Source organism: Ceratotherium simum, chromosome 18 (genome assembly GCF_057802395.1).
Source record: "Ceratotherium simum simum isolate JZ-2026a chromosome 18, ASM5780239v1, whole genome shotgun sequence".
Classification (NCBI taxonomy): Eukaryota; Metazoa; Chordata; class Mammalia; order Perissodactyla; family Rhinocerotidae; genus Ceratotherium; species Ceratotherium simum.
The window spans coordinates 44,521,465-44,665,643 of NC_141917.1; the positions used below are offsets into that span (position 1 = coordinate 44,521,465).

The window sequence follows — 144,179 nt, forward strand, 5'->3', positions numbered from 1 at the left end:
ATTCAAAACCTCTAAGCCCTGAGAGATAGAGTTTCAGTCTAAGTAGGTTAGCTCCACTCGATTTATGAATCCCAAATCCTAGTCTTTGGCAAAATTCCCTCAGATGGGAACTCAATACTGAGCCTTGCCCATAAGCCAGACAAATGAGACTTCAGTTTGGAATATAACATATATCTAAAGCACTACTTTTTAAACATTTTCATCTTTTGGGCTGTCGTCCAGGTTTTGTGGTTACTACTAAAAATACTACCATTAACCCTTCTTGAGCAGCAGGCACAAAAATGTCGTTCCATGCTTCTACAGACAAAAGGCGATTTCACTCAGTATTTAAAGAACTAGCAATGTTCCAATCAAATGAAGGGGAAGATAGAGTAATATCTACTGCTTTATTTGATAAATCCTGGAATCAAATCTTAGATCTGCCTTCATACCCACCAAGTTCAAGAAACTAGGGATGATACAAAATTTAGAATATTTAAGAGAAAACTGACATATTCTACTTTATAGTAACCCATTTTTACTACTTCTTCTCGAGAATCAGTATCTGAGGAAGGAGCAATAACTAGTTACTTGCGATGGAGGGCCTTGGCCACACCCACCCATAAAAAGTCCTTCAGTGACATACATAGAGCATTTTTGGGCCCCAAGGTGTAGGTGCATGTAAGGGGAGATTGCCCAGAGCTCGCATGGCAAGCATTTCACGCCTTAGAGCCTGGAAATGCAGCCTGGGTAGCATTCTAAGTGGTATATCTATTGCTTTATAAGTTATTTCTAGATGTCGATATGCCCAGGATATAAAGGAGAGTAGTGCTGTATTCATCTGACCTTGTGGACATTTTCCTCCATCCAGGCTGCCAAGACCACCAGCATTGGATGTGCTCCTGTGAGAACATAAAGGAAGCAATGGGGCTCATGCCCACTCACATTGTTACCCTGTAACAATTCTTTGCACTCCTTATTAGCTACTTTTGGAGTAAACAAGAGTAAAAGCAACATTAGATTGAGTCGAAGTCATCATTCCTGCCCATCACCAAATCATGAGCCGAGTTTGAAATCTGACCTCCCTCACTTATAATTTATAGATTGTTGTATGACCTAACAAATATCGTGAAGCCCAACTGATTTAAATTTCAAGAAAAAGACAAATTTCTAAATATGGTGATACAAAAAGAAACAGGTATTTTTTAGGTAAGAAACAAAATGTTTGCTTCCTGACTCTGAAACTCAGGTATCGTGAGCTACATACTGCTTCTATTTTTCCAATTTTAGGACATACATGATGTGGACAAATAGTAGGAAAAAGATTTTAAAGCATGAATTTTACATAAAACACATTACACAAATAAGAACATTAAAGTAAAAGCTGTGAGTAGGCGCAATTCAAATTTAGGAGTATTTTTTCGTGTCCATAGAGAATTACTTGAGAAATATACACGTAGCTCTTAAAAAGTGAAAAGTGTGTGGGAAAACATCGTTTTTCACAATAACAAAATTTCTGTTGTTATGAGGCTTTGAAGTTGCCAAGGTGCCGAAAATAAGAGTTTCCAAAAATGTCTTGGCTATTCTCTAGTTCCAAGTGCTATCCAATCTACAATTTAACTATAAAAACATTATCTCGTGTAGCAGCCTTCTCCAACTGTCTTATTAAAGATATATTTTTCATTTTCCTGAGGCTTCAATATCATGATTGTATTATTGTGTTATTCAGGACTTTCATGATTGCAAGAAATAGCGACCCAATTCAGATTGCCTTAAACCAAAGGTATCGTTATTTGAAGCCAAATATATATATAGCTCCAACTGCTCAACATTATCATGTTTTTGGACTCCATGCTGGAATAGGGAGAGTGATATGTTTGTTACTGATTAATATTTATATTGTAGAATGGGGTTTAGAGTGAAGCAGACATGGGTTCAAATCTCAGTTCTATCACTTATTAGCTTTGTGATCTTGCGACATGATTAAACTTCTCCGAGCTTCTGTTTTCTCGTGTTGGTTTAGCAGGAAAATTTTATGAGAGGAAAGAAGAAGCACTACCACCTTTTCTTTGGGACTCCATAAATCTCTGGAAAGGGCCATGGCAGATAGAAGAGGTTGTGTGGGCAGCCGGCTGAGTAATATACCAGGTAAGGCACAGAGGTATTCCAGAATATCTTGCTCTCTTTAGACAACATGGTGCATAAATATAGCCAGACAGAAAAATGCAGACATGTTGGATAAAGACATAGGCAAAAGTACTATTCCCGGCTGCTAAAATGAAGAGTAACATCAGTTCTATTTAGTGACAACACAATGAATTCTGGTCTCTCTTAATAAATATTCAAGGGTAAAATAGTTCTTATATTACAAGTGCTATGAATATATACTAATATAAATATTAGAGACATTATTAGATTTCAGGTTTTTTTTTTTACATATATTTTCAAGTTTTGTGGATTACTGGAAAAGGGTGCTGAGTTTAAAGTTTGAAAAAATAGACACATGAATTAAATTTTACAATGAACATGGCCACGGATACAGATCTATATCAAGGAAATTAGACATGTAGAGCTTATTTAGCATCTCTTAAATCTTGAAGCAGAGACATGCACAAGGCCCAGGTCTATAGGAAGAAAAGGAGCAAAGAGGATTGTTGAGTATGATCATATACCAACGAGAGTTCTCAGCCCAGCTTCTCAATACGTAGTCTTACTCAGGGTCACTCAAGAAGAAAATTGCATATATACATGGCATTTTTCCTCTCTAGTGAAAATCTGAAAGCAATTCACATTTCACAGTGTGCAAAGGCAATAAAGTTATATTTTAGAAGAAAAGGTTATGTTGCTCCAGGGAAGTGCAGCTCATGAGACATAGCCACAATGTTTTTTTAATTTTCCCTAATTTATAACTGTTTTGTTCCCTAGTAGTCCGATGGATTAAAGCTATCATTAAACTGCTTTTCTTATTAAAAATTTTAACCTAAAATTGTCCTTTTGCAAACTCAAGTCAAGATTAATAAACAAAATACAATTTAAGAAGAATAATCAACAGCAAAAGGAGTTGCTGGTGAGACCCTCAAGTTCTTCAAACTCTAAGGACCCATGACTTGTCTTTGGTCTTGTCATTTATGAGGTTGAATCAATTCATTGTAACGATCTCAGCAGTGTGTCCATGCAAGGGAAGAAAGAAATATTTTTCAGAGATGTTATTTATCTATTTCAGTTTTCTATTGCTCTGTAAAAAGCTGTCCCCAAACTTAGTGGCTTAAAACAATGACAGCCTTATTTTTCTGCTAGTCTAGTTTGGAGTCTCTCATGTAGCTGCAGTAAGAAGGCAACTAAGCCTGGAATGTCTAAATGGCTCACTCACATGTCTGATGAATGGCAGGGACAACTGGATGGCTAGGACCTCTCTTTCTCTACATGGTCTCTCCACGTGACAGATTGGGCTTCTTTGCATGATGGTTAGATTTGTCACAAACTAGACCAGATTCAAGAGGAGGAGGAATAAATTCCATCTCTCAATGGGAAGAGTGTCAAGAATTTATGGCCATCACACCTAGCCTTGAATGTTGTTAGTCAAAGTGATGTCTTTTCTCTGTTTCTGTTTTTATTCTTTCGTTTCCTTAAACCTCATCACATGTAGTCTGTCTCTGTAGAATACAGAGATTTCTTAGAGAGTGCCTCTTTCTTTGTAGTGTTCCAGAACTTTGGCACTTCTAGAGGGCCTTTTGGAGGCCAAGAGCGTGACTTCAACCCTGAGCTGAGTATTAGCAAATGAGGGTCATCTCAGTGATGATGGTCAAGCCTGTGAGATTGCTTGAAAGCAGTCAGAGCAGTTTGGTCCAAAGGATCCCCAAAATTTGGGCAAGGATCCAGCCTGAGTCCTGCATTTGTCACTACATTGCTGGGCCCTGCCAAGTCCACATTGGAGATGTCCAACAGACAGACACACTACTGCTGACTCTGCTTGCCAGGACAAGGCAACTCAGTTCTTCCCTCCCCACACCCACAGCACAGCACATCCCTGGATAATGACAGGTTTCATCTTTATTAAGTAAATCACATTGGCATTACAGCAATTCTAAAAACTCCTTGACCTTGCCAAATCTTCAAAAACCAAAGCATTATGAGTACTTCACTGTGAAGTATAAACCAGTTGCTTAGGGTGTTTTCTTAAATGGCTATATCTGTAGCTACACCCTGATCTTAACTATTGCATAATAAATTATGTAAATTTTTATCAAACAGCAGCATTGATATTTTTTCTTTTGAGATATGTGGTAATGCTTTCTTTTTTTGTTTTGAGAAGTCAGACAATAAAGGAATCCTGGAAATTATGGATCCAATTAGTCTTCCTAGATAGAAAGCCCATCTTTGTTTGTAAAACATTTGACCTAAATCATTATCAACCCAATAACAAGTTTCTAGACTTTGGGGCGACCTTTTGAGTATAAAATGCCTATGGAGCTTTTCAGTTGTTATTTGAACAGTTTTTAGTCCTATCAGCTTAAATAAAACTAGTTGCAGTAGAAATTAGGTAGTAAAAAGTAGTGTAGGGGTTATGAGCATCATTCCATATTCAGTTGTTTAAGTGAATGACCATGGCTTAGGGATTTTACTGATTCTCCAAAGGAGAAAAGACAAATAAGGTGGGAGAAATAGACAGATTCCCTCCCTTGTAATGGAGACAATCAGGTCCAACAGAAACAGCTTGAACAAACTCATATCCAAGTCCATATCCAGTGGTGAAATTAAGGGCAGAGTTTTGGTTGCATAATGTTTTTGACTGTTCTATAATATTGGAATTACAACAATGGAGAATGCTAAGTACCAAAATGAGAAGTAAGTTCTAATAGGAGCCCCTAAACAAAAGGTGGATGGAGGGTGAAGGGGATATAGATAGGTGTGTCAAAAAAACTCCTGTTGTTTTCTTTCTTCATCTCATCAGATGTTTTTGTGACTTCACAATGGAAAGATTTTGTATTTAGGGATTTAGGAATAAGTACAATATCTTTAGGCCTAGGTATTATCACCAATAACACAGGGATAATAATAGTATATATTTCATTATGTGGTTGAAAGAATTAATTGAGATAATGTATGTAAGGCATTTAAAGTGTCTGGCATATAGTTAGATTCAATAACGTTAGCTGTGTTCATTATCGTCATCGTCATTGTTGTACTGTGCCCATACTTGTTATGTGCTCCAGTTCTTGATGTTTACAATACTCATGGATATTGGCTCATTTAAAAAAAAAAACTGCTAGCATGATCCCAGGTCAAATAAATACGTACTTCAAAGTATCTCCTTATTTTGAAGAATTCTGTCATTTTACCTATAGTCATTGCTCTGAAGGCTCTTATGAAGCTTAAATTGTATGCTTGCTCAGTCTTTCATATTGAACATATCACCGTTTGAAGACACTAACTTTTACAAATTTCCATTTGTAAATAACTGTTTTACTCTCTCCATTGCACTCTTGTCACAGTACCTCCTTGGAATTTTATCTTACTGGATAACATTGCTACTGCCCATTGTCCTTTCTTAGGGTTGTTTTTTTTTTTTTTTTTAATTTTTATTTATTTATTTTTCCCCCAAAGCCCCAGTAGATAGTTGTATGTCATAGCTGCACATCCTTCTAGTTGCCACATGTGGGACGCGGCCCCAGCATGGCCAGAGAAGTGGTGAGTTGGTGCACACCCGGGATCTGAACCCAGGCCACCAGCAGCGGAGCGCGCGCACTCAACCGCCAAGCCACGGGGCTGGCCCTCTTAGGGTTGTTCTTAACCATGCCCAAGCCCCAAGGCCATTTGGTGGTGGCATGTTATAAATAACATTATTACCATAATTAAAAGTTTAGATCAGGGTGGCTTGGGAGGGAAATATACGCACTTTTGGCTTGCAGTCAAGCGTGGGTCACTGGGGTCATTAACACTGTTTACTATAGCTGAGCAAACACTCTTCTTTGGATAAGGTGATAGTTTTCAGAGTAGACATGCCTGACACTTGACTGATGTGATTTGACCTTTTTCCAAATAAATTGTAAAATCAAAAATACGTGTTGACGGCCTACTATGCCCTTTTATTGTGTTTTTATGCAGATTCTTCAAACTTTATAAGACTCTATTAAACTGTATAGGTCTTCCAAATCTAACCTTGTCAATATGTAAAATAAAATGTTTACTTGTTAGAGAAATAACAAACTTTGATTGTCATGAAATACATTGTTTAATTGCTTGGCAACATATTATCTTGTGTGTGCAATCAGTGGATAACATGGTGACCATTAATCTGAATTTCTTTCCGTTGTCTCTCCCTTATGCCTCAGCAACAGTTAAGCTGCTATTGCTAAAGGTAGAACAATCATGGGCAGAATGTTCCAGGGGTTGGGCGTGTGTGCTGGTGTCTGTAATTTTACAAAGCTCTCCAGGGAAACCTGGTGCTTTGCCACCTTCCTTCCTTGCTGCCTCTGGGAACTATGGAGGAGCTCTTGCTTTCTCTTTATTCCTTCTCCTTCTGTTGTTTGCTAGTCAGTTATCATCTCCATAGGAATAGACATCTTCACACTAAGAGAAAAATAGGAAGATTAAAATAAAAAGTGCCCTTACACTCTTATAAAACCTACTATTAAAATTTTCATTTCTTTTACTTTTTATGTCTTCTTTCTTTTATTTTTCTGTTGATTCAAAGTTAAAAAGAGAAGAATAGAATTCTGTAATGAGCACTAGCTTGCATACAGAATGAGTGAAAGGTTGTTTTTGCATTCTTCAAGTAAAATATTTAAAATGGCCAAGATAAAGTAATATTTGCCAAGGTCTGAAAGAATTTCTATGGAAGAAATAGTGGTACAGTAAAGGTCACAGTAGCAACATAATCAAGGGCTTGTCTAAGGCCTCGGGAATCATCATCTGCACATCCGCTTTGGCAACCTGACCTCACTGACCAGGTTTAACCTTTTGGTTTTTTTTTCTTTATGATGAGGAAGATCAGCCCTGAGCTAACATCCATTGCCAATCCTCCTCTTTTTGCTGAGGAAGATTGGCCCTGGGCTAACATCCGTGCCCATCTTCCTCTACCTTACATGTGGGACACCTGCCATGCCATGGCTTGAGAAGCAGTGCATAGGTCCTCGCCTGGGATCCGAACCTGCGAACCCTGGGCCGCCAAAGTGGAGTGTGTAAACTTAACCATTACTCCACCAGCCAGCTCCATAACCATTTTTAAGTGAGGGTAGGATTTAATTTGTTCACATAGAGAAATACTCTGAAGATGGTCTAGTGGTTGAAGTTCGGCACTCTTGCTGCTTTGGCGACCCAAGTTCATTTCCTGGCTGCAGAACCACACTACCTGTCTGTCAGTTACCGTGCTGTGGCGGCCGCTCACATGGAGGAACTAGGACTTACAGCTAGGCTATACGTCCATGTACTGGGACTTTGGGGGGAAAAGAAAGAAAAAGGAAAGAAAAAAGGAGAAAGAAGGGGATTGGCAACAGATGTTAGCTCAGGGCAAATCCTTCCCAGCAAAAAAAAAAAAAGAAAAAGTATATGTATATAAAAATCTAGCATGTATTTATTGAGTCAATTTTAGGTCAGCTGGTATATTTGTACACTCTCATGATGATTAATATTCCCTTACTGACAGTTTAATGCAGTATAATAATGTACCTTGTAGATATTATGAATAGTGGGAATCAAAATTTAACCATTAATAAAAAAAATCTATGCCACTAATTTATTCAGTTGAATTCTCCACCTAGATCATCAACATTTATTAGAAGTGTACACAATGGTTTTTTAATAGGTTTAATGCAGAACTATAAGAAATTCAAGTAAATTAAATATCAATCATTATTTATCAAAGGAGTTGAAAATTGCCATATAATTCCTTCCTCTTCAGGTCTGGATATGAATGAAAGGAACAAGAAAAGGTATAATGCAAGAGCTATGAAAATAATTTGGGAATATTATTAAAGGAATGTATTATAATATGGCCTTGATCAAAAAATTGTTAATTTTATATCAATTTTTAGTTTAATTGCATGACTATTTAGCAACCATATCCATTAAAATATGCCTTTGCTCTAAAATGAAATAAGGAAAATATAGTTAAAAATAGAGCAAATTACTTTAACTCTATATACATTTTGATTTTTATTTGCCTTTAAAATAATTCAATTCAAGTCCAAGGAATAGTCTATTTTTGGGCTCTGCCAAGTAGGATCAACCTCCACAAAGATTTTGTTTGTAAATACCAGCATTTTCAATGTGGCATCTAGACCATCATGGAAAGCATTAGTAAAGTTATGTAGTGCTAGAGGACCCAACAAAAACATATTCCCAGTTCATTCCATATTTCAATTTGTGCAGGTTATTTGATGACACATTAACAAATTATAATAAATTTCTCTCATGAGAATTTGGCCCAGTGTCAATCTGACTTTGAAAAAAAGATCAAAGCTCCCCAGTCAAATTAATTCTGCCTGGAGATACTTGTCTTTGGCTATTGAAATTTGACCTCTTAACACTTCATGTATTTATTGCTCTTCATTGTGCCTCTACGCAAATGGATTGTATTTTACTGAGGAAAAACTCAGAGCATATACACCAGATGAATGTTTAGAAATATGAAAAAGATTTGGTATTTCTGTATGGCCCCATAGTACATTGTTGTCTTTGTGTCTCATACATTCTTTTGGTCTGGCAAAGAGCAGGGCAATGAAAGAAGGGGAATGGAAGGCATTCTGGTATGTCTTTTGCTGACTCCTCAATAGTTTGGGTTTGTAAAAGATCACAGATCAGAAAGGATTTTAAACTCTAGTGCATTTGAGCTTCCAGTGTGACAAGATTTTGAGATGCCCTTCCAAATGTGCCCAGCTTAAGTTACAAAAAATGTTAATAGCTTTGACCTCTTAAACTATTATATGAAGAAAAGGCTCTACTCACTTCAGGGGCACCCTATTGTAATCTCTATCTTTGAAGTGAGTCACGTACTAATTTCCTCTCAGGAAAGTTTAAACCAAAATATGTTTAGTCAGTAGGATTACTTTTTACTTTAAGAACCCCGAACATCTGAGATTTGGGCAGTATGATTAAAGAGACCGAATTAATGCATTAATTTGAAAAATGTGTGCAAAGTACTGAACTAAATTACTACCAACGCACACAGCCTTCATTGACTTTCCTATGTTTATGCAAATAGGCATTCTGTTAGTAAACTGAATGAAAGTGAATAAAATGAAATTTAGTGTCTGGCATAATCACATGAGATAATGACTGACACAGTCATAAAAATAAGAGACCTATATGACTGATTAAACAGGCCTCTGTAGATCCCAGATACTATATGACTGATGAAAGCCTTGTTTATTATACTTGCCACTGGTATATTAAGATTTAGGAATATTTGAAATGAGGACTTCTCAGGATTATTCGTTGTAATACCAAGGATGTACAACGTTTTAGAAGCGCCCTAGAGTTCTAACTATTTCTTGGTAAACAGAACCTAATCCTAAATCATGACTCTGATGATCCTGTAGGCCCTTTTCATTAAACAATAATAATGATGATAAACATTTATTAAATCTTTACTCTATTAAGGAATTTTGATGAGCCTGTAAGATTTAGCCATGGCTGCTGTTATCTGAGAAAGCTTAAAAAGTGACAGAATCATCTCTGAGCCTATTCCAGAACATAGATATTCCTTTATGACCTGTGACAATGTAATCTATGGGTGGCTGATAGATTAGAAATCAGGGATAGATGGAAACGTATGCCTGTCCTTCCTTTGCTATATTTCATCAGTGTCCAACTATTTTTTTGTGTGTGTGTGAGGAAGATCAGCTCTGAGCTAACATCTATGCCAATCCTCCTCTTTTTGCTGAGGAAGACTGGCCCTGGGCTGACATCCGTGCCCATCTTCCTCTACTTTATATGGGACGCCGCCACAACATGGCCTGACAAGCAGTGCATCAGTGCACGCCTGGGATCCGAACCCCAGGCTACCAGCAACGGAGCACACTCATTTAACCACTACGCCACGGGGCCAGCCCCCATCAATGTCCATCTTTAAATCTCTAATCACAATAATACCTTGTGTGGTGTTTCATAGTTTAATTGCAGTGTTTTTTTCTTTGGTGACACATACAATAATGGTACATCTTTCAAATGATGGACTGATAGATATGATGAAATGTGGTAGCTCCTACTTTCTGATTCTCTATCAAATACATAGGATACACAAAGACTAAGGAATTCATATTTCATCGTTTTTCTATCAGTGAGGATCCATGACTTCACATCAGCCTCTGAATATAGCCAAATCCTTGTTACATTTCTCCATTCTCAGGTCCTGGGCTGGTAACATTGTCTGTAATAATTTTTATTAATTTGTGTGTGTCTGGTGATAAAATTCTTTACAGAATGCTCTCAGTGAGATAGTGGAACAGCACTCAATTTTTTCTTGCCAGAAGCTAGTGAGCTTAACCAAGAAGGCGTCCCTTTATACAGACCCACCCAATTGATTCTATCAGTATTGTATTCAAATCGATGGCAAGGCAGGTTTCCCTGATAAGCTGAGAAACATCTTGTGTGAAACACTGAGATCCTGAGTTTCAGAGCCTGAGCTGCTCAGCTCACGGAGACTGAGTTTAACTGATTGCCTCTTTTCCCCATATGACTGCGTGGATGTGTTCTAGCGTAAAGCTGGTCCTTAGTAGTGGACACATTCTGTGTCCCTCACACAAAGTATTTAATTCTATGGACTGACATTCCCAAGAGAAGTGGATTTAAACATTTTTGACCATGAACCACAGTGCTAAATACATTCTGTTCTACATCCTGACTTAATACATACACACATAACAGAGTCCTACACACTGAAGTGAAAACATCACAAACAATGATTACTAAGACTTTTTACTCTAATCTATTCTATTCCTATGTCATTTTTTAAAATTCTAACTTCTGTTTTTTCCTTTTATGTGTGAAAAAGTTTGTGTATCACTTGATAAACTCAAAAGAATACATATAATGTAAATACATTATGAAGCATAATAATACAACAAACTCCCATGCTCCTGTATAGAATTTTAGGAACACTGTCCAAGCCTTCTGTGCTCTTCTCGGTGTCAAAGCCTGCCTTGTGCACAGAGATTACTACTCTCCTGAATTTCTTTTAATTGTACTCCTGCTTTTCTTTTTAGATTTACCACATGTATTTGCATTCTTAAACAATATTTTTCATTTTTCTTGATTATAAACTTTAGATATTCTTCTTTGACTTGCTTTTTTTTACTAAATGTTATGTTTCAAAGATCAACCCATATTTATTCATTCGTTCAATAAATCTTTATTGAATACAGACTATATGCCAGCTCCTCTGCCGTGTGCTTTGCGTACATCACACAGACCAGATAAGGATTCCTCCTCTCGTGGAGATGACATTCTCCTGGGAGGAGACAGACAATAAACAATAGATATAAGGAATAAATAAATTATATCATATGTTAGAAGGTAAGACCTGATAAGGAAGTGATGGAACAGGATTAGGAGAATCCAGAGTGCTAAGGTGGAGGTGGTTGGCAGCCTTAGAAGGACTGTTCAGGATGGGCCTTGTTGAGAAGGAGGCATTTGACCAAAACTTACAAATAAATAAACAACCTATTCATGAGTATAGGAATGAGTATAGTTGTAGTTCAATGATTTTTAGTACTGTACAGCATTCTATGGTGTTAATACACTATACTTAATCCTTTCTCTGTTTAGTTACAATATTATAAACATTCTTGTATTATCTCCTGGGACACATGTGCAAAAGTTTATCTAGAAGTAGAATTTCTGAAACATAGAGTATGCAATGTTTAACTTAAGATAAGGCCAAATTATTTTCTTTTTTTTTTTTCCGTTAAGTATACCTATGTCATCGTTTGAAAGTTTTCTTGGAGCATTTTATGTTATTTTTAATTTTTTGTTTATTGCAGTAGCATTGGTTTATAACATTGTATAAATTTCAGGTGTACATCATTATACTTCTATTTATGCATAGATTACATCATGTTCACCACCTAAATACTAATTACAACCCATCACCACACACATGTGCCAAATTATCCCTTTCGCCCTCCTCCCTCCCCCCTTCCCCTCTGGTAACCACCAATCCGATCTCTGTCTCTATGTGTTTGTTTATTGTTGTTATTATCTACTACTTAATGAAGGAAATCATACGGTATTTGACCTTCTCCCTCTGACTTATTTCACTTTGCATAATACCCTCAATGTCCATCCATGTTGTCACAAATGGCTGGATTTCACCGTTTCTTATGGCTGAGTAGTATTCCATTGTGTACATATACCATATCTTCTTTATCCATTCGTCCCTTGATGGGCACGTAGGTTGTTTCCAAGTCTTGGCTATTGTGAATAATGCTGCAATGAACACAGGGGTGCATGTATCTTTATGCATTGATGTTTTCAAGTTCTTTGGATAAATACCCATCAGTGGAATAGCTGGATCATATGGTAGTTCTATCCTTGATTTTTTGAGGAATCTCCATACTGTTTTCCATAGTGGCTGCACCAGTTTGCACTCCCACCAGCAGTGCGTGAGTGTTCCCTTCTCTCCACATCCTCTCCAACACATGTTGTTTCCTGTCTTGTTAATTATAGCCATTCTGACGGGCGGGAGGTGATATCTCATTGTAGTTTTGATTTGCATTTCCCTGATAGTTAATGATTTTGAACATCTTTTCATGTGTCTGTTGGCCATCTGTATATCTTCTTTGGAGAAATGTCTGTTCAGGTCTTTTGCCCATTTTTCGATTGGGTTGTTAGTTTTTTTGTTGTTGAGATGCATGAGTTCTTTATATATTTTGGAGATTAAGCCCTTATCAGATGTATGGTTTGCAAATATCGTCTCCCAATTGTTAGGTTGTCTTTTCGTTTTGTTGATGGTTTCCTTTGCTGTGCAGAAGCTTTTTAGTTTGATGTAGTCCCATTTGTTTATTTTTTCTATTGTTTCTCTTGCCTGGTCAGACATGGTGCTTGAGAATAGATTGCTAAGACCGATGTCGAAGAGTGTACTGCCTATGTTTTCTCCTAGAAGTTTCATAGTTTCAGGTCTTACATTCAAGTCTTTAATCCATTTGGAGTTAATTTTTGTGTATGGTGTAAGGTAAGGGTCTACTTTCATTTTTTTGCATGTGGCTATCCAGTTTTCCCAACACCATTTGTTGAAGAGACTTTCTTTTCTCCATTGTATGTTCTTGGCTCCTTTGTCAAAGATTAGCTGTCCATAGATGTGTGGGTTTAATTCTGGGTTTTTGATTCTATTCCATTGATCTGTGTGTCTGTTTTTGTGCCAGTAACATGCTGTTTTGGTTACTATAGCTTTGTAGTATATTTTGAAATCAGGGAGTGTGATACCTCCAGCTTTGTTCTTTTTTCTCAAGATTCCTTTACTTATTCGGGGTCTTTTGCTGTTCCAAATAAATTTTAGGATTCTTTGTTCTATTTCTGTGAAAAATGTTGTTGGAACTTTGATAGGGATTGCATTGAATCTATAGATGGCTTTAGGAAGTATGGACATCTTAACTATGTTAATTCTTCCAATCCAAGAGCACAGAATATCTTTCCATTTCTTTGTGTCTTCTTCAATTTCTTTCAGCAATGTTTTATAGTTTTCCATGTACAGCGCTTTCACCTCTTTTGTTAAGTTTATTCCTAGGTATTTTATTCTTTTTGTTGCAATTGTAAATGGGATGGTATTCTTAATTTCTCTTTCTGCTACTTCGTGGTTAGTGTATAGAAATGCAACTGATTTTTGTATGTTGATTTTGTATCCTGCAACTTTACCATATTCGTTTATTACTTCTAAAAGTTTTCTGGTGGATTCTTTAGGGTTTTCTATATATAAAATCATGGCATCTGCAAATAGTGACAGTTTCACTTCTTCCTTTCCAATTTGGATCCCTTTTATTTCTTTCTCTTGCCTGATTGCTCTGGCTAGGACTTCCAGTACTATGTTAAATAGGACTGGTGACAGTGGGCATCCTTGTCTGGTTCCTGTTCTTAGAGGGATAGGTTTTAGTTTTTCACCATTGAGGATGATATTAGCTGTGGGTTTCTCATATATGGTCTTTATTATGTTGAGGTACTTTCCTTCTATCCCCATTTTATTCAGAGTTTTTATCATAAATGGATGCTGTATCTTGTCAAATGCTTTCTCTGCATCTCTTGAGATGATCATGTGATTTTTATTCTTCATTTTATTAATGTGGTGTATCACGTTGATTGATTTGCGAATGTTAAACCATCCCTGCATACCTGGAATAAATCCCACTTAATCATGGTGTATAATCTTTTTAACATATTGTTGTATGCGATTTGCTAGTATTTTGTTGAGGATTTTTGCATCGATGTTCATCAGTGATATTGGCCTGTAATTTTCTTTTTTTGTGTTGTCCTTGTCTGGTTTTGGTATCAGGGTAATGTCAGCTTCATAGAATGAGTTAGGGAGCTTCCTCCACTCCTCAATTTTTTGGAAGAGTTTGAGAAGGATAGGGATTAATTCTTCTTTGAATGTTTGGTAGAATTCACCAGGGAAGCCATCTGGTCCTGGACTTTGATTTTTGGGGAGGTTTTTGATTACTGTTTCAATCTCCTTACTGGTGATTGGTCTATTCAAATTCTCTACTTCTTCTTGATCCAGTTTAGGAGGGTTGTATGATTCTAAGAATTTATCCATTTCTTCCAGATTGTCGAATTGGTTGGCATATAGCTTTTCATAGTATTCTCTTATAATCTTTTGTATTTCTGAAGTGTCTGTTGTAATTTCTTCTCTTTCATTTCTGATTTTACTTATTTGTGCCTTCTCTCTTTTTTTCATGGTGAGTCTAGCTAAAGGTTTGTCAATTTTGTTGATCTTTTCAAAGAACCAGCTCTTGGTTTTATTAATTTTTTCTATTGTTTTTTTGGTCTCTATTTCATTTATTTCTGCTCTGATTTTTATTATTTCCCTTCTTCTACTAATTTTGGGCTTGGTTTCTTCTTCTTTTATGAGTTCCTTTAGGTGCATTGTTAGATTGTTTATTTGAGATTTTTCTTGTTTGTTGATATAGGCCTGTATTGCTATAAACTTCCCTCTTAGAACCGCTTTTGCTGTATCCCATAAATTCTGGCATGTCGTATTTTCATTTTCATTTTTCTCCAGGTATTTTTTGATTTCTTCTTTGATTTCTTCATTGACCCAGTCGTTGTTCAGTAGCATTTTGTTTAATCTCCACGTATTTGTGGCTTTTCTGATTTTCTTCCTACTCTTTTTCTTTTATAATTTTATTTCTTTTATAATTTTATTGGTCCCCCCGAAGCCCCAGTAGATAGTTGTACGTCATAGCTGCACATCCTTCTAGTTGCTGTATGTGGGACACGGCCTCAGCATGGCCAGAGAAGTGGTGCGTCGGTGCACACCCGGGATCCGAACCCAGGCCACCAGCAGCAGAGTGAGCGCACTTAACCGCTAAGCCACAGGGCCGGCCCTGATTTTCCTCCTATAGTTGATTTCTAGTTTCATACCATTGTGGTCAGAAAAGATGCTTGGTATTATTTCAATCTTCTTAAATTTATGGAGACTTGTTTTGTGGCCTAATATGTGATCAATCCTGGAGAATGTTCCATGTGCATTTGAAAAGAACGTGTATTCTTCGGTTTTTGGATGGAATGCTCTGTATATATCTACTAGGTCCATCTGTTCTACTGTATCATTTAAGGCCAATGTTTCCTTATTAATCTTCTGTTTGGATGATCTATCCATTGGTGTAAGTGGAGTGTTAAAGTCCCCTACTATTATTGTGTTACTGTCTATTTCTGTTTTTATGTCTGTTAATAATTGCTTTATATATTTAGGTGCACGTACATTGGGTGCGTAGATATTTACAAGTGTTATATCCTCTTGTTGGATTGTTCCCTTGATAATTATATAATGCCCTTCTTTGTCTCTTTTGACAGTTTTTGTTTTAAAGTCTATTTTGTCTGACATGAGTACTGCTACCCCAGCTTTCTTTTCATTGCCATTTGTGTGGAGTATCTTTTTCCATCCCGTCACTTTCAGTTTGTGAGTGTCTTTAGTTTGAAGTGTGTCTCTTGTATGCAGCATATATATGGGTCTTGTTTTTTTATCCAGTCAGCCACCCTATGCCTTTTAATTGGAGCATTTAGTCCATTGACATTTAAAGTAGCTATTGATAAGTATGTACTTACCGCCATTTTTTAACTTTTGTTTTTCTCAGTGTTTTAGTAGTCCTTCTCTGTTCCTTCCTTCTTCTGTACCGAATTGATGGTCTCTTTAGTTTGACCTCTGTCTGAAAGCTGTACTCTTTAACTCCCCTCCTCCCTCATTTTGTGTTTTTGATATCATATCTAACCTCTTTTTTGTGCATTTGTATCCATTACCCTCTTATCATGGAAATAGATAATTTTTCCTATTTGTCGTCTTCTCTTTTCCCCTTAAATCAGTCCCTTTAACATTTCTTGTAGCACTGGTTTCTTGGTGACAAATTCCTTTAATGTTTGCTTGTCTGGGAAATATTTGATCTCTCCTTCCATTTTGAATGATAACCTTGCTGAGTAGAGTATTCTTGGCTGTAAGTTTTTTCCTTTTAGCACTTTAAATATATCATGCCATTCTCTTCTAGCCTGTAAGGTTTCTGCTGAGAAGTCAGCTGATAGCCTTATGGGGTTTCCTTTGTATGTAACTTGACGTTCTCTTGTGGCTTTTAGGATTCTCTCTTTATCTTTAATTCTAGACATTTTGATTATGATGTGTCTTGGTGTGGGCCTCTTTGGGTTTATCTTGTTTGGGGCTCTCTGTGATTCCTGTACCTCGATGTCTGTTTCCTTCCTTATGTTAGGGAAGTTTTCATCTATTATTTCTTGAAATAGATTCTCTGCCCCTTTGTCTCGCTCTTCTCCTTCCAGGACACCTATGTGCTTGATGTTGTCCCAGAGGTCCCTTAGACTGTCCTCACTCTTTTTAATTCTTTTCTCTTTTACCTGTTCAGCTTGGGTAATTTCTTCTGGTCTTTGGTCCAGCTCACAGATCCGTTCTTCTGTATCTTCTACTCTGCTTTTGAGTCCCTCTAGTGAATTTTTCATTTCCAGTATTGTATTCTTCATTTCTGATTGGTTCTTTTTTATATCTTCTATTTCTTTGTTGACATTCTCACTGAGTTCATCTATTCTTCTCCCCACATCAGTGAGCATCCTTAACACTCTTAGTTTGAACTCTCTGTTGGGTAGGTTGCTCATTTCTGTTTCACTTAGTTCCTTTTCTGGGGTTTTGTCCTGTTCCCTTACTTGGAATGTATTCCTTTGCCTCCTCATTTTGCCTCTTTCCCTGTGCTTGTGACTACATATTAGGTAGGTCAGCTATGTCTCCTGCTCTTGGATAGCTCACCTTATGTAAGTGATGGCTTAGGAGGCCTGCCGTGTGCTTCCCTCAGTTCTCATTGTTCCAGGGGTGACCCCTATGTGGGCTACCTGTGTGTCCTTCTGTTGTGGCCTGTTTGCTCTCCCTGTAGGCACCCAGGTTAGCTGAGTTATGCTCCTAGCCAGCTATTGTAATGCTCAGCTGCTTGTAGTTGTTGTGGGCCCTTCAGTCTCTTTGTCAGGTGTGGGGAGCCCCAGCACAGTTGGCTGCGAGTTCTAATACAACATTTGTGTTGCAGTATTTCTTGTAAGTGAGTAGGCCCCCAGCGTGGCAGGTTGTTAGGCTCAGGGCCTTACAATTGCTATAAGCCTCCAGCCTTTAGGTCTCTTGTCAGCTCTCTGAGGATTGCAGCTGGGTGGGGCTGGCCTCAGGCATGGGAGCACCCAATTGTTTCAGGCTTTGGAAGGTGGGGCAAACCTCCTATGTGGGTCTTTGAGAAGCACAAGTCTTCTGCAGCTGACAAGCCCTGACGCCCACAGGTCCACACACACAGTCAACACAGTCCTGCCCCGTGTGCGCGCCCTGACCTCCCGAAGCAGACCCCGTCTCTCCACAGCGGGAATCCCACCCACTCCACCACTGCCCCGCACTCTCCACCAGCTCCTTTTGCACTCCCTGCCCCACTGAAGTGGGCTCAGTTGCCAGGCTGCAGAGAATCCAGTCACCAATCTACGTAGGCCCACAAGTTGCCTGAGGGCTTGTTGTTGGGTGGGGCCAGTCTCTAGGGTGGGCTGCCTCCCCTGGCTGAGCTGGATTAAATCGGTGCTCTAGCAGGTGGGGCAGACCCTGGGCTAGCAGGCCCCAGAGAGAACTCCAATGCCGTCTGTGTCAGCACGCCCACACCAGGCCACAACAATGGCCGCCGCCAATGTCCCAGTCCCTGGAGAGGTCTCACCTCTCACCGAGATGCACACAGGGCCTATTAGGTGAGTGTGTTTTCCCCAAAGCACTGTGCACCTTTCTTTCTGGTGATTTTAGGATGCTTTCTGAAATGGGTGAGTTTGCGTGTGGGCCCTTTAAGAACCGGTTTTAATGTCTTTGTGAGCCAGCTTTTCTGGGGGTGCTCCCCAGTGTTTTAGTAGCAGGCAAAGTCAGATATTATGCCAATTGTCTCAGTTGTGCTGGGTCCACAAAATGCCCACAGCGGGGGCGCTCCCTGGCTCAGGGCCCTCCGCCTCCAGGGAGGCTTCGTACGTGTGGGCTGTTCCCGGGTGGCCGTGAAGCTGGCGGCTTGTGAAGGCGGCGTTTTTCCTCTCCAGAAGGGAGTTTCTGCCTCTTCCACCTCAGTTAGGATTGTCCATTGTTGCAGGAGTTCCTCTTATCCAGTTGTCAGTTCTGTGTCAGGGGTAATTTTTCCACGAGTAGTTGTAAATTGGCTGTGTCCGTGTCCGCGGGAGGAGGTGAGTTCAGAGTCTGCCTACGCCGCCATCTTGACTTCCTCTCCCAAATTATTTTCTAAGTGATTAACCAATTTATACTCCCACCAACAGTGTATAAGATTTCCTATGGTCCACATTAGGCTAACATTCAAAATTATCAGATTTTTAAATTTTGCCATATACTGGGTATAAGATGAAATATGTTTTTTTTAAATTTGCATTTATCAAATTTCTATCAAACTGAGTACCTTTTAATATAAATATTGGCCTTCTCTGTTTTCTCTTCTGTTCATGAGTTTTGCCTATTTTTCTGCTAGGTTATTTCTATTTTTTCTCATTGGTTTATATAATCCAGATGATGTCTTCATGGTAAGATCCTTAACTTAATTATATCTGCAAAGTTGCTTTTTTTTTTTTTCAAATAGGGTAATATTCACAGGTTCTGAGGATTAGGACATGGACATATCTTTCTGAGGGCCCCCATTCAATGCACTAGAGTAGGTTTGGTATCCTTCTTGTACCCCAGCATCACTTTCAAGCCGTTATATTCATGTATTTCTGTGCAAAACTCCTGCTAATCTGAAACTGATGGCATCTTGTCATGCTCCCTTATGTCCCTCCTCTTTCCTTTAATTTGCAGTTTTCCTCCTCTTCCCAATTTACATCTTCATGGATGATGCGGTCAATATCCAATGTCTCAGTCTCTTCCTGACATCACTACTACCTTCACCTCATCTCCATTTGAGCTCCCCAATCCTATGACTGTCCTGGGGCCTTGTTATGACTACAAGTTTCTACCTCTTTATCTTGACCTGTCATCTTTAAATTTGACACATCAAGGATGTCCTTCCAGATCTCTTATTCAGTTACCTTTCCCCACATGTGTTCTTCAGCATCATTGAGACCTAGAGCCTCTTGATCCCTCATTTTTACCCTGTTTATAAGTCCTCTCCTCTCTTTACTAGAACATTGTCTGGCTCATAAAAAGTGCTCAGTGATTGCTGTCTGGTAGTGGTAGCAGAAGTGTTCGTATCCAGATTCATGTTCTATCAGCTTAACCATTTCCTTGCCAATATTCTCAATTCTCTTATCCTATCACCTTTCCATTGTCTTACCTGACCAACCCCAAACCTAAATCAATTACAACAAAACGACATTGTCCTTACCCTCATGGGCCTTCAGGCTGATTGCAGAGAGAGACATGAAGTGATAGTGAAAAGTGTCATTAGTGTTCTGAAAGCGAAAGTACAAGAACCTGATCTAGGGGAAAATAAGTATTCCTGAAGATGTGACATTTAAATTGAAACCTAAACAATGCGAAGAACTGGTTAAATGGAGAGTGAAGGGAAGCAAGTTCTGGCAGTTGGAGACACATGCATGACGGCCAGATTATCAGGTTATTCCAGTGTCAATGTAGGCATTACTTTCTCTGTGAAGCCTTCCCTGACTTCCTGTGTCTAAGTCAGCTGTCCCTTCTTTGTGCTTCCTCAGGCATCTGCAGTTCTCCTTTCTTAGCATGTCTCACAATATATTGTGTTTGCCTGTTTTCTTGACTTTCTTCCTCACTGGGCTCTGGAAAGAGTTGGTGTTTGACTTGTTCCTCATAATATCCCAATGCCTACACAGTATCTGACATGTAATACAGGCTTAATAAAATTAGTCAATTTAATAGATCAATGCGAGAAAAGTCCCCAAAGGGCAAAACTTTATGGATACAGGTGGAGGCCAAGTAATTTGCTTTGCCTTTGTGGTGGTTGTATTGATGGGACCTATTCAAATCAATTGAAATCAAGGCATTGTATATTTATTGGAGAGTGTGGGTATTACTCTAGGCATTGTTGAAATGTCACTTATTCTTTTTCACTCACATAGTACAGTGATATCACTCTTATTTATCTGAGGAAATCCCATGCAAAATAAATAATGTACAGGGTATGTTTGGGCAGCACTGAGCACTCAGTCCAGTGGGACAAGAGTATTGTTTTTATATATATGTATCTTTAGAAGCAGATAGTACTCACTGGGTCACTACCTGGGTTTCAGGCTCTGTAGCCATGAGGGATTTGGAAACCAGTCCTCAGAATAGCAGTTCTCAACACCTTGGTGTGTCACAGTCAGTCGTGAGGTAATGTCATCAAAAACTGGTACAAATGTTTTTAGATCTCTTGGAGCTTTATCATGGTTTTGGGAGAAAAGGAGGCAGTTGGGTGGAATGGGAATTTGAATGAAAACAAACCATTAGCACATCACCTCTGGGGCTGATGATAGATCAAGGGTTTTACCCCTTTCAGAAAGATTAGTGCAGTTGTAACTTAAACAAGAGCCCTACGGAGGAAAGAGATGGGGATGTGGGGGAGGGTGCTGGCAGACACCATTTGCTTGTTTAGATTATATTTGATGAAAATCTTTACTTTGAAGTTGTGGCATTAGTTAGGGATTTCCCTTCCAAGAGTTAACATCCTAAGTATTATCAAAGCAAATCTCATAATTGCTATGAAGGCACCAAATTTCCAGTCACATTAGGGGAGAAAAAGATGGACCAGCTCACTTCCTGCACTAAGATAGGAAACACCATCCCTGAGAGGTGCTGATTTTTAGACATTGTGGCATTTACATCAACAGATAAAAGAGATTAGATGTAGGCTTCTTGACACATTCCTTCTGAAATTTGACTTAGCGCAGACGATTTCCAGGATGGTGCTTTCATGTTGCCAATTATAACTTTGGCTTTAGTTATCTTCATTTATCATATTATCAGTTAGGGTAAAACTGAGACTGTCATATTATTATATTTCTGTAATAATTAAGGGGCAGTGGAGTAGAATGAACACTAGACTGAGAGTTTGAAAATCTGAATTCTTAAGTAAGGTTCAGCCGCTAATTAAGTAGAGCTCTTGGATGAACTACTGGAGGTCTTATGTATTTCAACTCAAAAATGAGAAGAATAGACTAGATCAGCTGATCTCACGCCATGTCCCTCAGAAACCTTAGGGATCCCTGGCACCCTGCAAAAATCACTCAATAGTGAGCAGAGAAAGTACTGAAATGGGCCTCCATATTGCTACTTCCACTTTGACTAGAACCTCCACTTTGATCTCCTTTAGATAGTGCGCTTTCTTAGAACATTTTCTTTGGCAAAATGGTTCCCTTGTTCATTTCTTTTTTAAACAATAGACTAGATGACTTCCAAGCGTCCTTGCTGTACTAATATTCCTCTACTCTGTTCTGACTAATCATTAAAACTTTCATAAATTCACATATTAAATATCTTAAAGATTCATTTTAAGATGTTTCCAGAATAAGTCAGATTTAAAAAATATTGTTAGGAAAGATCATTTTAAATAATGTCATAAATGCCCTAATTTTCAGTTTATCTTAAAAATAAGAATAAAAATGTTTAGCTTATTTTATAGCATATCATGAATATTCATCTGAAAATAGATGTTATCCTCAGAATATAGCACCAAAAAGCACGAGAAGTAACTTTTCCTTATTCTGAGAATCATTTACTGAAGGCTAATTAAAAAAGAAAATCTTTCGGGGCCGGCCCGGCGGCACAAGCTGTTAAGTGCGCACGCTCTGCTGCAGCAGCTCAGGGTTCACCGGTTCGGATCCTGGGCGCACACCGACGCATCACTTGGCAAGCCATGCTGTGGTGGCGTCCCATATAAAGTGGAGGAAGATGGGCACGGATGTTAGCCCAGGGCCAGTCTTCCTCAGAAAAAAAGAGGAAGATTGGCAGATGTTAGCACAGGGCTCATCTTCCTCACAGGAAAAAAAAAAAAAAAGAAAATCTTTCAACCAGCATTGTTTGAATATCTAGTATGGACTAGCCAGGTACTGTTAGGCTTTGAAAATAAAAGAACCAAAAGTGTCCTAACCTTGAAGAATATAGTTTAGTGGGAAAGATAGACACATGGACAATTAATTGCAAAGTAATGAGGTATATGCAGGGATGGAATTATATAGCATATAATTAAAAAGTGGTAGAATAATATGGTGATTAAAAGCATAGGGCCTGTGTTCAAATTCCAGATCCATTGTTTAGTAATATAATGGCTCTAGTGTTACGACTTATTTGAATTATGGCTTCGTTTTCTTCACTAGTAAAATGAGGATAGGAAAAGTAGTTACCAATTAAATATTATAATCAATGTTAAACACTTGGTCACAATGTCTGCATTTACTACTACTTAAATGGTAGCTATTGTTATTATACCACTTGATAATTTTTTTTATCCTGATTTTGTGTGCACTAATTGTTTTGAGACAATTTGTTCCTGCATGTTTTTTAAGCAAAAGCCCTAAATGCCTTTCTTCCAGCTATCTTTGCAAAGGTGTTGTATAGCAAACAGCCTCCGAAGATAGAGATGGTGTCTCCCTCTGGAGCAAAGCACAGATGTCTTTATTGTCCATTAAAATGAAGACACTGTTGGGGCTGGCCCCATGGTGTAGTGGTTAAGTTCAGCGTGCTCTGCTTCGGCCACCCAGGTTCATGAGTTCAGATCCCGGGCACAGACCTACACCACTTGTCAGCCATGCTATGGCAGCATTCCACATACAAATAGAGGAAGACCAGCACGGATGTTAGCTCAGGGTGAATCTTCCTCAGCAAACAAAAATAGAGAAAAAAAAAATGAAGACACTGTCCCGCTCTGGGCAAAAGTCAGGCAGGCTTACTGCCCGTGAGAAAAGAGCTGGGTTTCCCAAGCTTGGCCTTCCTCTTCTGTAACACAACCCTCAGCATGTGCAGGTGTCACCTGGCCCTCTGTATGTCACCCTGTGGGAAATGGGGCCTGGGGAGCAGATACACGTACTCGCATTATATGGGTGATAAAGTCTTTTGTCTCTGAGTCAGGAGTCTTATGTCTTCTTACAGCATCCAGGGGACTGTGTCAGGCTAACTTGTGGGCTTGCAGGAAGAAAAATCCCAGACCTCTCACAGTTCTTGATACTCGGGAGACTCTGAGGTGGAGATCTCGTCCCATCCAGAAGATTGCAGCTTTTAAACCATATTTTCTTTCTTTCCCAACAGTTTATTATGAAAAATTTTAAGCGTACAGCAAGGTGAACACCCATCTACCCACCATCTACTTTATAACAGTAACATTTTATTATATTGTAAAACTTTTTTTTTTAAAGGTTTATTTTATTTTTTTTCCCCCAAAGCCCCAGTAGATAGTTGTATGTCACAATTGCACATCCTTCTAGTTGCTGTATGTGGGATGGCCTAAGCATGGCCGGAGAAGCCGTGCGACGGTGCGCACCCGGGATCCGAACCCCGGGCCGCCAGCAGTGGAGCACGTGCACCTAACTGCCAAGCCACGGGGCCAGCCCTAAAACTTTTTTTTTTAAGTGAAAATAATAATACTTTTGTTTTTTTGTTATGATAATAACTGACATCCGTACTTCACAAACCTTTGAGCTCACAATTAGAGGTCAGAAACAGGCTCAGAAAAGTTAAGGATTTTGCCTGAAGCCCCGTTGCTAGGAATCCTCTCAGCTGCTCAGTTCTCTGACTCCATATTTCCAGCTTTTAGTAAAAGGGTACGTGTTCATTTCACAAGGTCAGAGAAGAATTACATTCCCTCCACCTTTTTTTGCATTGAGGCAAAGAGTGCTTAAACCTGGAATGGGGCTGATCATTGAATCAGGCTCATTGCCCAGTTTAATCTGGATTGACTCTCACTGAAAATAGAAACACCCAATTTAGGAACATCCTGAACTTGGGAATGTCTGCTTTTTTGGAGTGTTCTTACATCTGCTTTAACTGACACCACCAGATTTATCTGGACCAGAAACTCTGTTGTTACTCTGATAGACATCAACTTGGATCCCTAGAGCTCCTCCAAGATGTTCACGAGCAACTGGGAAGCATTTTTCCCTTGCCATCACCATCAGGAGGAGGATGTGAGGGGAATACAGAGCCCTGGGATGTGATGGAGGAGACACTGTCCTGTGTCAGGGAGGTCTACTGGGGTTTGAAATGAAACTGGAGTATAATCTAGCTAGCTGTGAATTAAACATCACTGATGATCTGGCCTGAGCCCCCTTCAAAATTTGTCATATTGTTTTATAGGAAATACATTAATTTATAAGTAAACTTTTGGTTGATCACATGTTGCAAGTTGGAGATACATGATAAATACATATGAACATTAGGCTTTGACATTAACATTTGTAACTTTAAAAATATGTCACTATTATTGCATGCAAGTGTATCATGACACACCAGCCAGGAACGTGCCTTATTGAGTTACTCTAATAATGTGTTCGTTTTGAACCCCAGAATCTTTTTCACAGTTGTCAGTGGATCCGCTCTCTCGGAGTTCATAAAAACAACAATACTGTTGATGAATAATATAACACTGGCACTTTGCACAGATAGCTTGCACATTGGAAGTACTAAAAATATTCATTGACAAAATTAATGAATGAACTTATACTTCAAGAACTGTTGCATAAGAATATGCAGAGATATATAACGTTTCATCACTTCTAAGATGCAATTTTTTTCACATTATAATTAATATCTCTGAAATTAAAATGAGTCTTAAATTGATAACATTGGCAGCATTTTTTCTTTCATGTAAAAATTAATGATGCATCTTAGAATAATTTTTTATACTCAGTGAAATGCACTTTATATTTCTACTTGACCTGTGTATTGTGTATTCCTGCTAGGAAGGCCTGTCCCTTCATTACATTAAGAGGTGGTATATTCATTTCTCATAATTCACAATTTAAAAGAGAACATTTTCGGGCCGGCCCCGTGGCTTAGCGGTTAAGTGCGTGCGCTCCGCTGCTGGCGGCCAGGGTTTGGATCCCGGGCGCGCACCGACGCACCGCTTCCCCGGCCATGCTGAGGCCACGTCCCACATACAGCAACTAGAAGGATGTGCAACTATGACATACAACTATCTACTGTGGCTTTGGGGGAAAAAAATAAATAATAAATAAAAATTTTAAAAAAATAAATAAATAAAAGAGAACATTTTCAATAGCTTTTCTTTTAATAGCTTTAAATACGTGTCCATACCTACTACCATTCATTTATGTGATGGGTAGGACCTAAAACTTTCTCTCTCCTGTGAAGGTACTCTGCCAAATTGTCAGCTGCAACTACCTGCTGACATAGGAATGACAGTTGAGTCTCTACTAGCAGAGGGTAGGGTGTGGGCGTCCATGAGCCATCCTGGATTTTAGCAGACTGAGCTCCACCTCAAGAAAATTTCCCCATTACTCAGTGGTCACTTCCTATGTCGCTCTATTAAGGGTTCATCACCTCTACAGTACCTAGAGATGCACTTCTTAGCTTTTGACATGCACTTCTGTGTGGGCTCCTTTATCTGTCTTTATGTTCATTATTTAAGTGTTGCTGTTGGAGTGGGCGGGAGCGCGCTGTCTGGATTGTCATGGCAACCAGAAACTCATTTTTCTAATCTTGCCATTGGCTATCAACTGTTACTTTGTAAATCCATTATATAGGGGCCAGCCCCGTGGCTTAGCAGTTAAGTGCGCACACTCCGCTGCTGGCGGCCCGGGTTCGGATCCCGGGCGCGCACTGATGCACCGCTTCTCTGGCCATGCTGAGGCTGCGTCCCACATACAGCAACTAGAAGGATGTGCAGCTATGACATGCAACTATCTACTGGGGCTTTGGGGGGAAAATAAATAAATAAATAAATAAAATTGTAAATCCATTATATAAAAAGGCTCCACATGCCAGATCAAATCAATCTTGTATGGATGACTTTTTTTTTCATAATATTTTAGGATCAGATTCCAGACTGGTTTCTTCATTGGTTATGATGTCAATAGCCTAAAGACAATGACTGTGTAGTGAGGTTGGGGACAGTAATGTGTCAATTCAAAACCCAGAGTCTCTGGCCATTTGTCTAGTTTATTTTCCCCTTTTTTGCTTTTCTGTGATAATTAAACATAATTCCAGTGAATTTATAAAAGTAGAGTACTCATATCCTAGAGGTGACACTTGAACATATCAGCCTGGGGAAATTCACTGGCTTATTCTTTGTAGATTGAAATATGTCTTTTTAATTTTGTTCAGAATTTTATAGCTTCCTCTGCTAATGGCATTAGCAATACCTTAAAAGGTACTAAGTGCTCTTTTCCTTCAATTCCTGGAATACAGAGCAGTAGAGGAGATGGAAGAATATGACTAAATGCCTTAAAGTAGAAACATGCATGCTTTCATAAAGGATTTAATTTTTATAGTGGTTCAAACCACTGAAGTGCTTGGGTTTGAATTGTTGCCTTTGCATTTGATAGTACTGGATTTATATAAAAACAATGATTATTGATCGTTTGCTTTGATGTGATTTGTGATGGCCTCATTTGTTATCAAAATTGATGACAGACATGCTCATCTGGGATTTCCATTGGATCTCAGTGGGCTCTTAGCACATAGGGAACAAGATTAGGATTTCTGAGACCTGTTGAGACCCGTAGCTCAGTGGATGGGACTGTACAGAGATACTTTGGGCCATGTGTTATGTACTCTGGAACGTGCATTCTCCAAGTATTTTATGAGCCATCAACTTATCGAGCAACATTCAAGCTAATTTTTTTTTTTTTATGGAGGACATAGTGTCTTCTTTAGTTTTTTATTATTATTTATGCCATATGCTTTCTTTTTCATTTGAAGGCTCTCTGGATAATTCAGTCAGAAAAGGAAGAAGTGAGTATGTTTAAAAATACCTGAATTGGCTGCTAGGCTTGAATTCTCTAAGCTTGTGATTCTCAAACAGGTGCACGTCAGAGAATACCCGAGGAGCTTTATAAATAAGAATGTTCAAGTCTCTCAGACATCCTGATTCAGAAGCCTCCAGAGGTAAGACCCTGAATGTGTCTTTTAATTTTAATTTCAGGTGCCTCTGCCCCTTCCCTGTAGCTAAGAACCACAGACCTACTAAATATTCTGTTACTGATTTATTTGGTGTATACCTTATAATTTGTGTATCTCGATTTAAAATTTTGGAGAAAGTCACATGCATGGAATCTTTCTAAATTTCCGGTTTGAAAGTCAACTTTTGATTATACTCACGGCCATACATTCCCTTACATTTGTATTGCACTTTACATTTTACAAAATGCCTTCATTTCATCCTCACTACCCTCTTGTGAGACAGGCCATGGCCAATGTGCATGGATGTGCATGTTGGTTCACTGCACATGAGCCCCTGGTTGGGGGGACATGTGGGGCCTCAAACCTGGTCTATGCTGTAAGTGCTAGACTGTGAGCCTGCACCAAGCTTGGTTTGCCCAGAGACATCTTCTAATTCTCACAAAGCTGTGCCAGGGGCTAGCGGCAACTCTGAGGTAAGCAGACTAGGGATTATTGTCCCTATTTAAGACATGAAGAGCTTGAGAGTGTCAATAGCTTTTCCAAGGCTTCGCAGGTAATGAGTGGCCAGCTCAGGCAATGACACTTGGCTTAAGCCAGTGCTTTTCTGCCTTCCTGGAAATTATTCTTGCATATTCTTTCAGATACCCATGTAGTTCCACCAAAATAGTTTAGCAAATGCGCTGGTTGCTCATTGAAACTGGTTTCTGGCCATATAACTGCATAGAAAGAATTTCTTTTTCTTTTTGAACAGGAGCAATTTAGTTGATTTTGGTTGTGACTTGCATTTGGAAACAAACCACCATACAAACAAAACAAAACAACAGGCTGAAAACCTTCGAAATTCCAGACTATGCTAAACATCTAGATGAAAAAATGGAAAATCACTAAAATTTCTGGGAGTTTTCATAAAGATGGTGATGTGTATAAGATCATCCTTAATGACATGATTGTTTCATGATATACTGAAAACAGTAGTAGGCTGGAGATGAGGAAACTCATCTTCTAGTCCCGATATTCTCCCTAGTTTCATGCATGCGTAACCCAATTTATGATGAAATGATAAACCTCTAGCTTTTTTTGCTGGAAATTAGTCCTACACAAATGTGTTTCTTGGCTAGTCTGCATGGTTCTGAGGATGGGCCTTTGTATTCATTTGGCCACGTCTCCAAGCCCACACCAGCTGCTGCTGTGCCCCGAATCTCTCCGGATCACTGCCCAGCTGGACATGGCTCTTCTCTATTGACCGTTGCTGCTGCCAGCATCACTCTTGCCTCTTATTTCCCAAGCCTGGAAACAAGACCTTCCTCTCAACTCCTCATGTGAGACAGAGATCAGGCTGTAAGTGTTGATGTCTCTTTTTTAAATGTTTGCAGTAGTGTATGGGAAGCACAACACCAAGAATAACTTATAGGCTGGTTCTCTATCTCACTACTAGCCTGTCTCCATGTGCCAGGGGCGGCTCACTCAAGGAGACTGGCAGAGCTCCAGGCCTCTCCAGACATGGGGGTCCAAGCATAATTGACTCTCAGCTACAGAAACAGGAGGCGGTTTTTTTCCCTCGTCTCGTTTTAAGGCCTGCCCCATAGTCTTCAATTTCGGCTCTAGGTTTCGTATCTTTCTGGGATTATTAACAGTAGCGGCATCCATTCACTTTAAGAGAAACCTCACTTCTGCCCAGACGGATGTGGTATCTCCCTAGGGACCCTAGAAGACAGTCAGTTCAGTCAAAGTCATTAGTCAAGTCAGACATCAGTAAATTAATCAAAGTCTGAGTTATTCCACCTTAAATACTAGTCCATCTGGGTGGGACATTGAAGCTTTTTGAGTGTGTAGCTGTGCCACGGTTAGTCTAAGTCTATCTTAATCTCTCCTCTGAAGATTTCAAATAAGCCTGGGTCCAGGCTTAAGTGTCACTTTTTATACCGCTGTATGCCAAATGGAAATGAAAAATCCTTGATAGGGTTTTTAAAAGATCAAATATAATGCATGATATCGATGCTATTTAAGTGGTAGATTTTGTACAAGTACTGAGTTTAAAATTTTAAAAACATTTATGTATTAATTTTAATTTAACCAATACTAAAATAGTAATTACCATGTGCCATGCACTGTTATAAATGCTTTAAAAAATAACACATTTCATGACATCCCTTTGAAGTACTATGATTATATTCATTTTATCTCCTCTCTGAGGCTCAGAGAGGCTAAGCAAGCTGCCTGAGGTCACACAGCTAGCAGAAGGGTCATTCTGGTTCTAGAATCCACGCTCTTAGCGATCTTGCGTAGGCTTAGAATTTTGCCGTCCTGAAGACATGACCAAAGTAAATAGAAAAATTTATTTACTTGCAATCTGAATGAATCCTTAAAGTAGGGTGTTTTTAAATGGAAACAATTATCCAAATATATAAATCATCAAGAAAAGAAGGATCTGTGTTCTTTCAGATGCCAGAGTTGTATGGCTTGTTATTGAATTTTTACGTGTATCAGTTGTTAGAAAACCAAAATAAGGTTCCTATCCTTAATCTAGGGCCCTGCCACTTAAACTGTGGTCCCAGGTTAGCAACATCAGCATCACTTGAGAGTTTGTTGGAAACGAGGATTCTCAGGTCCACCCAGACCTGCTGAATCAGAATCTGGATTTTACCAAGAGCGTGAAGTGATTTATACGCACGTTCAAGTCTGAGAAGCCCTAGTCTGGAGCAGTATGTGTTCTAGCGCTGACATTAAATTGTAACATTACACAGATGTAAGCAGCTCTTTACCAAATGTGCCCAGGGAGGGCGTCGTTACATGGGCATACCTAGAATGTACTTGCAGCATGCCACTGTTCATCAGCTGGAGAACTCTGTGCTGGTAAATAGTATTTATCATTAAGAAATATCCCTCTTTAAGGTTTCTTCTATCTGATGTAGACCTCCCAGAGCACCATTTCCAAGCTCCATTTAAAGGCTCTGAGGTGATGTGGGCCCATGTAATTCATTCCAGAGCATTATTTGTGGATCTGTTTGAATATGTTAGTGTTATCTGGGTGTTGGAGGCTGTTGTGTGACATCGGCTGTGTCAGATTTCAGATTCTTGGTACTTTCTGCTCTCCTGGTTTATGCTCTGACGCTTCGCCTCCAGCCCAGGGGATTGCTGCCTCCTACCTCTCCACATGACTCCTCCTGTCTGGTCCAGGCCTCTGCGTGCTGGGTTTCTCTTGTGCCTTCCTGTCCTGCTTGAACATCCTGATATCCATTATCAGGATAATGGATACGCACACCCCTCTCCAGATTCTTGAAATTGTTTGTATCCTCTAGCTATGCCTGATGGTGGAGTCTATTCTCCATGCTCGCAGTGACTGTGCCTGGGGTCTCTAGGACTGCTCATACATCTGGTTGAACCTAGTTTCTGATCCTTCTCTTCCGGGCTTGCTCTGCCTCATGTCAGTCCACAACTCAACAGCAACCCTTGTGCTGGACAGAGGTCCAAGCCCTCCAGGCACTTCTTTCTTGTAGATGAGCATGAGAGCACGAATGCTCTATAAAAAAGGTAAGGCTGTGAACGTATTCAATCAGGGGGGCTAAATTTTGTTTCAATTTCTGCTGTTCTGTCAGAACAGCCTATTCTGCTAAATGAAAACATGAGCAAAAGACAATATAATTTGGTTAATAGGAAAAATGAATCCCATGATCAAATCAGATTGGATGTTTTATGATCCAATAAATTGTAGAAATGAAATAATGTGCCCAGAGACACTAGCAGGATGCTGGTCTGCAGTAGGTGTGTTAATAAGTGCTAGTTCTCTTTCTCCTGACAGTCAGTTCAAATAAAATCGAAAAGGACTTTGATGCAGTGGGTAAACCTGAGTTTAGTGTCTATATTCTAAGTCTGTCTTCCTGGGGGCATATATTAAGCATTATAAGAAAAGTCTGAGACCATTAAATTCTACTGGACAGCTCAACCATTACAGTCAGCAGAGCACCATCAAGAAAAGTCGTTATTTTTTTGACAATGGTTTTCTCGTAATCAATAAAAGCTACAGAACAGTCTCTGCAAAACCCAGGGTCTCTGTAGGAGTGTGATGCCAGCTTGCAAACGAACAGTATGTGTTCTGTTCAACTTGGTTCAAATCATTGAGCATCTGGTTTATGCAGATAATAGAGAGCATTTGTCCAGACACCTGGCATGTGCAAATTGCTTCTCATCTTTATACTTGCAAATTAGGAACCCAAGACCCCTGCAAGGTTATGAATAAATAACAGGGCTAAGGGCTTATAGACCAAAGTCATCGTTAAAATAAACAAGCTTTAGCTCAAGATTTAACAAGCCAGCCACCCTGCAAGTAGTACATTCCCAGTTCTTCATTGTCGTTTTTGTGGCTAATGTTCTTCAGTCATTTCTTTTTTTTTTTTAAGGGATTGTCCTCATTTCCTCATTTTGATGGCCTTTGGCAGGTGGTACACAAAGGAAATATGGTTTAATATAGAGAGCTTGGTTGGTACAAGAATGAGGTTAGAGGCCTTTGATTTTCTACTGTTCATAAAGTGTCTTTTGGCCCAGGACAAAGTTGTGAGGAAATAAGTCTTTCCATTCTATGGGGTTCTCCTTTCTCTACCCTGATTTTGCCCTTTGGGGGTTGCCTGTCCCCAGTGTTCTTTTTCTTCTTTCCCCTTCTGAAAACTTGTTTTCAGGAAATGTACAGAAAAACTCATGCTAAGGAGCAGACAGCTGCTAAAATCATAATATATTCCTTTTACCAAGAATATGGGTATTTTTAACTAGAGACAAGAAACCACAAGTCAAAGAGAAAAAGGAATCTGTTAATAGCAGAATATTAGGCATTAGTGAGCAGGTGGAGAAAATATTTTGACGGTGGGAAGGAGATCTTAAGTTCCATCAAGTCCACATAGGCTACTTGCTCTGCTTACACCTAAGAAAGGCTGTTCTTTGTTTTTTTTTTTTATTATTTATTTATTTTTTTTCCCCCCCAAAGTCCCAGTAGATAGTTGTATATCATAGCTGCACATCCTTCCAATTGCTGTATGTGGGACGCGGCCTCAGCATGGCCAGAGAAGCGGTGCTTTGGTGCGCGCCCGGGATCTGAACCCGGGCCACCAGCAGCGGAGCACGCGCACTTAACCGCTAAGCCACGGGGCTGGCCCGGAAAGGCTGTTCTTCAGGGTTGGAAAGACAGAACTGAAATGAAATCATGGAGGAGAAGAGCGGATATATGTGAGATCAGCGGAGGAAAAGAGAAAAGAGAAATATTTTTGTAATGCTAAGGAGTTGAAGTTATCTTATTAGTTAAGAAATTAAGGCTTTAGACTAAGATGGAAAACATGGGTGCTTACAATTCCTACTTAATCCTGTGGAGGCTATCCTGAAAATCTGGTGTGCTTGCAATGTAAAGACACTCTTTTGAAGAGCGATAAGTCCTTATGTAAAAGTTTCAAGTCATTATTTGTTTTGTTAGTATTTTCACTTGTTTCATGTTTGATTTTCTTAAAGCACTTTTGCACAGAAAATAAACCTTAGACAGTAAAATTTAATCAGATATAGTGTGGTAGCCAGCCTCCAAAATGGGCCCCCAGTGACTCTTGCCCCTTGGTATCCATAGCCTTGTGTAGTCTTTTCCCCATATCGAGTATTGTCGAGCAGTGTGACAAGTAGGATATTGTGGAAGTGACACTGTGTGACTTCTGCAAGGTTGGGTCTCAAACCCATTGAAGCTTCTGTCTTATACTCTCTGCATCACTTGCTCTGGGGGAAGCCAGATGCCATGTGATAAGAACACTCAAGCAGCCCCATGGAAAGCCCATGAGGAGAGGAAATAAAGTCTCATGCTATTAACCAGCTCCAACTTGCCAGCCAGATGAATGATTTTCCTTGGAAGCAGATTCTCTAACTTCAGTCAGGCCTTCAGATGATACCCCAGCTGACATCTTGATCACATCCTCATAAGGGACCCTGAGCCAGAACCACCCAGCTAAGCTGCTCCCAAATTCCAGACTCACGGAAGCTGTGTGTTATAATAAATATTTATTGTTATTTTAAGGCAGTAATTTTGGGGGTAATTTGTTATGCAGCAATAGAAAACTAATATATGTGGCTGCAAGTTTGAAAAGTCAATAAATCAAGTCAATAAATGTGACTCAGTGTCCTCCCATGGCCCAGCATGATTCTAGACATTGCAGTTAGAACAAAAAAAACACAACTTTCCCATTCTCAGGTAGTTCAGGGTATGGTTGAATAAATGGAGTTTATGCACATCACCAAAGAGAAGAGCACAGGGGAAGATGTGCTTGTGTTCTGCAGATATTATGAGTTGTGGAAAGGAGAAAGACAGTGTAAGGTAGACTAGACAGCTAATGACTTGTGGAGGACGTGGCACCAGAAGTGTCCCACAATAGAGTTAGGATCACCTGAATGGATTCGAGAGAGATTTTTCTGGTGGGAAGAATGTGATCAGAAGGCATGGTGATGGAAAGGAGCAAGCTCACTTTGGGAGGTGTAGTGTGTGTGTGTGTGTGTGTGTGTGTGTGTGTGTGTGTGCATGTGTGTGTGTGTGTGTGTGTGTGTGTGTAGAAAGGTCTTAAATGCTAGTTTCTGATTTTCTAATCTCAGAATATAATCTGAGGAGTAGAAAACATATTTAAAATTCTTAAGCATTAGAAATCATTTTGGAATCAGATTTTAAGAAACTTAATTTGATTTTAGACTGTGGGATGAATTAGGAGGGAGTGGAGGTCACTGAGAGGATCCCATGGGGATCTAGGTTTGAGAGAGATTTAATTGGGGGTGATGGGAATGGAGAGGAAGGCAAATCTATGAGAAGACGAAAAGGCTGAGTGACTGTCTCTTCCCCTGGACTGCAAACACCATGGCGTCAGGAACTGTGTCCCCATTGCCTGGCACACAACCAGCATTATTAAAGCCTCAATATATATTTATTGAATGAATAAATGAAGTAGGGCCAGTCCCTGGCAAAGATGTCAGTAAATAGATAATTTATCAATAGTTGGCAAAATTAAGCCCTCAGGAATTGTGAACGACTCCCCTCTAAGTCTAAGTTCACCATTCTCTTGTTCACTGGCCATCTTTCAGGTGTGGAACAGCCATGTTACTCAGCACCACAGGGTCTTTCCTCACGATGCTGTTTGCTCTGCCTGGGCTAACCACTCCTGTGTTCGTAAGGTAATGACAGATGTGAGGATCATTTGGTTGGTATCTGGCTCTCCTATTAAATTTGCTAATAAGCTGCAGAAGGAGGGGGACCATGTCTGCTGGAATCACTATCATATGTCCAGTGCATTGGACTGCATACATCTAAGTGCAGGATCTGATACCATGCGTTTCTGCTCTTGTCATCCTTCACACATTCCCCCACTGCCTAGAATACCCCCTTACTCTCCATTTGTCTTCCTGAATTGCTTTTACTGCTATCCTGAGAAGGCCTGCTTGCATGGTTGCCCCTTGGCTGGTGTCAGGAACATAAATTTCCGGAGGGTTCCCACCATTCCCTAACTGATAAGAGTGGTTTGTGGTGCCTAAACTGTTTACACGATGTCCCTTCTGGGACTCTGGAATTTCGGTATGTGCTAGGCAGTGTCTGTGTGGCTAGACCCCAGTAAAAACCTTGGGCACTGAGTCTCTAATGAGCTTCCTGGTAGACAACCTTTCACACATATTGTCACAATTCAATGATGGAGAAATTAAGCACATTCTGTGTGACTCCTTGGGGAGAGGACTCTTGGAAGCTTGCGCCTGGTTTCCTCTGGCCTTCTTCTCATTGCCTTCTCCCTTTGCTGATTTTGTTTTGTATTCTTTTGCTGTAATAAATCATAGCTACAAGTACAACTATTTGCTGAGTCCTATGAGTCCTAGCAAATCATAGAAGCTGGGGGTGGTCTTGAGGACCACTGACCCACCATCCATTGGCAAATTCTGTCAGGGTTGCTTTCATAACATATCCTGAATATGGCCATTTCTCATCTCCTCCACGTTTCCACCCTCGTCAAAGACATTATCATCTCTTTCCTAGATAGCCCATCCTCCTAACTGGTCTCACTGTTTCCGCTCCTCCTTTTTTCTGCAGTAGAGCAGTGTGAACTGATTAAAATATAAATACGACCCTGTCACCCCTCTGCTCAAACCCTCCAGTGACTAGACATCTTACTCAAAGAAAAAGGAAAGTGCTTACATGACTGAATAGCTCAGCTCCCCACGGCCTCCCAGCCTGCATGGCCTCCTTCCCCCGCCTCATCCGCCTCCCTCCAGCGACAGCTTTGCCTGCTCTTCCTCACAGGTGTGTTCTCCCCAGAGCCTTTTCACAGTCATTTCATCCTGGAATCTCCTGCTCAGACAGGTCTATGTGGCTCAGTCCTTCACTTCCTGTAGAATTTTTATCAAACGTGGCCTTCTGTATGGGGTCTTCCCTGACCACCCTCCCTAAAGTGTCAACCTCCTCTCCATACTCCCCATCCTTCTCAACTTTTTCTCCCTAACACTTATTATCAACCTACTGTACATGCCGCTTATCTACCTTGTTTAATGTCTGTCTGACCGGAATGTGACCTTCATGAGAGCAGAGATCTTTGTCTGCGGCCTTCACTGATGTATCTCCAGGGCCTGAAACAGCTCCCGATGTACAGAAGGAACTCAATAAATACTTGCTGAATGAATGCATAAACAAATGAATGAATGAATAATACACAATGCAGCCCCAAATCTCACCTTCTCTACAGCTTTTCCCAGTTACCTAGAACCCTTTGTAAATAGTTTTTTTTTTTTTGTAATATATCTCATTCTCCTTTGCTACTTCTGATTGACAATTATTTCCTAATTTTATTTGTAGTCTTTATACCTAGAAGAGTGCCTGGCCGTTGTAATTGTTAAAACAAAACAAAACAAAAATAAATTTTTGAACGAATGAGTGAATGAACTTTTCTTGTGATGCAAAATTGCTTTCCAAATGATTATTCCAAATTACACTGCCCTTAGCAGTATGTGAGTGTGCCCCTTTCACTAAAAATAAGTCAAGATTTGGGGTTTGTTTTGCTAACTTAATCATACTAAGTGGTTGTATTGTATGTTTGTTTCTTTGATTGCTACCACTTAACTATTTTCAGTTCTTTTTGTTAAATCTGTAAATCTATTCTGCTTGTAATATTTTGTAGTTTATTTTAGAAAGAATGAAAAAAAAAGTTTCCAAAGAAGTATAGAAATTGTTTCTTTGCATCAGCATGATTGGAGAGTGTGTGAGTCATGGCCCCAGAGGCCTCCAGTGCCAGAGAATCAGCATAAATGAGTGAACCTGAAAGAGAATGTCCCGTCCATGAAGACAGGATGTGCGTTCTGCACTGCCCACTGCAGCTGGAACTCAGGACAGGTAATGGGTGCCATGTGGGCGAGTGGGTTCAGTGTTGCCAAAGAGACTTTTTCAAAATGAAATCTTTTATTTCCTAGGCCTATAGGTGGAAACATAGAAGTGAAAATACAGAGTAACATCAGCAGTAAAAATATTCACCTAAAAGATAGTGAAATGATAAAAGTACTAAAAAGCAAACGACATGTGATAACATGAGAAGCTGGGACATAGATCCACCACCCTTGAAAGTGTTGAACATAGTATGTGTTTCATATTCAAGTTGCAGGAGGTGTTGGTATTGTTCCCAAACCAAGGGGTCTTGAGTAGGAGTAGAAATAGGACTCTACACCAGTGGAAGTTGTCTCACAAAGTAAAGTGTATTTGCTGCAAATAGGAGGCCCCGAGGAATCATTTCCAAAGTCACGTTGTCCCAAACAAGGGGAAGCGGGAAATTTTATTTCCATTAGGGAATGAATACTCAAAGGAGAGAGGCAGGTATTCACTTGCACAGGCTCAGTTGGAGAACATGCTTCAACATAATGAGGCCTAAGCTCCTCCTGGAGAGATCTTTGCATTAAAAATAAGGCAAAGGTCATGGGGGTAGCTCTTGTGATGAGGCTTTGTCAGTTTCAGAATGGTTGGTGGTTACATCTCCCTTGAGTTTCTCACTTGGTGAGTTTCAGGATGGTTGGTGGTTACATCTGCTTAACATACAAAAAGAAAAGAAACAACTTGGAAAAACAGTTAATTGCTTCCAAACCTACCTTTGAGTTTTTCCAGGCGCCTAGTCAGTGACAGTATGGCTTATGATGTCTAAGAATTAATTTGCTTTTATTCTTTTTTTTCCCCTCTATCAGATTTCCAAATTGTAATGATTGTACTGTAGCTGGTTGAGGCCACTCTTACGTTTGGTTTGGAATATGATGATTCAAGCCTCAATGATTACAGCAGCTATCAAATTCCTGCCTGATATGTAGGGGAAGCTTCTGGCCAGCACACAGCACACAAGATAACAGAATACCTCATTTTCTTTGCCAGCTGCCCTATGCAAACACTCTCCTGTAGTTATGTGCTGTATAACTAAAGTTATTATTAAAATCTGTTTTCTTGAAGAAATCACTTTGTTTTCAAAGGTTTGCTTGCCAGAAAAGGAGAACAACATTAATAATACAGGATGCGCCATCATTTGGACAGTTCCCTTGGTGGTCAATTATAGCTGGCATCCTAGGGTGAGCAGCATCTGCTACACAGACTTCAAGTTTTCTTCTCATGATAGAAGACTGAGAAGCTGTTGAATGCACATTGGGACTCTTCTTGAGTTCTGTAGGTGGCATTTCCAGAGCTGAGCTCTTGGCAATCACCCCATGTTAATCTTTTTAAACTTTTTCTTTTTTAAAATACGAGGTTTTCTGTGGCTGCCAAGGGGATTTTATGACACAGAAGAGCCCGCACATGTCTTTTTGTGAAATTATCTCAAGTGCTTATGTGCTACTTAAAATTCCAAAGGAGACAGCATTTATCGGGTTCAGAGCTCTCAATCAGTTGCTGTGGAAGGATAGAAGAGAGAAAAGTTTGGTTTATCATGCCTAATAGGAGGTAGCACCAGAAATACCTGATAGTGGTTAATTTACTTTTGATTAGGAGGTAATTGTTATGTTAGTATATAAAGAAAATTACCCAGAACCCATTTTCACAATATTAAGTAATGACTGTACTTGATCACAGCACTACTGTCCTGTAATCTAAACATTATTGCCTTATTCATCACGCCAGTAGCATTATTTTCATACCCTACCTCTCTCTTATTTCCACTGTCAAGCAAGGCAACAAGTAAATTAAGCTAATTTTAACTTTCTTTGGGCAAAACTATATGACAATTGACTTTATTCCTCTTTAACTTAAATATTTTCTAAAGTTAGAATTAGTTTCTTGATGTTTGAATGAGGTCTCCTCTTGTATATGCCCTGCTAAAAGAGATAAGGCTATTTAGGAAGTGGTTATGACTGCTTCTTAAAATAAAAACAAAAACAAACTAACGAAAAAGCACAATAATACGCTTACATGGCTGGTTATTAGTTTGCAAGACATTATGAGATTCAGAGTCTGCTATGTATCAGGTATGGGGCTGGTAGTTTAAAACATTTATTGTTTCTACATATAGGCCTTTTTCAGTGAGTATTATAATTCTCTTTTGACAAAAAAAAAAAAAGAAAAAAACAAGTAGTAAGAGACAGAACTGTTTTTACCATGCTCACTATGTGAAACTGAATCTTCTCTCTTTGCAAATAGAAGAGATTCAGGATAAATCTTCATAGGTGAATTAACTATATGGTAGCACTGAGGCCTGTTGACATGGCAGAAGGAACAAGTTCAGCAAACCAATTTAGTATCATAATGGTTGTGTTGTGTTTGGCTTCAGTTGCCCTTTATAGGCATTGATTTTTTTTAATCTCACAGGATCATATGCCTCCACGTGAGTTCTGTGTCCTTTAATTTTTAATTAATTAATTTATTTATTTTTTTCCCCCAAAGCCCCAGTAGATAGTTGTACATCATAGCTGCACATCCTTCTAGTTGCTGTACGTGGGACGCGGCCGGCCTCAGCATGGCCGGAGAAGCGGTATGTCAGTGCGCGCCCAGGATCCGAACCCGGGCCGCCAGCAGCGGAGCGTGCGCACTTAACCACTAAGCCACGGGGCCAGCCCTCTGTGTCCTTTAAAACAGACACCTTGGGGATGCTGAGCATCAGGAAAATGAGTCAAATGTTTCTACAACTCCTCCCTTTGAATCGCCTTGGGAATACTGGGCACTTCCCTTTTAACATTTTCAGTGGTGGCTGCTTTTGTTTTGAAATGTGAAGAAAAATGAAAAAAAGAAAAAGCTATCCAGAGCTAAGTCTAGAGAATATGGTAATAATTGCTTTACTTGAGCTCCAATTGAGATGTGATTATAAAATAACAAGCATAATGCTCCCTTCCTTCCTTCCCTCCTTCCTTCCTTCTTTCTTTCTTTCCTCCTTCCCTTCTTCTCTCCCTTTCTCTCTCTCCTCCTCCTCCTTCTTCTTGGCTCATAAAATGCTTCTGTAAAGGAAATTTCAAAAATATTTTCAGCCTGGAAAATTTAAGAAATAAGTAAATATTCTTCCAAAATGACAGCTTTGAATACTAATACTTGCTTCTGCAAGTTCTAGTGTGTTTATTAAAAAAAATCTCCTTATCTTATAATTAACTCTAGTAAAAATACCTTCTCTAGTTATTACTACGCACATACCACCCCAAAACTTAGTGGTGACAACAGCAATCATTTTATTATGTGCACACAGTTTTGTGGGTCAGAAAATCAGGCAGGGCACAGCAGGGCCATCTCCTGTCCACCCCACGATAGCTGGTGCCTCTTCTGGTGGCTCAGTGGGTTGGAGGTGGCTTGGATAGGGCCATTTGCCTGCCAGTCCAGTTCTGGCTGTAGTCTGAGTTCTCTTGGTTCTTCTCCATATCCAAGATGGCCTTTTCACTCACAGGTCCAGAACCTGGCCTGGGATGGCTGGAATGTCTGGCATTGGCTATTTTCTCTCCCCATATGGCCTCTCAAAATGTCTAGCTCCAACTTCCTCACCACATGACAGTCTCAGCAGCTGCACTTCTTACACAGTGGCTGGCTTTCCCCAGAATGAGCATTCCAGGAAGTTTATTTTAATATGGAGATTATTGGGACCGGTCCTGTGGCATAGCGGTTAAGTGCGCGTGCTCCACTGCTGGAGGCCCGGGTTCAGATCCCGGGCGCAGATCCCGGGCGCGTACCCAGGCACCACTTGTCAGGCCATGCTGTGGCGGCATCCCATATAAAGTGGAGGAAAATGGGCACAGATGTTAGCCCAGGGCCAGTCTTCCTCAGCAAAAGAGGAGGATTGGCATGGATGTTAGCTCAGGGCTGATCTTCCTCACACAAAAATAATAATAATAATAATTAATAGGGAGATTGCTCTGGTCAATTTTTATGTCTAAATGGCAGACTCATTCTAAGAAGTAATCTATTAGCAAATTTTGGACGCTTTATTTGGAACACGATCACCTGATAGATTAATATAGTTTGCTTATGCTATATTATAAATCATATATTCCTCTCCACCTCGTTCATGTTCATCTCTTTTCCTGAAATATTCTAATACCCATGCTTGCTTTGCTTCCTGAAATTTCTATCTACCAAAATCCATGTCTTCTATTAAGCCTTTTCTCATCCCCAAGATATTTTCTTTATTTCTTCTAAGCCTTCATAATTTTTTTTGGACCTCTGTTATGATTCTTCACATACTTTACCTTGGATTAAAGCTATTTATTTACTCATTATGTTTTCACTCCTGATAAGCCTCTAGGAGGTGGGACTGCTTCTCGTTTATTTTTTCATCTGATGTCATTCTTAGTGTGGTGTCTTGCTCAGTTAGTACTTGAGAAATATTGTTCAAGATAGATAATTGAAAAACTAATACATAAAGATTTCTAATTGTGCTACTTTTATAGAAATATTCATTATTCTAAAAGATGTGGTAAATTGAGCACTTAATTTGGTCAGAACAATGGTAAGTGCTTTACATACAACATCCATTCAGCGGTTATTAAATGAGTGCCCTAGTCCTTGCCTATGCACTATGCCAGGCAAACAACTACATGCAGCTTCCTCACTAAAGGGACGCTCATTCTGGTAGAGGAATTGGCCATCACACAAGACCGTAGATAACCATTCAGTAGAATTGTGATAAGTGCTGTTTAAGAGAAGCACAGTAGCTAGGAGAAGATAGAAGAGGGAGATCTAACCAATCCAGAGGAGTGGTAGTTAAGGAAGTCTTCCCTGTGCAGGTGATTTTTCAGCTGAATTTTTAAAGATGATTGGTAATTAACAAAAAGGGTAAGAGGGGTGGCATTCCAGGACTTGAGACGGAAGGATGCATGGCCTGTGGGAGATGGAGACAAGTGAAGTTTGTGGTGAGATCTGAAGGATATAAAGGAGTTGACCAGGTATATGGTGGAGGAATATAATATCAGGCAGAAGGAGCAGCTGTGTAACGGACCTGAGGTGGGAAAGCGCCTGGGACACTGGAACAACAGACAGAGGGTCAACAGAGCATAAAGAGATGTTGGTTGGGAGCCCTGGGCCATTGACTGCAGGCCCCTCAAGGGCCACACAAAAGATTATTTATCCCCAAAACAAGGAGAAGCCATTGAAATAATTTAAGTAGAGAGGTGGCCTGTTCAGATTTGTGGTTTCAAAAGAACATTCTTTTAACTGCACTATAATAATTCACTCCCATTTTAAAAATTAGCAATTTGCCCAGAGTCAAAAAGAAATTGAATGACAAAGTGACAAAGGCAGGATTTAAATTCAGGGTCTCAGATCCAAAACTCAGAGCTTTTGCTTCAAAGAATATTTGCAAGTACCATTCCTCTTTAAAGTTAGGTGTGGTCTAGCTCATATTTTGGACATGTGACCTGCATCTCACGTCCATTAAGGACAAACTCTACCTTCTCTATGCTCTACCTGGCTTCCCCACCCCTCACCATTCACATTAGAAACGGCATCATTAGAGAAGACATACAAATGATGGCAGTTTCCAGAAGTCTGGTTTAGGAAGTGAAAAGGCTCAGGCTAAAAATCTGGCTTGGCCTAGTTTAAAATCCTAGACTAAAATTACTAGGCCTGTGATGTTCTTAACTACACTAAGTTTAAAGTTTTTACCTGTAAGGATTACAGGTAAAGGATTACCTGTGGTAATCCTTCCTCCAAGATGTTGTTGTGAGGATTAATAAGACATTGTAAAGTGACTGCAATTTATTACTCATTAAATGATAATTATTATTACTGTTATTACTATTACTATTTTACATTTTGTGTCCTTTGATTACCAGAGCAGGAATAATTGCTATTTAAACATTGATTTGATTCTTTTCCTCTTTATAACATCTCTATGTGTGGTAGACAGAATAACGGCCCCTCAAAGATGGCCACATCCTTATTCTTGGAACCTGTGAACGTGTTAAATTACATAATAAAAGGGACTTTCTGGAAGTAATTAAATTAAGAATTTCGAGATGGAAAGATTATACTGGATTATCTGGGTGGGCCCAGTGTAATCATGAGACTCCTTATAAGAGGGAGGCAAATAGGTAGAGAAAGCTTGGAAGATGCTATGCTCTGGCTTTGAAGATGTAGGCAGGGACCACAAGGCAAGGAATGCAGTGGTTTCTAGAAGCCAAGGGAGCAAATTCTCCACTAGAACCTCCAGAAGGAGACCAACCCTGCCAACACCTTGTTTTTAGCCCAATAACAGCTATTTTTATACTTCTGACATCCAGAGCTATAAATCTGTTGTTTTAAGCCATTAAGTTTGTGATAATTTGTTACAGTAGCAATAGGAAACTAATACAGGATCGAACAAATAATTTTAGCTAGTAAAATTTTTATGTGCAAGAATTGACACAGAAGGCATCTTAGTTTATATATATGGGCCTTATGAGATTATCTGCTCATATTGATTGATGGTGCTCTTATTAATGGAGAAAAAGCCTGCATTGAACCTAAATGTATCCCAATATTTCTCTGGAAATAAATCATGACTTTATAGATAGGCTATCAATACTGGTCCATTTAATTAATAAAGTATTTCTATTGATGAAGAAAAAGTTTGCTTAGAATGGTAGCTTCGGCCATACCTATGAGCAAAATAGCTACTTTCGTTGAAACTTGTTATGATGTCAGGTTTACTACAATTAAATTGAAATTGCTCTGAGATCACACATTCCCTGCTCAGCACTAAGGCTAGAATTGTGACAGACTAACTGTTTACATTTGAGCCCTTTAATAATTTTTACTTTCTTCCTGTCTAAACCTGCCTGAAGTACGCAATAAACTTCCGTTATTTAACACAGAGCATTGCTTCCGTGGGTAGGGAGGGGACAGATTACTTTCAAAGCAGGGTTGTGGGGGTATTGCGTGTGGTTTGGAAAAATCTCATTTGTGATTCTGATCCGGGGCTCCCCGCCTCTCCACTCAACTCTCAGTATGAAAAGTGCCTTTTTAGAGTATCTCTTTGTTTAGGGCAAACTTTAAAGTGAATAAATTAGCCTCTCAGTGAGGCAAAGGATGATACCAAATGTTACAATCCCGAGAAACTGGAGTGACTCTCTCTAGAAAGAAGTATCCGGACGGTTTTTTCAAAGGTGTGATAAAAGAGGACTCTATTAGACGCTGGTGGTACTCTGCCCACATCCTCTCACCTTTACCTGGTCAGTGCACTCTGACCAAATTCCAAATGCATTTCTCTGCCTACGGGCTTTCTCTGCCTTCTAGAGCCCACTTTGTTGCCCACAGGCTAGGCTGTCAGTGGCAGAAAATTAACGTTCTGCCTGGAAACAGCCTTCAACTGATGACTGGCAGGGATTGGTATACAGGTAAGCCAGCTCCGTCTCTCTGCGGTGGGATAAAGCTGAGGTGGGTATTCTGCACTGGCTCACAGCCTTCTTTAGACAGGGGTAACCTGCTTTACAAAAAGTCCTTTATTGTTTACTGTTTTCTTTCTATCTCACTCCTTCACCTCTCTGCTGGTGTTTTCTGGAATTACCTTCAATGTAAACCACAACACAGACCCCTGGAGTCCATCTCTAGCAAAGAAGTATATACCTTTTGAAATACAAGTTCTTTTTTTTCACTCTCCAGCTTTATTTAGATACAATTGACCTATAACATTGTATAAGTTTAAGACTTACAACATGATGATTTGATACACATATATGTATATTGTAAAATGTTTACCACACTAAGGTTTCTTAACACATCCATCACCTCACATAACTGTTTTTTCTTTTTGTAGTGAGAACACTTAAGATGTACTCTCTTAGCAACTTGCAAGTATATAATACAATATTGTTAACTATAGTCACCATGCTGTATATTAGATCCCCAGAATATATTCATCTAATAAGTGGAAACTTGTACCTTTTGACCAACATCTCCTCATTTCCCCAACCCCAGACCCTGGCAACTGCCATTCTACTCTCTGTCTCAGCTTTTTTCAGATTCCACATCTAAGTGAGATCATACAGTATTTGTCTTTCTCTAACTTATTTCACTGAGCATAATTCCCTAAAGTTCCATCCATGTTGTTGCAAATGACAGGATTTCCTTCCTTTTTTATGGCTGAATAATATTCCTATATATGTAAGAATATTATATGTATATATATTCACATTTTCTTTATCCATTCATTTTTTGTTGGACGCTTAGGTTGTTTCCATGTCTTGGCTATTGTGAATAATGCTTAAATAAACATCGGGGTGCAGACATCTCTTCAAGACAGTGATTTCATTTCCTTCAGATATATATCCAGAAGTGGGATTGCTGGGTCATATGGTAGTTCTATTTAATTTTTTTAAGGAAACACTATACTGTTTTCCATAATGGCTGTACCAATTTACATTCCCACCAACAGTGCACAAGGTTCCCTTTTCTCCACATCCTTGCCAACACATTTTGTTAATTGTTTTCTGTTGTCTTTTTGGTAATAGTCATCCTAACTTGTATGAGGTGAAATCTCAGTGTGGTTTTGATTTGCATTTCCCTGATACTTAGTGATGTAAAGCACCTTTTTATGTACCTGCTGACCATTTGTATGTCTTTTTTGAAAAAATATCTGTTCAGAGCCTCTGCGCTTTTTACAATCAGATTATTAGTCTTTTTGCTATTGAGTTATATGAATTCCCTGTATAGTTTAGATGTTAACCGTTTATCTGCTATATGGTTGCAAATATTTTGTCCCATTCCACAGGTTGCCTTTTCATTTTGTTGATGGTTGCCTTTGCTGTGCAGAAGCTCTTTAGTTTTGTGTAATCCCACTCGTTTATTTTTCTTTTTGTTGCTTGTGTTTTTGGTATTATATCCAAAAAGTCATTGCCAACACCAATGTCAAGGAGCTTTTTCCTTATGTTTTCTTCTAGGAGTTTTATGGTTTTAGGTTTTACATTTAAGTCTTTAATCCATTTTGAGTTAATTTTGTGAGTGGTGTAAGATAGGGGACCAGTTTCATTTACTTGCATGTGAATATCCAGTTTCTCCAGCACTATTTATTGAAAAGACTATTCTTTCCCCGTTAAATATTCTTGGCTCCCTAGTCAAATATTATTTGATTGTATATGTGTGAATTTATTTTTGGGCTCTCGATTCTGTTCCACTGGTCTACGTGTCTGTTTTTATGCCAGTATCATACTGTTTTGATTACTATAGCTTTGTAGTGTAGATTGAAGTCAGGAAGTGTGATGCTTCCAGCTTTGTTTTTCTGTCTCAAGATTATTTGGGCTATTTGGGGTCTTTTGTGGTTTTGTGTAAATTTTAGGATGGTTTTTTCTATTTGTGTGAAAAGAATTTTTCCAATTCCAAAAATGGAATTTCGATTAGGCATTGCACTGAATCTATAGATGGCTTTGGATAGTGTGGACATTTTAACAAGATTAATACTTCTGATCCAAGAACATGGGAATATCTTTTCATTTATTTGTGTCTTCTTCAATTTCTGTCATCAATATCTTATAGTTTTCAATGTATAGATCTTTCACTTCCTTGGTTAAATGTAGCTATCTCATATTTCAGATTGGAAAACCTAAGATCAAGCACAATTACCAATAGGCTCAATGAAGGACAAGGAAATATAAAGCCCAGGTATAGAAATTCATCATTTGCATTTCCTCATGGTTTCTCCTCAAAAGTAACTATGTCCATTGCTGATAAAAACGGCAAATGTGTTCCTCAGCATTTTAATATTAACCTGATTTCTGGATTTTAAAATAGCATTAAAGAAAAAATTACCACATAGGTAAGATGATGTACTCATGGTCATGGAAATCCTTGTTGGGAGGTGCTGTTTAAGGTGGAAGCTAATTTTCTATCAATTACTTTGCTATGCTCTTCTTCCATCAAATAGGGCCATAAAGTATGAACCAGAGAAAATATTTTATTAATAAAAAATTTCAGCTTAGAAGAATTAGAATTGGTTCTGCATTATCAAAGTAATACTAAGCTTGGAAATAAAGTGCTTCTGACTGCTCATAGCTTGTGTTAATAATTCAACAGCTTCCTGTTTGTGGCATCTTAAAGAGGGCCCTTTAGATGGATGGTCATATTCACAAGATGATTCACTCTCTCTGATTGTTCTGAAAATATGGTTGCCTATTTGACTCTAAGTAAGATTACAGTTATTAGTTGGTTTTTGGCTCTTCTCTAAAGTTATCTTCACATATTTTAATATCTGTCTTTTGGCTTCTGGGTGAGTTCCATTTTTATTATTTTCTTTTTCTCAGCCCTATTGAGAAAGAGAAATGTCCAAGGTAAACATATAGGCTAGAGTTGGTGTTGTATTTGGCCTTAATATATTGCCTAGGAGTTGCTTATTTCAGAAACACATTTGGTTCAATACTGCAGGTTGTACTGGCAGCAAATTAAATCTGGATACTGATCTATGCCAAGTTCTCTAGGATTGCCTGGGGTAGTGGTGTTTGAGTTGAAGCTCCAGTGACTAGCGTACTGTGCTGGTGAGGTGAATAGTTTTGTCAAATTTGCAAACTCACGTGTAAAGTGCATTGGATTTTTGCAATTCCTGGGAACTGTAAACATACTTAAAACAAATGAAGTGGAAACTCAACTATTTCTTGAAGATAATGTTTTTAATTCTTCTTAATTTCCCGTCATTAACATTTAAAGGAAGTTCAAAGAGCTGTGTAAATTAATACCAACCTATCAGCTCATGAAATCTTGCTGAGGTCAGGTGAAAAAATTACAATAAACCTTAAAGAGACAATTACTGCTGTTAGACTGTAGTATTTTCTTAGGAAGCCAGGGGACACATTAGTATGTCAGAGTGGTTACAGGAATGAATGGTTGAGAAGGACAGTATGGATTTTAAGTTCTGGTAAAAGTCTTTGCTTCACTTAACTTGAATTATATTAATTGACCTAAGGTACTTGGTTCGATTTTTTAAAAATATAAAATAATAAACCCTAACAACAAATCATTAAAGGGAAAAATTCCCTTTTGCAATGGGAATAAAAGCAACAAAACATTTAAACTGTTTGGAAAATAGGAATATAGAAAGTAGACATCCACAAGGAAACTGGCTTAAAATTGGTTTGCGTCTGTTATGGGTTATAAATGGGATTGCATTTAAAAAAAGGTTTACAATTATTTGAATTATGTTAGTCCCTTGGTTGGAACAGAGAGAACATTTGGGAGAGGTATAGTCTTAAAAGTTTTAAACGTTTCTAAGTTAAATGGAATTTATCTGTCAAGTTTTTCAAATCACAGCTAAGAAGGGAACAGTCCTCTTTTACAAAATATATGTGAGCCTTAAATGGGGGGCAAAGTGAAGAAGAAGTCCAGTATGAAATCTTTGCTTTTCAAAGATGGTAAGCCTTGCGTAGACAGAAGGCAATGCAAGGGCATGGGAAATGAGGTCAGGGAGAAAGTATCAACTAAAAGCATGGAGGATTGTGAAGTGGGGTGAGCAGGTATCACCAAAGCAAACTTCACAACTTGGGAGATTTATGGTGGTTGAAGCTTTAGTATTCATGGATAAAGACAGACCGTGCTTTGGATGCTTGTGCTGGCAAAATGGAAAACACATGAGAAACATAATCAAAAGAACTGAGAGTTACTTGGTTTTTAAATATGAGATTAGGGAAGAAAAATACTGTATTCTAGGATGTGATTCTTTCTTTCTTAGACTCTTCTGGTTGTAAGAACAAGTTACTCCTCAAGTTATGTCTAGAAAAAAGGAGTGTTATTTTAAGAACCTGCCAGATCTGGAACTTAAACTGGAAAGCTGCTAGAAGCTAAAGCTGTTCTGGGATTGCTTGTCCCTCTCCAACGGCACCTGTGTTTCTCTCTTCTGTCTGCCTCCTCACAACTTCCTGAGGCCACGGTGACTCATGGCTCTACTCTCTACCTGCCCTTCTAGCTTTAGCTTCTCTGCTAACTACCTCATTCTTACAATATTTCCTAATACACATTATTTAAGACAAGGAAGCTGATAACCATGCTTCCATACTAATTTTCTTTGTAAGTTGCTGGCCAATTTATGGATTGACTGTCCTTGGATTGGGTAGGTGGGGAAAGACATGTAGACCGAAGCGCTGCCCCTACAGAGAATGAGAACAATGCATGACCCCCTAGAAAAATCTGTGTCTAATGAGGTACCATGATTAAATAATGTTTCTGACATTGGTCAGATTTAGACCATGAAATGCACTCATACATGGCTAAATCCATAAGTATAAACCTCAAAACTTTAAATGAAAATATTTAAAAATATAATTAGAGGCTGAAAGTGCAAGAGGACACATAATTAAGGGATCAGACCTCATGTTTCAAGTGAATGATTGATCATCATTTTAGAGGGATAACAAACAAGTTATTTCCTCTAGGGTTTTAGAATAAGCTGGTGTTATGGACTGAATTGTGTCTTCCAAAATTCATATGTGGAAGTCTTAACCCCCAATGAGACTATATTTAGAGATAGGGCCTTAACGAGATAATTAGGGTTAAATGGGGTCATAAAGATGAGACCTTAATCCCTTAGGACTGGTGTCCTTAATTAGAAGAGGAAGAGACACCAAGAATGCACATGCAAAGAGAGAGGGCCACATGAGGGCAAGAAGTCGGCCATATGCAAGCCAAGGAGAGGGGTCTCACAAGAAACCAATCCTGCCTACACCTTGATCTTGGACTTCCAGCCTCCAGAATTGTGAAAAAATAAATGTCTGTAGTTTAGGTTACCCAGTCTTGTGGCAGCCCAAGCTGACTAATACAGCTGGCTTGACTTCTTTTGGCCTGATGTTCATTACATCCTGCCTGACAGAACCGCAGACTTACCAGATATGACAGGTCCTGTAACATGTACACAGCTAAGTGACCTTGTGGGGCCACTTTTTTTAGCATTTCATACTCAGCTTATTAAAGAAGATTGCAATAATATGCAGAAACATGATTACCAATCACACCTGTCATTATTTTATAAATAACCGCAGTACAGGCTTTGCTTATCTGTCAGTCTCTATTTCTCACTGGGCCAATAGAAAAAGTTCTAGACTAAAGCAAAAACTGAAACTGGTTTCCCTTTACATGTGGAATACTAAGGGATGTTATTTCTTTTTTATCGAAGATAAACTCATTCCGTTATTGCTAACACATTGTCAGAACAGGGTACCTAAATCAAACACCTGAGTCCTCTTACTAAGTCTTCCTATACTCGCATTTCTATCCTCCATCAGCCTGGGATAAAAGAAGATCATACTAATGGTCACATTTAATAGTCTGGCTCTGTCCCTTCCAGGAACTTGCTGCAAGCTCAATTTCGCTTACCTCAAAATTCCCTTCTTCAATTATTGTTAATATTTTAAAGTGTGATGTTAAACGTTAATATTTTTAAATTTTAAAAAAGAACACTTATTTTTTAGAGATATATACTGAAATATTTATAGATGAAATGATGAGACATTTGGGATTTGCTTCAAAATCCAGATGGGCTGGGGGCTAGGAATTATAGATTTAACAAGTCTGGCCATGAGTAGAGAATTGTTGAAGCTTCATGATTGGTACAAGGAAATTCATTATATAATTTTCTCAAATCCTGTATAAATTTTAAAATTTTCATAACAAGTTAAATAATTTTTCTTCTTTTCAGAGAAAGAGACCTCAGGAATGTGATATGCGTGCTCTGAAAGGTCACCGCTAACTCATCAAGGCCATCATTGTATATTGTATTTCCAAGTTTTGACCTGATCCGTCCTCATCCCTGTGTTACTTGTTCCTGTCACACTAAGACAAGGCTCTTGAGCTTCTCTCCAGCAATCATTTGACTGAGGTTATGATCTATTACCAGTGACAAATCTTTCATAACATCGTCTCACCTACTCTTAGATTATACCTCACCCTTAGAAGTACAGCTCTTTTTGTGTGTGTTAGGCTTTTTTAGTTCATAACTGTCATCTCTCTGTTGGGAGTATAAGATAGAAGTATCAGCTGACTGACAGCACATTTTACTCAAAATCGTTTCTCTTTGCTGATTCTCCTAACCATCCCTACCTCCTGTCCTCCCTCCTCTACCTCCAGTAAGTGCTGGACAAAGCTTCTGGTCCTTGGTTCTCTATAACTGTAGTGTACATTTATTCCCTCCAGTATTCTCTCTGGGAGGGCAAGAGTTGACCTTTGTTCCCCAACTTCTTAAAGATAAATCTCTGTCTCTCATTCAGTACATGAGCCCTCATTCAGACAAAGCTCCTGTTGGCCCCATGCCACTCAGCCCCTACAATTCATTTACTGAATTCTTAGCGTCTACACACACACACACACACACACACACACACAGCGCGATAGAATGCTTCTAAAATCTTTCTGACTGTGATTCTTGCTCAATCTAATCATATATGATCCATGGACTCAGTGACGTATTTAGAGAGACTGATATTCTGTAGCTACTGATTATACTTCCAGAAAAATAGACTCCTGCCAACCGAAAGTTAGTTCTGGATTAGTTTTGGAATGGTTCTGGTATCAGCCTTGTAAACACAGCCCAAACGGTTTGAGGTACTAGAATTTAAGAATGACTTTCTTTTTTCTCTAAGAACATGATGTTCTTTGGAGACACAGGAAGCTTTGGGGATGGATCAAGCAGCTCCCACTGAAAGACCATATGTTCATCATCTACTTGGAGGCTGGTATGACAAGAGTGGGTGGAGTGCACTATTGTACCAAGCTGGCATTCGTAATCCCAAAGAACAGGCTGTGGCCTTGATGACAGATAGAGTTATGCTGCCAACCTTTCTTCTCTCGAGCTCACCCCTGTGTCCTTTGAAAATGTCTAACTTGGTAAGGTTTATTTAAGAGACAAGACAATTTCCTAGTGACAAATGAATTCTAGAAATGGAAATCAAAGCCTCACTATGTGCATTAGAAATGATTCAATTTACTGAATATCCTTCCAAAGAGAACAGTTTGATTCTGACTCATTCCTGGTACTTATTTTTCTTTGACTATTTATCCCTGAGAGAGGGGACCATTTAAGACTATTAATGACTGATGAAACTTGAATCATACTCTGATACAAAGATTAGTTGGATATAAAGTAGCTTCTTAGGGGGTGGTGTTAAGGAGTGGGAGAAGCATGGTAAAGAACGTTTTCCTATGAAAGAGCAATATTTCTTTCAAGGATAAATACAGTTGGAAAAAGATTTCAGGAAGAAATATGGGCTGGTATTATATGATAAACTCCCTGATGGATGGTTTCCTTCCTGAAAGTAGAGGTCCCTGGTGAAGCTAGCCCACGCCTTCCCCTGGTAATCTTAGCTGGCATTTAAGAGCATTTATAGGCAGATAGTTCTTCCTCATAACTAACCTCCCTTTCTTCCTTATTTCCTCTTTTTCAGCCCTGGAGGAAATGGAAGCCTCTAGTCACTCTTCTGCATTCAAATAAATGAAGACAGTCCTTTTGTATCCAAGTTAAAAAACTGCAATTTCTTAAATATTTACTTAAAGGGCTTGTCTTCTAATCCTTTTATTGTTTTTACTTTTTTTTTCTTGGACCCTTAATCAGTTTTCATGTGTACTTTTACATTGTAAGACCCCAGATAGATGAAACACATAATATGAATAATGCCTTAATGAGTGAATAATTTCTCCTCCCTGTTTTATTATTTTTAAGTAACACAATGAGATTCATAGTCAGCGTGTGACACATCTTAATGCCTGATTTTCTGCCACAGTCCTGAAAAACAAATGACGTGCGTCCCATAAGCTTTCTGTGATACTTACTTATTTGTATTTTTAAATTCTGAGTTGCCTCCTGATTTTAGTTTATTAATTTAAAAGATGATCATTTTCTTTTCAAGAATACAATCTATTTTTTCTGCTTTTTGGTGAAAATTGAGTTCACTCTCAAGAACAGTAGTATTAAAGGTGGGAATTGGAATTTAGGAACTCTGTTGCCCTGTCCCTGTAAACTCAAGTCAGACTGTGAAGTTTGTTTACCACACCGATGTGAGAGCATAGATGGGATACCTAAAATTCTCCAACTCGTGACAAACATGAGCCATCAGGTTTTTAATTGTGATATTATTTTGTTTCAGGAAGTATGATCTGCTAGGGAAATATGATTTTCTAGGGAAATATTCAAGTGATGCTGTAATCAAAGAAATACAACCCAACCTAAGCATAGTTTCATAAAGTTACAGATTCTGTGTTTGTTTTCTCATGATGTACCACAGCAGTACTGTCAAGAATTACCCCCAAATTCTTGTCCAGAAACTTCTTTCACACAACACAGCTGTTTTTGTGCCTCTTTAAAATTTGTTTAGAAAATTCTCCATCATTAGCCTTTGTTACTCTTGTTCATTTCTTTCTTTAAGTACTTAAATGTTCCTATTTTGTCCAAGACAGTCTTTATAAAAAATTGCTCCTAGAAACTAAAGGTTCCTACTGGCTTTACATGAAATTTTAATTAGTATTTCTCATTTCCTTTTGATCTTGTCTCTGAAAGCTTGATTTGAATGAGAGATCTGGGTGACAAGAAGCATAAATGAGCTGCTTTTTGGCAGACAAGATCTTAGCTCAGACACTCGTTCACGACATTCACTTCTGAGCTGTGAAATTGCCTCAGTCTTTCATTCCCGGAAAGACAAACATGAACCTTAGGTGTGATGATGACACCAGCTCAACGCAAGGTTGACATAAGGGAAGCCATATTGTAGAAAAGAAATCGTATTGTAGCTTTGGACGACCTCTGACTAACTCTGGACTTTATGGCCCCTCCCAGCTGCTATAAATTGATAACTTTGTTCTTTTGAGCTCCTTAGGAATGTGGTGACCCCCCAGGCAGAGAGTCTATGCTGATAGCCATCATCAATGACAACTGAAATATCAGGCTGTAGGGCATTGCTCTAGTCTCTGATGCATATCCAGTAAAACAAAAGACTGCTGTGAACTAAGACTAGGTGGATGCCCCCACCCTGGGACCAGATGCCTCTCCGACTCGGAGACCAGCCCTCTATATAACTGACCTGTAGTCTTTGTTCTGTAAGACGGTTTTTTCGGACATTAGTTGGCCATCTTCCCTCTTGCTAGCAAACTGTAATAGAAAGTCCTTTCTTTCCTACCACCTTGCCTCTTGATTATTGGTGTGTCTTGCAGCAAGCAGAAGACCACCCCCCACCCTTGGGTGGTAACAATTATGCTTGTACCAGAATTCTCTATTATTGAGCTTTTGGAAACCTCAGTGAATTAAGAAGCACAGACTAGTAATATGTGTTAATATGGTATTTATCTTTCTGATACCACAATCTAGAGGCCTGAATACATTTTCCCAGACCCGTTTGGAGCACTGGGACCACTGCTATGGGAAATCAGCTGTATAGGTGCAGAATATAGAAGTTCACCATTTGTAGTAACTTAGACATGCATTATATGGCACTCCACTCATCGCAAATCCATTCACATATATTCTGTTTTCTGATCCCCATAACATTGCTATGAAGTAAGTAGGGTGATCCCCCGGTAAAGAGGTCAGAAAGGTTGAGGGACTCTTCCAATTTCACTCACTAGGTGGCTGAACAGTGATTCAGACACTGTCCGATATCCTTCTCGTTAGACTTGAGCCCTCTCACAAGAAGCTTGCTAACATAGCTCACAGCATATTATTCTTGGGTGGAATTCCCTTGATAAGAATTATCTGAGACATTATTCATTAATTCTAATAATACTGTGAGGTTGGTGACAAGTAGTGATGCCTCCTTTATAGAGAAAGATTATGTCGCTAAGGGGCAAAATGACTTGTCCAAAAGCCAAGGAGACAGCCAGAGATATATCAGAATAGGTTTGTGTTAGCGAATAATACTGTCCATGTGGGACTAAACTGCACTAACATAACTGATTTATGAGAATTCAGAGTCCCATCAAACTCAAGGGTCTTGATTGTGAGATATTTACGTGTCACCTGAGCCAAAGAAATACATGTAGTATACCTGGATTGGTGTTTTGTATTGATATCAGAATTAATTGATGTTTACAACCTGAATATAGGGAGGTGGGTCACGTAGCAGCCCCATTACACCCCCTTGAAGTATGGAGTCAATGTATAGTAACTATCAAAGAGTTCAAGGCTGTCAACAGGATTCCAGACAGTGTTCCAGCTGAACTCTCTGGGTGTTAATACCCTCAAGTATTGCTGGAAGATTGTTCCTAATCTTACATAGTTTCCTCAGTGATCAGGGAGAAGAACTGCACTGTGTGTCCCCAGATCTGGGCTAAAACCATTGGTGCAAATGAATCCCTGTTAACATGGGTGTTAATTGTTTTCCATAGAATAGTCTTTCAACCACATGAAGATTTAAGATTGAGTATAAAAATGTTTAGGAGAATCCAGACCACACTGTAAATATTTTTTATTAAAAAGGAATGAGTAAATATTTGAAATTTTAATAACTTTTAAATAGTTTATCAGAATTTTGGCCCATTAGAGTGACAGCCTTGTAAATTCAAATTAAAATCCATAACTGAATTACTAATTATGACTGTGATCTTAAGAGGAAGTCTTTCTTATTTTATATACTGTTTTGAGACATGTGAAAACTACTAAGTTCCACAGTATTTTTAAGTTCATTAGATTGATAAGAATAATTCAATATTCAAGAGGATTTTATTTTAGAGAAGAAAAGCACTTGAAAAAGAAATAAAATATAAAATGCAGTTTTAAATTTTTGAACTAAATTTTTAAATGGGAACTCTTTCAAAGTGATTTTTAAAAATTTGTTAGAGTAATACCATTTGGCTAAATTTAAAAGCTTAAGAAATAACTAGATTTTTTAATGTTTAAGAAATAACTAGATTTTTTAATCTAAAACTTTAATAAGTTAAATATTTATTTTTTAAATCAAAAGTAAACCTCTGAATGTTCTTTTCTCAGCATAAAAACATCACTCTCAAGGGCATCATAAAAACCTCATTAACAGTGCATTGTACTAAATAACATATATTTATTTTAGTATTTTTTCTTAATTTTTCTCAGAGTATTTCCATTTTGTTTGCCCTAGCTCCCTAAGAAAAATCTGGAGAAGACTTCGGTGCCCACTAAGCATGCAAAATTTCACCATATGGAAAAGAAATATTAAAACTTGTCACCAAAATGATAGCTTCCTTGAAAATATCATTGTGAGTCAGGAAAGTCTGGTTCAGCTCACACAGCACCCAGGGATAGATAAGGAATGAATAACTTACCAGCCCACCAAATCAATCCACAAGACGCCTATCCCCTTTCACATACATACAAGTATCTCTCAAATGGGTGGCCACCCAAATTGAGATTTCAGAATCTCATCTAATTTCTGCTTGTTTGGTTTATACATCCAGGATTTTGTTGGTGAAGGCAAAAACATATGAGAATGCCCAATAATTGTGAAAGAGTTATGTTTCAGGAGATTTTTAGAGTCTCAAAGTCCTTGTTCCGTTGTAATTTGCAAAAATTTCTTTCATGGTAGAGGAACGTGTGGTCGACCAGTTCTGCCCTTTGGGTCACAATTTGAGTTTCTATCTGGGAAAGTTTTCAAGCAATGAACTTGTATCAAGTGTCAGTTGTATGAGTAAAGGATTTAAAAAGAATTTGTCTTTTCTGGGACAGAAGATCTCTAGCTACCTTCTGTGTGTGTGTGTGTGTGTGTGTGTGTGTGTCTGTGTCTGTGTCTGTGTCTATGTGTACGTGTACATGTGCATGTGTTGTTTTTGGGCTGAGGAAAATCAACTTTGTGATCTTTCAAACTGAAGATAGGCTTCACTAGACAGTATCCTCTCCCTTAATTATTCTGTAGTCTTCAAGGAGCTTTCTTGAGATAAAAATAGATGCTCATGCCCTGCTCTCCTCTTGACACTCATGTAACTAGACATTTGTCTGTGAGACCTTGGCTAACATTCTTGTAAAAACTCCTAGCCCCTCCATGATAGTGCTCAACAGCAAGAAGTACAGGTGCCTCAGAAATGAGGCCTCTTCCTCACTCGTCTTCAACATCTCCTGCACATGCATCTGATTGGCCAAACCAAAAATGGAGATCCTGACTCCTGCTGCACCACACTATTTTTCCTGATGGATATGGTCATATCTGGTCTTAATGCCTAGCAATGGTAACCTCTCCCTCTGAATGGTGTGGCCCTCTGAAGGTGCAGCCCATGTACACAGCCCACATGGGGTTTTCTGCTTACCTTTTCTGTCCAAGGTCAAAAGCAAAAGGAGAGGGGGAAATAAAAATGGAACAGTTGGAAATTGAGAACAGTACTTTTTTAAGTTCTCTGAACTAAGTGTGAATTACACTATTTCTGCCATCTTTAGTCCCTGGGAAGCCTGCAAAATGAACAACTATAACATGCTGACGACGGGTGCCAAGGTTTTCACCACACAGTGTGTCCTAAGTGTCAGGGCTTACTCTGTTTACTGCGAAGTAACATTCTCTTACCTTCTATTCTCTTTCCTAGTTTTGTCTTCCTTATGTCTTTCTACCTTATGATCAGAAAGCTACTAGTTATTATGTAAGTAAGGAAACTATTGAAGTTACTGTGAGAAAGATGTGGTTATACCTCTAATTGAAGGAATGGAATGAGTTTATGCATTTTCATTTATTTGTACACCAATAAGGTAAGAGTACATACCTACATTTTACATCTTACCCACGTGACAAATGTAAGTTTGAATATACTTATTTTCTTATTGGTCCTGCTTACATTTCTAGGAGACATTTGTCTCACACTTTGGCATTGATGGCTCTATAGGAAAAAAGTTTCTTTCTTCCTAGTCTCCAATTTAATACCCTGGTCTCTGTTCAGAGGATCTGTGAGAGCCTCCATGGTGGAAAGTACTTGGAACATTTCAAGGCTGCCAGTCCAAAAGCTGGAGACCACTCTCCGTGTTTCAGAATTATCCCTCTCGTGTGTGGACACAGAGTGGTAAGACATTACTCTTGGGCAGTAAGTGGATTTTAGGAGGCAGCTTCTGCAATGTGTGTCCCTATTGCTGAAAAAGTATTAGGATGCCCAGGCTATCAAAAATCTGACTTCTCCTGGCTCATAGCTGTTGCTTGACATTTTATGGCTATGGCTGTTGTTTTGTCTTGAGCATTGCCCTTTCCTTTTGACTTATTTTAACATATGAATGCTTTCTTTAAGGACGTAACGCCTTAATTCTAAAACTTAAATGTAACTCAGTAAATCAATGAAAGGAGCATGTTGAAGTTGAGGTAGAGAATATATTGTGGTAGACAAATGATGGGCTTTGAAAGTGGACAGTCCTCCCGTATAAAAGCCATGTGCTCTTGAAAACATTCCTTAGTGTTTCTAAACCTCATCTGTAAAAAGCAGTAGTAAAATCGACCTCACAAAGTTGCTATGAGGATAAATAACAAGGCGAGAATGTGAAGTCTAATACACCTAACTATTAGTCCTGATTTACTAGATTAGTCCTCACTTACTAAATGGTATAGCCTTGGGGAAGTTTCTTCCCTCCATGAGCCTTAGGCTCCTCATCATTAAAATGCGTGTTAATGCCCACTTCATAGATTTGTTTTAAGTATGAAATGAGGGAACATGTAAAAATTGCCTGGTGCTGGGCCTGGCCTATAGTAAGTGCACAATCAATAGTATTCTATTTTTATTGAGATTTATACATTACTATGAACAGTGCCTCAAACACATTAGATGCCCAATAAATATTTGATGTCCTCCTTCCATCCTCAGCCACTCAGTGTTAGGAAGAGAGTTGGCGTGAAAGAGGGAGGAAGGGCCAGTGATGTGCTGAAGCTGGCTTGCACTGGCTTGCAAGGACCAATTGTTAACTTTTCAAGAACATGTTGTGAGTCAGTTTTTAAACATTTTCAGTATTAAAAATTGAATTATATAAACCTACAATTAAATAAGTTTTATTAAAAACAAGGGCAATAAATACTAAAAACTCATCACTTGCTAATTATTTTACCATTATCTTTGTTCTTGAGGTTATTTACATCTACGATACCTGTATGGTGGAAATATAATGGTGTGCTACTGCACATCTATCCCAATTCCATGTTCAATGACGTCATGTTGGTAGCCTGAAATCAGCCATTACACCACAGAAATTGATGAATGCTACAAATTGTTTCTCCCCCCAGAGAGCCAGTGGTTAAATATGCCCTAGCACACCATGGGAAATGACGTCCATGGAGTACCAAAGAGGGAGATTCCTCTGCTTCCAAGAACTTCCAAGTCACATCAGGCTGCTTTTGGTTCTGAAATGACAACCTTGTTCAGTATAAAATTTCCAATCTTTGAAAAAGTAATATTTTAAAAGTAAGGCATAGAGGTTATACCCGAGTTCTGCTATAGTGGGTTTGTGTGCACTGGACAATATGAACACCAGGTCCTACGTGTCATTGAGAAATGAGATCACAACAGCAAGAAGCAGCCATCAGAGGGTGCCTCAGTCGCCCTCTGTTTCATTCTGACAAAAAAAGGAAGAGAGATAAAAACAAATTTACACTTAAAGTAAGTCATAGACTTTCTGAATAAAGACTTGGATAATTAGAACTGAAAACTGCTGGAATTTTAGAAGGAAAGGAACAATAGCCCTTTGTTTTTGTCTTGCAGTTGCCACACTAAAAAAATCTAACAGTTATTTGGTTTTGATTTTCATCTCAATGAAAGAGGAGATCAAGAAAAGGAGAGAGAAAAAGAGGAGGGGCAAATAGAATGCCTTTCAGAAAGTCAATAACAGTTCAGAGCAAAGATATTGAAGTCTCTGTTAAGTCATACATTATGACTTTTAGATTATTGAGAAAAAGGATTATTGATGGTTCTCAACTAAATATATTCTTAGAGCTATTCACATAATTCACCATGTCCACTAGAACAGTAATAAAAGACATATAATGTAATAAGAATAGCTCATTTTTAGATAATGAACTCTTATTCATTTAGCATAAAAAGTTAGACCCAAATATTAAAAAAAAATCTAAGAGCACATCCAATATTTGTTAAGTCCCATACTGATGAAATGTCAGTCACTTCTCTTGATCTTCTTGGACTATTTGATAGAAGTCCATCACAATACAAGGTAGGCCCTTCTTCCTGTTAGACATGTTAAATAATGAGAATAGCATGTGATGCTTGATGAAAAGTGGCCAACTTTCGTTATTGAGCAAAATAATTTCTGAAGGCCTGGGGACATGGTGAAAATGGACAGGTTCCACGTGCCACATTGTGTTACTGAAGTTGTGTATAGCTATGCTGAAGCACAACTGTGCTGTCCGTATAGTCTTGCTTATATCTACAATAGAACTGCCATTCTATATAATGAGAGAAGTGTTTTCAATGGTGGTGCCAGCTTTCATGGAATTTTCCAACTTGTGTTTATTTCCACTGGACTGGTATAAACAGGCCAAATTGTAACTGTAGAATAGATTAAAGTCAAATGTGAAACCAGGACTGAAAATGGACTGATTACGGCCTCCCAATTCTCTTCAGAAATGTTAATCAGCTACAGATCAAAAATATTTACATGCTCATGTAGAACATAAAATTTAGAGTTTTATTAACCTGTGCTGTTGATATCCTGACAGTCTTCATCAATACACCCATGCAGGCATAGAAGTCTGTTAAACTTCATAATTAAATATACTTTTAGGTTAAATATTGAAGGATACAGATGAAATCTCAAGATAAATTTTATTTTCACAAAAACCTGTTATATTCCTTCCAACTGTCTCTTTTCGTTTATGCAACAGTCTTATTATACTCATCATTATTATCTTCTGTTTTGGCATTTCATCTTTTTCATGAATCTCTTTGTAACTCTGTTAGCAGGGGTCACCCTGACTCTAAAGACTAGGTAGATCGATTTTCATTTCCATTCCACTGTTTGGCTTCTCAGGGACTTCCACTATCATGATCATCTCTGATTCTGAGTTCTTGTTTCCTCTGACTTAATACAGTTTTAGAGTATCTCATGATAGCACCTTAGTCTTTTGCTAATACACATGTGCACGCACACACACACACATACACACAGACACAAGCACAACAAAGTTGATTTAGCAGACTCTACTGAAAGTTTGGGAGTAAAGTGGAGGGGTTGATGTTGAGGCTTACAAACAAAAGTAACTTCAAACTGAATCTTAGATATTCCTGTTATCAAAAAATCATTTGGCATTCTACCATGTTATTTGAGTATCGTCTTCTTTATCTTTCATGTCCTTTTCCTTCTCTTCTCTGTGTTCTTTTCACTCCCAAATTCTGATTTATTTCTAAGACAGCAGTGCTGAGGTCTCCTTCTTGGTATCTGGTCTTCTACTGACCCAACTTTTGCTCTAAGCACCTTATTAAGGTAACCCCTTCTAGCAAACAGCCTCTTACCTCTCTAAGAGAACTTGTGGTTCTAGCTATTATCATAAGGGTTTTTAACCCTACCACATACCATGAGTCAATGATACAAAGTCAATAAATAGCTTTAAACATGAGTTGTGTGAACAGAGTTCTATAAATTAGCTTCACTTCTAGGAATATGTGAACACCTGTTCTTTTGTGTAGAAAGAACTATATGCAGCACATTCATTCATAACAATGCTCATGAATGTCCCTAAGATGTTTAGTTTCCTGGAATATGTCTGGACCATGTGGTGCCTTCAAGACTCTCTCATACAATCTTCCTTTCCTTCTTAGGAGTATCTATAATAAATAATTACCAGAGTTACTTTGAGAAGTTCATTTAACAAAACTATAGTAAATGCAATGTACAGAGCACAGACTTCAGAGTTAAACAGATCGTCAATGAATTCTCACTCTGCCACTTACTTAGCTATATGAACTTGGACAAGTTACCTGAGCCTTGATGACTCTAAAATTGATGATAAAGTACCCACTTCAAGAGATTATATTAAAAATTAAAACCAAAAATACATGTAAAACTTTTAGCACCATGCCTGGCATACAGTAAGTGTTTGATAAATGTCAGCTATTACTATTAGTTTTATTAAAATATCAAGCATGATGTGGATCAGCTATCTAAAGGCAGAAAGAATTCTTCTGAGTCCTCCAGCTGCAAAAACCATTTGTCCTACCTACAGCATTGATGCTTTAGTCCATCCCACATGGACATGGAATATTGGGAGATAACTTTTTGCTTCTTTGCATTATATTGTAGCTTCCTACACTGGATCTCATAAGTAGCCAGGAATTCCTTTTATCTCCCACCACCACTAAACCATGGTTCTCCTTTGGGAGGGTGCCTCCAGCGAAGACCAGCATTGATCTCCCTTTCACAGTCACTTCAGGGGCAGGGATGAGGGGATGCAGTTCCCTTCAGTTCCTAGCACAGGCTATCCAGTTGTTAAATCATAGGTAATAAATATTATTATTATATTTATTTATTTATTTATTATTATTGAGGTCACATTGGTTTATAACATTGTGTAAATTTAGATGTACATCATTATATTTCGGCGTCTTTATAGACTACATCATGTTCACCACCAAAAGTCCAGTTTCTGTCCATCACCGTACATATGTCCCCTTTACCCCTTTCACCCTTACCCCACCCCTTCTCCTCTGGTAACCACCAATCTGTTCTCTGTATCTATGTGTTTGTTTGTTTGTTTATCATCCACATATGAGTGAAATCATAAGGTATTTGTCTTTCTATGTCTCACTTATTTCACATAGCATAATACCCTCAAGGTCCATCCATGTTGTCGCAAATGACACGATTTTGTCTTTTGTTGTTTATGGCTGAGTAGTATTTCCTCCTGTCCCTATTACTGACCCCATTTTTAACCAGAGTCCACTAACTGTCACTCTCACACACAATGAAGCTGAAAGGCCTCCAGCCCCAGAATTTCACTTGCTTTGATCGTCTCTGAAGCCCCCAGCACAGTGGGCTCTCCATACATACCTGCTGAGCAAAAAATGGTAACGTTTGTCTGTGATTTTCTGATGCCTCCCCTTCCCAAGTGCTCTCCTTCCTTGAGGGGACACGCTCGATCTCCCTTGCTTCCACTGTCGCTGACCTGCTGCTCCCAGGCAGTGCGGGGAAGGCCAGCTGCTCCTTTGCTCTTCCCCGCTCTGTCAATTCCCTGTGTAGCATTGCTAGATTTGAGGGATTAAAAGTCTTACTTACAGAAAAGCATAAACCATTGTTTATCTTGTAAACTTTACTGCATTTATTACTCCTTTATTTACAATCTTAACAATTGTATCAAACAAAAAGATTTTGAAAACTAGTAATTGTCTAAAAGAGGAAATCAATCTCTTAAGAATGATTCCTCTCTCCTCTGAAGCCCTGGTTGGTCCTTTGTTTACATCTCCACTGTGGTGCTTATTACATGTTTCAAGGATCATCGATATATGTTTACTGGTTTTATTTCCCATTTCTGAATATTCTCCTTATGGACAGTAATCACGTCTTCCAACCAATAATCATAATAGCAATATGTTGATGATAATAGCAGCTTCTAATTATTGAGCACCTACCATACCAGTTCTTTAAATAATTCAGATATGTATTGGTCTTTTTACAGATGAGGAAACGGAGATTCAGATGAGTCAAGGATTCACTCTTATAATCTCAACACTTGTGTTGAAGTTCACGTTCTTTCCATTGTCTGCATACTGCCTCTTCTCTACCTGTGGGACAGTGATCTGCATCCAGTATACATTCATTCACTATTTGCAGAGTCAAAAGGATATCAGTAAACCTGGCATAGGGTAGGAAATTCTTTAAAGATACTCTTTGTTAAGAAAAATTATCTAAAATTTGGAAATAAGACAAAGATGGGGGAACATATCTTTTAATACAATACTGAGGCATTAACAGGCACTACCCAAGGATGCATAACTCTAACAAATATTTTTTTCCTATTTAATTTTTTTTTTATTTTTAAGAATTATTTTGTATTTTTTGTTTTTTTAAATTTTATCCAACATTTTTATATAATAGTAATTATAGTAATTATGTAGTGGGTCAGCTTGATATGATATCCAGGATCTGATTTAATTTTAAAAATTGGATATATGTATATCTACATATACACACTTTTTGTTCTGGTTTTTATATGTGATTTTTATATATATAAATATATTTTAAATATATTAAGTATGCTTATTATTTGTTTTTGTTTATCAAGGGAAAAAAAGAGAAAATTTGTTTTAAAATAAAGTGTCAAGCTGATCCAGAATATGCAAAAGCACAGAGAAGGACAAAAGTTGAGTGTGTAAAATGTTAGAAAAGTAAAAATCCTGCCAACAAAGAGAGACCTCTTCACACCACTATGGAAAGACAGACACCTGATTTATTACTGAGTAAGTATAACAGAGCGCCTGCCTGTCGGTAGCCCTCAGAGACTACCAAGTCACTATAAAATTTCACACAATTTATACAACAGATACAAAGTTCATTGGGAATTGAGGTGGGCATTTGCTTAGTTAATTGTTCTCCTCTGAAAGAATAATATAACTTATCTCCTCAAGAGACAAGAGGTTATATCATGAGATAAACCCCTAGGCTAGTTCTGGGGCTATGTGTTTACATTTCCAGATGTTATGAGGCCCTAGACCTCGGAGAAATTTCTTTATTGTAAAACTGGAGGCTGGGCGTATCTGGTCCCCAGAGAGATTGTTACCTTCCAAAGGCCAACTATGTCTTCAAGCGGATCCTTTCAAGAGGGGAGGAACAGGTAAGAGGGGACGAGGAGGTAGCTGCCATCACTGAACCTGTTGTTATCCAGAGTCTGCGAATCATCACTTTAACACATAATGAAGCTGAAGCTGGAAGGTCTCTAGCCTCAGTGTTTTTGTTCAAGCTAGCTCAGTTTTAATGGGTTTTTTCATGAGATCATTTTTAAAAGAAACTTGTGAATCTTTTACTGTCAAATAATATACTGATTAAAAAATAGATTTTGTTTTGTCCTTGTTCAAATGAGAAGTATTTGGTCTTTTCTTAACAAGAAATGGTAAAGCTATACTTTACCTAGTGTGTAATCTGCTCCTATAGCAGAAATGATGATTCTCAACAGAAATGTTTTTGCTTTGCATTGGCCGTACATTGCTAATTACTTTAAAAAATAAATAAATAACAGAAATTTCTGACTTCTAAAAGAAGCTAGGATTATTTACAATTATAGTACTTCTTCTATGTGTATTTTAGAATATTGCACTGCCCTTTTAACAAGTAGTTAAGCTACAACCATTTATTATCACGCACCCATCCTTCTATCGTAACCTAGTGATCAATTATCCTCTCATAATCATTTCGATTTTGCCTTCCTAAGATCAGACGCTAAATTTGGAAAAGTAAAATTTTCAAATATCCTTTGAAATTAAAACTGTCTTTCAGATTTCCCAACAGGCTCCTGAAAAAAATCGCAAAGATTTATTATTTGACCTGAAAAAGAGGGATGAGAAAAATCATTAGTTTAGTAGGCTCAATGCTTTTTAACTAACTCAACACTATTGTAAGAGCTGTAAATCAAACAAGAAGCTTGGCTTTTCCTGCCATTGATTTTATAGAGATAAAATGTTATTAACATAAATGTTCCAAAGATTGTAGACTTTACAGAATGGATTGGAGGGCCTTAGTTTCCCATCAATGTCCTCACTGTTAGTGATGTTCTTCCCCTCAGGGCAGACATTGATCAGCCCTAAAGAGAGACTTTCTTCCATTTTATTATCCTTAGCTACTGTAGTTTATTATCATTAACTACAGTCCTTCAGTCTCATCAGCAAGTGGTTTCTGCTTTTCATTGATGTTTGTCTGAAGGCTCTGCTATATCCTTCAATTTAGAATTTGTTTCTTCTACCAGATAGGATACTCTCAGAGCCTTGTAAAAAGGACTGTACCTGATATTCCTAACTACTGATATTTCAATGAAAAAAAATATGTGGATACAAGCTTCAAAACTGAAAGCTGAATTTTTTTAGACAGCTGTCTGAACATATCAGCAAACTGAGTCTTTTTAGTCAGAAGAAATGATTTCATTAAAACAGACTGCTGACCAAAGAGCCACAGAACAAGAATTACTTATGTAAAACTGAATGAACTGATGAAGGAAAATTAAGTGGGATTATTTCTTTAGATATTATTGTTATTGTTTTAATGTTCTATTTTTTGATTGATATACAAGGAAGCACTTTGCCTTTCTTTATTACTAGGCCTCAATTTAGTAGACTATGCTTTTGTAACTAAAGTGAAATATGTTTTTAAAAATGGTATCCGATTCTCATCGATTCCTCAGAATTCTGAAACAAAGACTTTTACTGAATCTCATTACTTCTCATGGGAATATATTTATTTGCATACGTTCAATAAGAATCTGTTCTCCTATTTACCAGGATATAAATAGATAAATTGATTGTGCAAGTCTCATGATTAGTGTATCATAGTAAGAGGAATGTTCATTTAATCAGCTATGAGAAGCCCACCATGAAGGGACAAGGATTGACTTTATATATGAAATTAATGCCTACTAAGTCCTCCAAGGAAAACAGGCCTGGTGTCTGGCTTGCAAGGTTCCAGCTTCATGGGTGATGAAGAAGATTACTTCCTGGCAGGCTAGGGACTTGAGCTTATTTTAAGAACTTTGACGACAGAGAAATTCATAGGTATAGCAGGTCAGGAAAGGGTCTTGGGCTTGGCTTCCTATCCTTGGGTAGAAGAGCAAATAATTAGAAGTGTTTAAAAGTCAAATCTGAGATTCCTTATAAAAATTTCCAGGAACAAGTTAATTCTCTGGCCTCGATAGTTGATTCATACCAAATAGCTCTAGATTTGATGAGCAAACTCAAGGAGGCTCACAGGAGTAATTTACTCTTCTTGCTCTGCATATGTAAATAATCAGGCCAATATATGAGACCAGCCTTTTTTTTTTAATTGATGTTTTAATGGTTTTTAACATTGTGAAATTTTGGGTTGTGCATTTTTGTTTGTCCATCACCATATATATGACTCCCTTCACCCCTTGTGCCCACCCCTCACCCCCACTGCCCCTGGTAACCACAGTACAGTTTTCTCTGTCCATGTGTTGGTTTATATTGCACATATGAGTGAGATCATACAGTGTTTGTCTTTCTCTTTCTGGCTTATTTCACTTAACATAATACGCTCCAGGCCCATCCATGTTGTTGCAAATGGGACAATTTTGTCTTTTTTTATGGCTGAGTAGTATTCCATTGTGTATATATACCACATTTCTTAATCCAATCGTCAGTCGAGGGGCACTTAGGTTGCTTCCACTTCTTGGCTATGGTGAATAATGCTGCAATGAACATAGGGGTGCATAAGCCTCTTTGGATTGTTGATTTCAGGTTTGTTGGATAGATTCCCAGTAGTGGGATGGCTGGGTCATAGGGCATCTCTATTTTTAATTCTTTGAGGAATATCCATACCGTTTTCCATAGAGGCTGCACCAGTTTGCATTCCCACCAGCTGTGTATGAGGGTTCCTGTTTCTCCACATCCTCTCTAACACTTGTTGTTTTTTGTCTTGGTGATTATAGCCATTCTAACGGGTGTGAGGTGGTATCTTAGTGTTGTTTTGATTTGCATTTCCCTGATGATTAGTGATGTTGTACATCTTTTCTTATGCCTATTGGCCATCTGTATATCTTCTTTGGAGAAGTGTCTGTTCATTTCCTCTGCCCATTTTTTGATCGAGTTGTTTGTTTTTTTGTTGTTCAGTTGTGTGAGTTCTTTATATAGTACGGAGATCAACCCCTTGTCAGATGTATGTTTTGCAAATATTCTCTCCCAGCTGGTTGGTTGTCTGTTCATCTTGATTCTGGTTTCGTTTGAGACCAGCCTTTTTTTATGTAATCAAGAATACTCTTTGCCAATTATTTATGACCAAAATGGGAGACTATTAGGAAAATATTATCCAAAACCTAGAAATAAGTCAAAAGTGGGAGAGGCATAGCCTTTCTTACTAGGGTCCTGATTAGCAAGCTTACCAGATGATTATCTAACTTTCGAGGAGCATGGACTTTGTTTAACTTGTTATTTACTATTTAATTTGGCCCAGAAACATGTTAAGTTGTGTATTTCTGTTCAGTAGGAAAGATGACCTGAAAATTTATGGTGTCTTTGCTCTGTAAGACATTAAGCAGTTTTTTATTTAACCCAAAATCTTTTTCTTTCCTTTTCTTTTTTTTCTTTCTCTCTTTCTCTCTCTCTCGCCCTCTCTCTCTCTGTCCCTCTGTCCCTCTCTCCCTCTCTCTCTCCCTCCCTCCTTTGGTCTCCCTCCCTCTCTCTCTCTCTTTTTCTTTCTTTCTTTTCTTCCTTCCCTCCTTCCCTCCCTCCCTCTCTCCTTTCTTTCTTTTTCTGTCTGTCTGTCTGTCATTCCCTTCCTTCCTCTCTATCTTTTCTGTCTTTCCTTCTTTCTTTTCTTTTCTTCTTTAATGGTTATAAATATCCAGTTCCTCAAATGTTTTTGGAACTAACTTTACTATCTTACTAGTTTCCTCATTATTGAATTAAATAATTTTTTACATGTGTAAATTTTATATTTACATGAGAGTCATTTCCTTAACTTTCTGTATATTATACTTTGATACTCTCAAATCACACCACATGAGAATCTATTCTGACTGAGCACAGCCTCTTCTGCCTTTCTCTTGCAAATGAAAAAACTGTGGACATTGACTCATATTTGGATTTATAACATTGTTCTCCTGCTTCTAAAAAGGTGTTGAGGTAGTTTACATTTAAAATATCAGTGTCTGGGCCGGCCCCGTGGCTTGGCGGTTAAGTGTGCGCACTCTGCTACTGGCGGCCTGGGTTTGGATCCCGGGCGCGCACCAACGCACCGCTTCTCCAGCCGTGCTGAGGCCGCGTCCCACATACAGCAACTAGAAGGATGTGCAACTATGACATACAACTATCTACTAGGGCTTTGGGGAAAAAAAAGAAAAAAAAAGATATATCAGTGTGGCATGTTTAAGCCCACATGGAATCCACTGTTGAATCTGAAAAATGTTTGAGCATGTCTAGCAAATAGTGGGAGATACCCATCAGAATACTGTTTTATGATGATCTAAGAAACTTTTTGGCACTTAGTAGATTCCAGAGAACAGAATGCCCATTTGGTGTTACACTTGTAGAATATCAGCATTCTCAGTGCTGGCATCTGCAGTGGTGCCTGGCAGAGTGGATGGTACCCACTAGGAGCTGGTGATACCCAGAAGGAGATGGTAGTATCTGCTAGAAGTGGGCAGCAGTGCCTAATGCAACGGTGGTACCCCACACAGTGGGAGCAACCTTTGGAGGAGACAGCTGGTCTATTGGCTCTGGAAGCGATTTGGAAGTGAATTAAGCTGATGTAGTCCAAGTGCATTGCTTATTAGAACTTGCTGGAAGAAGAAAACTTGACATAAATGTTGCTTTAATGATGTCTCTTGAACATCATTAATCTGAAGTCCACTTTTGACAGGAGCTCTCCGGAGAATGTCTGAAAGGCAGCTATTTTGAGTTTTATTGTTAATTGTAAAGAAACGTGCAGGCTCTCAATAGTGAGGCAGCAGTGTTGTTATTTTATTAGGAAATTAAGGATCCTGAATATTTTCACCTAAACAGAGCACCAATCTGCTCCCATAGGAGATGAGTGACAGCATACCTACAGACGAGGCCAACAAAGTCTTCAGAAGAGAGATTCAAGTCTGCTCAAAAGTCAAGCATTGAAGCCAGGAAGTGATCTCCTATCCTTGGTTTAGAAATCACTTGATAATTAGGATGTCCATAGATACATATTTTATTCTCTTTTTTCTTTTCACATTTTAGAAGATTAGAGAGAATAAAGTTGTTCATGAGCCTATTCAATTAAACTGACAAACACTTTGCATTACCTGAAAGAAAATTAGACAGATGTAGCAATTATGAGAGAATGTGTTATTAACATCATCCTGGGAACTCGATGGATTTCAGGTATTCTTAACGACAATGAGGATAGGTATTGCTACTGTGTAATAGGTGCAAGGTGTTTGCTAAGTGAAAGTCACGAAATCACCTTCACTGTTGAATCAGTGGTTTCAGTCTTAGGTATTCCTGTTGTTTTCCTCTTATACCAATTATGAGACTATTGAGAGCAAATGGAAACAGAGTAAGTAATAATGGCTTGATGGGAACCCAGTGTTTTAAACTTCTTTTGACTGAAAAGCATTATCCATTTCATTGGTTTTAAGAAACAAATTCTGTTTCTGAGAAAAATGTGCCTTTTGAATTACCTCACATTTGTTAACACATGTAGCAAAAATTGGAACTAAACAATGTTCGATTTTAGAGGCTACAGGAGTTGTAAGCCAACTAATGAGATAGGGAAAACGCCAAGCTAAAAAACATTTCCCTTGTCAAACACATTGGTGTTTAAGCAATTCATACCCTTCATGGCTAAGAATGGGAGAAAGGTTCTGGTTGGAGTGGGAAAGGGGGAAGGATGGCCTGGGAAGAAATGGTCAATTTGCTGCTCACTTCCATACTAACTCAGACACTTTATAACTACTTAAACTCAATGTCATGAAAGAAACATCAAGGAGAAATTCCTGTAAGATAGTTTCACACACATATCTATAAACATTTTTTTGATTTTGTGTAGTATTCAAAGTGTTTGCATAAAAGGGAGATACAGTTTTTATAGAATTCATAAATTATAATACAATTAATCATGGTGGTAAGGGCCCCAATAGAGCTGGTCCATTTATTTTGTAAAAAGTCAAGTGCAAAGAGAAGATGTGCTGGAGGTCCCACAGCGACTCAGTGACAGAGCAGGGATGGAAGCCTGGGTCTCTGGATTCATTGATAGTATTCTTTCCCAGATGGCAGCATAGCACCAGAGAAAGCTGTGCAAGAATCCTGAAACAGTCCAGGTCAACATATCTTCTTCTCCTCTCTAATCAACCAGGGCATATTTAATCTTTCTTGTTCTACAACAGTTTTATGCAGTAGATTTGATTATGCCCTTGTCTACACAGATTCTTCCTGCCATCTGGAGACCAGGTTCAGTTCTCTGTCAGTTGGAGAAATGTCTTTGACTTTCTTTATCTTAATTTCTTTCCTCTTTTCCCTTCAAATCCAATGAAATCGAGTCCATGTCCATGATTTATTTTAATTCAAACTTCGTTAAAGTATTAAATGATAAAAGGCAAATTATTTTATCATGAATGCCAGATCAAATCAGTCAAAATAGTTGTCTGGATATAAATTCAGAAGGATTCTGAGCATCAGATGATCTAAGCAAAAAAGAATGATGCTTATATTAATTAGTATTACCTATAAGGATGATGGAGAAAGGAGTGAGAACGGTTTTTAAGAACCTCAATTGCTCTTCAAAAAGACCAAAACAACAGAATTGAGATTCAGAGATGGGATAGTACAGTGTGTGTTTTTTTGATGGATAGTAGCTCCAACGTGCCAGAAATGCACAGTGTATGAAAGGCATGTAAAAGAAGCTGTCAAAGACTGTACCATATTGAAGATGGCCTAGTTCACTGGGCTCTGGAGTTTGGACACTGCCAAAACCATCAATTATTTGGGTCAAATACATGGCAGAATTGAAGCTGTTTTGAAGGAATATTAACCCAGCAGCAATGTGTAGGACAAGGGACAAGAAAGGAATCATAAATAGCAATTAGTAGGCTACTTCAAAAGACTAGGTGAGAGGCAATGAAACTTGAACTAGGGCTTTGACTGCAAATCTGGAAAAGATGGAGTGGATATGACTGATGCTGTGGAAGTAGAATCAATAGTCCTTAGTGTCCAATAAGATGACTGGGTGATGGAAAAGGCAGGTGAAAGTAACACTAACATTTCAAGCCTGAAGCGATAGGGTGTTATTAACTATAACAGGAGGAGTTACAAGTAAGTATCAGGGATAAAATATGGTGAGTTTTGTTTGTTAAATTTATGCCTTCCTAATCAGGAGTTAATATTGTCAGAATTTTAGAATGTTCATGTGAAACATGACTTTAAGAGACACATGTTCAAACAAAATCATACTTGAGGGCTCCTCTATTTTTTTCCATATCTATTATCTTTAGTAAGTATATTTCTAAGCTTTTCTTTTCATTTCTAAGCAATTTGCAAAATATTCTAAGCTGATATCCTTTTTTTTTTTTAAATGGTTATCCAAATAGAGAATGGATAATTTTCTAATCTTTAATCTGAAATTTCTAGCTGTTCCTCTATGGTACTACAGTTAAGTGACTCAAATCTCACAATTAATACCCAATTAATTTATGGATTATCTCACACAATAACCAAAAACTTAATACACTACGGGCAGCTGTGCGTGTTGCTGATGACTTGTTAGGATGACTCCATTTGTAATGGAGCACAAACCAGATGCTTCTAAAAGCAGCCAATACCCCATTTTATCAACTGTGAAGAGTAAGAAATGAGGCATCAAAATGAATTTGGATGAGTGGGAACTACATTTTTTCAGAATAGTGCTGGGTTTAAGTAAAAGGTAGATGTAAAAGCTCCCCAATTTTATATTTTTCAAGCATCTTAGCATTGAAACTTCAGTAATATTCTCTTGAATTAAGTCCTAAAATTTATAGCCACATAATAGCTAGAATCTCAAGGTTGTGCTTTCAGATTTCTCATTTGCTACATGTAATACTGCCAGGAAACTTACCTGGGCCACACATTAGCTCTAACAGAAGGTATAGTTATATGTATCTGGTAACCATTCAGCTTCAGGAGGATTTTATTCCTCTCTCTCAGTTTTTAATTGGAAATAATGGAAGCTCAGGGTCATAATCAAAAGTAGAAGAATAAGAATCTTCCTGATAGTACAAACTCAGTATGTCTAAATCTAACAAGAGTTAACACAAATTTCACGCTTATCCCTTTACCAGGCTGTGTTAAGTACTTTACAGATGTGTCATCTCATGTAATCCTTTCACCATCCCTGTAGTGTTGGTATTTTATTCTCCATATTTCACAGATAAAGAAACTGAGATTCAGAGTACACTTTGCCCAAGGTCATGTAGCTAGGATATATGGATCAAAGACCTGAGTTGAAATTTGTCACTAAATTACTAATTGTTCCCAATATTGACACAAGAATCAGGTCTAAATAAAACTATGTACATTGCCAGACCAGTCAAATAAATGATATAAAATAACAAATTTGCCTGGGATTGGAAGGCTGGGTAGTGAACGATCCTGGGCAAAAGGTAGCTGCAACCCCAAAATCATATCAAAAGGAACTTGAAGCATCGTAGAGTCTGTACCCTACAAAAATCCTCGTCTTCCACCTAAATATTCCACAAGTTTGAAGGTAAGGCTCACCTGATCATAGATTTCTAATAATTAGATTTGCAAAAGGAAGCCCCTCTCATTGCCTTTCCTCTGGGATTTCTCATTATAAGCAGCTCTAGTTTTCTTCTTCGTGGATGAAGGGACGGATTCCCTATCGAGAATGCAATAAAGAAACTTGGCTGTAACCCCCAATCAGGACACTGGTACCACTTCTCTGCCATAGGTAAACTGGTATGTACTGTGTAATTGTGAGAAACATGACCACTGTGAACAAAAATAGAACAAAGGCTTACCACAGTTCCTATTAGAAATATCCTCCTGGATATTAAGAGGAATTCTGCTATATGCTTACCTACTTCTACATTCAATAGCAATTATTAGGCTTCGTGAATATCTTAAGTCTTCTCAGCGACCCACCCTCTTTTTTGAAACTCAGCTTCTCCTCTGCACTAGAGGAGAGCAGGTGGTCTTGACTCCATTTGCGGGTAGGAGAACAGAAGAATCATCCCATTCCATGGTCTTTCCCACCCATTGATGTCAGGACCACAATGACCGAAGCCAGGACTGGGCAGGACATCTGAATTGTGCCTTAACTTACTCTCATTACACGCTGGCATTCCTAATGGCCAAATAGTGTAACTAATGGTCGGATCACCCTGGATTCTCAATGACAAGTTCTCACTACTGGGCACAGCCCCACCCAAGGCAAAGCCTTGTCCAAAGATACTCTTAAATTCTTCTCACTTTGAGAGCTGCTTCAATTCTTAGAAACCTCCAAGAAAAGAGAACTCAGACCCCAAGGCATTTGGTAAGTATGTTGAGTTTTGAGCAGAAATGGTTTTGAGGAAGCAATTAATGCATTTATTAATAATAGAATAGAGAGATTGTAAGATAGGGAAGAACCACCTGGGGTTTCTTCTATCAGAGGGATCATGATCAGCTCACCACTTCCTGCTCACAATTTTATTTTAGACCTGGGGATCCTATGGGCATAGGTAATTTTTGAGGGGTTCTTGGCCAAGCCTTTCTTTCACACAATTGATATGGGATAAGCTCAAATCAGTGTCAATAGTAACACAATCCAAGATTTTAAAATTTTAACTATAAAGAATCTAAGTTGTTAAAGGTTTGTGTAAAATACAAAACGTTTATTTTAAATTTAAATCGTTAACAGATTGTTCCTGACACCAACATCCTACTTTTGGTTTCTAGCACATTCCATTGACCTTCTTAGAGATTCTCTTGTGAGGGTCTTGGCAGAAACATAGCATCTCAGACTCACTAGAAAAAGAAAATGTTCTTAGTATTAACACTCCTGGAAAGAGTAATAAAAGTTAAAGGGCTCAAAGGAAGACAGCTGTAATGATTGAAGCTTTTTCTATTCTCCCAAGAGCCTTATTCTGAAGCACTCGAGGAGGAAACAGGAATGGAAAAACAAACCTGAATGGAGAATCCTGTGGAAGACAGAGAACAACCAACAGAAATCTATCCTTTATAAATAGGTCAAGACAAAACAAATATATCCATTCTACTAAAGTTTATCAACACCTAGACCCTGACATGAATAAATGTGCATAAACATACAAATATATAAAACAAAATAAGAGTGTAATTTGAAGATGAGAAAGAGGAGACTCAGTAATAGCCGAAGTGTTGACCCTGAAGACAAGAGGTGAGGGGGTTTACAGATGTGTGAGGTGGAGCCCCTGTATTTCTGGCCTCATGTTTCCCATGGAGGGACTTTCACTAGAGTAACCCTGCACACTGGGTTTCCTTCTCCAAATCCTTACTCATTCCTTCCTAGAGGAGAGAGGGTGATTTATCTGATTCGTCATCACACTTTAGAGTCATTGAACTTTACACTGGTGAACAAATTAATCTGGTGAGCAAAAGATCAGAGTAAAAGATGCAACATTTAATTAGATCAAACCTACAAGGCATCTGGTGTTGCCTGGGAAAGAAACAGGTGTTAATGGTGATGTATTTCCACCCTATTGCACAAATTCAGCAAGAGAACACCCACAATCCACCTTCTGCTGTGGCTGCCACACCTACATCATTCTGGGAATCAGGAAATCTGGAGTGGTTGGGCTGAGAAATTAAATAGAAAACTGTTCTATTGTTTTCCTATGGAATTCCCATATGTGTAGGTAAGCATCCAAAGGGGAGGTGAGTGTGTTTAGTTTGATGACTATGATTGGCATTGCTGCCCGTAGGGCAGGGTGGTGTTTGCTCAAAAGGAAAGGCAAGTTCAATGCCAATAAGTTGATTGACAGGGCAAATGGGTTAACCAAAAACCTATACATTTTTATTGTTCTTGCTAGTCATATGTACTTATGTGTATGTATGAATACATAAATATTTAGACTATGTATCAACATATACACATACATATTTATAACATATGTACTTATTATACATATATAATGAATAGAGTATATATAGAAAAGATACATTATGGAAAATTTCAAACATATACAAAAGTAGAGACAATGGTATAATGAATTCCTCACGTACCCATAACCCAGCTCAACAATTATCTACTCAGGATCACTTTGTTTCTTTTATACCCCCACTCATTTCCCCTTCCCCCTTCCTGATTATTTTGAAACAAATCCCGACATGATATTATTTCATCTCTAAATATTTCAATGTTTGTCGCTAAAAGGCAAGAGCCCCTCTTTTAAATATAACCACAATACCATCATCATAATACAGCCAATTGAAATTAACTATAGGATTTTTTTCTTAACCTTAATCTCATTTCATATTACCTTTCTCCCAGATCAAAATCCTGGTTTTCAATAACACCAACATTATCACTCAATCTATTTATTATATATATGACACACATAACAGGCTTAATACCATCATCAACAATATGATTGCTGAAAAACAGTTTAAGATTTTTTTCCCACAGTTCTCTTTGTGCTAAGGGATGTATTTTCAAATTACTGTGTTTTATAGTCATTTGGAATGGTTCCTATATCGGTTCCATCAACGGGAAACCCATATTCATTTTATTTCATTTTGCTGTTGATTTTAGGGGCTGCTTTTTAAATTTTAATTTTGTTTTGTAATTATGTAAAATATTTACAATGTTCTGAAATCAAATCCACAAAACAGCTGATATCCATGGAAGTTTAACTTCTATTTCTGTCTCTTCCATATTACTTCCTCCTTATTTAGGTAACTCCGTTTTTATTATTATTATTTTGTAATTTAAAATAAATACGTAAGCATATCCTGGCCCAGTTAAATAGTAGCGTACTGTCCATACTTTTCTTCATTTTGCTTTTTTTACTTAACAATATATTCTGGAGAATACTCCACAGCAGTATATAGCTATATTAATCATTCCTCTTATAGGTGCATAAATTTCCATTGTGTTGATGTACCACAGTTTATTCAATCTATCCACTACTTGTTATGAGTTGAATTATGTCCTCACAAAAAAAGATATGTTCAAGTCCAAACCCCTGGTCCCTGTGAATGTGACCTTATTTAGAAATAGGGTCTTTGCAGATATAATCAAATTAAGAGGAGGTCATACTCATACATTAGGTGGACTCTAATCCAATATGACTGATGTCCTTCTAAGAAGAGGAGAGAGACACATAGGGAGAGCATGGTCATGTGACAAAGGAGGCAGAGATTGGATTGATGTATCTACAAGCCAAGGAACACCAAGGATTGCTGGCAAACACCAGAAGCTAGAAGAGGCAAGGAAAGATTCCTCCCTACAACTTTCAGAGGGAGCACAGCCCTGCCAACACCTTGATTTCAGACTTCTGGGCTTCAGAACTGTGAGACAATAAGTTTCTGTGGTTTCAAGCCACGCACTTTGTGGTAACTTGTTGCAGCAACCCTAGGAAATGAATACACCCACTGATGGCCATTTGGGTAGTTTCTAGTCTTTTGGGATTGCAAACAAGGCTGCCTGAAAAGCTTTGTAAACACATCGTAGTGCTGTGGAAGGATTCTTAGAAATGAAGTTGCTGGTCAAAGGGTACGTGCATATGAATTTTGGAAGACAGTATCAAATTCCCTCCCACAGGGTTTTTATCATTTTGCCACCAACGATTTTCAAAAGTGCCTATTTCCCCGCACTTAAAATTTTGCCAATCTGATAGGTGAAAAATGGTTTCTCAATGTAGTTTTGAAAATAATTGTCTCTTATTAGTAAGCTTGACCATATTTTCATACGTTAACAGCCATTTGTATATCTTTTTATGGTGAACTATGTTGATCTACCTAGCCCCTTATTCCGTGAGGAAAAATGTCTCCTTTCCCAATCTAGAAGTTGTTTTTATATTACGGTTATTAATCATTTGAGTTATGTTGCAAATGTTTTTCCCAGTTTGTTATTTGTCCTTTGTTTGCTTATGATGGGTTAATTATTTATTTATTGCCATCCTTAAAGCATTTTTACGCTCTTTATTTTTTGGCTTGAACAATTTTGATCTATAATCAGTCCATGGAGAATATAGATACCTTTATTAAGGATACAGGCTAATATAGTGCACTTTGTCGACAGTTTAAATTTTTAAAACCTTATTGTGTATTATTGGTTCCATGGTTAAAGTTGATTTTGAGGAAGCCTGTCCCAATTCTTAGTTGTATGGCCCATAGCACTCAAGTTAGGTAAGTAAAGGGATCTTTGCTTGATTTAAAGCTTTCTCAACAGCGTTTGATGTGTGGATAGAAAGTGCCAGATTACCTATTAGTAAGGAATGAATCAGCAGTTAGACATTTGAAAAATACATTCAGTTTTCAAAATGCATTCAATTGACATTTAAACATGCCACAAATATACTTTAACAATTTAACTTTTATCAAACACTAAAAATTTATTGTCTGGGACATATAAATATATGTCTTCTTCCAAGTGAATTAGTCATCTAAAACTGATCTATTCCATCCAGACCCTGAAGTAATTATCTCTACAGTCTTGAGCAAATGTGCGACAGTCCTTTCTGTGTAAGATGAGATGGCTGGAATAAGATATTTCTAAAGCCCATTCCAACTCTAAAACGTACTATTGGTCCGGCCCGTGGCTTAGCGGTTAAGTGCATGCGCTCTGCTGCTGACGGCCCGGGTTCGGATCTCAGGCACATACGACGCACTGCTTCTCCGGCCATGCTGAGGCCGCGTCCCACATACAGCAACTAGAAGGATGTGCAGCTATGACATACAACTATCTACTGGGGCTTTGGGGGGAAGAATAGAAATAAATAAAAAATTAAAATGTACTATTAATCTGCTTCTGTGATAAAGATCTGACATGCTTCTTAGAAAACCCTTGAACCAAATTTACCTCATTACTAAAACTTTTAATTTGTCCCAAAATCCATTTCAGCACCTCCTAGTTGATAGAACCAAAAACTGAATTCAAATTGTTCTGTCCCATCCCCACACTGCCGAATGAATGGCCTGAGGGTGCATTTATAATAGTGTGATGTTTCCAGAGTGAAAGTGAGGGGTAGGGACAGACGGTGAACTCATTTCAGGAGGTTTGACATGTGTATTTATAGATATACATATACATATCTATATATACATATCTCTGGCAGAAGTTCTCCTTCAGGATGAGCTGTGCAGTGCTTCGTTACTCTCTCTAGGTGACAAGGAAGAGAGGAAGGAGTGGGAGAGCAGATTCTCCAGGTTCTTCCTGAGTTGACATTCTTATTGATAACTTCCTGTGCCCAATTTAGAGGCAAAACTTCAGCGAATGCTGCCTACCGAGGATAAAAGGGCCTTGCTGCGTTACGCTCTCTCATGCCCTATTCTTTTCCTTTACACAAGTTATATTTAAAAATTACGTATTTTATGAGTTTTGTTTGTTTACTGTTTACCTTTGGGACTAGAATGCAACCTCCATGACAGGGATCAGATTTCATTGTATTTTAAAACAGTAAATATTTAATGAGTTTTTTATTTTAAATTTATTTTATTGTATTTTAATTTGAGATTTATTATTTAATTTAACAATTATAGTACATTTAATAGGTAATTTAACTGTAGTTGTTCCTCATTATTCGTGGATTCCATATTTGCGAATTCACCAACTCGCTGTGGTTTGTTTGTAACCCGGCAGGGATAGTCCGGGTGCTTCAGCGGGCGTTCACAGACGTGCGCATGCATACAGTGGCCAAGCAGTTGAGTCCCCTGATGCCCACGTTCCCAGCTGAGGTCGAACAAGGAAATGGCTTCTTATTTCAATTCTCACACTATAAACAAGTGACCTTTTCGGGATCTATTTAGTGCCACGTTTTTTGAATTTTTGTTCTTTTTGTTGATAATTTTGCTGTTTAAAACAGTCTCCCGGCATACTGCTGAAGTGCTATCTAGTGTTCCTAAGTGCAAAACGGCTCTCATCCACCTTACAGCAAAATTAGATAAGCTTCCTTCAGGTATGAGTTATGGTGATGCTGGCTGAACTCAGCAGTGATGACTCAATAATATATACTAAATAAGGTGTCTTTAAACAGAAACACACATAAAACAAGGCTATGTATTGACTGGTTGATGAATATATGAATAGAGGCTAGCAGGAACCTAACCCTAGATTTCCCCTATGGGGCAATGATTCAGTGTTTGCGAAGATTTTTGTAGAACATAACTATGGTAAATAATGAGACTTGACTGTATTTAAATTTAGTTAATTTTTTTTTAAATGTGAATATCTCAACTAATGAGTATCTATACCTGCCATATAGTTGGTCAATAATAAAAGTTGAATGAATGATTGAATGAATGATAATGATTGTGATCAGAATCATGATCTTTTTTTTTTTAATTTTATTTATTTATTTTTCCCCCAAAGCCCCAGTAGATAGTTGTATGTCATAGCTGCACATCCTTCTAGTTGCTGCATGTGGGACGCGGCCTCAGCACAGCCAGAGAAGCAGTGCGTCACTGCGCGCCCGGCATCCGAACCCCGGGCCGCCAGCAGCGGAGCGCGGGCACAGCCAACCGCTAAGCCACAGGGCCGGCCCTAGAATCATGATCTTGATAAAAGAACTTCTTTCTTCAGGTTAATAAATGATTATGGTCAATAGTCAGTAATTGGGGGGACGGATTGTGCCATGTGGAAAGAACAGGTCATAGCTTGTCTCTACCGTTAGCTGGCTGAATTGTCTCCAGTAAATCCTTTAATATCTATGCCTCTGTTTCCTCATCCATAAGATAATGATTATGAGACTCTTACTTTGCAAGATCGCTATGGGGTTCTAGCCCAAAGCTTTTTGTAAATTAATATGAAGGCACTGCTCAGGCTAGTTATGATTATTAGTGACAAGATCACAGATCTGGAAGTCAGAGGCCTACGAACCAACTTTGGCTCAAGAAGAACTCACTGTGGGATGATGACTCACTTCTCTTACCCATCAATGTCTGTCTCAGGGCTCTTCTTTTATAAAATTCGGTTGATTTTATCTGGATGATTTCCAAGGTCTTTTCTGGCAATTGCCTTCTGAGGGCCTATGTTATCAAAAGCTTGAACTCTGAAGAGATTTCAAGGAAGTTGTGAATGAATCATAGATTACTCTTATATCCAGGACAAGGGTAATGCTATGATCATAGTCCTGGTCCTTGGAATGATCTTGATTTTGCTCAGGCCCTTGTAAACTGATTGTCTCCATGGGAAACCCTCTGTTAAACCTCTGTTACCATGACATTCTCTCCTCCAGAAGCTAAAGGTTAATAGCACTGAAACTTGAGGTCTTCCCTGGCAGTATAAAATGATGTTTCTGAGAATTAAGGGGTATTTAAGAGCTCTTAAGACTGGTGCCCAAGAGGATGACAAAATTAGGAGGTTAAAAATAAAATAAAGATTGGCTGGAGAACTAACCTGGTTTATTTATTTGTATAAATAGAGTTCCATAGATGTAGGTCAAAATATTCACATACATGGGTAAACTATCTAAATTTTATGAAGCTTAATTCTGAAGGGACACAAACTAGTTAAGGCACATAGATCAAGTCACATGACTCCTGATCTTTCATTTCTTCAGCAGTGAAATGGAGGTGACAAGAGCCTTCCTTAGCCACCTCATGGTGTTGATCAACAAATAAGACATAAGCTTTCTAAGCTCATGGTGAATATGAGAATATCTAATAAGTACTATTTATTATAACCTGGTGGAAACTTAGTAAGTATTACATAATGTCGATGGTGTGTGACTCTATCCCCTACATATCAAATGCCAAAAGAAAAACACTCGAAGTTTCATTTTGGTTCATTGTTTAAGAAATTGATCAAAAAGAACTTAAGGAGAAGCAGCAGTCTTTAAAATCTTAATACATTGTTTGATGAGAATAAAACTATTTGCTTTTGTTCTTCTATTAAAGCATCCAGTTCTTTTCAGTGACCCAGAAATGATGACTGCAACAATGAAAATCTGATGTATATAAGTTCTGGTAATGTATATTCCCAAACTAAATAATAAAATTAATTATCCAGAGACATATCAAAATAAACTATTATCCCTGTATACCTATGGTCTGAAGTGGACATTTAGTCCTGAATAATAAACTCATACTTACAAAGCCAAGTGCTATAGAGATTTGTGTCTAAATTTGACATCTGCATCATTAGGGATGCAATTGGCCAAACAGCAGAGATGCTAGTAGCTAAGGGCATATTCATATTAATTAAAATAATGTTGGCAAATCTCTTTACCAGGAAGCAAATAAATAATATTAATACAAAACTATATAGTTAATAGAGATAAACAGGTTCATTTTCTGGAGATAAATATTCTATTTGGTTGCTGAAATGTTCTGGCCCTTGCTAGTCCTTTCTTTGGATTCAAGGCTATTCTTTCCACTTGCATAACTGTCATAGTGAGAAACAGGGCTCTTTCAAATCTCCGTATGGCTTATTCCTAAAGCCGTTTTCCAGTAGCAGTGTGATGACTCATCCATATGCAATAACCTTGTAAAAGTCATCCAATGGGAGCCCTAGAACTTTCATTTAAATTGATAAACACATCAAGAAGTGCATGTATAACTCAAAGCAGCCTTGGTTTTCTGCCTGCTGCCAGAACTAACGTTGCTTTCAGGTTTTTTTTTTTTTTTTTAAATAGTGACACTGAGCAAAATTAAAAATAATAATATTAACAGAAAAAAATATCTTCAAATATCCATTTAAAGGAAAATTACCATATTCTGTGACCAACCAGATCTCCCAAATAGTCTGAAATATATTTCTCTGTTTAATTTTTAGTGAAAGGGCCATTTATACAAGGGCATTAACATTGGAGATTTATTAAAGAAAAATAATAATCCAGAGGGTATTCTTGGGCTCTTCTTACACCAAGTCTTATATTTTTAAATCTGGCTCTGCCACTGACTCACTGCGTGATTTTGATAAGTCACTTACTTCAGTGTCATCATTTTTAAGGTTTATTTCAGGCCCTAAATCTATGCTTCTACAATGAAAATAACATCCAGAAATATGGTCAATTTCAATTAGCAGTAAGGTTGGGGAGAGAAGGAAAGCATTTCTGATAAACCATCAATAACTTTTAACAGCTTAAAACCTCTTATTCCCTAACAACCCAGGTTAATTATGACATTTTCTAAGAGAAGCTAGTTAGAAATAATGTACTAAACCGGTAATATCTTAGTGACTCTCTATGATGGTCCAATGGGTTCTATTTTATGCCATATAACAAAAACGGGTATCTGTTATAGATAAGTACATACTTATGCCAGAAAATATGAACGATCTTGGCAATGTGGCCAATGATTCAGAAAAGCTGGGCAGATATGTTCCTTGGGGTTGGTTATCTTAGCAGAGGATGTAGACTCTTGCCTCATGTTTCAGTTTGAATATCAGTCCTGAAGACAGACACAGTAAACAAATGGATGCAAACACAGCGTTGGGATATAACTACATGGTATTATAAATTACAGAAAAATTAAATTCTTGCATGAAGTTAGGAATGGTAGTGTTAAGAAGCAATTCTTTATGGGATCCATTCTATGAGAGTCCCCAGATTTGCTCTGTTTCGTTTGCTACTGAAACTTGGGTCTCTGGAATCACACCCAACTTGACCATACTCCAGAGGACTGTCTTTTTCCGTCACTTTGAAATGCAAATGAAGCCCGATAGGCCGCTGCAGGTGTGGATTTTGGCTTCCCTATCAGAGGGGCAGATCAGTTAGAGACTGGATATGAGAAATTCTGCCTGATGAATGCTACTCCCTTCCTCTGCCTGTTGGACTGTTGGAGGATACAAGTGCTTCCAGTTACCATGACACCATTTCACCGTCTAGAATCTAGAATGTCCTTGGGATAAGAATAGCACCTAGTCTATTTGCACATTCCCACTGTTTAGCACAGTGCTTTACACATAAAAGATACTCAAGAAATATTTGCTTGCTGAATGAACACAGAATGTCATATTTTTCCTCTTCCACATTTAGACTGATGATGGGACCAGATTAAAACTCTGTGCATAAAGTCATCACATGTTGCTAATGATCCTCGTGGTATCTCAGCCTGGTGACATGTGCTTCAACAGAAGATAATACGGAGCAAAAGCAATTTAGACTGACAAAGCTAACTTGATGTGTCCACAGTCCTGACACTGACTAGAACTGTGACAGACCTAATCTCTGAGGGAATTAATGAGACATTTTAAAGATTTTTATTTATTTTATTTTTCCCCCCAAAGCCCCAGTGGATAGTTGTATGTCGTAGCTGCACATCCTTCTAGTTGCTGTATGCGGGACTCGGCCTCAGGATGAACGGAGAAGTGGTGCCTCGATGCGCACCCGGGATCCGAACCCGGGCCACCAGCATCGCAGCGCGCGCACTTAACCACCAAGCCACAGGGCCGGCCCTAATGAGACATTTTAAATGAATTTTAAGAGACTTTATTTTTCTTCCCTTTCCACTTACTTACTTCTCATTCTTTGATAAAAGAACACTTATCCTTCTCTCCTCACCCCCAATACCCTGAATCCCTTTCACTTTTCAGTATGAAGGGAATTTCTGCCCCATCTGTACTTGCGTCTGGCATTAGAGTGATGGTTACCCTCCACTCCAGCCACCAGCTCCTCTGAAATGTACAGCACCGGGTGGAACACTCACTGCTCCTCCCAGTTGCCATCACCCATCTCCTCACTTCTCTCTCCCAGTACTGCTGTCACTGCTTTGGGAGAACTTCACAAAAATGCACTCTTCAGCACCCTGGGCTCTGTGTCCGAGCCTCTTCACATGCATTTCATTTCTCTCCTCTACCCCAGCAATGTTTTCCCATGCTCAAATCCCAGACTTTGTAATTACCAATAATTGTGCCTCCTGCAAAGTCTTGATTTCAACTGGCCCCCTCCACTAACCAATCCACTAAGCATTTCTTGTCTTCCCAACTAACTTATTCTAGTTTGCCAATTGAAGCATTTCTTCAAACCCATTGGGGCCTCAATCCATGTGTTCCTTGTTGACTCCTCCTATGAGGTCATCACTTTCTTCTCACCCAGCTGAGATTTCATAGTCTCTCATGTGCTCCTTGCTCTTCTCTGTTGTGTTTGCCTATAGAAATTTTAACCTGACTCAAATTGAACTCTTCAACGGCTTCCCACTTATACCTGTGTGGATGAACATGGCTAGAGGAAATCACACAGACATGATGACAAATTTATGATCACAAATCCCAGGTGAACTCCAACATTGCCAGCGGCCCTGTTCTGGTGGCCTCGTCAGTTCCCAAAGCCCTCCAACCCCACCCCCAAAATCTTTGAGAAGATAATTTCACCTCTTCTCAAAATTCTCAAACCGCTTCCTCTTACTCTTTTTTAAGGCAAACCCACCCACATTAGCAGTAGACAAAACACAAGTTCAAAAATAAAATTATTAATAATTTCAAGATTGTGACAGCAGAGCCTCGTGCCAAGGGGGGGTCCCTTCTGAACATGGGGCCTGTGTGACTGCGGTGGTGCAGGCCCATGGGGCCGGCCCTGATCACAGCAGGAGCGGGGCGAGGGAAGTCTAGCTCCACTCCAGGAGGTGACAGTGCAGACACCATCTGTCATGTGTGTTCTGCATGTGGGGACATGGTACAATTCACTTGAGCCCAGTTAAGTGTGTTTAAAGATAATATTACATAGTTGTAACTAAGTTAATCATCACAGACAACTGGGAATTTAAGATAATGCTGATAATACAAGCCCGGGAAGAGGAAGGGGGCAGAAAATGGCAGAGCTGACACCAAAAACATCTATCAACTAATGCGATTTCATAAGTGGACAATCAAAATTTCAGAAATAATAAAGGGACTATTTTAAATATGAATTTATATCTACAATATAAATTATGTTGTTAACCATGAACTTTAACCTAAGTGTATTTTGTGCCTCTACAAATTAAATAATGGTAATACAATGTGTATATACCTATGGTGGAATTGTATGCTCAGTTTTTTTTCTTAATAAGGATATGCAATCTCTTTATTTCATTAACGTCTATAGCTGGATAGAATTCTAGATGAGACAGAGACAAAGGCGGAGCATACCCTAGAAAACTGGAATTCTTATGTGTCAACTAATTTAGTCAATACACTCCATAATGTAACATTGTTCTTAATACGTATTAAAAAGTACTGTGCACACAAGTGTGAATGAACCATTCATTTGCTAAGAAATTTCCCTCTGAAACATCTTTACCAAGTAGCCAACTTGTTTATCTTTGAACACCTAGATTAAAGGGGAACTCACTACCTTTGAAGACATCCTCGTTGTTAAAATGGTATCACACACACACCACAGTATACTCACATACAGAGAAAGGAAGGGAAGAGAATAATCTCAGTGGGTATACAGTGTATAATGTACCTACCCTTTTTTCCTCCCAAAAGATGTTGAGAGGTTGGTTCAAATAAATCAATGTCCCCTCTGTAGTCTTACTTAGTGGAAATAGCACGCATAAAGCTGTGAGAACAGAGGCAAGAAAGCAAAACGCATGGAGGGTGGGAAAGGACAGAGTTGCATTCTACCAAATAGGTAGACAGACAGATAGATAGATAGATAACCCTGAACAGTGTGCATATGTGTGGTTTGATGAATTTTTGAATTTTAATGTGCATCCATCTATGTCTTTATGCAATAGGCTCTCCTGGTCACCACAGACCTGCTCGCTAATGATGCCTGAGAGAACCTGCATAGGCAGATGCTCCTGATGCGTCATTTCCAAAGGGTGGCCGGCTTAGGACTGTGAAAGCTCTCCTGGAACCTGCCTAGAAGAACAGTAATTTAGCCTTAGGGAAGCCCTGGCGCAGCCTGCAAGTGTGTGTTTCTAAGGTGTAGTCAACATGCCAAGAGCCCCAGGAACCCACGTGAGAACCAGCCCTCGGCCAGGCAAGCACAGTGAGGACAACTCTAGCCAGGTGGGCTGGAGAGAGAGTTCTTTTTGTGAGAGTCACTCTAGAGCTCATAATGTCAAGTTTAACAACAGCAGGTCTTTTCAAAAATCAACCATAGTTCCTCCAGTCATACAGCTTTATTTGAAAACCCATTTTTTCCTGCCAGGATTTATCCCTGTTCTTGTGTTGCCTTCCTCTCAGTATGCCAGTGTTCGTAGGTGGAGGCAGTCTAATTATGCTCCTCAGCAGCCCTGGGCTGGGGGATCATTGCATCCCACAGATGAGGAAACTAACTGAATGCGGCTCATGACCAAGCTAGGAAGAGGACTTTTGTGTTAACAGATCTGCTGCTCACGCCGTGCAATGCCCCAAAGTCCTGGGCACTATTGGAGCTACTAGAATGATGAGTGTCTGAAGTAATTTACATGGAAACAGGTACTGTGCCTCCCTCTCAAGGCACGCTTCTCTGTTTAATTTTCACCCACATATAGGTGCCGCTGATTTATATTTCTAAAGCTATAGTTTCTCTTAGAGATAAAAATATATCCTGTTAAATGAACTGAGGCCATTTTTCTTATGGGAAAATGAAGTTATTTTTTAATATCATTAGTTGTTACTGTCGTAATCACTTTTATTTTTATTTTTGCTTTTTCCCTTACAATAGCAGGCAAAGGATTAAATTCAGTTATCATAGAGATGCAAATCAAAATGGCAATTATCTAAAGTTTTTCTATGTCTCTTTTTCTTTCCTAGAGGGTAGAATTATTTTCCTACATTGTACACATTTCCCCCATATTTTCTTTAAAGAGTTAACATACATGTCCTTATTGCATCTTTTTGGGGGTGGTGGGGGGGCAAATTCATGAAAACAAGCCTATTGGTGATGCAGACTCTTAGATTCATTTTTCCTAACTGGAAGTCACGCAGAACTTCTGCTGTGCCCTGTCTAAAGGAAGTGAAGTTCTTCCTCCTCATAAACTTTGTTTGTTCTCCGTCTCCCTCCCCCACCATGTGAGAACTGAAATAGTTGGGATTCACTGAAAGGCAAAGAGGAAGTTTTCACAAGGCACCTGGTAACCGGTCCTTACTCTGCGAGATGGGTTTTTCAAGTCTAAAGTTGGCTGAACATAAGAAAAGTAGAATCAGATTCCAGGTGTCAGTGAATTTTACCATAAGGTGCTTCCTGGCTGCTGTGCAAACTGACTTACATCAAGGAAGCAAGCAACCAGTAAAAGAACAAAAATTCCATGTCCAAGCAAAGAATAAATTCAGAGCTGAAGAAATGGTTGAGTTGTTTGAATGATATTTCAAATCTCAGTGTTTCAAATCTCAAAATAACACAAGGGAATGTGCAGAACTCAACCCTTCCCCAAATCTCTCCAGGTTGATGGCAAATTTGCCTAGGGTGTCAACAAGATCCTTGAGCCCTGTTAGCCTGCACTGTCACGGAGGTAGGATTGGGGGATGGAGCTCAGGAAGACAGAGAATCACAGTATTTTAAAACTGCCTTCTAGCACGTTTCCTGAGGACACTCGGCTGGGGCAGCTGGTCTCTGGAAGAGGACATAGACTTTGAAATAATTCCAGGTTTAAACCTCAGCTTTCCCATTTCTAGCACTGTGACCTTAAGCCAGTTAACCTTGGCCTCAGTTTCTTCATCTACAAAATGGGAGTCATAAAGCTTACCTTACAGAATTTCGACAATTACATATTTCTGAGGATGCATATAATTTGTCTCCTCTACAGTCCTATTTAATGGAAACAGTGTGTTTAAAGCCATGAGAACAGAGGCAAGAAGGCAAAAAGCATGAGCAGTGGGAAAGGATAGAATTGAATTCTATCAAAATAAATACCAATTCAAGGAATTACCCATTCAGGGTGTTTAATAAGAGTTGGTTTCTATAGAGATAATCTGAAAAGCTAATCTAACCAACTAAATGAAACTGCAACGTAATTACTAGTTGTGGTTTAATCTGTTGAAGTTACTAAAATTTAGGGCTAGAATATTTCTTAAAGAACAACTAATTCAAACTTTTTATTTGACAGGTAGAAAAAAGCAGTTATCAGACAGGTGAAGTGGCTTTCACAGAGTTCACAGCTCCTACGTGGTAGCTTCAACCCCAGATCCCAGGTTTCCTGACTCTAAATTCACCCTTTCTCCCACCACGCCGTGCCTATGACAACACAGGGAGAAAACTGAGTTGACACATTAAATATTGTTTTTAGAATTATGGCCTTTTATGTTGCTGGCAGCCACACAGCCAACATAAGGAAAACATCAGATTGCCTCTAGCCCTTAGATACCTGTATTCATGTAAAAATACCCATGGATTATACTAACTTTCCAACACTAGGTTTTCAAATTCCTGCTAGGGTGTATTTATTGGTTTGTCTATTTAAGGGTTTATTTCTCTAAGCCTAAATTCCCACCTCTCATGATACCGCTCCTGGATATAAAGAAGAAAGTACAGTGTTTCCTTTTTAAATTTGGTACATTTGGTGACAGGCCTCATGATGTCAAATAATTACCTAATAGCTCCTGTGCACTTCTTAGAGACTGATTGATCAATTTGAGTCTGCGCTAATTAATTATGAGTAACTGTCTTTTGTTCCTGTTTCAACCTTTTCCTCCTCTATTTGTCCAGCCCTCCAGTTTCAAACCCCCAATGGATTTTCCTTTACAACTGGAATCAACCTTTTTATGTGTTTAATTTTTGGACTCAGATGGCTAGGTAAAAGCCTTTTAAACAATCGTCAGAAAGCTCCAGGCCCAACTTCCTGTGAGCTTCCTTTACTCACACATCCTCTGGACTCATTAAATCTTATCTGTGACAAAAGACAGTGCCCAACATTTCCTCTCCAGCTGAGCCTTTGGCCCAAGAGCATCCAAAGAACTAACACTTTTGAGTCAGGGCCAAGCCACAGACTCGGCAGCAGTCACAGCCATGGCGAGGACAGAGAGCTGATGAGGCCCGGGGTCACCAGGGCTCTCTCCAGCAGGAAGCCGGAGCTCCTGTGATGACATGGACACAGGATTTATAACATGGGAAGGCTGAACCGGAGCTGTGTGAAGGACACAGATGATGTCACAAGTACTTCAGGGGCTGGGCTCTACCTCTGGTTGCTTCGGCTGAGGCACAAGTGTGGTTGGAAATTGTAAGCATTCGAGACGTGGGTCAACTCAAGCCAAGAAATATTTGCCAGATTTACTCCCATTCATCTCTCTTCATTCATATTGTCGTGCTTTCTTCTCAAATGGATTTTGACACAGATGTTGGAAACAAGTGGACAGAGAAAAAAGACTCTCAGATTTATTGAGTATCCATTGTCCAGACTGCAGGGTTTTGGTGTTTTCCTTGACCTTGTGTCTACGGGATTCGTACCATGGCACGCAGTGTGTGACTGTCATCTAGCTGGAGGCAGCTTCTGCAATAAAGGGTCTCGTGCACTGTGTGCACCGTGTGAAAGTAAGGTAGTGATCAGCAAGTATTCTGCTCTGGTGACAGCATTCTGGCTAGTATGGTAACGAAACTTTACCTGATTTTACCTGAAATGACTCTAGCGAGATTTACCTGTTTCGTATAAGCTGAGTATGTTGCTCTTTCTTTTGAGAATATCAGACCTATATAGGAGTGAATCAAAAGTGTTTCTCTCTCTCTCTCTTTCTGTAGAGATATACTATTTTACATAAAGCTAGTACAACTGCAGAGTGAATGCTACTGGATATTTTTTCCTAGAGTATTCTGTACTCCAGGAAATTATAAACTTCCAATTGAGAAGTACAGACTATTAGCTGATTGGACACTTATTTTATTTCAGTATTTATTATTAAGTCTAGCCAAGGTTATAATAACAATGAAGCTATTTTCTCTAAAACAAAGAAATATTTTAAACAAAATAAAGACACCATCCTGTAGTCCTTAAATCACAGACAGTACCTTTTATGCATATCTATTTGCCCATTAATACTCTGATCAAAAGAGCCTGTCCAGACAATGAGAAAGTGTATAAATTTAATGAAATGTCATGTTATTTCTGGTATGACTTGTTTTTCTGGACAAGGTGGTATAGAGGGCAGCCAGAGAGAGAAAACATTGACTGAAAAGACTAGAGTCATGCTGATAACTTTTTCAGAGAAACCATGGAGGGGTCTGCCTGGTTGAGATAAAAAAATCAGAAATAAAAGGAGGTGAATTGAGAGATCTCATATTTGCTAAGAGACTGAGGAGTATATTTGGGCATAGTGGACATTTTGTTGCCTCTGGCAGCACCAACTTTTTCCTGCCCAGCATCCCTTTATTCTCAAAATTGGATCTATGTAGTTCCAGGGAGGTTGACTGTATTTCTGCTCCAGGGGAGCGTCATCTGATGGACTAAACCAATCAAAGCATCCTGTCCCCTGGCTCGGAGTGATTGGATCAGTACTGGGCAGATGATCTTAACTGCCCCAGAACTTTTCCTTGGAATTCTGAGTCAAGGAGAATCTTTTTCCACTGCAGACACAAATGATTAAGATATAGCTCAGGGAGCTGTTGGCAGCTGTCTCAGGACCATAAGGTGAGGTCCTGCCCAAATAAAGTAACACAGAAGAACTGGAGCTGGAAAGGAGGAAAAAACCTGATTATTTGTTATGTATTTTAAGCTGTTAGTTTAAGTATCACTTGAAAATAACCCTTTTGGGGACTCTTTGAGCCCATGAATCAATAAATGCCCTTCTTGCTTTTGTCAGTTTTAGCTAGGTTTTCTGATTCCTGCAAGTGAAGGTGTCCTAATAAACCATTGAGTAAGTCTGTATAATAACCCTGAACCCTGTCCCACATCCCCAATTCTGACTTCTTCCTCCATTACTATCTTGACCTCACAGAGACAGCCAGCTGCCAGAACCCAGATGGTTAGAATCCTTCCCAGAGGTCGGTGCTCCGTGGACAACAGGGTGCCTGGCCAGAGATCATCATGGATCTGTTCACAATCTGCTGCTGCAGAAATAGGAGAGATATCATTGTACTCGTGTCCCTGGCACTGGACAGACTGATGGGCCGGTCTGCAGGGCAGGAACAGCCAGAAGAGAAAATTGAGCAAGAAGCTAAGGCAGAGCTGGAGGAGAACCAGGAAACAGAGGACTTGGAAATAACATGAATTTCAAAAGAACAAGTCCCGTGGCTCAAGAGGGAAAGAAAACCTAGGGGAGACTTTGTGAAGAATAGTTAAACTTCCCAAGCAAAGAGTAGGACCTTGCCTTAAAGAAATCGCAGCTGGGCTGCTACATCTGTTCACGTTGGGACTTCCATCCTGCCCCCCTCACGGGGGTCTAAGGAATACATGGGAAGTTTGTGGATAGTTACTTGTGCCTCTTCAGTGTGCCCCTTCCTGGCACAGGAGAGGGAGAGGAAGATCCAACCTAAAAGGTGTGGAAAGCAACTATAGTCCTCAGGGAACCCTCTAAGTAGAGTTGCTGAAACTTTGAGCCCCGGTATCTTCCTGCCTTACCTTGAGGGCCCCCAAGGTATCTCCCAGTCTTTTCTTCACCACCATAAAATGAAGGCACATAATTGACTCAATTCTAAAGTACTGTTGTCTACATCAGTATATTGTGACTTTCAGTTATCAGAAAATTCAGCAGTTTGCTCCACTTATTTTTCCAGAGAAATACTTGACTTTCTTTCTAAAAAGATCTTTGTCAATCTTGGGACATAAGAAAGACAGTGATTTTTAAACTTTCTAAAGTGAAGTATGTATGAAATCAGTAAAGAATAGGAATGGAATGTATACTTAAAAACTAGAAGGGGGGAAAAAGAATGAAATAGAAAACTTGATCAAATTAGTAAAAGGCAGGAAAGGAGAAAATTAATGACACAAAATAGAATGAAACTAATTAAATGTATCGGTAATAATAATTATGAATCAATTAAACTCACGAGTTAAAAGACAATGATTGTAAAAATTAGGTTTTAATAAATTCAGCCATATACCACTTACAAAATACACACTTAAAATGTAACAACAAAGAAAGACCAAAAGTAGAAAAATAAATAAAAAACATACCAGACAATTACTAAGAAATACTAATAACACCAAGATAGACTTTAAGGAAGAAACATTGTCAGGGATAGAGAGACTTGTTACATAATCATAAATGCAGCAAGTTGCTGTAAAGGCATAATATTCTTGGGTGTATGTACATTGAACAACCTATCCTCAAGATACACAAAGCAAAATTTAAGATTGTTGCAAAGAAAAATGGACACATCTCCACAATAATGGGAGAGTTTAGACATATCTCTTAGAAATGATAGATTTAACAAAGAATTATTAAGGTTACTGAAAATATAAGGAATTCAATGAACAAACTTCATCTTATGGACATAATGCACCTAACAATTAGAGAATATACAATATTTTCAAGCATACGTTGAACAGTTATATTCTGAGTCGAGCCTTTCTTATCTTTCTAATAGTTTCCCAATCGTTCATATTCCTCTAGTTGGTTTGCTCGGAAGTGAAAGTATAGAATGCATGTCATGACAGCTTCAAAATTTCAATATATTAATTGCTGAGACGTGGGACTCCTAGTAAATGGCTGAGATGGAGGGGGCAGTGGACAGGAAACCAGTCCTGTGAGGTTCTTTTACATAAGAAGAATGCGTTTTTACTTAGACTATGTATTTCTTTGACTTGGTGAAGATTATCAGGGGCTAAGCCAACTCCTGTCTCCAACAAAGCCACTCCTTGGTGCTTCTACTGTTTATTGAGACTTTCTTGGGACCAACCCATTCATCTGTCTCTTCCTAAAGTCTAACAATCCCTAATCTATAGCTGGCATTTACAATGTAGTGTCTTCTCTTGCAAGATTTCACAAACAGAACCAACAAGTTTCTGCCTACTGGTTCCCAAATCTAGCTGCATGTTAGACTCATCTGGAAAGCTTCTAAAATATAGATTTCCAGCCCCCACAAATGATGTTCTGAAGCAAAATCTCTCAGGGTTAGCTATAGAAATCTGATTCTTCAAAGCTCCCAGGTTACTCTGATGCAGGTGGTCAGCTGAGCAGCATTTGAGAACTCCTGCTTTAGCCCAAGGTCCCAAACTTGAGAGTAAAGAAACATCAGTTTTCCTTCTGACTCTGTAGCTACCTGCTGCCGTAACGATTTCCTTAGCCTTCCACGTGTTTCCCAATCTGTGGCACGTTTTCTAAATTGCTGTGTAATTATACCTGCGGCTTACTGACCTACCCACTGAGTTTTTTGAAGGATGAATTACATAGGTTAGAACTGCCAACATAAACCACAAAAATACTAAATTTTTTATGAGAAAACTTCCTGTTTTTCTCCTAAGTCAATTTATTTGCTTTTCTTGGATTTTTAGAACGATAAAAAGAAGTAAACAAGCTGTTCATGACTGGTTTTAGGTCAAGGCTTAACCCCAACTTGCTCATCCTAAAGCAGAAATGATATGGCTTGCAGGGTAAGATATCTGCCAAGGAAGAGTGAAGTATCTACATAATGACTACATATCTGTGTAGTCTGATATCTGATATAGGTGTATATGATATATATGGTCTGATATCTGGTATATATATGTGTGTGTGTTTGTATATGTATAGATACACATATATGTATCAGAAATGCACGTACTATATGGAGTGTACGTAACTTGAAGAAACTTGGATGGTAGGGGCTGGTTATAATGTGTCTATTCTGCAGTGGAAAATTCACAGATTTAATCATCTGCATAAAGATTTAACAGCACGATAAAATTAGATGTGTCTTTTACATAAGATGTCACTTGGAATGATTGGTTTCCTTAATCTTAACCTTTTAGTCTGCAAAATAGTATAATTCCTAAGGGAGATAATAGCATGATTTCTCACCTGTCAGTGTTACCTTATATCCACTTTGTTCACACTTTTGCTCTGGGAAGGACAAGGGGATGCACGAATGAAATGCAATAAGATGAAGAAGAGCATAGCTACCTGGTGCTAAGGAAAGGAGCAAATCAGGAGATATCAAGGAAGAAATGGGTCGTTCTGAGCTATGACCTTATGCAGAAGAGTGACTAGCCTTACAGATTGCAATTACCAGAGGGTGAATTGTCCCAAGCAACAAAGGATTACATGGTTCCAGCTGAGGGTGTTACTCGAATGCTAGCAGGCAATAACACATTTCAGAGTGACATCTTTCAAAAAGCAGATATAGGTAGAAAGTTCTTCACCCCTTTTCGGGTGCGGTGCGTGAGCACAGATGCCAGGCCCAGACGGAGTTCTGTGCATAAGCTTATGGCTTTGCCATTTATAAAACTGAGCCATCAGATGCAAATAAGATCTGAGTGTTGTTTTCCTTCCAAGTAAAACTCAAGACTTGAGAAATTAATCTGTCGTTTTTGCTTTGAAGCTGAAATCTGTAGATTGCAAAAGTTGAGACTGGTGGCCTCTCTTCATTTCTTTCTTTATATTCTTATGTAACATAGCAGGCTTTCCCAGAAATAGATGGTAAAATTTTCACATCAAAGGTACAGAGTAAAATTCTTGCAGATTTAAAGAAGTTTCTTCCTTTGAGGAGGAATAACATTGTCAGTTTGCTATTCTCCAAACAATGGTATTTCCAGTGGAGTCCTTGGTGATAAAAAAGGATATCATGAGTAAAGGAAAGTATTCAAAGGCAGCAAAATGCTCAGGAAAAACATAAGTTCATAGTCCACTTTTTCTTTCAATAGTATACCACAGTTCTTTAGAAAAATTAAGCAAAGAATGAATATTTATTTATTCAGTCATTGATTTGTTTGACAAACATTCTTGCATAACTGCTGTGTCAGGCACAATGTTAGGACCTGAGAATGCAAAAATATGACCGAGTCTCTTTTTTCAAAGAACTCCATTCTAGAGAGAGCTTGACATAATAATAATGACATTGGTTATTATTAATATGATTATTATTGTGAAATATAATAAGTGCTCTAATCTAAATGTACAGTATTTTAGAGAAAGTAGAAAGGAGGAAGCAATTAATTGTACTCAATAGATGGGGGTAGGATAAGTAGGGGTGGGTGGAGAAGGCATGATAACAGGAGAAATTACACTGGGTGGAGTAGAGGGGTACAAGCTTCTGATGTCAATTAATATAACCTTTGTTCTCATTTGGGGAAATTTTTACTATATTCTCTATGGACCTTAAGACAGTGGAGCAAAAATGATAAACTAAATTTTACGTCCATGGTTGTTATAAGCTAACGATCTATAGTAGTGGATATCTCATCACAAATTTGAAAGTCTTTCATTGGAAAATTACCCTTAAATAGATGGCCATGTTTGAAACTTATACTGCTGGGTATACTGTAAAGCTCAAAGCCTTAGTGGTATAAAATGAAGATGTTCTGATAAAATTGATTAATGTTTAGGTCAACTAATCATAATTATTTCAGAGTCAATTCCAAGTTGGTGAAGAGGATCATTTGACAGGTCCAGCCTGTTTTCTTGTCTCTGATTTTGGCCACTTACCAGCCTGACCATCTCCCTGTCTCTGTACAAATTCTAACCTATGACAGGTTTTTACAGAATTCCAGCTTGGAGCTCAGAAACCCAGCTTTGACCTTGAAGCCTGTTTCTGCAAGCTGGGATTCTGACCTATTACTATGACTTGGAAACCACCTTGGATCTCAATTCTTGTAATAGCATTCTTTTCTTGTTCTTAGGTTTGAGTATTAGTTTTGAAACTGTGTCCACTGCAGAAATCCCTTCAATGCCTGAAGTCTGCTCCTGAAAATTCACTCTTGTCTGGGGTCTTGCTCCCAGAAAACAGACGTGCTCAATAGCGATGGCCTACAACTCTGATTACCACTGGATTCTGGAGTCCTTGTCATCAATCCTCAACTGCATTTTGGAAAATTCCTCTGCTCTGATTTATAAATCCTTGATATCGATGGTGGTTCTGGACCACTACCTGTTGGCTGTGGTGTTTTAGACGTTGTGGCTCTAGATACTGTGTGTTGCCTACCAGACTGAAATTCCTTGTGACAGTAGGACTAAGATTTCTCCTTGTAAGCTTCCACTCTTAATTGGTTTGTTTTGCTATTTTTAAGAACATAGGCTTAACCTAGCAAAGGAGAGCAAACCATGCATTATTAACACCATACCAAGATTCTGAAACAGCTCTACTATTCCTCCTTGCATTGGCTATTCCTCAACTTCTGCCCTTCTGGCTTAATGAATCGCTAGATTGATTCTCTCAGCTCTCCACCTAGATGGTAATTAGACTTCAGCTATTATTGTCTGTTTTTGATCCCTATGGGATCTTCAACAACTGTAAATTGCCCTGTTTCTCATTCCTGTCCAGATACAATCCAGACAACCTGGCTCTGAAGGCTCTGGCTCACCTGTAGTGTAGGTAATGGGATGTGTAGTTCTAGGTCCTGGACGTCCTAGCTCATCACGACTAACCATGTGACCTGGTCACTGCTGTATCACCAATCTGCTATCCTGTTTCTGGCAAATAGTAAGGACTTAATAAAGATTTGCAAATAAATTAATAAATCAGTAAATCCCATTGTAGGTAAAAATAACATGTCCGCTTAGGTTTCAAGTTACAGCTTCCATCCTTACCCTCACCTTTTTTTTTACTTTCCTTTTAATTCATATCCTGGCTTGATTTTATAGAACTTATTTGAACATTAGTGTAAAGGGTACTATGGTAGTCCTTCAAAGAGACTGTTAAAGACTCATAGTGAGTTTGAAGAGAATAAATAATCAAATGTTTGTTTAGCCATCCTTAAATCAATCATCCCTGTGATTTGCTAAATTCTCTTTTATTTGAATGCTTGCTAAAATATGAACTCATGAAACCTGTCTGAATTTTGTCCATTTATGAAAAATGACACCCATCTTCTCCCGTGAACAAGCACTATGGTCCTAAGACATTTGGGTGTTCTAAAAGCACAAGGACACAGTGTTTGTTTGATGTACAATATATTATAAAATTGAGTCTAGCACTTAGCACAGCTGAATTTCCTCCTCCTATCTCATACTGTAAACTTTTTTTTAAGACTTTACTTTTTCAGAGCAGTTTTAGGTTCACAGCAAAATTGAGAGAAAGGTACAGATTTCCCATATACCCCCTGCCCCTACGCTTGCATACCCTCCCCCATTATCAACATCCCTTACCGGAGTGGTATATTTGTTACAACTGATGAACCTGAATTGACACTTATATTAGGGTTACATTAGGGTTCACTCTTGGTGTTGTATATTCCATGGGTTTGGACAAATGTATAGTGACATGTATCCATCATTATAGTATCAATCAGAGTATTTTCACTACGCTAAAAATCCTCTGTGCTCTGCCTTTCATCCTTTCCCTCACCCCCAAACCCTGGCAACCACTGATCTTGCTACTGTCTCCATAGTTTGCCTTTCTCAGAGTGTCATATAGTTGGAATCATACAGTAGTCTGTTCAGATTGGCTTCTTTCACTTAGTAATGTACACTTCAGGTTCCTCCATGTCTTTTCATGACAAGATAGCTCATTGCTTTTTAGCTGTGAATAACATTCCATTATCTGGACGTGCTGCAGTTTATTTATCCAGTTACCTACTGAAGGTCATCTTGGTTGCTTCCAAGTTTTGGCATTTATAAGTAAAGCTGCTATAAACATCTGTGTAATGGTTTTTGTGTGAACATAAGTTTCGAACTCCTTTGGGCAAATACCAAAGAGCACGATTGTTGGATCATGTGGTAAGATATGTTTAGGTATGCAAGAAACTGTCAAACTTCCAAAGTGGCTGTACCATTTTTCATTCCCATGAGCAACGAATGAGAGTTCCTGTTTCTCCATGTTCTCACTAGCATTTGGTGTTGTCAGTCTTCCAATTGTTAGCCATTCTAATAGACGTGTAGTGGTATCTAATTGTTGTTGTTTTAATTTGCATGTTCCAAATGACATATGATATGAAGCATCTTTTCAAATGCTTATTTGCCATCTGTATATCTCCTTTGGTGAGGTGTCTGTTAAGATCTTTGGCCCACTTTTTAATCAGGTTGTATTTTTGTGTGTGTGTGAGGAAGATTGGCTCTGAGCTAACATCTATTGCCAACCCTCTTCTGTTTGCTGAGAAAGAGTAGCCCTGAGCTAACATCTGTACTCATCTTCCTCCAATTTGTATATGGGACGCCACCACACATGGCTTGACGAGCAGTGTGTCGGTATGCGCACAGGATCCAAACCTGTGGACCCAGGGCCACTGAAGCGGAGCATGCAAACTTCACCGCTACGCCACCCAGATTGTATGTTTTTTTAGTGTTGAGTTTTAAGAACTCTGTATATATTTTGGATAACAGTCATTTATCAGTTGTGTATTTGCTCCCAATATGTGGCTTGTCTTCTCATTCTCTTGACATTGTTTTTCACAGAGCAGAATCTTAATGAAGTCCAGTTTATCAATTGTTTATTTCACGTATCATACTTTTGGTGTTGTATGTAAAAAGTCATTGTCAAACCCAAGATTATCTAGGTTTTCTCCTGTGTTAACTTCTAGGAGTTTTATGTTTACATTTAGTTCTATGATCCATTTTGTGTTAATTTTTGTGAACGGTGTAAGGTCTGTGTCTAGATTTGTTCTTTTGCATGTGGATGTCCAGTTGTTCCTGCACCATTTGTTGAAACACTGTAAACTTTTGAAGATGTGACGTTACCCATAGTTGCTAACACAGTGTTTTATGCAGTATAAATGCTTGTTATTAATTATTTTCCTAACTCATTCTTTTGATAACCATTTCTAAGAAGATCTGTAATATTGAATAATCCCCAAGCTTTCAGCAATTCAATTGCATTTATGCTATGCTGGGATAGTCATAGTAGAAGCCCCTATCTCCAAACTAGTTATGACTTCTCAGTGAATTGAAAATGTCAGATAGAGTGGAAAGTCTTAAAATGATGTATACATTTTTATTTATTTTATTTTATTTTTTTATTTTTTTTGGTGAGGAGATCGGCCCTGTGCTAACCTCTGCCAATCCTCCTCTTTTTTTGTGGAGGAAGACTGGCCCTAGGCTAACATCCGTGCCCATCTTCCTCCACTTTATATGGGACACCTCCACAACATGGCTTGCCAAGCAGTGCGTGGGAGCGCGCCCGGGATCTGAACCGGCGAACCCCGGGCCGCTGCAGCGGAGCACGCGCACTTAACTACTTGCGCCACCTGGCCGGCCCCTATTTATTTTATTTTTAATTAAAATATATGTAACAGAGAACCACTGCAATATAATTTAGGCTTCACCCCAAAGGAGATATTAAAGCATTAGCCACATAGAAACAAAGAACTAGTTACATGACTCCTGAGTTCTGCTTCTGTCCATTACAAAGTAACTGGCACAGGATTTGCCCTCCCACTATAAACAACTACATAACTGGGCAGAAGATATGAGCCAACTGTTTTCAGGCATTGGACAGTATATAGAACAGATCTGTGGTCCCTGAGACAGGGGAAACAAACAAGGTGATGCCCACATTTTTTCCAACTGTCTGCCTAGGGCACTTTCCAACCATGGTATGGTACTGGGAGGTGAAGACCTGGCAGATCACAGAGGTCTCACTGACTTGGGGAGGCAGGTACTGGAGAGTGGGGCTGCTGAGGTGGCAGGAAATTTAGGGGCAGGGCACTAGATATGGGGAAGCTGTGCAGAGGGGAACCTGAAAGTCTTTTCCCAATAGATATTGGACATGAGGCCAAGCAGAGTGAGTAGCTTAAAGTCTGCCTGGGAGTTCCCAGCAGGTCTGTGATGGTTAAATTTTCTGTGTCAACTGGGCCAGGCTATTCTGCCAGTTGTTTGGTCAAAGACTAGTCTAGATGTTGCCACGAAGACTTTTTGTAGATGTGGTTAACCACTACAATCAATTGACTTACAGGAGATCACACTCGATAATCTCTGCATTTCATATGTGCAAGATAAAAATAGAACACCAGATGTTGATGGATGCTGTATTTACTAATTTTTTTCCCTGTCAGGTAACTGAGGTGAGATTACAAATTGTCATGTCCCTTATCATTGTAACAATGATTCTATGGATGGGGAGTACCTCTGAGGCATTCTGGTTCAGGACTCTTGTTAAATGTGTAGGAATGTGACCCACTTGATATCAGAAAAATGTGAGGTCCATGGAAGATTTGAGTTATGGATGCAAGGACAATTGACAGGCCTAGAACTTTTAATGATACCTAACAGAATTCTGCTTCCCTTTTAGTTTGCTGTGCTCTATACTGTATATAAATTTTACAGCAGCAGCTCTGGGTGGACAGGGATGAGCCAGCGCATCTTTATCGATCACGACTTGCCATGCTTCTCAGTGTCATCTGAGATCCACCAAATGGCAGAGAGTACAGGGAAACATGGCATGAAGCTGTCAGTCCTTTTCCCATTGTAATTAGCTTCTTAAATTACTAGAGTCTCATTTCTGACTGTCACGTTGTGTCAAAAAGATTTTAAAAGAAAAACTCTCGCTTATGGATCTCAGATTAAAGCAAGTGAAGGAATAAGGAGCTAGAAACAATCCCAACTCATTAAGTTTAACCTAAAAATACTGCATTTTATTTTGAAACTAGAAAGACAAAAAAATATGTTCTCATTACTACTTTTTGTATAGGAAGGAGGAAAAGAACACAAATGCCTAGATTATTGAACAATCAGGAGAATTAGCTACCTTGGTAAAATGCCAAGCTTGAGTTTATTAGATCTGGCCTCCTTAAAATATACTGGCAATTTCTCTTGGATCATATTCTTCTCTCCTCATACACCCCAAAACTATTATTGAGTGGTGGCTCCAAGCATTGCTAAAAGGGAATCATATCCACCCAGAGGTGCCTGAGTTATGGTTTCCCTGAAATAGGTTGGAAATAAGTAATACTCTGCATGTGCCTGGTATTTATTATTATTTAATAAAAACTGTCAGGACAAATGCATTTAGCTGGGAGCTATTTCATAGGCTGTCAGAAAGATATGGCTGACTTTGTCAATGCAAGTTTTACTATTTTTTTTGTATGTGTTCTTTCCACTTTGCTTGGCTATTTCACACACCTTCTATTGTGAATTGTTTGAATTCACAATTGATGGAATTTTTCTCAAGAGCACAATGTTATTTTAACACGAAAAGCAAACAAATGGAAAGCACAAAAACTTTAGAAAAATTGCAAAAGAAGCCATTTGGTATGCCTGAGAAAAATACTTACCTTGCCCACTGCCTCAAAATTTCTTAAACTACTTTTAAAAACACCAGAAGTGATGGGGCACAGCAAGTCATTCCTGAGTGTTCCATCACTGGGAAAGGAAATCGTAGCGCAAGCAAAAGGGAAAGAGAAGCAGAACTGTGCTGCAAAGTTTGACTTGACGGTCCATTACTTCCATCTGGAGATGGTTCCAAACCCATCTCCTGCAGGAAATCCTCTCCCTCTCACTGCCTCTGCCCCTCTGAGCTCACCTGCTCCCATTCCTGGGAATTCAGCCCTCTCTGCAGACCCAAGCCCATTGGTTCTAGGCAGCTCTGCCAGCTGTCTATTTGTTAGTAGATCTGAGTGTAAAAGAGCCCCAAACACAGAGCCCCTGACACAGCACAGGGTCTCAGTACGGTGAGTATCGTGCCCATCCAGCCCCTTTTCCCTCTGCCCGATCTCCCCTCCTAGAAATAAGCTCTGTGACAGGAGGGACCTTAGCACGCACTAGTGGCCCCAGGGGCTTTGTCCGATTCCTTCAATGTCTTGCTCATAGTCAATATCCAATGAATACTTATAGTTTGGGGAAAAGAATCATAAACAGTGTTTATTAAAGATGCAGATTCTCAGCCACACCATAGACATATGAGTGGGAATTTCTGGGAGTGAGACAAAAATAGACTTTTACACAAACATCTCCTGGTGATTCTTAGGCATATAAAAGTCTGAGAAGCACTCTCTTCTAGAATCACATTCCCTTCTAGGATTGCATTCAGGACTGGCCTTGGGATTTGGAGCTAAGCCAGAACCAGAAAGTAGACAAAGGAGATGATTTTTCTCCTCTTATTCCCACCTCCTGCCTTCCAAAGGTGTAGAGTCACCATCTCTACAAATTCTTAACAGGTCTTTCTCCTCCACAAGGAGAGATTGTTCTGACGTATAATCTGACCCAAGCAGTTATTAGAGGAATCTGGGTAACAGAGCATTAACATATAGCATACTTGGATTGTCAATTTTCAAGGAAAATAAATTCAAACATGCTTAACACTGAATTAACAAGACTCTTTCTCTGATGTCCAGTTTCTCAGAAAAAGTCAGCCATGCGAAGAGCCTGATCCCTAGGAGACGTTTAATAAGTGTCGAGTGAATGAATATATACATGAAAGAATCCTTTAGTTCCTCAAGATCAACGTTATGATTTTGAATTATCATTGTTCTCTAAATATGCTGGAATATTGGTGAATTAAAAGTGTTATCTGACGGAACGGAGAATAAACCAGGTTTTACTGCAATATCTTATTATACTACAGAAACTATTTTTAGTTCTTTAACTTATTTTCTGTGACAACGAACTAGGTAATCTACTCTCATATGCTTCATATTAGTCACCTTGAAAAACTTAGAGAGTCTATGGTAATAAAACGAATTAAACCTGTTGGTGATATACATACATATGTATACATGCATATATATATATATATATATATAGGAGGAAATGTTTGTTTTAGTATTTATTATAGAACATTATCTTTATGGCTCTTCTGAAAATTAAGAAAGACTCTAAGTCTCTTAAGAGACAATTTTGAAAGCTCTGTGTAATCTGGTCTACATCAGCCTCCTTTGAGTGTTTTCTCCATCCTCCCTCTTGCTGTTTTGGCGCTGATCATCTCCATGTGTTCTCTTCTGGCATTATAGGTCCAAAGAGTATAGCTGGCTAAGACCAGTTCTACAGACAGCCTTTGATTCCTGGAGCTACATGCCTTTTTAACTAACAGAGGCTGTGCAGCTTGCCCTGTTCTTTCTAAAGTAGCTCCATCCTAAGTCCTTAGACAATTGGAATTAAAGAAAATTAACTTGCATTTCGTATTAATAATAAAATAATAATAATATGAAAATGCATAGAGAGCAGAAGAACTGACACCTCTTTTGCTTGGATTTTCCTTGATTACTGACTGTTGACAATAAAATATTAGATTACTGGTAAAAAGAAAATTAAAAAATAATAATAATAAATCGCTGATTATCAGAGTTCAAAGAAAATGTGTTCTGTGCCAATGAAAATCTGAGGTGTTATGTAAAAATTGACAAGCTGATTCTAAAGTATATATGGAAATGTAAAAGATGTAGGTCAGCCAAGGCTAACTTGAAGAATGAAATTGGAAAATTTACACACACATACCAGATTTTGAGATTGACTAGAATCTGCAGTAATTAAGGATGATCTTCTGTTGGCACAAGGATAGGTAATTTGATCGAAGGAGCAGAATAGAAGACACAGCAAAGACAATTACCTAATTTTCAAGAAAGGAGCCAATGTAATTAATAAGGAAAAAAAAGTCTTCAATAAATGGTTTTAGAGCAACTGGGTATCTATATTAAAAAATGAACTTTGGTCCCTCTTTCACAGCATACACAAAACTTATTTTAAGATAGATTATAGATCTTAATTTAAAAGCTAAAACAAGCGGTCAGCCTGGTGGCGTAGCAATTAAGTGCCTGCTCTCCGCCTTGGCGGCCGGGGGTTCACAGGTTCGGATCCTGGGCTCACAGGGACGCACCGCTTGTCAAGCCATGCTGTGGCGGCGTCCCATATAAAGTAGAGGAAGATGGGCATGGATGTTAGTCCAGGGCCACTCTTCCTCAGCAAAAAGAGGAATGGCATCAGATGTTAGCTCAGGGCTGATCTTCCTCACACACATACACAAAAAAGCTAAAACAAGCAAGCTTCTAGAACTATGCTATCTAATACTTCAGCCACTAACCACATGTAGCTATTGAATATTTGAAACGTGGCTGGTCCAAATTGAGATGTGCTATAAATGTGAAATATATACTGATTTCAAAGACTTAGTACAAAAAGAAGAATGTAAACTAGCTCATTGGTAATGTTTATATTGATTATATTTTGAAATTATAATATTTTGATGTTGGCTTAACCAAAACAAATTATTAAAATTAATGTATTTGTTTCTTTTACTGTTGTTTAATGTGGCTACTAGGAAATTTAAAATTATGTATTGGCTTTTGTGACTTTTGTGACTCACGTTATATTTCTATTGAACAGTGCTGCTCTAGAAGAAAACATAGGAAAATAACTTCAAGTCCTTGAGGAAGGCAAAGATTTCTCAAACAGGATGCACAGGCACATACAAAATACTAATCATATAGGAAAAAAATGATTAATTGGACTTCATCAAAATTAAAACTTCTGCTCATCAAAAGACATCATTAGGAAAGTGTAGGGGCAAGCTACAGCCTGGAGAAAAATATTTCAACATGAATACCTAACAGAAGACTTGTATATGGACTAAATTAAAAACTCCTATAAATCTATAAGAAAAAGACAAGCAACAATAAGGAAAAAAATGAGAAAAAGACTTGAATAGGTATTTCACAAAAGACGATATCTGAATGGCCAATAAGCATATGAAAAAGTTCTTTAACATTATTGGTTATCAGAAAAATGTAAATTAAAATCATAGTGAGTTTATGCAAATATAGTCAACTGTTTTTGACAAAGGCACAGAAGCAATTCAGTGAAGAAAAGACAATTTTTTCAACAAAGGTGCTCGAACAATTAGATGCTAGGGTAGGTAAAATCATGATCCTTAAAAATTATCCATATCCTAATTCCCAGAACCTGTGAATATGTTAGGCTACATGGCCAAAGGCAGTTAAGGTTACAGATGGATTAAAGTTGCTAATCAGCTGACACGGCTAGCAATGGAGAGTATCCTGGATTCTCCAGGTAGGCCCAATGTAATCATAAAGGCCCTTAAAAGTGGAGGAGGGAGGCAAGAGAGGAGAACCAGAGAGAAGCAGCCTGAGGAGAACTCAGTTTGATGTTCCTTGCTTTGAAGATGGAAGAATGAGACCATAAGCCCAGGAATATGGGCAGCCTCTAGAAGCTGGAAAAGGTAAGGAAATAGATTCTCTCCTAGAACCTCCAGAAGAAACACAACCCTGTTGACACCTTGATTTTCACCCAGTAAGACCCAATTTAGACCTCTGACCTCCAGAACTATGTTTGTGTTGTTTTAAGCCACTAAGCTTTTGGTAGTATTACAAGAGCAACTAACACAGATGTCCACATGCAAAAAATGAACCTAGGCAGAAATTCTAGTCCTTGAGAAAAAAAGGCCATACATTCTCAAAAAGACTTACATAAAAGTTTTCATAGCAGGTTTATTCATGCAACTGAAATAACACAAATGTCTCCCACAGGAATATGGAAACAAATTGTGGCATAATTCTACAGTGAATCATAAAACAGCAATAAAAGAATGGAACTCAGATACAAGCAACAACGTGGATTAATCTTAATAACATTAGATTGAGCAAAAGATGCAGACATAAAAGACTGCATACTGTGTGATATCATTTATATGCATTTCAGGAACAGGCAAAACTAATCTACGGTGATAGAAGTTAGAACAGTGATTATTGCAGGGGTAGGGGGTTATTAATGAGAACAAGCAAGAGGACACATTCTGGGGTGATAGACATATTTTATATCTTGATCTGGGTATTGGCTCTAGCTGCGTACCCATATATAAAAGTTCAAAGAGCCTTACAATTAAGATGTGTACATTTTACTGTATGTAAATTTCACCTTAACATAAAAAAAACCTACTAAATTTCAAAAATGCAATATTTTCTTTTTTTAGATGGCACTTCTTTATTCTGGTCTTGCAGTGGAAGGGAGGGGAGAAGAGAAAGGAGAGAAAGACGATAGATCCACTGGAGAAAGCCCGGTCAGTTAGACGTTGATGAGGCCAAAGGAGGGCAAAGCTACAATGGTGACAGTGGTTTTAGGGAAAGTCTGCAGGCGGGCCCAGCAAGACTGTCCAACACAACTCTGCCTTTCCTCACCACCTCCCCAAGTCAGGAAAGAGAACTAACACAGTAGGCTATCGTCTCTCTTTCCAATTACCAGCTAGGTCGTTTGGACCTGTGCTCTTCCCATTAGTGGAAAGTGACATTTTCATCTATTGTCCATAACCCTTCTCGGTTGCAAGATCAAATTTTTACTACCTATTAAAATCAAAGCACATCCAGCCTGCATAATCCATCAGAAAAGTCTCTAAAGATGACTTTGGGCTTTAATAAACATTTATTTTTCAGTCATTGCTCAATCACATCCATGACATATGATAGGAAAGTGGCTCTTTTAGGTACTGACTAATCTCCACTCCTAAATCAATAGTAATGCAGAGAGTAGATAGATAATTATATCTTCAGAATCTTCTTTCAATTGCCAGAAATTAATAGGAGCATAGCCCCAGTTGTATTTGTTTAATGGAAGAACCTGAGGCAGGAGCTCCTTTCCTTTATTATTATCATCGTTTTTTAAAATTCAATGTAGCTTAATTTTCTTCAGCAAAATTAAGCCATTTTTTGAGATTAAAAAAAATCCCATTGTATAGCCTATGAAGGCAGCTTGAGCTCTTAACGTTGAAAATTGCATCTATTTGCAGATAGATTACTATTTTCCAAGTACTTATATTTTTATGTGGTAATTTATCATTCCTTAGATAGGGGGTGCTCTTAGCTCCTACTCAGCCTAGTTGGTCCCAAGCAAGTAAATTGAACATGATCGCCATCCCAGGTGACCACGTAAAAAACCCAAGGATCACCTCTAGTTCTGTTTTTCCTTTATCCCTCACGTCTACTTAATCATCAACTCTAATGATGCCAATTTATTTTCACTCTAGTTTCATTCTGTTTTTTTAGACTGTGGATATCTTAAGATCTGTTGATTTTTAACACTTACCTCTGTGAATAACCTTATTTTCTTGATTTATATTTTTTTGCCCCTTCCATCTATTTGAACTATCATTCTATTTTTAATAATGCAATTTCTTATCAATGTGAGGCAAGAATGTGTCTGGCATAATTGAGGAACAATAAGCCAACCAATGTTCCTGAATTTCAGTGGGTGAGGAGGACATTGGCAGCTCATGACCTCAGGTAGGTAGCCAAGATTTTGATAATGCAGAGCACTGTAGGCTGTGGTAAGAATTGTGTTTTGATTTTATTTTTCTTAATAGTGATGGGAAAGTATAAGAGAGTCTAGTTTTGAGCAGAGAAGTGAAATTATCTGAGTTTAAAGAATCATTTTGCTGTGTGAAGAATAAGCTATGGGGAGCAAGAGGAAGCGGAAGACCTGGAAGATAAGATTGTTCTACCCCAAGGCAGAGATGATGGCAGGAGCACAGCCTCTGTTGATAACAGTGAAGATTTATAAGACCTTGTCAATTTCAGGCTGTTTAGGGTGTTGGTGGAGGTAGGTAGGGCCCATTAGAGGTGCTGAAGGCCACCAAGATTTTTCTTTTTTATCTGAGCTATTGACTAAATGTTGTGCTATTTGCTGAGATAGAGATCACTGAGAGAGGAACAGGTTAAGAGTTGAGTTTTGGACATTTAACTCTGATGTGCCCAATAGATAGCCAAGTGGAGATGTCAAATAAAGAGTTCTATACACGTCTTGAATTTAAGGGTGAGATTGGTGCTGAAGGCATACATTTCAGAGTTATCAATATATGGATGTTGGTGGGAATGGATGAGATCACCTAGGGAGTGAGTGTAGATAGAACTGAGAGGAAGGTGGTAGACCAAACTTTGGGAACTCCAACTTTTGGAGCTTAGGAAGCAGAGGAGGAGTCGGCAAAGGAGACTGAGAAGTTGCAGGTTAAACCAGAAGAGTGTGGTGTGCCGGAATCAAGGTGAGAGAGATGCTTAAGGAAGGAGGGAGTGATCAACTGTTCAATTGCTGCTGAAAATTCTAGGATGAAGATGGAGAATTGAACACTGACTTTAGCAACAATGAAGATTTTGGTGGCCTTGAAAAGAGCAATATGTAATTGCATTGCATGCTACCATTTGTGAAATGCTTGCCACCACTTTCGGCATGCCTGACTTTATATTCAGAAGCCACAGTATCCAATTACGCAGGTTAAGGTGCAGAGAGGAAGCTGGAGCAAAGCACTGGAACAACGATTAAGGTACCTAGGTTCTGGACAACCTCTTCACACTAATAAGCTAAGTGGCACAGGCAAGTCATTCTGCATCTCAAGGTCTTGGTTTCCTCACAGGTGAAATGAAGGGGCTGGAAAAGATTTCATTTAAGCATGTCTGTGCTAAGTCAAAAAGCAGGTGTGCTTTGCATTTTAAAACAGAAGCTTAGAACAACAAGGTCTCCACTTGATTACACCGAGTGGGGAGATACACTTGAGGAGGGACCTCCTAGGGTCCTGTCACTGGTGATGACAAGCCCGCTCTTCTCCACTCATCTGCCCGAGTTTATGATGCACAAAGAATCTGCACCCCCGCGTCCCCTCACTCTCTCCTTCCCCGCACACCCACACAGATATATCATCCTTGTCACCTCTGTACATAGATCACACTCCCAAAGAACTGAAAATTGGAAGCACGGCTGAAATAGAAAAATCACAATGCATAGTAGAGACTGGAAAAGGTCTCCTGTGTTTTAACAGTAACCATGAAAACTGCACATAATTCCTTTCTGTGCCTGCTTGTAATTATCAGAATAAGAAATAAATATGAACTGATTACTCAGTTCTTTTTGTACTACCACGGACGGGGGAATTAACAGAATCCAGAAACCTCGTTTATGAGTTACATTAAATCTTTTCTGGGACTTTAAGGAGGCTTAATTTGATGGCTTAGCTATTAATTTCTATTAAAATAAAGAGTTGGCTGTGGTAAAACCACGGAAGGAGCCAGGGTTTTTTGGTGAACTGATGTTTTCTGACTTCAAGCCTGGATGAGCTGCTGGCGTCCATCTTCTGTTCCTTGCTGGGGAAGGAAGAGCGCAGGGTGGAAGTAACTCATTTGATTGGTACTTCTGTGTGCCAGGTCCTGCGTGAGATGCTTTAAGCCTGTGAACTCATTTGATCCTGACAACTTTCTGAGATCTTATCCCCATTTTACAGATGAGGAACAGGCTGAGAGCGGTACCTTAGCTGTAACTTTTCAGAGGTTATGTTGCTAAGGGCAGTTTTGCTTCAGGTCACCTTGAACCATCTACTCCACAGCTTAACTCAAGGGTGTCTCTTTTAGGAAAGCTGTACCTGTCCTCTCCAAGGCTCTCACCACATCCCACTGAGAGTGCTGAAAAACTCTTTATTTATCTGTGCATCTATTCATTCATTCATTCATTCATTCATTCAATGCTTGCTCTGTGCCACAATGCTCTATTTCCTCTCTCTCTTATAAATCTCTTTGTTATTTTTTTAGAATTCTACCACAATCTCAAGAAAAAAATATTAACTTTCCCTGATATTCTTCTCAAAATGTAGTTTGACAATTCTGCAAGTGGGATTGAAGCATTATGCATTTGTTTTTATCAAAGGAAACAAGTGTTAATGTATAGAAACATTACGTATGGCTTCTGTCCTTAAAAAAAGAAAAACATCTTTGTATACAAACCACTGACTTCACTGCCTTACATCTTGTTTATAGTATTTTTTTAAGATTAGTGATTTAAAAAAAAAAATAATGGAATTATATTTAAACATCAGACTAGACATTCCAAAATTTGCCAAATGCCTCTTTGGATGAGTGATCTTGAAAACAATACATATTGCATACATGCTACTAGAATATTTTTTATGAATTTGGGTTTATGCCATTCAAGTGGGGAGCAGTGACATAATTGTTCTTTGCTATGTCACCAGGAGTTTGCCAGTTTCCTGAGCATTAGATTGTAAGAATCAAGCCCAGTGCAATGGATGTTGTCTTGATTATATTCAGCAATTCAGGGCATGGTCCAGGTAGGCTTGCGGTAATATTTCAAAAATATCTGTGAGCTGACACTTCTTCACTCTTGAAATTCATAGTGTGCTTCACTCCAGGAAAGTAAGTGTGAGCCAGAGGAAAGTAAGTGATCACCTTGGAAGGTGTTCACTTGGGGAAGTGGATGTGGTGTGGGCTGCCAACTGCAGATAGGAAATGTAGGTGGGGACTATGTGGATTCCGAGGTGCCCAATCATTTGGCCACAGAATAACCAAACGTTCCCACTGGACCCTGCCTCTTTACCAAGAGGCCCATGCTGGGACGTTTCTTTGAAGCAAACATATTCCGTGTTTTTATTGAGCCAAAAAGTAAAACCAAGCATGACTAGAATATTTCTAGAAATGCTCCAAGACAAGCTTACTTTAGATGAGGCAAGAAGTGGTGATTCAAGACACGACTTGGTTCCCTCTGAGTCACTCGCTTCACATGGATAGAGGGAGGGAGATAGAGCACAGATAGAAGCAGTTCCATCCCTGAAAGAGGAGTTACCTTTCTCCCTCGTGGCGGAAGTTACATTTGGACCTTCATGGAAGTTCCCAGGATATTTCCCCAAAATTCAGATCGTTCTTTGTTACACTAAAATAGCAGCCCCATCAAAAGCAAAAAGTCAACTCCTCTATTTCCTACAACGCACAAACGTAGTTGTTTCATTGACTTCATTTTTCACGTTGTTGTGTTGATTGGGAATTGCGATCACTATTCTCACAGGCATCTGTTTGGGAGTTTTTATTTTATGGCACTTTCATTGTAAAGTTGTCGTTATCATCTTGTTGCTACTATTTTGGAATAATGCATTCTTTGGGTTATAAAACCTGACTTTGTGTTTCCTAAGGTTTTTGGAATATTTATATGACCTGTAGGGTTGGGAAATCAATTTTTGCTTAGTTTTTGACTGGCTGAATAAACTCTCTATCCCTCCGTTTGCCCATGAGTAAGAGAGAGAATAATTTGTGTTGAAAGAATACACTAAAGAAAGGGGCCACAAGAAACTTCCACTGCCTTTTGTTTTTTTCTCAGGCATTTGGAAAACTGAACCCTCTATATTTGGCAAATCTAACTCCTCCCTCCTTAAATATCTCTCCAGTAGCTTGGTGAGGCAGCATAGTGCAATAGATAAATGCAGAGAGACTTGAGTCAGATTGCTAGGATTTTAATCCCAGCTCTACTATTTATGGCTGTGTAACCCTGGACATGTCATTTAACCTTTCCACGCTTCACTTTATTCATCTGAAAAAGGAGGATAATAATAGTAATTTCATAGGATTGTTGTAAAGATTATATAAATTAATAAATGCAAAGCCCTTAGAATAGTGTGTGGCACAAAACAAGCACTCTTAAGTATATTCGCTATTATGTCATGATAGCTTCCCAACCTCCATTCATATCTGGGTCATCTTTTTTAGTCTTCCACCAGCCAAGTCATTTAGCACCATTACTCAAGGCACCTCTCACCATCATTTGACTTTGCTACAACTTTGTTATTACCACTCTGCCTTCCCTCCAACATCAAAGCTCTACATAAGAGATGCATCCCTTTGAATAAGAGGGAAGCACGTTCATAAATGATTACATTATTTTTAATGAAATAGCCATAGAAGACTGAACCAAACAGGAGATTTGAGTAGAAGTCTTGAAGCAATGCAGCATATTCTACCTTTGAGGTCATATCCACTTACTTTCAAAAGATTAATATTCATTTGCCTGTTCATTCTTCAAACTTCTGAGTATCTGACATGCAAGCAGTGGGCTAATTTAAAAGATTATTATTAAGAAATATGAGACAATGTCCTATAACTCATCTAAATCAATTGGTGGCTGAGGGGAAAAAATCTAGAGGATGAAGCAATCAGCTTATGAAATGAGTAAGGTGATGGGTAACATGTTTGCCTTCGGTTTTTCAATCCTAGGCATTATTCTCCTTTGCCTGAATTAGGAACAAAAAATACACTCTGGTTTTTTGTTTTGTTTTGTTGATTTTTTTTCTTGGTTACATTAAAGTTGTTGAATCCATTTTACATTGATTCATGCACTGAGAACAAGTAGCACTTAGACTTTTGCAAAGTTAAAGTTCATTTATCTCTGGACCAGTTCAAGAAGTCATTTTCTAAAACTTGGCTCTGAGGTTCTATTTGAGTTTCCAAACTTAATTTTATTTTATTTATTTATTTTTTTTTGAGGAGATCAGCCCTGAGCTAACATCCAATGCCAATCCTCCTCCTTTTGCTGAGGAAGATTGGCCCTGGGCTAATATCTGTGCCCATCTGCCTCTGCTTTACATGGGACGCCGCCATAGCATGGCTTGACAAGCAGTGCATCAGTGCATGCCCAGGATCCGAACCCACGAACCCTGGACCGCCAAAGCAGATTGCGTGCACTTAACCGCTAAGCCACCAAGCCAGGCCCTCAAACTTGATTTTAGATTACCACTATGCAATAAAATCACAGAGTTCATTGAAATGTATATCTTCATATTAAAAAACAAACAAACAATGTAACCATGGGCTGGTAAGTAAAAAATCTTGAAGTCCTTAAATGCAATGCTGGAAGGATGTAATGTGTCAACTCTCAAAATCCACTTGAAGTTTTCAAGTCTGAATTTCAAACTAAACTGAACCTTTGGAGATTTGAATTATTTTTATTCTTGGTAAAGTACTCCACTCTTATTCAAAAGGAAAAAAGAGACTTTAGTGTCCTCCATAAAAGCTTAAACCTTTCTGGAACTCCTAATAGCTCATATTAAACATCACAGCAAATAAAATGTAAATGAATAAGAAACAGATGTATTACCCTGCCCTTGAAATATTTATGAATTTTAAAATTAAGAAAGTTGAGGGAGAAAAGAACTGGTGAGAGATAATAAATTGATCATGACTATACTATGTTATCTTATAATCAAAACATTTTTCTCCAGTTGAACATAAAAGATCAGTTTCTAATGAATTCTGAAGTTTGAGTTTGTTCCAGGTTCTCTAATGTTCCAACACTGTTGACTTATTTATAAAATAAATACTGTTGTAATGTTTTCTAAAGAAGTATGTATTCCTAGAACAATAATTTTCTTGTTTGTTCTAATTGACTACACATTCAACATTGTTCTCCTTTAATCCACCTAATTGTTTATACAACATTACCTAAACTATACACGGACACACAGCTACATGGGACTATGCATGCATAATTTTCTGCCACTGGGTCCATAAGATATGGGGAAGGAATTACAATATTCTTATTTTCCCCCTGCTTCTGCCAACTATTTAATGCTTTTTATTTTTTATTTTATTTTTTTTCTGTGAGGAAGATCAGCCCTGAGCTAACATCTGTGCTAATCCTCCTCTTTTTGCTGAGGAAGACCGGCTCTGAGCTAACATCTATTGCCAATCCTCCTCCTTTTTTCTCCCCAAAGCCCCAGTAGATAGTTGTATGTCACAGTTGCACATCTTTCTAGTTGCTGTATGTGGGATGCGGCCTCAGCATAGCCGGAGAAGCAGTGCGTCAGTGCGCACCCGGGATCCGAACCCGGGCCGCCAGTAGCAGAGCGTGCGCACTTAACCGCTAAGCCACAGGGCCGGCCCTATTTAATGCTTTTTAAATGCTGTGACCATTTTATGAAAAATTTTGAGCTCAGAATCTAGTTATGAATTTCCAAGGCCATACATGAAAAGAAGAAACACTTGGTGACTATCCCATTGCTCACAGAGAAATTGCATTGGGAACAGAAAGAGTTTATCTAGTTTGCAGGTCACTGTGCTTGCTCAAATCCAGATCAGGATAGAAAACAGAAACTACACTATTAAGTTTGTGGTTTCTGTGCTCTTGAGCTGGATGAAATTAGTCGCTACTTTGTCGTGAAAGTGTGGATCAACCATAAGTATACAAGAAGTCAGAAGCGTAGACCCTATGGTGGTGTAGACACCAAGGGTGGTCCACAGGTCCGAGAAGGAACTTAATTCTCTTCAGGGTCTTCAACTCGGTCTCTCTGACCTTGACCCTCATGCAGTCCCTCCTTCCCTGAAATTCAGGTTTGACTTAGAGTCTTCATGTGGTAACACACTTAGTCTGAATCAGTCTGGACTAAACTGGAACGTGAAGAGTATCAGAACATGCCTTCCCAAAATATGGCACTTTGGTATATTGATTATTTTGAGCTGTAGGCACTTGGAAAACAGCAAATGCAGGAACATGCTGTCTCCAAACTCCCCTCATCTGCCTAAAGACACATCCTCCGAAAGGAACTCAATTGTCATGAACCTGCTCCCTGGGAGTTTCATTAAACAGGGAAGATTGACTTGTTACAAGAGAAGAGACTAGAAGTCTATATCACACTCAGACAAATTTTGTCACAAACTATCATACCTCCCTTCTGTTCTTCTAAGGGCCCATTCATCTTTCCTAAAAATCATTTACTCTCCTCTAAGAGGCCTACAGCCCCACCCCTTTCCCTATTAAGATGATATTTAAGTCCGAATTCTAAGCCACCTCAGGGAGTCACTCATTTTCTCCTGGATAACTCCTGTGTACACATGAGATACACATGTTAATAAACTTCTGCTTGCTTTTCTCTTCTTAATCTGTCTTTTATTATAAGAGTCTCAGCTGAGAATTCAGAAGGGTAAAGGGAAAATTATTTTTCCTCCCCTACAAATATATGGGGAATCGTGCCTAGAGGAGTTGTGGACCACACCGCATAACATTATACTGTTGAGGCACCATCCTAGAGAATAACTCTCAATGTTCCCACTGTAGGCCTCTCCTCTGCCTTTTCAACTCATTTTGAGGCCCATTATGTCTACAAACACCATATTTTGGTCTCTGAGCCTCCAGTCACTGCAAGTAAGAAATGCCTCCGTGAGGAATCCCTCTCTGTCTTGTCCTTCCAGACTTTCCAACCTTACATCCTTACCCTCCAAGGTCTGGACTTTGAAGACTCTTCCCCTGTATTCATTCTACTGTGATACTCTCCATACTTCATTAGCTCCTTACCCCATAATAAGGTTATCCACTCTAATTAAATTGTTTACAGTATCAACTCAAAAGCATGCCCATCTGTTTTGCCCATCCCTCCACTTAGCTTTGTTTTGATATATTGTTTGCTGCTACTGAAAAAGTAAAATATAGGTATCTCTCTTCCTAAATTGTTTTGTAAATCCAATCTAGTTATTGTACTTATCAAATTCTCTCTACTTAGTAGATCTATCACTTATAATCCCTCTCTTCTTCATCTCTGCTGTATTTCACCTGGTCCTAACTTTTTAATCTTTTCAATAGATAGGGGCTACATGGGGTTCAGAGTCATACTATTCAACAATACTTGGGGTACAGAATTTTATATTGGCCAAATTGCAAGGGGAAGTTTTTGTCCTATTGAGATGGTTGGCCCCATCTTTTTACATTGTGTGTAGTTGGGAGTGTGTGTGTATTCACTGGACATGTATTGTGGACTGTCACATAGCTCTCCAAGTACTCCTGGTCCAATTAGATTCTCAACAATTTCTCCCCCTGTCCTCTCCTCTTGGCAGATGACATATTCTTTTTAGGACTGTCAATCCCTGCATGTGTGTATGTACAGGCATACCTTGGAGATATTGAGGGTTCAGCTCCAGACCACTGCAGTAAAGTGAATATTGCAATAAAGCAAGTCACACAAATGTTTTGATTTCCCAGTGTATATAAAAGTCATGTTTACACTATAGTGTAGTCTACTAAGTGTGCAATAGCATTATGTCTAAAAAAACAATGTACATACCTTAATTTAAAAATACTTTATTGCTAAAAAAATGCATCATCCAAGCCTTTAGCGAGGTGTAATCTTTTTTGCTCACGGAGAATCTTGCATCGATGTTGGTGGCTGCTGACTGATCAGGGTGGTGGTTGCTGAAGGTTGAGGAGGCTATGTCAATTTCTTAAACTGAGACAACAATGAAGTTTGCTGCGTCTTCCTTTCATGAACGATTTCTCTGTAGCATGCAATGTTTTTTCATGGCATTTTACCTGCAGTAGCGGTTCTTTCAAAATTAAAGTCAATCCTCTCAAATCTTGCCACTGCTTTATAACTAAGTTTATATAATATTCTAAATCCTTTGTTGTCATTTCAACAATCTTCACAGCATTTCACCAGGAGTAGATTCCATCTCAAAAAACTAATTCTTTGCTCATTGTAATAAACAACTCCTCATCCATTAAAGTTTTATCATGAGATTGCAGCAATTCAGTCACATCTTCAGGCTCTGATTCTAATTGTAGTTCTCTTGCTATTTCTACCATATCTGCAGTTACTTCCTCCACTGAAGTCTTGAACTCCTCAAAGTCATCCATGGGGGTTGGAATCAACTTCTTTCAAACTCCTGGTAATGTTGATATTTTGACCTCTTCTTATTAATCACAAATGTTCTTAACGGCATCTAGAATGGTGAACCTTCTCCAGGTTTTCAATTTACTTTGCCCAGATTCATCAGAAGAATCACTATCTATGGCAGCTATAACCTTATGAAATGTATTTAAGAAATAAGACTTGAAAGTCAAAATTACTTCTTGATCCATGGGCTACAGAATGGATGTTGTATTAGCAGGCATGAAAACAACACTGATCTCATACATCTCCATCAAAGCTCTTGGATGAGTAGGTGCATTGTCAATGAGCAGTAATATTTGGAGAGGAATCTTTTTTTAAGCCCAACAGTGGGCTTAAAATATTTTCAGTAAACCATGTTGTAAACAGATGTGTTCTCATCCAGGCTTTGTTGTTCCATTTATAGGGCACAGGCTGAGTAGATTTAGCATAATTTTTAAGGGCCCTAGAATTTTCCAAATGGTAAATGAGCACTGACTTCAACTTAAAGTCACCGGCTGCATCAGCCCCTAACAAGAGAGTCAGCCTGTCCTTTGAAGCTTTGAAGCCAGGCACTGACTTCTCCTCTCTAGCTATGAAAGTCCTAGACGGCATCTTCTTCCAATATAAGGCTACACTGTCTACACTGAAAATCTGTTGTTTAGTGTAGCCCTCTTCATTAATTATCTCAGCCAGATCTGGATAACTTGTTGCAGTTTCTACTTCAGCACTTGCAGCTGTATCTTGTACTTTTATGTTACGGAGATGGCTTCTTTCTCTAAACTTCGTGAACCAACGTCTGCGAGCCTCAAACTTTTCTTCTGCAGCTTCCTCACCTCTCTTGGCCTTCATAGAATTGAAGGGAGTTAGGGCCTCACCCTGGAGTAGGCTTTGGCTTATGGGAATGTTGTGGCTGGTTTGATCTTCTATCCAGACCCACTAAAACTTTCTCCATATCAGCAATAACGCTGTTTGCTTTCTTATAATTCATGCGTTCACTGGAGTAGCACTTTTAATTTCCTTCAAGAGCTTTTCCTTGGCATTCACAACTTGGCTAACTGTTCAGAGCAAGAGGCCTAGCTTTCGGTCTATCCCAGCTTTTGACATGCCTTCCTAAGCTTAATCATTTCTAGCTTTTGATTTAAAGTGAGAGATGTGCAACTTTGCCATTCACTTGAACACTTAGAGGCCATTGTAGGGTTATTAATTGGCCTAATGTCAATATTGCTGTGTTTCAGGAAATAGGGAGGCCCAAGGAAAAAGAGAGAGATGGGGGAACAGCTGGTAGGTGGAGTAGTCAGAACACACACAACATTTATTGATTAGGTTTGCTGTCTTATATGGATGTGGTTCGTGGTGCCCCAAATCAATTACGATAGTAACTTCAAAGATCACTGATCACAGGTCACCATGACAAACATAATAATAATGAAAAAGTTTTAAATATTGTGAGAATTACCAAAATGTGATAGAGACACGAAGTGAGCAAACGCTGTTGGAAAAATGGTGCTGATAGATTTGCTCAATGTGGGGTTGCCACAACATTCAATTTGTAAAAAAGGCAGTATCTGCAAAACGCAATAAAGTGAAGTGCAATAAAACAAGGTATGACTGTATAGTAGAATTTGTTTTTATTGTAATGTTCACTTGGTAGCAAAATATGACAAGAAGACCTATAAGTAGCTCAGCGTCCAACCACTGGAACCTTCTAGTATCCGCCCAAAGGAACCAGACTGACTTAGATCTGTTGGCAAAATATTGCCATCCATTTCCAACACCATCTCCTTTATCTTTACATCAACACTCTAATTGTGCAACGCATTTATGTAGATCGTTAACTCCTTTGAAAACGTGATGAAACCCACAAGACCTTCACCTTAGAGAATTTACAGGTGCACATATAAATATCTCTTTGTGTGTAATCTCCAGGGGATTACCAGCCAGAAAGGGGCAATGGATGCCTGGTGAGTAATCTCTCCTTTATGTGGTAAGCACATTTTGAGAGGCATAGACACCAGTAACACAGGGACCCAGCAGGAGTAATGACATGGGGTAAAGGTAAGGAGGTATAAGAAGTGAACTTCAGCTAGAAATTCTCAATCTTCCCCACCCCAGAGTCAGTTGTTATAGTCACAGCCAAAGCTCTTGATGACGTTTGGTTTCCCGGTAAAGCTCAAAGGATGCACTTGGCATTTGCTGAGCATAAACAGCATACCAGCCTCTGCTGGCCAGATCAATAGATCCATAACCATGTGAGAAATGTGAATGCATTTCTGCAGAGGGTGCAGCTGTGGGCCTGGAAAATGTCCACTGTCAACAATAAGAAAGCAAAAGGAAAAAGTGGTTCAAGAAGGAGGAGTTTGGCTTGATCTTCACTCAAGTTTGTCAAATACATCCCTTTCACTGTCAGGGAAAATTCTGATCTGTAATTCCTTATCTATGGATCATTCCTTTGAGGGAGTTGAAGTGATGGATAATGACTCTTTCCTAGGGAGTCCCTCAGAGATGTTTTCTGAGTATACTCTTTAATACGCTTAAAGAAATGCCTGTCTGTGCAAATAGAAGTGGCCTTTTTTCTGGTTTAATTTCTGGAGAGATCAGTGATTGTTGGGCAAAAACATTTTTTTTTCATTCATTTATTCATTCAACACATACTTCTATAGGCCAGTATATATAGGCCAGTATATATATATATATAGGCCAGTATAGATACCACTTCTATAGGCCAGGCCTAAAAAATGCAACATAGACCCTGCTCTATGGGGGCTTGCGGTCTGATGGAAAAGACACATATCACTCTTGTTCTCGAAACTCTGAGATTCACTACCCATCCCACCAAGATAGCTCATATGAAACCCAATGGCCTAATCATTTCTCTCATCTTAATTACTAATAAATTCTTACAAGCCACCATAAAATATGCTTCTGCTTTCAGCATTTTGGTATAATATTTGAAACACCTATTTCTTTAATTCAAAAAGTTCCAAGGGTTTTGACATTGCAAAGCGTGTTTGCAATCTAAACTTTAGCTTTAAGATCTAGATAGCCCTCAGTGAATTGTATAAATAATGATCACAGAGATATCTATGCATTTGAGTCACATGTCAAGGAATTGATTACCCTCTACACAAATACACACACCTCTCATGCTGAACAGCCTGGTCCTTTTTCACTAACTACTGTCTGGGCAGAAGGCTGACGTGAAGAAAATCCTACCATTTCTTTGTGGGCCTGTCGTTTTTCATCTATTTCAGATGAGTAGATGAAATAGGGATGAGAGAAACAGACACAGAGTGATGAAAATTGCAAGATACCGTGGGTCAATAGCAAAGTTGACTGGGTACAAAGAATGGTTATATAAGTATTCAGTAAAAGTCAAAAGCACATCCCCTAACACCCTTACTATAATTCTCAGGGTAAATATTGTCAACATTCACAATTACCATAAAAGCAAGTGAAAGTTTTTCTAAAGTTAACGATGTCTTGTAAATTCCCAAAAGGCTATATGGTTTTCTATGGCAAGGTCAAGTTCTAAATCTAGCATAAAGTTATTAATCAGCACAACGTCCTTTACAAGATCACTTATAAAACCTTGTGGCTTGAATTTAGGGGCCTCCTTTTCCAGCAAGACAGAGTAGCAGTATATTTCTATATTTCTCTCTTTATGTACAACTAAAATCTATGGACATTATATGTAAAAGAAATATATGAAGACTCCAAAAACTGAAGATAAGAAGACAGACTGGCTGGGCAGCTTAGAATTTGAGGAACAGTAATAAAATGGTATTTTTTTACTGGATTCCTGGATGTTTTTTTTGCCTCATAAAGCAAATGAGTGCAGAAAAAAACAAAACAAAATTAAAAAAAAAAAACAAAAGCATACTGTCTCTCTAGCCAAAAGACTAGGAAAAAGTCTTGCAAGAAATAAAACTTTTAGGCAAAAACATGCTCTAATCCAGCCAAACACAGAAAAAAACTGTGACTGCATCCTCATCCCAGCGAGCAAAGGCTGAGTGGTAAGCCTAGATCCACCCTCACGACATTGTACCCAGGTGTCTAGCACCCACCAGGATGGTATCAAGGAAGACCATGTAGGGATCTGGGACTTGTGTTCCTGCTGGCTGGTAATGAGCCCCTTCCCGCCCACTGTGTCAGTGGGGACCATATGGGGAGCTGCAACTTCTACATCTGATTGGCAGTAACAAGGAGCCCTCCCCACCTTGGGTGCCAATGGAGGCCAAGCAGGGAACTTAATCTTCAACCTCTACTTGGCACTAATGAAAAAACAAGCAACCCAATTAGCAAATAGGAAAAGGATATAAAGAGGTATTTCATTGAAGAGAATATGTAGTTGGACAATAAGAATAAGTACATGAAAAGATGTTCAACATAACTAGCCATTAGAAAAATGCAAATTAAAACTACCATGAGATATCACTACATACCTGTCAGAATGGTTCAAATATAACATAGTGACAAAACTGATGCTGACAAAGATGTGGAGAAACTGGATGACTCATCCGTTGTTGGCGGGAATGTTAAGCCACTCTGGAGAAAAGTACAGTAGTTTCTTAAAAAACCAAACAAGTGCGTGCCATATGACCTGGCACTCCTGAGCATTTATCTCAGAGAAATGATGATGTATGCTCACGCGAAAACCTACACACAAATGTCTATTTGTAGTAGCCAAAAGCTGGAAACTGCCCACATACCCTTCAATGGTGAATTGGTCAAACAAACTGAGGTCCGTCCACACCATGGATTGCTACTCAGCAATAAAAAGGAACAAACAATATATTGATACATGCACCAACCTTGATCAATCTCTGTGGTCAATCTCTTTATGCTGAGTGAAAAAAAAAAGAAACCAACCCCAAAAGATTCTACATTGTATCATTCCACTTTTATAATAATCTTGATATGACAAAATTATGGAAATGGAGAACAGATTATTGGTTTCTAGGGTTTAAGGAGGGAGTGGGAGTATAGCTAATATGAGTGATCCTTGTGATGACAGAAATGTTCTGTATCTTGACTATAACAATGTCAATATCCTGCCTGTGATATTGTACTATAGTTTTACTAGGTTTTCCACTGGGGGACACTGGATAAAGGGCACATGGGATCTCTCTGAATGACTTCCTATAAGTGTATGTGAATCGACATTTATCTCACAATAAAAAGCTTAGTTAAAAAACTTGTGGCTTGCAGTTCTACAGATGGAAAGGGTATAGGGTGTTTCCCCTATGAATTTGGATCTAATTTATGAAAAGTCAGGGTTTAAAATTTAACTATTAATAAACAAACACATAATCCCTATATATGATAATTTATAGTAATTTGTCCCTAACAAATGCCTTTTATAGGAACTACTCATTCCGTATCACAGCTGGTTCGGGACTGATCTCATCCTTCCTCGCCTCTAAATTCCTTTTTCCTGTGGGAGAGGGACAGCTCCAAGGGTAACTGACAATGAGGTTTGCTCCCACAAGGCGTTTTTCAGCACTTGGCTATTCTGCCTTTTTGTTCTTGAAAAGTGTGCCCTGTCCAGACCGAGAAATTGCCAAAAGGTGCCTTTCTGGGCAAACTATTTTGACAAAGGCTTCCCTTCTCCAGACTGATGGCAGTCCTGAGCCAAGACACTGGGTTTGGCAAACAGAGCTCAGGCCAGATTTCAGCTCCCATTTGTCTCCCTCGGCAGTCGCCCTCTTGTGGGACAGTCTGCACAACCCTATGTTGCAGCACTGGGTCCCACCCCCAGACCCAGGGCCTTTCCTGCTCCTGCTGCTGGCAGAGGGAGGAAGAGCACCTGGACCCTCCTGGGAAACAAGGTTCTTAAGACCCTTTCCTGCAGCAATTTTTCCCACCTGAGGATCAGCTTCCTCCATATTCTGGGTTTCCATGGTGGAGGTTGGGGAAGAGGTGAGAGAGGAAAACTAGCATGTATCGATCACCTTCTATCTATGTGCCTCTAACTTTTCATGGTGCTTTATAAACATTATGTGGAATTTTATGATCCTTTCTTAGCAGATGAGACCACTGAGGCCCAGAGAAGTGAAATTCATTTGTTAAGGCCACCCCATAAGGAGAGAAAGAGTTGGATTCAAGTCCAGGACCACCTGACTCCAAATTAAAAAAATGACTCCATTATGTCACTAAAGGTCCATCCTGGATTCTTGGCCATCTACAGTGAGGGGAACTTAGCTGTTTAGCCCATTCATTAGCCTTTAGCTTAGCCTTGACCATGATGGGGTGAGGGCCAAGGAGTCTAAGAATACAATTATCAACTGGAAGGCCCTGCTGGAGGGAGGAAACTTGGCGTGAGATAGGGTGGTTTGATCCCTGAATCTACTTGGTTACAGTGTGGTCTCAAGCTGAGGCCAACAGAGTCTGAGAACTTGAGAATGGAACCTTGAAAGTCAAAGAAAGAAACACTAAAGAGACCTGAAGAAAGCGTGAGACTAAAAAGAATTCAAGATAGCATGAGAAATTTTGCTTTAGCGATTGGATAAATTCTATTGCCTTCTAATTGGATAAATTCTATTGCCTTCTAATTGCAAACATTTTGAAATAGAGTACATGAATTCCCTTTAGGAGTTAAAAAAATACCTGATATAGCTGATGGACAAGAGATTAATGTTTGTGGCTGAGACACTTTTATCAAAGAAAGAAAGCTTCTGAATTTGAGGCAAAATCAGGCCCGATAAAGACAGCATCTCAGCCTCTAGCATCCTTGAAAGTGGCCAGAGTCCCAAACAGAATCTCCACCATACTCTATCTACAACTACAACTCAACCAGTGTGTCACTAATTTTATTTTTTAAAAATTTAGATTACCAGTGTTTTATATCTACATTTAAAGAATTTGGATTCTGGAGATGTTTAAATTTTTATTATATTTCAAAGAAATATTTATCCTCCAGCATTAGTTTCCCTCATTCACAATTACTTGCGAGTTAAAAGGGCTTTGGTGAACTGCTGGGAATCTAGCCAGCATTTGTAAGATTGTTTCTAAGATAACATGCATTCCCAGTTCCCAATACCCTGGTTACAATAAAATTCTGTGAGCACAATAAGTATTGTCAACTTGACAATTCAATGAACAATAGGAGAATATTAATAATGGGGTCTATTCTTCAAGTCTTGATTCTCTTTTCCTGAAGTACAATTTTTCTCTTTTCAATTTGGTCTATACTCCTTAGTTTGAGTTTTGTGTCCTAGCACATAGTAAAACTAGAAAGTAGGAATATGAAATCTTTGGTTCAAATGGTGGATGAAAAATTTTAGTTGCAAATGTGCCTGTTACTTGAATGAACTTGGGAAGGTTTTCTGCCTCCTCTGGAATAGTCTGCCTGCACATGCACTTGCAGAAACATCCCTTTAGCTTGTAGGAAGTAATCCACATTTTGGAGTGATTCATCCATTTGTGATTAACCAGCAAAGGCATTTTCAAAATTTGCCTTTGGATAACTACTTTGAATGAGTTGAAAGGTAAAACTGGCCTAATTTCTTGGCTGTCACTCTTGATGACAAAGCTCAGAGCGCTCTGAAGTTTAAGTCTCTTTCTCTGAGAACACCTTGACTGAGGCAGGCACATCACTCGGAATAGGGACAGCTTCCACCTCAGAACAGGTCCAGGAGCAGATATGAAAATGCAAATTCTGACATGGAGTTGAAGCTACAAGTGAGTTAAGTTGCTTTTTTTTTTTTTTTCTGTGAGGAAGATCAGCCCTGAGCTAACAGCCGATGTCAATCCTCCTCTTTTTTGCTGAGGAAGATTGGCCCTGGGCTAACATCCATGCCCATCTTCCTCTATTTTATAAAGGTCGCTGCCAAAGCATGGCTTGACAAGTGGTGCATCAGTGCACACCCGGGATCTGAACCTGCAAACCCAGCGCCGCCGAAGTGGAGCGTGCACACTTAACCGCTACGCCACTGAGCTGGCCCCAAGTTAGGTTGCTTTTGTTGACAATGTTCAAGAGCCAAGGGAGTCAGACAGACTGTGAAGGCTGTGAAGGAGGGGTATTGTTATTGATAGAAATAAGAGAAGAAATGCAAATCCTGCTGGCCAAAATACAGATCAAACACTCAAGAAATACACGTTGGGGATATGCTATCATTATAGTAATGGCTCAGTACATTACACTTGAATAGCACTTTACAGTTTATAATGTCTTTTAAGCATACAGTATCACACCACAAACTTACAATAACCCTATTAGGTATACCTGACAGTATGATGGTAATTCTTATTTCACAAAGAATTTTTATGGCTGATTGAAGGCTTTGTACGACTGATTAAAATTTTAAATGTTAGCTTAAAGAGAAACTATTGTCCTATTAGAAGAGAAAAAGTGTGTCATGCCACCAAATAGTACCTGATCCATCCATAGTAAACACACAGGACTCAAGGTTACAAGGATTCATGAAACCCCATCATGTCCAATTATTAGATGATAAATGTGCAAATCCAAGACTCAAGCTCCCAGTCCAAAACCCATCCCACTAAACTGCGTAGCCTTGCACAAGTCACTTGAACTTTTCAGCACCTCAATTCATCTATAAAACCATAACAATGAAAACTACTGATCCCATATTACCTTACAAGTTATTGCTCATTCAAATTTCATTCAAAAGATGTCTTTGGAATATCTACTATGTTCCAGACTATTTTCAGCATTGAAGATTCAGCAGTGAACAAAATGCCAAACACACCACACTGGAGTTTATATTCTGGAGAAAGAGAATCAACCAATCAATAAATATGTTTGTAAAGTGGTGATAAATATGGAGAAAAATAAGGTAGGGAAAGAAGACAGAGAAGGCAGTGTGGAGTAGGGGTATATAAGTAATGGGGTAGTCAGGAAGCCCTCACTGACAGGGTAATATTTTAGCTGAATCCTGACAAAAATATGGAAGTAAGCCAAGTGAATATCTTGGAGAACAGCGAGCCAGACAGAGGAAATAGCAAGTGCAAAGGCCCTGAGGAGGCCACTGTGGTGAAAGAAATTCATCAGGGAGGACAATAGTAGGAGGTGGTAGCAGTCCAGACCATTAGGGTCTTATAGACCATTAAAAGGATTTTGGACTTTATTCTGAGTGAGATGAGAAGCCATTGGTGAGTTTTAAGTAGAAGTGATGATACTGTTTTAAGGATTACTCTAGCTCACTGCTGTATTTCTACATTACAGAATATAGTGTGAGTTATTTATGTAACTTTAGATTTTCTATTAGTCGCACTAAAAAAGTAAAAATTGTGGGTAAAATTCATTTTAATAATATATTTTATTTAACCCAATATATCAAAATATTATGCTTTCAATGTGTGATAAATATAAACTATCATCAATGAGATTTTATACTTTGTTTCATCTAAGTCTTGGAAATCAGGCATGTATTTCACACTCAGAGCCTGTCTCATTTTGGACTACACACATTTCAAGTGCTCAATGGCCATATATGGCTAGTGGCTGCCTTACTGGATACCACAGCTCTAGTTGCTGTGTTAAGAATTTACAGCAGCCTCATACATTGCTGGTGAGAATGTAAAATGGTGCAATCACTTTAGAAAATTGTTCAACAGTTCCTAAAAAGTTAAACATAGAGTTACCATATGACCCAGAAATTCCACTCCTAGGTATATACCCAAGAGAACTGAAAACATATTTCCATGTAAACACTTGTATGTGAATGTGCATAGCAGAACTATTCACGATAGCCAAAAGGTGGAAACAGCCCAAATGCCCATCAATGAATGAATGAATAAATAAAATGTAGTATATCCATACAATGGAATATTAGTCAGCCAGGAGAAGGAATGAAGTACACTGATTCCTGCTACAACATGGATGAACATTCAAAATATTACGGTAAGTGAAAGAAGCCAGACACAAGAGGCACATATGGTATGAATCTATTTATATAAAATGAACAGAGTATGCAAACTCAGAGAGACAGAAAGTAGATTAGTGGTTGCTGGGAGCTAGGGGTTAGGGGGAATATGAGAAGTGACTGGTAATTGTATGGGTTTTCTGTTTGGAGTGATGAAAATGTTCTGGAACTAGATAGTGGTGATGCTTGCAGAGCTTTGTGAACATGCTAAAAACCAGTGAATTGTACACTTTAAAAGGTTGAATTGTATGCTATGAGAATTATATCTCAATTGAAAAAAAAAATTCTAAGATAAGGGGGCATGAGTGAAGCATGGAGGTCAGTTAGGAGGCTAATGCAATAGTGCTGGAAAGAAAGAAAGATGCCTTGAACCAGAGTGGTAGCAGTACAGGTTGTGAGAAATGGCAGGATCCTGGGCATATTTTGAAAAATAGAGCCAAAGAATTGTCTGATGGATTTTGGTCTGAGTGTCAGAAAGATGGAATTTCCATTACCAATATGGGGTATGATTTTGGAGAAAAAAATCTGCAGTGGTTAGAAACAGAAGCTTGCTTTTGGACGTAAGTTTGCGATGCCCATTAGACTTCCAAACAGGGATGTCCAGTAAGTAGCTGGATGCACAAATGAGGAATCAGGGGAGAGATGAGTTCTGGAAAAAGAAATTTGATCATCAAAACTATGTAGATGGTATTTAAAGCCATGAGCTTGGATGAAATCACTTAAGAGGTGAGTGTAGATAGTGCAGAGAAGAGGTGTGAAGCCTGAGTCCTGGTTCACTCCCCTGTTTAGGGATCAGGGAAATGAGGAAGAACCAGCAAAAGTGACAGAGAAGAAGTGACCAATGAGGTAGAAGAAGAATCAAGAGTGAACGATGTCCTGAAAGCCACATAAAGGTAGTGTTTCAAGAGCTGAGTGATGCATAGTGTCAAATGCTGTCGATAGGCTAAGTAAGATGAAGACCGAGAAATGACCATTGGATTCAGCAGCACGGAAGTCTTTGGTGACCTTGGTGTGGTCAGGATGAAAAGAGATTGTATTGGGTCAAGAGAGAATGGAAGGATTATTGTAAATGCGAGCAGAAAAGCAGGCCCATAGATTAAAGAGAGATAGGGTCACATTATTGTTTTAAGGTGGAAGTATTTGTGTGCTAATGTAGGCAATCCAGTAGAGAGAGAAAAGTCAAGATTCAAGAGAGGGAATATTGCTGGAGTGTAAATGAAACAATGAATGTGAAAAAACTTTAAACACTTAGAAAAAATATTTTAAAATAAAAGCAAATGTATTTATGGCCTTTGGAAGGATTTCCTCTTGATTCTATTTTAGAGGATTTAGTAGTAGAATGGGCAGACTCACCTGCGTCACTCACTTTTTTTTCCTCTAAATTTTATAATCTCATTGACAGTGTACTCAAGGTAAAGTAATGAGATACAATTTAACCTATTGAGAAAGCAAGTAGATGGCAGCACGTGCGTGAGGTCAAGACAGGAAACCAAGGTGATGTAGATGAAGCAATGCAGAGTGCATTAGGTATGCTGGTTGTCGAGATGAAGATCAAAAGGCTTTCTGTCAGTGAACTCAACTGCAACTGCAGGGCAACTCTGAGATTGCAGGAGACATTCTTCTCAGGGCCTAAGCATCAGGCTATTCCTGAAGATATTGGAAACTGTTGGCTCATCAAACATTTCCCTAATGATTACAAAATTGCAAGCCCTTTCCAAGACTCACAATAAATCAATGGGTCAGGTCAGGAAATAGCTGTAAAGTCTCTTGAGTCACCTATTTCCATTTTTCTCTCTTACTCTATCCGTGGAGCTGGATTGAGTCAGCCTTTGACTTCAGCTGAAGGAACTGCAGTGCTGAGCTCAAGTAATAGCCAGCTAGTTCCCAGAAAAGCCCTGGGAATGTTCAAGATATCTCTGAGACTTTCCAGGGATCCCAGCACCTCTGCCACCTTTCCCCACAGGACTTCAATTCTGTAGGCTCGATTGCCACCTTCTGCAATTAAATAGAATGCAGATGCTCTGGAAAGAACGGCTTCCTGTAGCAGGGGGACACTGGCCCTCATTGTCCTGCTTTTTGTTTCTGATGATCCATTTTCCCCTTAAAGTTGTGGCTTTGAGGGAGAGAGTTTGTTGATTCTTGTTTAGCAACCTGTTCTAGGTATGGATACAGCATTTTCTTTAATATTCCTTAGTATAGTTGTGCTCAGGTTGAAAGTTCAAACCAGACTCTACTAAACACCAGGGTATAACAAAAAGGAAGTAAATTGAAAAAAAGGAAGTAACCCAGACAATCTGAATTAGAAGACAAGGTTTTTACATTTTCAACTTGAGGTCCGCTAAGTGATGGATGGCTTCCTACTTAGCTCCCAGGCTGCTCAGAAATAAAACAAAAAGGATGTCTTTAACATCTTGCTCCTCGAAATACATGTGAGATTTTTGAAGTTCAGACCTATGAGATTAAGGTCTGAAAAGCTATAGGAGTTCCCTCCCCAACCTGCCTAAGATTTACTTCTTGGGTATCACCTATGTAGCACCATCGGGATCAGGTTATTTTAATTTTGTCTACCTCTGGAAGAAGGAATTTGTAAAGAAATAAAATAAGCCTCCAGGTGCCTATTCCAAATCCTCATGCCAGCCTTTGTGAAATCAAAACTTTCTTCTCCGATTACTACCTCCTCCCCACTCCCCCAAAAAACAAACAAAATTAGCAAGTGGGATAATGAAAGGTCTCAAAGAGTAGAGACTGTCCAGGTATCTCTCCATCCACTCCCTGACTGGCTCGCAGATTCCTATTTGTCCACCAGCCATGCTCTGGTGGGTACCTCATTCTAGATAGTCGGAAAAGGAGGAGGTCTGCCTGTATGCACTGTTGAGTGCTTTCCCCTCATCTTTCCCTGGAGAGCTGAATGGGAGTCTTGGGTGGTGGTTATAAAGGATAAGAGGGAAACTAGCTTGGAATTGGACCCATGACTTTTGTCTGCAAACACTACAAAAGAATAATGACACCATTCTGCATACTAAGTTTTTTCCTCTGACCCTAGCACGAGTTGTCAACACCCCCTTGAGACAACATGCCTTGAGGGCTCCGGGAATTTGCAGGTATTTGGGGAAGCAGATGGAAACCGTGGCCTGGTGGTGCTCTTTGGATTCTAGCAGACGTAGCAGCACCCAGAGGGGCCTGTAATATCCACAAGACACCGTGGTATTGAGTGAGATGGCTAGAGCAGAAGAAAGACACTGTTCTGTCCACACACGGCACAACCAAAAACCAGCTGGACTTATTCATGAGCCCCTGTGGAACATCCTAGGGGCTGTGGAACACCCTAGAACTACTCTGAGGAAACATTTATAGGAAGCTAGAATTCTAAATAGCCTGCAAAGCGAGAAACCAGAAAAACACAGGTCGTGCTCAGAGATATCTCTGCCTACGATGGATTTGAGGAAGTAGAGAGACCAATTAGGAGATTGATGTGGTAATCAACATGAGTGATAGGTCAGGCTCAGTTAGGGCAATCACAGAAGGATTGAGTTAATTGGATATTTTTAAGCAATATTTTTGAGTTAGAATTGACAGAAGTTGGTGATTGATTTGCTATGCAGTGTGACTGATCAGATATGCTGAGGGAGCAGGCCACCTCCAGCATGATTCCTGAGGGCCCAGCTGGGATGTCACAGATGAGCAATGCCTTGCTCTCGTGCTCAGCAGCCTTATGCCTTCTCCCTAGATACTGAAACGGCATTCTCTGTATCCTTACAACTCCCAGAGGTGGGGCCGCTTTGCTTCCACAAGATGATGAGCTCTGCCCTAGGGATGGCATAGATTTTGTTTCTTGCCAGGCAGAATTTAAGAAGCTTGCAGAGCCAGCTTTACTGCTAGTCCAACCTCAACCTTATGTATCCATTCCATTTTCAAGGCTTTTGTCTTTTCTCTCAAACATCAGTAATTAGACCCCGACTTTTTAAAAACTAAATTCTAAAATATCTTGAGAATCAGAGCCAAGTAATCCTCCTTGCCAATACTGGAGTCCTGCCCTAGTTACCTAATTCCAATCTCCCTAAGTCAACCATCTGCATTCCTGGATGTTTACCCGGTTTTTGCCAATAGAGTCCCCACCTTGATTTTCCACCCTGCTTCTGGGAGTTCTCCTGTAGCCCATTGTTGACTCTTGCTGTTGCTAATCAACTGTATAATATTGTTTAATTTTGTCATAGTCTTCTGATGTCATGCCATCTGCCTCTCTGATTTTTAGTCAGTGACCTGCTATTGGTGTCTCTTCAAGTATCTTCCCACCAGAAGGCTTTCTGATGTCTGAGTGGGTCCTTCCCTCTCCAATTTGATGTCCTCACCATCACTGACACCTCAGTAGGTGCTCAGGAGTTCTCTTAAAGAATTGGCCATCTGAGCTTCCTCAATTTCTATTTGGACATGGCATCCTAAATCCATATTTTCAAAAGTTCAGATCCCTTTTTTAAAAAAATCTAAGCTAAACAGAATAAATAAAACCTGAGATTTTGAAATTAGATTAAATACTGATCATGGAGAATTCAACCATTTTAATTTGTAGCAAGATGTAGCAAACTACTTTTAAGACATTTAGGAAAAAAATTATTTAAATCTCAAGATGTTACAAACTTTCGTAAGGTGTCATCTCTTGACTCTTCAATAATTGAATTTAAGTACCTTAGAATTAGACCAGAAGTTCTCAACTTTGACTGCAAAATGGAGTCACCTGTGGAGTTTTTAAAAAATACTGATGCCTGGGTCCTGTCAGCAGAATCTGATTAACTACTCCAGGGTACATCCAATTTAAAAATTGGAATGTTTAAATGCTCCCCAGATGATTCTAGTGTGCAGCCAAGTTTAAGAATCATTGAATTAGATTAATGACATTTAATGATAATTTTGAAAATATTAAATATTGTATATCTGAGTTTGAAAAACACAGGAAAACAAAAGAAAATTTCATATACCACTCAGAGATAATTTTTAATTTTTTGTTTTATCACACATACACATACACGTACATATATGGTATTTGAGATTATGTACAACAACTAATGGGGTTAAATTACACAAAAGTAATAAAGAGTGAGCTCAACTGGTTGCTAGGCAGGGGGAATATTAGGGAAAACTTTAATGGAAATTAAAACCTACTATGTAAAAAAATTTTATACACATTAGCTTGTTTGATTATTTCTACAACGTTTTGTACCAAGTATTAGCTCCATTTTCAAAATGTGTACTGGTATTCAAAGAGGTCGAATCACTTATGCAAGTCTAGTCTGTGATGAGCTGTCATTCAGACAGTGGACATCCACTTCCCACTCCCCCTCATCTGGCGGGTCTGTCTAGGAGGAGAGTACATGAATGGCATCAGCCTGGTGTGGACTTTAATAGTCTACTTTTGAAGGTCCAAAAACTTGATTGTTACTCTGTTCAGTGCTGATCAGACTCAGAAGAATTGACTCATGTAACTATATTCACAAGACACCGATGTGTAAAAATGTCAACGTGTTATTTAAAAACTGTTAACTAGACCAGAGTGTTTGTGTTGGCTTTTTCTCCCTTATAAAGAATTGTAACAAGCTGCCAAATTATTATCAAAAATATGCTTAGTAAACTAGATTATTTAGTGAATACTGCCATTAAACCACAGAGAACTTGATGCATACGTCTCCATTGTAGGGAAATCACCGCTATGAAATCATGATTGCCCACGTTGGGTGTCAAGATATTTTCTCTCTGAACACTGTGCGGTCACAAATTCCTGTGCTTTGATTTTCCCACCTATAGGCTCCATGCAAAGCCCCTCCCTTTTCATCCTCACACTTTTCTCCTCAATTATGTTAATGTCATTGTTTAGGCTATGGCTCCTTTTACTTTCATCAGGTCTTGAGTAGATTTCTGGGAGCTACTCTTCTTGCTTTGTCTAATGCTACATCCTGTCCCTTGATTTAGTGTTACTCCAACTGTATTACTTGTAACATCAGAATCATTTGAGGTCATTTGAGTTGCTTGTTAAAAATGTAGAGTCATGGGGTCCACACCAGAAATACTAAATCAGAATCTCTGGTCTGAGAACCTAGATTTTAAGGAAATACCTAGGTGACATGCATGCAAACCGTAAGGTGACTTCTGCAGAGGGCTCACCTCACCTATCATATGTTAGTGGTAGAAGTTGAAGCTGAAGAAGTCATCTTATTTTCAAAATCTAGGGTCACTTTTAAAGTGGCACTTATATACTGAGCATAGTAACAAGTTAGCTCGAGTTAAAAATAAGAGGAATTGTAAAATCTAGCAACTGTCTATTGAAGCAATAGACAAAATTAATCCATATTCTTTAAGTAACTTAAAAAAATCATTTTATAACAAAATCAAATAGAATATTATAATGCTTTACTGAGTTTTGAAAATAAAGGCCCAAAGAAAAGAGAAAAATAAGGAGGATTGGGCTGTGTCTATAACACTAAAAATAGAAGATTAAAAAATCATCTGGAGGTTTTAGTAGGTTTAACATCTGGTTTGTATCATAGCGTGGTTGATTCGATTATCTCTGATATTTAATAGGGCTGCAAAAACACGAAAGATCGAAAAATGATCATCTCTGAGGCGCCACAAAGACAAAGAGAGATAGTTTTATTCAAGGAAAAGGAATTAAGAGGAAAGAAAGAGACAGTTTCCTTCATGGTTTGTCTAGGGCTATCTAGATGGCGTGAGACAAATGACAAAATGATCCAAAGTGATTTTTCTGAGTCATAGGCTTTAATTTACTTAGTCCCTAAAATCCTACCTTGGAAGATGATAGTAGGGAATGGAGGATGACCATCTTGAGAAGCCAGAAAATGCAAGAGGTATTCATTATGTTGGATAAGAAAGATTTGAGCTGTTCATTAACTTTAGCCTGGAATTACCTGAAAGATGTCTGCACACAGACTAATGGGCAGCTCTTTACCATTTCCCTGGAGAACAGTGGAGGAAAAAGGCTCTACATTAGAGCAGGGCCTTGTACTAGCTCAAAGGAAACACTTCCAGCTTAAAAGGGTAGTGAGAGGTTGATAATAAGGAAACATTTCTCTGTATCTCTCCAGGGATCTTTAGAAATGGATCTGAAATCCTGTAAGGATAAACAAGCCTTTATTTACTTTTGTGTCTTTTTCTCCTTCAGCCTCATTCCCAGATAATAGAAGTGGGAAATGTCCTAGGCCTCCCTCAGATTCCAGTTGCTTCTTTATTCTCATTTGTTTATTTATTTATTCTCTTTATTCTCATCCAGACTGGTATGAAATTTCTCCTTGAGCATGTCAGGATACTGTCAAGGAAACTAGTCAACACCTTGTGTGGTTCTACCAATTGTGGTGGATTAGTTATTTTACAGTGAATTAGCATGGAACAGTAGCCTCAAGCCTATCATTAAACAGGAGAATTTTAAATTTTTACTCCTATTTTTTCCTTCTTAATTCTAATTACAGTGAATTTAAAGCAAAATGGAAAATTCAGTTCCAGGTCTTGAATTATAACATTTCAGATACTCAAGGGGGCTCTGAATTGTTGAGCTATACTAAAGTGGGGTAAGCACTGGTGAGAACTATATCTACATAGATAAGATTATTTTAAGCATAGCAACATAAAGGCTGAGTGACTCCCTGTGTTTTCTCTTGCACAACAATTTTTCAACCTTGTACTATAACCTAAATTATTTGGGTCTTGGAGTATCTTAGCAGGTTCTCTTAGATCAAGGGATCTAAGGATCCCTTGATCCTTAGAAAAGATGTGTGCTTCAGTCCCCTGGACAAATTCAGACAGGGAGGGTGGCAGTTTTTGTGATGAGGTGGGATGGTTAGGTCTAGAATAACCTCTTGACCCCCAAATAGGCAACAGCATCTTTAGTTATGTTAAAGTCTCCTTTTCGCAGGTGGACAAATCAACCACCAGATCTGCAAATTGGATGCTGCTCGGCAGCCCCCTCCACTTTCTGTCTAGGTGACCAGGAGTCCCAAGGGGGGTAAGTACATCAGTATCCTGGAATGTGAAGGGAAACAGCCTAAAGTTTACCAAACAGTTTCTACATCGTCACTATCACTGCTACATGAGAGCCTCTCTAGAATTTTTAAATAAATTCCACCTATTTTAGGTCATTTAAGAACTGAGGGTGGGCTGGCCTGTGGCTTAGCGGTTAAGTGCGTGTGCTCTGCTACTGGTGGCCCGGGTTCGGATCCCGGGAGCACATCGACACACCACTTCTCCAGCCATGCTGAGGCCGTGTCCCACATACAGCAACTAGAAGGATGTGCAACTACGACATACAACTATCTACTGGGGCTTTGGGGGGGTGGGGGAAAGGAGGAGGATTGGCAATAGATGTTAGCTCAGAGCTGGTCTTCCTCAGCAAAAAGGAGGAGGATTAGCATGGATGTTAGCTCGGAGCTGATCTTCCTCACAAAAAAAAAAAACAAAAAAACTGAGGGTTGTTAATTCTTTGATTTATAGGAATATGCTAGGAGTCACTGCACCAGACCTAAGACCAGGTGCCTGGGCACCAAAAACAGAGGTGTTAATTGCACTCTCTTTAAGATAACATTGCTTTCTTCCGCGTGCCAGGTAACATTGCCCCACCTCGTTCAAACGTCTCTCTAACTTCCCTGGCCTACGTTACTGCCCCCAGATGAACAACCCCAAGATTGCTCCCAAATTTCAGAATGTATTTATGACTAAGGAATGTTACCAAAAACCAAATGGTAGCACGGTTCTTATAGATTACGTAAAGTAGGGCTCTCTTTAGTTTAGCTTTGGAAATAAACACCAAGCCCAAAGAAGTTGGGGTTGGCTTAACTAAAAACAAACTATGACCTAAGGAATTTCATGTTTTTCATTTTTATCGCTTTCTGTTTTGTTGGGGCAAGTTCTTCAGTTGGTCCATTTTGCTTATTGACCTATCAGTTTAATCCAATCACAGATCCATTTAGTCAAATAATCAGTTGACATTGGTTTAAATGAATTGACAGGAGGTTTGGAGGTCTTCAGGATATTACCTCTGAGGCTATTTACTCTGCATGTGTGTATGTGTGTGTCTATGTTCTATGCCCACGGATGTGGCCCAGCAGAGAAACACAGAACGTTAATTATAAGAGGAAGAGTATGACTTTGTGTAAACATAGGTGGAGCCAAGGCAAACATGGCAGGTCAAATATAATCCTATGTGACCTAAATGCTTTTTTTTAAAGTTCAGAAGTCAGTAGAATTATTATCAAATGAAAAGACTGACTCTTATTTAAACAACCATATGGATACTTTTAATTTCCTATTCATATTCCTAAAAGTATCTATTCTTAACAATATTAAAAGCATTGTTTTGAATTATGTCACATTCTTAAATATTTCTTACGTTAGGCAGGTAACAGTATATTCAACTATACCTGTAACTAAGATGTATTAGCATCCCTGCCTTCATCAGAAACTGTGTAAAAAATAAGTTGTCAACATTTAGTACTGCTTAGGACATTACAGTGCTTATTTAGTGGTTTAATTTCAAATAAATTTAAAAGTAATGCATGGTGGATGTCTCTGCAAAAAGGGAGAGAGATGCAGTCAGAGAGAGGGACAGAGGAGAGCAAGGTTTCATTCTTTATCTGAATATTGGATACACAGTAGTTTATTATATTACTTTAAATCACATTGTATATCTAAAATGGTTAATGACAGTTGTTTAAGTACTTCACAGCCTGCAAAGACTTCATGCCCCTTCCCTATAGACAGAAACCAGTCCAAGATACATTGGAACTCATTTTAAAAGTAATTGTTTATCAAATCCTCAGTTTCCTCCACCTGTCTGCTCTTTCTCAAAAGGAGACCTCCCCTAAAGCTTGTCATAAATTACTGAGACCTGGAGAAAAGTAGTGAAATAATTTATTTCATTTTTGTTTTTTAACTTACAGCTTCCATGGAAATAAATGGAAACTCTCAGAGTATTTACTTCAGGAAATTTTTGTGGATTTTATATAAATTGTAGTAGGTCATTCGGAATAAGAGGAAAGTCAACTGAAAAAAATATTTGAGTGTGACAGTGAAGACTGAGCTGTGATCTCTTAATTGCTGCTGCATACTGTATCTGCCTATAACTATGCAGCAACATAATGTATTCCCGTCAAGAAATTAACAAATTCCTAATGCTTTTCTCGATTGTTTTCCTCCATACTACCCCCTGAGACCTCTTCTTCCAACAGCAAAGCATTAAACCTTTTTTTCACCTTCTCCACATATCTATAAAACATATTCCTCTTATTGATTAATGACTGGTCATCACTACATCTCATTCACCTACTTTCCCTGCCCTCTGTTGGGATTAAGCCTGAGGAGCGTCAAGGACACAGGAGGAAAAAGTATTCAGATAATACTTTCCTTTGCATTCCTTTTTAACAGAGGAGAGTTTACAAAGCATTTATCCCATTACAGATATCAGTTTGCTATTTATATAGGTGTCCCGAGAGCAAGATGGTATCGGCTTAAAGGTTGGTCCTATCATTTCAGAAGTAACCTCCACTTCTGAAGTCACAGGCCCCAAGAACAATGACCAAGGTCACCCTCCACAGCCTGGCTATGCTTTGTTGTGTGAGAAGAGATAGCCCTTCAATGCTGAGAAAGCCAGCTTCCAGGAACTCCAGGCCTCAGCCCAGGCACTGTCTTTCACGTAGCCCCGCAGAGAACAATTGTGTGAAGCACAGTGACCTCAGAAGCCCAAAGCTTTACAGGCTATTTATGAATGCAGTGTGCTCAACAAACGGGATCAGGATGAGGAAACCCTATCAGAGCCTGATTTAGCTCCCACTCGGCCTGTGTGAGCATCCTATGAGAAAACAAGTGTTAATATAGCAATAACCAGCTCAAAGGTAGAGGACCAGTTACACGTTGTGCTTCTGAGAGCAAACCTGAGAGATATCCAGACAAGTTTCAGCCAGACCAGTAGAATTCTGGGGGCATTTGTCACTGAGCTAGATTATCAAGGTGTTTTTTTTATGGCTCTTGTACAACGAAGGTGAAAATGTAGCCAATGAATTCCTGCTGTAAGAAATGTAAGAAAACATTTCATGTTGAATATGAGAATAAATATTATTGTTCATCTTCCAAAGATGATGGCCTCATTGTTATTTCCAGAGCAATCTAAATAGATAAAATGATCTGTTTACTAGCAGTTCAGCCATTTTGGGTTAATGTAGCTTATCATCTTGTTTGTGGGAATTAGGCCTGATCTGAAAATGCCCTCTGTAGGCTTCAGTATAGTTTACCTGATGTGACACATCCATGTTACGAATAATGACGGAGGGTCATGCCTCCCCCTTACAGGTGTCAGTCACCCAACGAAAAGAGAACAAGGGCCCCTCAAATAATACAGCAGCTAATGCAGAGTGGTGCAAGACCCCGGCCTCAATGGTCTGAAACCTCCTGCAGTATTTTTTTCCTTCTTCATAAACTATGCATTTCCCTCTTCAGAGAGTTCCATGCTGCTTGGAGATCTAGATCCTTTCATGAAGTGTCACAGCTTAGCTTGACGAAGATGCTAATTTAATGAAAGTGTCAGGAAACACATGTATTATCCACTATAACGGGCCCTTCAGTGGGAGAAAATGGCATTTAGTAGCAGTTACAGATTGTGATAACAGACAAAATGCAGGCAAAGAGGATGCTGGGAGTGTAAAATGCTGCAATTCTATTGAAAAGCAACAGAGCAACAGGAAGCAGGGACCCGAAGGAAGCCCAATGTTGAATCAATCATTCTTTTGGAGTTTTTACTAAATGAGTAATTAGTAAACCCCCACCCCCCAACTACAAGTACAAAATGGTTCATGGCAATGTAATCTGTGATGACCGATACTGCAATCTCCAAAGAACAGAAAATAAAATCCCTCTAATCATAATATGCTTATTGGATATCTCAGTCTGGCCATTGGTATAATGATCCAAACATATTTTAATTTAAAAAATGAAAATATATTATATATATACTAGTTTGAAAATATGAGTCCAGTGCTAGCTGTTCAAAAACATTTGCCAAGATCATACAAATAATCCTGATGCAATTTTCTGGAAAGATTATAAGACTTGCTTTGAACTTTTCTGTATCAAAACAAAACAAAACTCTAGTCCATCTTCATACCCTCTGGAAAGAATATAGGATAAGCTTTACAGATTTCTTATATAAAAAATAAATGTATTTTCCATCCAGTATTAGCTAGAGAATCAGTTGTTTACCATTTGTAACCCTGTGCTGATGAGTTTCTCTCCAGAGTCATAGGTTTACATACAATGAGAATAAATGACCTCAGGCCTTGCCCTTCTCCTTCCCAGTTTTTACTAACAGATGGAGTCCATACTGAGGACAATGGGACCATTTGTGAAACAACATAATTCATAATACAACAATGGCTTCTTAAAAACAAAGCTTTGCAAGTGGTGTGGAGGAAATGACATCACTTTTCGACTGGACTAGAGTCTTAATGTTTCACAGACCATGTGAATGCAAGTCGTCTACCTTGACAGAATACACACACTCATAAAGGAATCTTCAGAGCAGGGTTAGGATGAGGCTAAAGTCAGAGGGGATGACAAAAGAATAAATAACAATCTTTTAATCTTTTTAAAAAAAATTCTGCATACTTATTTTGATGATTTTAAAAGTGATTATTGACATTGACTCACTGACTCTCTGAGAATTTTGCCTGTCTGTGACATTAACAAATTAGAAATACATGAATTTTTTAAAAGTCAAGGAGAGAATTCAGAACTGTTAAGCTGAAAATAATAAAAAGCATTTTCACAAAATTATATTTTTACCTAAGGGAATGTATTTCAAGTCATATTCAAGATTCTGACTGATGAGTTGATGGATATGTGTGAACTCCATAAAGGAACATGAATTCAAGGGGAAAAAGTGTGTTTGGGGAAGGAAAGAGCTTTATTTAAAAGGCATTGAGGGCCGGCCCATGGCTTAGCGGTTAAGTGTGCGTGCTCTGCTACTGGCGGCCCAGGTTCGGAACCCCGGGCGCGCACCGACACACCGCTTCTCTGGCCATGCTGAGGCCACGTCCCACATACAGCAACTAGAAGGATGTGCAACTCTGACATACAACTATCTACTGGGGCTTTGGGGAAAAAAAAAAGGAGGAGGATTGGCAATAGATGTTAGCTCAGAGCCAGTCTTCCTCAGCAAAAAGAGGAGGATTAGCACGATGTTAGCTCAGGGCTGATCTTTCTCAGAAAAAAAAAAAAAAGGCATTGAAATAAATATTCAAAAAACTGTGTGCTTCTGAGGAACAGGAAAGGATAAATTCTATAATTAGGGCCAAGGATGGATGTGACACATATAGGGAGAGAGAGACAAGCACAGAGAGAGAAGTTTACAGACCTATATGTGAGGACAGTCTCCATCCGCAGGCTGAAGTCAAGCAGTCACTTTCTGGGCTCTGACATATAAGAATAGTATCCTGTTCTGCAGTGGTCTCTGAAAATACTTAGGATTTTGATATCACAGCTCATGTCTGCAAACAAAGAATAAAATGTCAAATTCACCAATCTAAATTCTGCCAAGAGTTTCATTATAGTCCTCAAATCAGCAGCTTAATTATGAGCTCAGTCTTGACAGCAAAGGTCAGGATATGTCAATAATGGCTAAATCTGGTGAATGATATCTGAGCACGGTTTAGAAATTCTAATACATCGACCTCAACCACCAGACCTAGTGACTCTAAAGGCAGTTGTGATATAAAGCTTATTTCAAACCAATGCATAGGGCTGTAAATTTAAGTATGATCAGGATCCTACATAAATCATTTATCACAGTATATGTTCATCCAAGTCTACCTTCAGCTGCCTCAAACATTTCAAGAAGGGGATCTGTGCTTATTTCATAATTTTGAATCTAGACTACATTTCAGACTGTATTTAGAGAAGACATGTTTTCATGTACGCATAGGTACATATACACAGGTCTTCCTGATTAAAGGAGAGTATAACATTGTTCATCTTTGGGTTCCCATTATTGCTCCTAGAACAATGACTTGTCTTCAGTAAATATTTATTAAATGAGTAAAACATCAATGCTTCCCTTATACATTACCCCGTTAGCATCATTAGAAATGATTTTTATTTTAATGTCAGGGAGCTTGCCATGTATTTCAAGTTACAAGTTTGCATACCACATAGTAGAGAGCACTGAACTTAGATTCAGGTAGAGCTGGGTTCTCCTTCTGATCCTTTTTATTAGTTATACGATCTCTAGGGAAGTCATGCCAATTTTAGAAACTCTACTTTCTCAACTGGAAGATGGGGAAGAAAAACTTACTGGCTTATTTCATAAGACTGTTGGGAGGATTGATTGAGATATGTGAATGTGTGGTATAAAATACACAACCCATACCTGTGTGCATCTTAATTTTAACAATCATGTCACGCTTTCCACATGAGAAGGATTCCCATATCCTTATCATTTTTCTCACATTTATGATTACAAGACATTTTCCTTTTTAAGCCAAGAACAAACACTAGGATTTAGTTAGTGCAGAAACTATGCAACACGGCTTTAACAGAATGAATATTATAGCCTTTGAAAGCCATTTCTCATAAGATTGAAAGCTTTAATTTTGAAGAGAAACTTATGTTTTGTCAACCAAGGAAACATGTAGTTTATTATGTGCAAACAATGTAAAAATTATTGTTTGCAAGTCTTTTTGTACCTAATTCTAGGATTGCCGAGGAAATGGAAAGAAGAAAATAAAATATATGTAGCAGCTCCGAGCCTATGCTTTACTTCATTCCACCCGCTCTGCAAGCACCAAAGTTTGAAGTTGGTTTCTAAATTAAGAACACAGTTTCCTAGAGATTCTATATTCGGAGAAGGATATTTCCCTTGTCTAGAAATACACCCTTTCCGGTGTGCTCTGCAGAAACCCAGATGGGAATTTTCTAAAACCAAGTAAACAACCTCCACTCCTTTGCTATTATCTTAAATTTGAATTGAGATCAGCAGCTTTGGAAAAATACTTGGTAATTTGACATGAGCAAGGACATCTTCTGATGCGTGTTTGGAGAAGGCAGCCCTGCCTCTTCTCTGCTTTTATCACCTTGTACTTTCCTTCATTATTGCACATACTGTGTTATAAATGCTGTTTTTTTCTATCTCCCTGCTATAAACTCATTGAGACGAGAGACCTTATGTTTTCATCTTTAGGTCCCCTGGGCTTAGCATGGATTTGACACAAGGTGTGTGTCCAATAAATATAATAAATATCTGTCGAAGAGATAAATAAATAAATTGGATGTGTGTGTATGTGTACGTGAATTTATTTTCAAACACAAAGTGAAATGAGTTTATCAGAAGATCAAAACACACTTGTTTACCCAGGTTGTTGAATAACTTTAGTCCGTTGGTGGCAATATGGTATAATGATTAAGAGCACAAGTTTGAAGTGAGATAGAATTGGGTTCAAAGCCAGCTCTGTGCCTTTACCTGGCTACGTGACTTAGGCAAGTTATTAACCTCTCTGTAATAGTTACGATTATTACATCTCTTACAGCCTCCTTCTCCTCATCTGTAAAGTATGGGATGAGTATAAGGACTGAAGGAGGTAAAGCATGCACAATATTTAGCCAAGATCTGGCAATGTAGCAAGTCCTCGATGAATGGTAGCTCTTGTCATTAAATGGTAGTTCTGGTAGATAAATAAAGAATGTTTCAATAATTTTTAAAAAGACCCTTAACCAGCAGAAACACTCTACTTTTTTGTTTTAGGTAGTATTTTCCTTTATACAACTTTTCATTCAATCTTATCAAAGTTAAGTTTTCCTTGTGGCAAATTGTTCCATTTCCAGTTTTCCCTAACGGATGAATTCTTTTTTTCTCTTTATGATAAATTAAATAGGGGCAGCTGATAGCCACAGACCGCTCTAACTTCCTTTAGAAATTACTTCATTGATTTCTGAAATGATAAAGGACCTGTAATGTACCTATAAATATACTCATTAAGTCACAGATTGCTCATGGCAGCACAGGAAATCTCAATACACTGTCCAGGCATCTTCCTTCCCAAAATACACATTTTCCCAAGGGCGCTCAGCCTGGATCCATTATCATAAGTACAGCTGGAGCTGGAGCCATGAATCAGAGAACAACTCTCCGGTTCCTCATCCTCTCTGAGTTCCTTTAGTAGGCAGATTTTCAGGCTGACGTGATAGGTACGAACTAAGAATATTTGCATAAAAGGAGATGAATTTTCACCAATCAACTTTTCTCTTACACGATCAGAGTCTGGACCCTAAAAGGAGTCTCTCTTGCACCACAGAAGGCTCTGGTAAGAAGGTGGGACCTAAAGATTCAGAGAATCCGTAGAATCCGTAGATTCAGTGATTCCGTAGTCCCAGGCATCTCATTTGAAGGCATTTTACTATGGCTCCTGTGCTCTGCTACTTGGGGGTCTTCACAGTCAAGAAAAACAATCAGGAAATTGGGATGCCAGTGGCGGCTTTATTGCATATGTTAGCTCCCAGATGCCTACGCAATAGCAGAGATAGTTTTTGACTTCCCTACCTGGAGCGGGGGCAATTTTCAGATCATTGTATCAGATGTCTGGTGGATACACCCTTTGTGGAATCATACCCAGTAGTGAGAACTTAAGCTCAACCAAGCTCTAAACTTGTTGGGACGCTTAATAGCAAAATTCATTTGTTTTTTTCCCCTCTTTGTGTTTGTTTTCCTTTTGGGTTTTATTAATTTTGCTGAAACGTTTTCAATTTGTTTCTCCCCACATCCTCCAGGACCTCCAGTTTCACAGGCTTGGTGTTTAAATAATATATTTCAGTGTTATGAGGAAGAACACACAAGTACAGCAGCAGGAGAGCAGGCACTAGCCTCTGTGGCCTGGGAAACAAACGCATATGCCTTCGTGTTCTTTTTGGCACATGCAGCACAGCTCACTAATGGAGGGCTAGCTGGCAGCCACAGCTCACTGCTCTAACCAAATGAACTTCACAAGAAAACACAGTTCATATGTCAAAGGGAAGTAATTTGATCCAAATACGGAACAATCTCCTTCTGATACCTTATATTTATCTTTTTATGTGCCCTATCTGAACTTTTAATCACCCAACAGAAGCAGGAATTACTACCCACCATCATTCTTTGCTTTGCACTTGGGAATAGCACAGTACTCAAGGAG

At 38.8% G+C, this 144,179-nt stretch overlaps 1 long non-coding RNA gene across 1 annotated transcript; it reads left to right on the top strand.

Annotated features, from left to right (window-relative positions):
* The first annotated feature begins 36,871 nt into the window (after positions 1-36,871).
* LOC147914631 (uncharacterized) lies at positions 36,872-87,332 on the top strand. The gene is made up of 4 exons (XR_015555058.1): positions 36,872-37,076; positions 63,662-63,848; positions 64,268-64,442; positions 86,505-87,332. It is a non-coding gene; the product is annotated as an uncharacterized LOC147914631 (long non-coding RNA).
* Positions 87,333-144,179: the final 56,847 nt, after the last annotated feature.